Raw genomic sequence first — 144,179 nt, forward strand, 5'->3', positions numbered from 1 at the left:
CTTAAGACAGTGTGACCAAGAGGGGGGCACATGGTTTTAGGGGGGTACTGGAACTGTACAGTGGATATTACTGTTGATCGCACTGCTGAAGAACCTCACCTGCGGTCAGAAATGTGTCTGTCTTGTCTTGAGCTTTCTGATGTGTGGAGAGAAAGAAATGCAGAAGTTAGGCAGTTGACATGGCGAAAAGTCAATGAAGGTTGTGTCAGTGCAGCAAGGTTAGACAGCTTGTATGTATCTGATCACTACTGTAGTAGGGTTGGAAGTGTCACGTTCTGACCTTAGTTCTTTTGCTATGTCGTTGTTATAGTATGGTCAGGGCGTGAGTTGGGTGGGTTGTCTATGTTCCTTTTTCTATGTGGTGTTTTTGTGTTTGGCCTGGTCTGGTTCAGAGGCAGGTGTCGTTAGTTGTCTCTGATTGAGAATCATACTTAGGTAGCCTTTTCCCACCTGTGTGTTGTGGGTGATTGTTTTCTGTCTATGTCACCAGACAGGACTGTTTCGCTTCGTGTCATTCTCTTTGTTATTTTTGTTTTAGTGTTCTGAGTGTAATAAATATCACCATGAACACGTACCACGCTGCGCATTGGTCCTCACCTTCTTCCACCACCGACGAGCGTTACAGGAAGGTTAGACAGGTTGTATGTATCTGATCACTACTGTAGTAGGGTTGGAAGGTTAGACAGGTTGTATGTATCTGATCACTACTGTAGTAGGGTTGGAAGGTTAGACAGGTTGTATGTATCTGATCACTACTGTAGTAGGGTTGGAAGGTTAGACAGGTTGTATGTATCTGATCACTACTGTAGTAGGGTTGGAAGGTTAGACAGGTTGTATGTATCTGATCACTACTGTAGTAGGGTTGGAAGGTTAGACAGGTTGTATGTATCTGATCACTACTGTAGTAGGGTTGGAAGGTTAGACAGGTTGTATGTATCTGATCACTACTGTAGTAGGGTTGGAAGGTGTGATATTACTCCTGTGGGTTTCTCTGATCACCACATTGTTACTGTTGATATTCACTTGTCCTGTCCACGAAGGTCATCACCTTACTGGTATTTTAATGTTGAGTTATTACATGACGCCATGTTTTGTGAATCGTTTTTGTTGTTTTGGGAAAAATGGAGGGTTGTTAAATCCTTGGGACAATGGTGGGAGGTTGGGAAGGCCCAAATACGTGTGTTCATCACCAGTATACTGCTCTGTCTAGTACTGAAGTTAAAGAGACTATCAGGGCCCTTGAGCAAGACATCAAATCTATTGAATTGAGGTTGCTCACTCAGAATGACCCCGGACTAGTCATGAACTTACAGGACAAGAGACATGAACTGAGGTCGTTTTTTACATGAAAGAGTGAAGGGTGCCTTGATTAGGTCTCGTTTTGCTACCCTCAAGGATATGGATGCTATTAACACTTTAAAAAAAAACCTGGGACAGTCGACATTGCAACTCAAACAGATGGTCGGCCTTCGTGACCACAGACGACGGTGAGATGCGCCAAAACATGCTGTGGATTTCTACTCTGCCCTCTATAAGGCAGAGGATTGTGATCCTCTGTGTGCTGAACAGTTGCTACATGGACTTCTTCAATTGGGCCACAGGCAGAGAGCTGCTTTGGTATTACTCTGCAGGAGCTGTCCACAGTAGTTATGCAGCTCTCATCAGGAGCCCCTGGCGTCAGTGGTTTACCATCTGAGTTCTATAAGCACTTTTGGGAGTTTATTGGGGGGGACTTTTGTGAAGTGGTGTGTGAATCTTTTCTTGTATCCTGTCAACGTGCTGTGCTTTCATTGTTTCCCAAAAAAGGGGGATTGGGCTCTTTTTGAAAAACTGGCGACCTGTTGCATTGCTGTGTGCAGAATATAAAATGGTATCTAAGTGTCTCTCAAACAGGTATAAAGAGTATCTGGGTCTGTTGGTCCACAAGGACCAGTCGTACTGTGTACCTGAGCTCTCTGTTGTTGATCAAGAGATGTTTTAGACATTTGTAAACTGTCTGATGTGAATGTGGGTTTGCTTTCTTTGGATCAGGAGAAGGCTTTAGACCGTGTGGACCACCAGTACTTGTTCAAAACAATGAAAGCCTTTGGGTTTGAGGATGTTTTTTTTTGGCTTGGATGAGTTTACTGTATGCTGGGGGCCTCATGTATGGTGAAGGTGGGGGGTGGTTTGAGCTGCCCCATCCCAGTACAAAAGGATATTAGGCAGGGATGCTCAATTTCAGGACAGTTATATTGTCTGGTAATTGAACCAATAATTTATTTTTTAAGAGCGAGGCTGACTGGTTTCTCTGTGCCAGGGGTTATGAAGGGACCTACGATAGTACTGTCTGCGTATGCAGATGACGTGACAGCTTTTATTACAGGGGCTGAAGATGTTGAGGTTCTCTCACGCTTAAAGGTGTATGAGGGGGCCTCCTCAGCTAGTGTCAATTGGGAAAAGAGTGAATCACTGGGAGCAACCCCAGCTGTCTTTTAGGGGAAAGGTGCTGGTAGCCAATAACCTAGCCGCCTCTACCCTGTGGTCTGATAGAAGAGCTTCAGAAGCATGTTCTACAGTGGCGGTTCTAGCTGTGTGGATACAGCCGACACATTGATGAGGAGAGCGGGCTGTTTGGCCTTACACAAGCACCTTTTCCTCTTAAAGCTAGAGGGGGATGATTTGTCTGGCCTGACTCCATTCTATGAGTCTGTTATGCGGGCTTGGAGAGTTTTTGACATGTCCCATAAAGCCTGGCACGCCACCAGGGATGTGGCTTTTTGAAGAGCCTCTGTTTTATAACACTGACATCCAGCCCCGTGCTGTGGCTTCAGCCAGCCTACGTTCATGCCTGTTAGGTGTGGGGTGTACCAAGCTGGGTCATCTGATGCGGAGCAGGAGCAGATCGTTGGAGGCGCTGGGAGAGAGACCGGGGGTCCAATCATCTTGCCTACTGAGGAAGGTTGTAGCTGAGGTCTGTGTTTCCTTGCCAGTACTTCATCTGCAGTAGGTGACTGACACTTCCAATTCTGATCGGTGGACGGAGGGTCTGGATTATGTGTTCCCTGCACTGAATGTTAATGCTGTGGCGGGGGCATCCGAGGAGGATGCTGCTTTCCTTCGATTACCTCGGAGTTCGGGGAGTACACGGCGGTGGGAAAGAAGGCCATGTACATTATATGTGTTTAAAGTGTCCAGGGCTTCTTCACTGGACGGGGTCAAATTGACGAGGTGGGCGGGTGTGTTTGGTCCAGGTGCCTCCCCAAAAGGCTGTTGGCGATCATTATACAAACGGCCTATTGAAAAGAGGACAGCTGACCTCCAATGGAGGATAATACATGAAGCTATAGCCACCAATATGCATCTGGCACACCTGGATCCTACAGTTGGGGAAGGGTGTCCATTCTGCATCTGGTACACCTGGATCCTACAGTTGGGGAAGGGTGTCCATTCTGCATCTTGTACACCTGGATCCTACAGTTGGGGAAGGGTGTCCATTCTACATCTGGCACACCTGGATCCTACAGTTGGGGAAGGGTGTCCATTCTGCATCTTGTACACCTGGATCCTACAGTTGGGGAAGGGTGTCCATTCTGCATCTGGTACACCTGGATCCTACAGTTGGGGAAGGGTGTCCATTCTGCATCTTGTACACCTGGATCCTACAGTTGGGGAAGGGTGTCCATTCTGCATCTGGTACAGCTGGATCCTACAGTTGGGGAACAGTGTCCTTTCTGTTACTGGTACACCTGGATCCTACAGATGGGGAAGGGTGTCCATTCTGTGCCGAGACTGAAACTCTGGCACATCTGTTCTTACAGTGTCCCAGGTTGGTCGGGATGATTGACCTGAACACTAGCTGGTTCTCAGCTCTGGGGGAGGTTTTCTCTTCCCAACTGTTTATATTTGGGCCAAAGTACAGGTTTAGTAGAAGGGGGGTTGTTCTCTTAACTTTGTGTCAGGGGCAGCTAAATTAGCAATTTGGAAGACCCGAAAGAACAGTATTTGGGGACAGGGGTCTGTGGACGTGGTGGGCATGCTGGAGGGGATGTTGGCAGCCAGACTGAGGGTTGAGTTTACCTATTACCAACTGGTTAATAGCATTGGGCTGTTTATGAATATGGGGTATTCAGAGTTTGAGTGTATATTGTGTTGTGGGTTCCCAGACCCAATAAAGGTCTCTCTCTCTCTCTCATGAGGGAGATCACAGTGTGAAGGAGAGGAGAGAAGCTTTTATAAGAACAGAGGCTCTGGAACAAAGCTCTCACACGCATGCACGCACACCAGGACAACAACGACAACAGTAGAGGGCCCTGTCTGCTGTTCTCTGAGCCAGACTGCCTCCTGGGTTGGCCCCCGGCTGAACTGCTACATGAGGTAGACTCCTGGAAGGTCTTCTGGTTGTCCCCTCTCATATTGACCAAAGAGCATCACTCCTCCAAGCTGTAACTCACACAGAGCCACCCCGGGATGGATGTGGGGGAGACCTGGCCACGGGCTGATAAGAAAGCTTGTTACATAGTGTGCGTGCGTGCGTGACTCATGTGCATCTCAATCTGAGAGAGAGTGTGCGTGAGCCCCCCCCCCCCTTCCATATTCATGTTCCATAATGAGGGACGGTGTATATCCAGTAAAATAAGTACTCCAGCGAACTAGAGCGAGGCAGTGCAAGTTGAATGTGTTATCAGTGTTTACACATCGAGACACAGTCAGAGTGGAGCAGAGAGGAACGGGGAGACACAGGTGCTGCTTTAGATCACCCACTACCCAGAGTCCCCCAGAATAATAATATGATGAATCCGATAACGCACGAGACGATGGAAGGCTTTCATTTCAGCACAGACGTGGCGGGGGTGTTCATCATCCAGATACCGATATGCCTCCTCTCTTTATTCAGCCATCTGTGGAGGAGGCTGATGGAGGGATAGAATTGTGTCTCGAATGCCACCCTGTTCCCTATATATGGGCCCTGGTCACACGTAGTGCACTAAGGAATAGGGTGCCATTTGAGATGCACACAGTGCTTTGTGAGGGGTTGCCGTGATACTATAGTGATAAGCTCCAGTTTAGAATCCTACTGGTTCGTATCTACAGTATAATTGCTGACTGCGGCACTCTGAATTCGATAAGGCACCGTTCATTCAGTACTTCAGTACTCATGTGTGTATGTAACCGTGCACACCCCGTGTGTGTATATGCATGTGTGCGTGTGTAACCGTGCACACCCCGTGTGTGTATGCGCATATGCATGTGTTTGTGCTGCTGGTGTTCATATACGTGCTTAGAGCGTTCACGGTTCGTGCGGGAGGCCACGGTTGTGTCTGTGTTCAGCGGGTTTCTGACGAGCCGGGTCTGTGAGGTGACTGGGAGGCCGTGGCCCTACCACGCTCTGCCCCGTGGAGGAGGGTTGCTCCGAGGTTGGAGGTCGGAGGTCAGAGCCAATAGTGCTTCAGTACAGGATTTTCCCGGCTGGAGAGATTGAGGGATAGAAGAGTGGAACTCTGGAGACATTAAATAGTGTTGTTGGGATTAGTGTTTGGAATCATGTAGAAATGTGTGAGAGTTATTATGTGTGTGGTAAAGATTGTTAGTGTGTATTATCTACATAGTGCGTACATCCTGTAATCTACAGGGCTTTCAGAAAGTATTCAGACCCCTTGACTTTTTCCACATTTTGCTACGTTTGCTACTAATTAAATCATTTTTTTTCTCTCGTCAATCTACTCACAATACCCCATAATGACAAAGCAAAAACATTTTTTGAGACTTTTTTGCAGAGTAAAAACTGAAATATGACATTTACATAAGAATGCAGACCCTTTACTCAGTACTTTGTTAAAGCACCTTTGGCAGCGATTACAGCCTTGTTTCTTCTTGGGTATGACACTACAAGCTTGGCACCTGTATTTGGGGAGTTCCTCCCATTCTTCTCTGCAGATCCTCTCAAGCTCTGTAAGGTTGGATGGTGAGCATTGCTGCACAGCTATTTTCAGGTCTCCCCAGAGATGTTCTATCGGGTTCAAGTCTGGGCTCTGGCTGGGCCACTCGACATTCAGAGACTTGTCCCGAAGCCACTCCTGCGTTGTCTTGGCTCTGTGCTTAGGGTTGTTGCCCTGTTGGAAGGTGAACCTATGCCCCAGTCTGAGGTCCTGAGCGCTCTGGAGCAGGTTTTCATCAAGGATCTCTCTGTACTTTTCTCTGTTCATCTTTCCCCTCGATCCCGACTAGTCTCCCAGTCCCTGCCGCTGAAAAACATCCTCACAGCATGATGCTGCCACCACCATGCTTTACCTCAGGGATGGTATTGGCCAGGTGAGGAGTGGTGCCTGGTTTCCTCCAGACGTGACACTTGGCATTCAGGCCAAAGAGTTGTTTCTGTTTCTGAGCTCTACGGACAATTCCTTCAACCTCATGGCTTGGTTTTTGCTCTGACATGCACTGTCAACTGTGGGACCTTATATAGACATGTATATGCCTTTTCAAATCATGTCCAATCAATTGCATTTACCACAGGACTCCAATCAAGTTGTAGAAACATCTCAAAGATGATCAATGGAAACGGGATGCACCTAAGCTCAATTTTGAGTCTCATAGCAAAGGGTCTGAATACTTATGTAAATAATGTATTTTTAAATGTGCACACATTTAAAAAAAAAACTTTTGCTTTGTCATTATGGGGTTTGTGTGTAGTGTGTGGACACTTTATTTGTGTGTGTGTGTGTGTGTGTGTGTGGAATGCTGAAGAGGGGAGCATTTGTTTATGTTCCTGGAAGATGACAAAAGCCCTCCCCCCCCACCTCCCTCCCGGTCCCAACCGGCCCCTCTCTTTCCCCCTCAGCCGGGGCCTCTATTTAACTTTTCTCCTCCCGCTCTGTTTACTCTAAAGGGGCACCATTGATTCACATCCACCACTGTGCACAGAGCTGAGAACTCTACCACCCAACCATACTTCATATGAGAATGAGAACCTAGGCTATATGGGGACATTGCCCATCCCAAAGTTTGTGATGGTGTTCATAAAATCTTGATCACCCTCACCTTTTGAAAGTGTTCTCTTCTCTTGTTCTGTTTAACTCGACAGATGTAGGATCTTAATTTGACCACCCTGTTGCAGGAGAGCTTTCCCGCAGTGTAGGACATATTAAACATGTAGTGTGTTTGACGTTTGACAAGGCTTCTTAAGCTTGTAATTTTCACTTTGAAATTTCAGGCTTGATTTTCCCTTACAAAGAATCGATCAACCCCTACAGAAATGTCCACCAATGATAATCAACATGATCATTCACATTTCCTGTTGCTGCAGGATTATTTTCCTGCTGTAGAAAACTGGCAAAAATTAAGATTCTACATCTGTAAATGTGTCCGGATCGAGCCTGACATTAATAAAATATTGGACCACCTGGCAGATCTTTTAGCATATACTGTTCCTCAGTCACAGACCCAGCTAGACTGTCTTTATAAATACCTCTTTTATAAATAGACGACTGAGATTCTACATTGAGCTTAAACATGGTGGCGATGTGAAACAGTTCGCAGACAGTGGGCTCTGTTATGTACAGAGAGACATTGTTTTTGGTGGGCATTGTTGGGCTTTTGCTTGGTGTGTTTGACAGTCTCAGGGTGTGTGTGTATGTGCGTTTTGAGAGGGAGGGGGGGTTCGTGTGTGTGTGTTCGTGTCAGCGTCTTTACAGTCCTGGGGCTCTGCTTGGTGACAACTTTAAACGGTTGGACTATCGATGTGAAAACAGTAAAACTCCTGGTCTTGGTATGTGGTTAGTGTGATCTTCAAAGGCTTACTAAAACCCATATAAATGTACACACACAGTAAGAGACACACATTTTCACATGCACACACAGCTATCCAAGCATATACTGCGTAAAGTCAGTCTGTGTGTGTATGTGTGTGTATGTGTGTGTGTTCGTGAGTGGCTCACGCAGAGCTGCTCAATATGTGTAAGACGGAAAGAGAGAAAGCTCATCTTTCTGTAATTATGGCTGTGGATTGAGGTTTAAGTGTGTATAGTGGATTTCTACTGCTGCATCACTGAGGGTTAATGAGCGCAGAGAGATACTGTACTGGCTCTGTTGAAGGCCAGGCATGCAGCACAAAGATAGCTTTACAGGAGACCTAATACACACACACACACACACACGCAACCGCAATATTGGTATGATTACTTATAAAGCTGAGCAAACGTTCTCTCATTTGAAAACGTCTGTGTCAGGTTGTGGCCTCAGCAGTTTTGTGGTGTCAGCATAGCTGCTCATTATTCACTAAGGTCTAATAGCGTACAAACATGGCCTGGCACACCTAACCGTACTGGGTTTATATGAGGGAGGAGGAGTGAGCCTGCCTGCCTGCCTGGGGGATGGTTACCAATAGCACTTAATGGATTATTCAAACAGAGCTTCCATCGGGTGCTAAAATGTCTGTGGCCGTGAGGCATAGTTTCAGGTCGTTACATAGTGTACATCACATTACCACAGTACAGGCATCCTCTGACTGACGAGGAGATGCATCCACGTTAGGTGCAATCTGTGGCAACGGTCTTACGTAGGTAACCGTGCTATTAAAAGAACATCCCAATGAACGACATGTATTTACACTGTTGCAACTGTTGCAGAAAGTATACATTATGTTGTCTGTTACTGAGGAAATGGCGAGGTTGGTGTTGTTGATATCGGTAGTGGCGCTTGTGTGATAGTACTCCGTTGTTTTGTACTCCTCTTGCGCACACTAGGCTGGCCAGGGAGAGAGGGGGGAGTGAGAAAGAGACAGACAGAGAGAGAGAGGGGGAGAGTGAGAAAGAGACATAGAGAGAGGGGGGAGTGAGAAAGAAGAGGGAGACAGAGACCGTGAGAAAGAGAGTGAGAAAGAGACAGAGAGAGGGGGGTGTGAAAGAGGGAGAGAGAGGGGGAGGGAGAGTGAGAAAGAGAAGAGGGAGACAGAGACCGTGAGAAAGAGACAGAGAGAGAGAGAGGCAGTGCTCTGACAGTTTTACTGACCACATTGAATTTGAGGAGCCAGGCAGAGACAGAAAAGGGCAAGAGGAATGAGCAGGGTGCCAGTCTTCATGACAAATCACTCAGTCCCCAATGGTGTCCTCTGGGACACACAGCACTCCCATTGGTCCACACAAATAGAAGAAAGTCGCTCTTTCTCGCTCTAACCCTCTCTCTCTCTCTCTCTCTCTCTTTCTCTCTTTCTCTCTCTCTCTTTATCTCTCTTTCTCTTTCTCTCTCTCTCTCTTGCGCTCTCTCTCTCACCCTCTCTCGTGTATCTCTCTCTCATCCTCTCTCGTGTATCTCTCTCTCTCTCTCTCTCTCTCTCTCTCTCTCTCTCTCTCTAAGGTCAGTGACAGAAGTGGCACAGTGAAAGAGAACGAGGAATCTGGCTCTAGGTGGTGTTTTAAAGAGCTGAAATGTAAATACAGAGTCCCTGGTCTGGCTAATCACTTGAAAGCATCTCACTAATGTGTCCTGGCCTGCATCATCGGCTCATCTGCTATCCCTTAGACCTGCAGACGTCCCTCACCAAGCATAGTACGGTGCCATGACTCGGCTCGTGTCCTGAAGCATCCAAACAATTAAGCAATAAGGCCTAAGGAGGTGTGGTATATGGCCAATATACCACGGCTAAGGGTTATTCTTACACGCGACACAACGCAGAGTGCCTGGACACAGCCCTTAGCCGTGGTATATTGGCCATATATCACAAACCTCAGAGGTGCCGTATTGCTATTAGAAACAGTTTACCAACCTAATTAGAGCAGTAAAAATAAATGTTTCATCATACCTGTCGTATATGCAGTGGCGGATTTTGGCATAGGTGACATGGGAAGCCGACGGGGCGGCATCTTGCCGGGGGCGGTACAGGGCACCAGCACAAAATATATATATTTTCGCCCAGGGAGCCATACAAGCTAGAACCGCCACTGCATATACGGTCTGATATACCACGGCTTTCAGCCAATCAGCATTCAGGGCTCGAACCACCTAGTTTATAGCATACAATATAGCACAGGAGTTATGTAAAAATGCAAGACATTTTTATCTCAGTGGCTCTTGTTGTTTTTGTGTGTTTACTGTTGTCTTCCATTCTGGTACAACACGTCTGTATGGTTATCTGATTAGGGAGCTCTAGGCTACTGCACACCAGTGAGTGCACATCAGCCAAGTTCACATTGACTCCTACTCTGTCTCTCTCTTTCTGTCTCTCTCTTTCTGTCTCTCTCTCTCTCTCTGTGTCTCTCTCTGCCTCTCTCTCTGTCTCTCTCTCTCTCTCTCTGTGTCTCTCTCTCTCTCTCTCTCTCTCTGTGTCTCTCTCTCTCTCTCTCTCTCTCTCTCTCTCTCTCTCTCTCTCTCTCTCTGTCTCTCTCTCTCTCTCTCTCTCTGTCTCTCTCTCTCTCTCTCTCTCTCTCTCTCTCTCTCTGTCTCTCTCTGTGTCTCTCTCTGTCTCTCTCTGTCTCTCTCTGTCTCTCTCTGTCTCTCTCTTTCTGTCTCTCTTTCTGTCTCTTTCTGTCTCTTTCTGTCTCTCTCTTTCTGTCTCTCTCTTTCTGTCTCTCTTTCTGTCTCTCTGTCTCTCTGTGGGTCTCTCTCTCTCTGTGTCTCTCTCTCTGTGTCCCTCTGTGTCCCTCTGTATCTCTCTGTGTCTCTCTCTGTGTCTCTCTCTGTCTCTGTGTCTCTCTCTGTCTCTCTGTGTCTCTCTGTGTGTCTCTCTGTGTCCCTCTGTATCTCTCTCTCTCTGTGTGTCTCTCTCTCTCTCTGTGTGTCTCTCTCTCTCTCTCTCTCTCTCTGTCTCTCTCTGTCTCTCTCTCTGTGTCTCTCTCTGTCTCTCTCTCTGTCTCTGTCTCTCTCTGTCTCTCTCTCTGTCTCTGTGTCTCTCTGTGTCTCTCTCTGTCTCTCTCTGTGTCTGTCTCTCTCTCTGTCTCTCTGTGTCTCTCTCTCTGTCTCTCTGTCTCTCTGTCTCTCTCTCTGTCTCTCTCTCTCTCTCTGTCTCTCTCTGTGTCTCTGTCTCTCTCTGTCTCTCCCTCTGTGTCTCTGTCTCTCTCTGTCTCTCCCTCTGTGTCTCTGTCTCTCTCTGTCTCTCCCTCTGTGTCTCTGTCTCTGTCTCTCTCTCTCTGTCTCTCTCTCTGTCTCCACTTTGACTCGCACTGGTCCCTTTCTCCATTATTGTGGTTGTGATTTGGAGTTGCCACGGTTCCTGAGTCTGTTTTCATCTGCGTTATCAGTGGAGGGAAACACACACCCTTCCTCGGTTTAGATGGCCACAGCCTGAAACCAGCCAACAAACACCTCTGTTTTTCAGATTTGTTTTTCTTCAGTATGTGAGGGCAAGCCTGAGAGAAAGGAGTTTGATTTCCTGGCATTGCGCTCAATTTCACTTTTAATTGAAGGAGGCCCATTGCCTGCATCCTGCTTTTGTGTGGGATCCGGTCCAGGCCCTTTTCATGTCCGTATACGATCCAATCTGGGACAGTCATCACAGTGGCTTGACTGACCCAGGGATAGACACAAGCAATAGGAGTGCTGATCTAGGATCAGTTTGACATTTTAGGTTGTAATGAATGTGATTACATAGACGGGGGCCAGCGGGGCTGATCCTAGATCAGCGCTCCTACCCTGAGACCCTTTATGAATACGGGCCCTGAAGACGGAGAGTGGCCAGACTGGACATGGAGCTCCACACTATATGGATGGGAAAGTTTACCCCAGACACCAATACACATAAGTAGAATATACACGAGCCACTTATCACCATAGTATGACATGGAAGAAAACCATTGAAGAATTGCTCAGATGAGCTGTTCCATTGGTTGCACATATTGATTGATATCTGATTGTGACAAGTTCGGCAGGGGACATGTATTAACGCAGTCTTGATGGTCACATGCCTATTTCCAAAGCCTACTCATTGCATTGCTGCTTTATCACAGCCAATCAGACCATTACAGTGTTCCTGCATAGTATAGTGGGCCTGTGCCTTATGCATGGGAAATAGAGAGGAGGGGGTAGTTAAAAAGTTAACCCCTGTCCAGGAGCCACTCACCCCACTGGTTGGTGTGAGGGGGATTTGGCCCCCCTAATCAAAGGGCTACGCAGACACCTCTTTTACGCTGCTGCTACTCTCTGTTTATTATCTATGCATAGTCACTTTAACTCTACCTACATGTATATTACCTCAATTACCTCAACTAACCGGGGCCCCCGCACATTGACTCTATACCGGTACCCCCTGTATACAGCCTCGCTTGTTATTTTACTGCTGCTGTTTAATTATTTGTTACTTTTATTTTCTATTTTCCATTTTTTACTTATCTATTTTTTAATGAATTCTTTAAAAAAAAAGAAATCTTAACTTTTTAAAGCATTGCTTGTAAGTAAGCATTTCACTGTTGTATTCGGCGCATGTGACAAATAACATTTGATTCGATTTGGCCCCCAGTTTATGCAGTGTGCAGTGTGCGGTCCCTGTCTGAGTTTTGCTTATGCAGGCGTTTTTCTCGGAGCAGGCCGCAGCCCTTTCCTGCCGTCAAAGGACCTAGTGGTCTCATGGGTAGAATGTTGTTCACATTCTTCAGAAGTTCATCATTAATAAACATTATTTCAAAAACTCAGCCGAAAACCCGTGTTTCTATATGACAAACGGTTTTGATATATTTCAGTCTTCTGTGATGTATATAACATGTAATATTGTGATGCAAACACAAAATGGAATACATTTCAACTCTATATCTGACATGGTACAGGTGTCTTCTTTTTATAAGCCCATAAATATGTGTGTGAGGTGTATACTTCTGTTTCAAGGTAGATTTGTTTGACTACCAAGAAACACTCTATGTGACCTTGATTTAGCCCACTGCAGTAAAAGGTTAAACAGAGGAGGGTTATGGGATTTGGGATCTCGGGGCCTTGAATCTATATCGCTCTCTCTCGCTCTCTCTCGCTCTCTCTCGCTCTCTCTCCCTCTCTCTATCTCTCGCTCTCTCTCTCTCTTCCTCTCTCGCTCGCTCCCTCTCTCGCTCTCTCTCGCTCTCTTTCTCTCAATCACTCCCCCTTTCTCTCTTTCTCTCTCTCTCGCTCTCTCTCTCGCTCCCTCTCGCTCTCTCGCTCCCTCTCGCGCTCTCTCTCGCTCTCTTTCTCTCAATCACTCCCCCTTTCTCTATCGCTCTTTCCCCTCCTCTACAAATGTTGAAAAAATGAGCTTATTGTGACCCAGCTGCCACCCTTCGAAGGGTACTTTTAAGATCACCCCTCCTTTGGGGTTGAGAAATGATTTATATTTTCCATATTTACATACAGGAATTCCTCAATAAATGGGTGGAAATGAAACCTAAAGGTGGTAGGATCTGTGTCTTCCCTATTGGGAAGGAGGAGAGGGTGGAGGAAGAGGAGGAGTACAGGAAAAAAAAGGTGCTATCTAAAACCAAATCGGGTTCTCCTATGGGGAGAGCTATAGAACCCTTTTGGAACCCTTAGTGAGTGAGATAAGGAGTCGATCCATGCTGGTTTTTGTCTACCCTCATCTTCCCTGATATGGGAGAGCATAGCGATGGCACTTACGAGACTGAGAGCCAGGTTGAGATGAGCCCTTTCCCTCCCTCTCTACTTCAACACATATTGAGGACACTCTCAGGCATCAGTTGTGTATCTCAGCCCAGAGTCCCTGACCCTACAGATCTCCTGACACGGCAGTAACAACAGCAGCAGGCAGAACATAACGTTGGTGCTTACAGACGTCTGTAAATCTATGCATGGATCCGTGTAAAGTCCTTGGGCTAAATTGTCTTTCATTTAAGTCCACCTTATTCATTACCTGCGATAATCTTTCTTACGATGATCTCCCTCGCTTCTCCACATTGACCTCCCGACACGGCCACTTTATTTTGTTCTATAATGTTCTCTATTGTACAGTATAAGAGCATCAACGCAGTGAGTAAGAGAATGGTGAACTTTCTAAATGACTAGAGTTTGACTGTGATATTAGGCTGCTTCTTGTGTAAATATTTTCCGTCTGGATTTGAATGATTTGTGCATGGGAGACGGGTACCGGGAGACGGGTACTGGGGAGACAGGTACTGGGGAGATAGGACAGAGGTGAGGAGATATTAAAGACATTTTTTTTCTCTATTAAATAATTTCTGGGAAACAATTCATTACAGGGATTGTTTTAAATTAAAATGGTTAAAAAATAAGAAAAAAATAGCTTCTTAGAGGAGCAATTTCTCAAGCGGAATTTAACTACAACTGTCTGAGAGTGGTCTGAATGGGGAGGAGGAAAACTGAAAACGAGAGCCGCTTTACACTTTTCGTAAAAAAAAATACCACCGGCTACACATATTGCTCAAATGTAAACTTGCATACTTGCTCCTTCTCGACCACTACCTCCGACACTCGGCCGACAGTTGCCCCTCTTGAAGCAGGGCAGTGTAAACAGAGCTGTCTTGCTGAGCCAACACTCCTGCAGTATAAAGGCTAACAGCAGAGCAATCTTTTTGAAACAGCTGAAATGTATAGACATTTTCCAAATGTCTAGTTTTGTTTCATGTGAATTCAACTTCAAATCAACAACAAATGTCACCATGTCATTGGATTTATGAAGATGGGTGGGGAGAAGAAGCAGACATTTCCTTATGTTGACGAGTTTTTGCAAGTCCAATCAGTTCTCCACGTTGACTAAATGTCATCAAATTTGATTTTGTTGTTGTTGAAATGACGCAGAAACAACGTTGATTCAGACAGTCCCCCCACTGGGTTGTTTTATTGAGGTTTTACCTGAAATTGCAGTAACAGCTTGTAACATTTGGGTGTTTTTTTGCAGTAGCTGCCAGCTGCACTGAGCCTGGTAAAACTACGGAAGCCCATGCCTACCACCAATGTAGATCATACTAATGGGACATGTTTTTTCACTTGTAACAATGTGTGGTGATTTCAGAGGTGGCACTACAGGTGGTGGAGGAAAATAGTCTTCCTGGGGCTGTCACGTTCGTCGTAGTGAGAAGACCAAGGCGCAGCGTGAATTGAATACATGTTACATTTTAATGAAGACAGACACTAAACGAACGTGAAGCTATACTACAAACGTGCAGACACAGGCAACTAGACATAGACATAGATAATAACCAACGAAATACCCAAAGAAGATGGCTGCCTAAATATGGTTCCCAATCAGAGACAACGATAAACACCTGCCTCTAATTGAGAACCAATCTAGGCAACCATAGACATATATAAACACCTAGATGATAAACAACCCCATAAACCTACAAAACCTCTAGACAGTACAAAAACACATACATCACCCATGACACACCCTGACCCAACCAAAACAATAAAGAAAACAAAGAATACTCAGGTCAGGGCGTGACAGGGGCACAGAGTCTTTCCTGATCTGGTATTAGCCGAGGTTATTTCCTTAACCTAAATGTAGGATATGACATGGTAATAAATCACATGTTAAATACAGTTTTATATGGGCTAAGAAGGGACCAGATTATTTTTCTAATCAGGTCATATGGTTTTAAATCTCCTGGCACTAGGGAGGATGAAAACTTTAAAAACCCTTTACACAGACAAAGACACAACAACTGCGATTAGGCAATAAAACTGACAGGGCTGAGCTCGCTGTACGCAGGGTTGCATCGTGTAGGCCAGGGGTGTCAAACTCATTCCGTGGAGGGTCTAGTGTCTGCAGGTCATTGTCATTGGTATCATTGGTTAATTCTAATGTATTAAAATAGCATACATGTATGCTATTTTAATATATGAGAATTATTCAATGATATCAGGCCACACCCGGCCATGATTACAGACACCTGTGTGTCTTTTAGCACGATATAAATGAGTCATCCCTCGGTTTTTGTCATTATACCCTGATGAAGACAGCTTTTCTGTCGAAACGTTGGACATAAATATTTTTTGCATCTGAGCACCTAGAGAGTGCAGGCTCTCCTTTTATTTTTGAATTGATCAAAATGTAACCTGGTGTATTGTAATGTTGTAAGGCAAGCCTACTGTACTTTTATATTCGTATGAGAGGGTCAATCATTAATTTTTGTTCAGCTAATGGAACTTGATGAAGACATGCTGTTAGCAACTTTGGGCTTTTGTCTTGAAGCTAAAAGGTAATGAGCGTGGCCTACAGACGAGAAAATAAACCCTTTGTCTGCACATGCATGTACATTGATGCATTATTCAAGAGTGTAACATGGTTTGGTTGAATTATCCATTAGTGTAATATGTTTCAGAAGAAAAGCTTGTCATTGTTGAGTAGTTTGTGCTTACTGGCTAGTGGCTACTGTGACTTTTTTGCGATCAGTTTGAGCTGAGGATCAAGATTGCCGCCTAGAAATCCCTTTCGCCACTGCGCTCTTCAGATTCTCCTTCATATCTCATAGTGGGAATCGGGTCCTAGCTGTTATTGGCTCTTCTTATTTGTCTATTAACCATTTTACCGCCTGGTGATGTCACCCAGCAGGCCAAAACTGAATCCCATCAAAACAGGTCTGTCTTTTCAAACAACTCTGGCACTAAAATGGCATTATCATAATTTTCTAAATGTCACAGCATTATTCCAACCTCATAGTGTGGAAGTATATATAAAACAAAGGAAATCACATTTTTGAACGCACTGAGCTTTTAACTACTGTAAAGTGGTTGACACATGTCCTGGACTGATGAGTTAAGTGTGTGTGTGTGCGTGCGTGCTCCCATGTGTGCGTATGTGTGTGTGTGTGTTTGTTTGCGGGCACGCATGTGTCTGCGTGTGCACGGCGAGGGCGGTGCCAGGTCCGTTGGAATGCACCCAAGTGTGAAATGAAATGCATTATGGGCCTGCCAGGCAGCTTGGTGCTGTGGGAGGAGTCCCTCTGGCAACACTCGGGGCAGACTTCCCTCTTTTTCTCACTCCCTCTCTTTATACATCTTTTATTATATAGTTATATAGCACTTTTTCTTATTTCAAATCCCTCTCTGCTTTCTGTCTCTCTGGTATGTGTATCTCACTTTACTTTGATGAATTTGAAGAGCATTTGAAAGGTGACAGTCTCTCCATGACTGGGGATGCTTCACTGACCAAAATTAAAGTCTAAAATTAAACATTAGATAATAATGGACTTATCTATTTTTGTGATTCATCTCATAGGGTATATTTGTGCTAAATTTTAACTCCCTTGACAAGTTCTAAATATAAAGACTATAAACATCTAACTTGTGTTACATAAGATGTGAACCCAGTCCCCTAGGACACCTAATGGTCATGAACTGTGTAGCCATTTTAAAAGAGCTGCTCCATTACATAATGCCACCGTGATTTATTTCACCCTCTGATGATAGTGTCACCTCTACCCAAACAGGAAGACTTGCTTTGTTTTTAAATGTCGCTGTGGTGAGGTCATTTCCTGTCTGTCCACCAGCCAGTCGGCCGGCCGGCGACATTCAAACCCACACTTGTTTTGTTTTAAAAGGAAGACAGGCGGAGAGAAAGAGAGAAAAAAGAAACTCAAATCCCAGATGTTTCCAAGAACGTGTAGCCAACAGGATCGTGCGCCGCCCCTCTGACCCCTCCCCCTCCCCCTCCCCCATAACCCCCGAACGTCAGTTACCCTCTGATGACATCACAGTCAAGTGTAACTAATCAGAGGACAGAGAGCAGCAGCCTGTGTGAGACAGACACAGTGGCGGCCACAGGCAGACTCTCGTGTCTATTTCAGTACATTAGAACACTAGAGGACACAAACAACAAGACGCTACTGTATGTGATGGACACACAGCCGAGAACCATGTTGCATATTCACTGCAGAAAACCTCTCTCTCTTTCTCTCTCTCTCAGCAATTTCTCTCTCGTTCCTCTCACTCCTCAATGTATCCCCCCCCTCTACCTTCTCCTCCTCCGGCTTCTCTCCCTCCCCTCTTCTCTCTCTTTCTCTATGCCTTCCCGGCGTTTGATCATTTCTCTCTGCAGCTGCCCAGTCAGCTCAGAGAATGCGTACAGGGACAGCTGGGCTGTAGAGAAAGACAGAGTGAAAGAAAGTAAAGAGAGAGAGAGAGAGAGAGAGAAAGAACACAGAGAGAGAGAGACTGCAATTTCTCTCCCTCACAAATACCAAACCCACAACTAATATATTGTAGTGTTATTTCAAGAATATAACAAAAAATATAGATATATATATATATTTTTTCAAACAAACATTTATTTGTGAACTATATGACAAACAGGAGGCAATGAGATCTCAGCTGAACGGGCTACATCGTTGGAACCCCCCCGACCCCCCCCCCCAAAACCCCCTAAAAATCCACTCAAAATCACTTTTAATTTATTTTTCTCTTCCTTTCATTTCCTTTTTCAAAACGAGTATGTACAAATAAATGTTCACTTGTCTCTAGAAAGGGGAGAGCGCTACATACTTCAACAGTCAGCTCAGCGCTACTGTAGTCATTCAGCTGTATTCTCTACGCGAGGATAGAAAGAGTACAAATTATACCTCAATGTATTCTTTTCAAGTTACAATACGCGTGATTCTTTTTGCTGTTTCGTTTTCAGCCATTACATTCTTCTTTTCCCAAGGGTCAATGTATTAAAAAGAAAGAAAATATATCAAGCGAATATACAATGCAATCTTTCAGTAATAATTTAGCTAATATTATTAACAGCATAAGCTAAGAATTCATGTACATATTGCCAGTCATTGGGACAGTGGACGGGGAGATAACACAACACAGTCTGCTTTAGGACAGATGAACAATGTCAAAGGTAAGGTACAGTGGCATTGCCCTCTCGTGCCTAGCAGTACCGCTCTCTAATTGGACTGTTGCTTTAGAAGGTACCAAGGCTCTCTCCTATCATTGGCTACCTGCCGTGTGACCAGCCACTGTTACCTGAGCGGTTAGGAGCCTGACGTACGAGCCTGCCAGACAGGTAGAACGGCTATATCACACCGAAACCACTTCAAAAACACAAGAGGAAAGACCTTTCCTGTAAACAGAAAAACCTGAAGTGTATTAAGAAGAAACACATATTTTCAGTTCCCTTTAAATTGACATAATTCAAGGACTTCACTTTTCCATTCACTTCATGTGCTCTGTTAATTGTTTTGGGAAAGTAGAAGAGCAAAGGGGTCTTTGATACTGTGTAACACTTCAGTATGTTCTGATGACAATGAGACGGCAGATGCCTTGCAGAGTAAGCCTATAAACCTGACACCAACTTGACTGTACACAGTCTGTGTCTATCTGGACCACGGGGGACTGTAGGTAACTGGGCAAGCGCAGTTGTCAGAAGAGCTGCTGCTCAACAAGACCAACTTCATTTTAGAAAGGCACTCTAGTGACCTTATTGACGACAACACAGCAAACATGGTGGGCCTCGGGCAGGTAGGCCAGGTATTGCGTTTAGTTCTTCCAGGTCCTGTTTGTGAGGAGGGCAGGGAGGTAGCAGAGGACAGTTTGGCAGCAGCTTCTATCAAAGGCAGGAGGAACCAGACCAGTTAGTCTGCCTGTGTGGACTGGAAATCATGCTCGTCAGTGGTTGGATGGCTGGGCCTGGGGGAGACTGTGGGTCTGAACCACAAGGTCATTTAAAGACTTAATACTAAAGCCTTCTACTATAATGCCCTGTTCTTAGAACCGGAAGAGCAACACAAACAAAAGAGCATGTTAACTTAGCTTCTCAACTTAGCTTCTCGAGAGAAAGAGGGGGGGAGTGGTGAGAGAGGGAAAGAAAGAGCTAGAGAGCAAGAAAGAGGGGGTAGAGCGAGAGAGAAAGAGGGGGTAGAGCGAGAGGGGGGAGAGAGAGGGGGAGAAGAGAGAGAGAGGGGGAGAGAGAGAGGGGGAAGAGAGAGCGAGAGGGGGAAAGAGAGAGAGAGGGGAAAAAGAGAGAGCGAGAGGGGGAAAGAGAGAGCGAGAGGGGGGGAAGAGGGGGAAAGAGAGAGCGAGAGGGGGAAAGAGAGAGCGAGAGGGGGAAAGAGAGAGCGAGAGGGGGAAGGAGAGCGAAGGGGGAAGAGAGCGAGAGGGGGAAGAGAGAGCGAGAGGGGGGAAGAGAGAGCGAGAGGGGGAAGAGAGCGAGAGGGGGAAAGAGAGAGCGAGAGGGGGAAAGAGAGAGCGAGAGGGGGAAAGAGAGAGCGAGAGGGGGGAAAAGAGGGGAGAGGGGGAAAGAGAGAGCGAGAGGGGGAAGAGAGAGCGAGAGGGGGGGGAGGGGGAAGAGAGAGCGAGAGGGGGAAGAGAGAGCGAGAGGGGGAAGAGAGAGCGAGAGGGGGAAGAGAGAGCGAGAGGGGGGAAGAGAGAGAGCGAGAGGGGGGAGAGAGAGCGAGAGGGGGAAGAGAGAGAGGAGAGGGGGAAGAGAGAGAGAGAGGGGGAAGAGAGAGAGCGAGAGGGGGAAGAGAGAGAGAGGGGGAAGAGAGAGGGGGAAGAGAGAGAGAGAATGGGGAAGATAGAGGGGGAGCGTGTTACACATTCATTGAGGCTCTCAGGGGTAGCGGCCAAATCAGTGTTTTTATGACAGTGACATGCTCATCTTTAAGGCACCTGCCAGGGACTGACTCCTAACCAATAGCCATTTATATAGAATACTGTGTGCCACTGCCAATATAGCAAAAACAGAGCCTTCTCTCTTACCTAAAAGCCTTGTAAAAAGCTATTTTTAAAATTAGGGAAGAATCTGCACTATTAGTTCAGCACCATTGCAATCCGAGAGAAAAAACAAACAGATATAAACATTTATTTATATATATAAAAAAAATACAAATAATTTACTTCTCTGAAAAAAGTTCCTTGGTATCAAAAGAAGGTAAACCATTCGCTCTCTCTCTCCGTGCTTCTAAGAGTTGGTGACGACTTGTTACTTCCGTGTACATGACGTGTACATAAGAGTATACTGTATATCCACCTTGTGTCTAAAATCATTATAAGAACAACAAACTGGGGTTCTAGTTGTTAAATGCCGTTTGGTGCGAGCTGTCCAAGTCTAACAGGCACTTCAAAGTCACCATAGTAACAGGCTGATTGACAGCTATCAGACCTTAAAGGGACACTCCACAATGGAAGGAATCAATCAAATATAATTAGACCATTTCTCAGTCTCTCTCGACTCGGATTTCATTTCAAGGTACAAATAACCCTCTTCACAACCAAGGTTTTTTTGTCTCCCCCATTTTAAAGATATGTTTTTTCATTAAACATATAACGCCAAGGATCTCAGGAATTGAGTGATGACGTGAGAAAGTAAGCGAGCCCACCTTCTGCAGAGGACGTTGTTACACAAAGCAGGAGAAGAGAGGTCAGGAACACACCGGCAGTCAACGAAAGAGAAACACAAATGCACAATTGAACAGACTACCCAGGGTGTCAGTGGAATTGTGACTTAACAAAGGAATGCATTTTGTCTCGAAATGGGACAAGGAGTTTGCGTTGTTTTCCTGGCAGGGAGTTATCTTTACAGCTGGGTTTAAATATATAGTTCCTCCTATACTCATACAGCCTACAGTACAGTACACACGGGAGACATAGTCCTAACCACCAAACTATCATTGTGTGCCAACAGCAGGCAGATGACAAACCTTCAAACAACCTTCAGGAAACATAGGATCATATCATACGCGATTGTATATCATAACAACGTCGTATATAGTCTTTTGGAAAAACAACAGGCATAACATCAGGCAGTTGACGTAAAAAAAAAAAGAAGTTTTTTTAAATGGAGAAATGTTGAACAGGCGTTTTTTGATGGTTGATGGTTGACAACGGCAAGAGGTTGTAATAGTCCAGGATGTTTTCCCCTGTGCAATTCCGGGTCAAGTAGAGTGCTGAGGGTTCTGACGTGACATAAATCCACACACTGTCCAAAATGGCACCCTGTTCCCTAAATGCTGCACTATATAGGGACTTGTGTGTGAAGTGGGGTTGTCCTGCTGGTAGTTGACAGAGGATATGATGGTCAGAGAGGAATCCTAGGAGATTGTGTTCTTCCTTTGTCCTTGGCGTTAGAATGTTCTGCTTGGGTTTTAGTTCCGATCCTAGACATCTGTGTCTGTGCGCGCGAGCGCGTGTGACAGTGATTCTGTGTGGCAGTTTGTGGGGAATTGTGTGTATGTACATTATGCATGTGGCAGTGTGTTTGTGTGGCGGTTTGCAGGTGTATGTATGTATGTATGTATGTATGTATGTATGTATGTATGTATGTATGTATGTATGTATGTATGTATGTATGTATGTATGTATGTATGTATGTATGTATGTATGTATGTGTGTGTAGCCAAGATGTTTGTGTGTGTGTGTGTACATTTTGTGACAGTACTGTAGCCTATGTGGCAGTGTGTTGGCGAGGCAGCATGCATGTTTGTGTGTGTGTGTGTGTGTGTGTGTGTGTGTGTGTGTGTGTGTGTGTGTGTGTGTGTGTGTGTGTGTGTGTGTGTGGCAGTGTGAGCTTCCATGCTCTCTCTGATCCATCACTCAATGCTTGGATCCAATCTCTCCTCTGTTGCCGTTGGAGACTCCTGGGAGAGGTGGATGCAGAGGCCCGGTGAATGGCGTGTGGCCGAGCGGGAGGGCCGGACAAAGCAGGAAGTCAGAGCCTGGGAGGTGCAATCACACACTGCATCCTGGGACAGGAAGGAGACAGTAAATAGTTACGTTATAATCCAATCCAATGAAAGACGAAGCTGTTTAAATAATATGCTTGGATATGATGTCCTGTGTGTGTCTGTGTGCTTGCGCACGTTCATGTGTATACCCGTCTCTGCGAGTGTGTATCTGTGTGTGTGGGACCTACCTCAATGCTAGAGCTCATGGTCGGGTCCCTGACGGTGGGGTCCCTGGCGGTGGGGTCCCTGGCGGTGGGGTCCCTGGCGGTGGGGTCCCTGGTGGTGGGGTCCCTGGCGGTGGGGTCCCTGGAGGTGGGGTCCCTGGCATTGGCCCCAAGCTCCTCCCTGGGCATCTGTCTCATGAACCTCTTGTTGACGATCTTGGTGACACTGTCGTTCCCCACCAGCGAGGCCCCAGAGAGGCATTCTGGCTTAGGCTCATCCGTGGCCCCCACCTCCCTCTGCCCTCTCTCCCCTCCCCCAGGCATGGGCGTCCCGGTCCGACCGCATACGTTCCTCAAGAATTCCTGTAAGGGACCGTATTTCTGTGCTCCGGTGTCGGGGGCGGGGCCAGAGGGCTTCCCTGCTGCCTGGCGGGCTGGGCTGACCCCCGGCTCACTCTTCCATAGGGACTCCACACTGCCTGAGTGCTCCACCACACTGAACAGGCTGGACAGGCCGTCGTTGAGGCCACTGAGCACGGGGCTGTCCCTGGTGGTGGTGGAACGGGCCCAGGCCGAGCCGCTGGAGGTCGAGGAGCGCTGGTGCAGGTTCCACAGGCTGCGATCCCGGGAGGAAGCCGAGGACGACCCCACTCCGTCCAACTTGGAGGAGGAGGCGGAGATGCGGCGCTGAAGCTTGGGGGAGCCGTACTTGGGCGAGCAGCAGGGCCTGTCGATGCGGCTGTGCACCTTATCCAGGGACGAGGAGATGTGGCGTGAGCGGGCCGAGGCCAGTGAGGACGAGGGCCGGGGGGACCAGGACGACTTGGTGTGGAGGCCCCCCACCCCCCGAGACCCGAGCCCGTCCGTCTGCAGTCCCACACTCACAAACTGGGCTGTCTGGGTGGAGCGGCTAGACACCCCCACCGTCTGGCTGCCCGCGTCCTTGCTGCACTTCCTCTCCAGAGAGCTGGAGCGGATGGCCTGGCGCACGCAGTTGGTCATCTCCTTCATGTCGTCCGAGAGGTTGGCAGAGATCTCCAGGCCGTGGAAGGGCGCCACCCCCGCGCCACCGCTGCTGTTCTCTAGAAGGTCCCTGTGCTGCTCGGACAGAGAGCTCAGCCACTGGTCGTAGGACGAAGAGGAGGAGGCAAAAGAGGAAGAGGGAGGCTGGCCCTCCGGGGCCCCAGCGTCTGACGGAGTTGAAGCCCGGGACAGGTGGCCTTGCTGCGCTTGAGGTTTGTCCTGCTTCTCCTTAGCTAGCCGGCTCTCCATACGGCGCATGGTAGGGGGGCTGTAGTAGATGCGGATACCGGTCTTGTCAGGGGCCGTGTAGCTCCTCTGGATGCTCCCCAGGCCCAGGAAACTACTGGGGGAGCTGGGGCAGTCCCACGTCTTGAAGGGGGCATTACCCTGCTCCATCATAGCCACCTCATTGGTCAGGTACTTCCAGTTCTTCCTGGTGAGGTCACCCAGGTCTGTGTGGGCTAGAAGGGGAGGGGCCTGGGTGTTGGGCTGGTCCTTCTCTCCCTCCTCATTGGCTGTCCCGTTGACCTCCTGACCCGGAAGGAAAGGACAGGCCTCCAGCAGACCCTCTAACTCTGGCATGGACGGGATGGATTTGGTCCTGGGTGGAGAAAAATGACATCACTAAACATTTTTCATGATAACTGAAATGTAGAGTTTTGAATACATTCAAAGCCAATGTTACCTTGGTAAATTGCTTCCATTTGTAACAGCGTCTGTTGCAGTTTCCCTTTCGGAGGTGTTTTTTTCGTGCAGAGACTGTAAGGGGAGAAACAAGGAGAGGTTTTAAGTTGCCGGCCCAGCCAGGCTGTTAGGTTTTATAGGTAGTGTTTAATGGAGGACATGATGAGGATGTGGGCATCATGAAGGAGATACAGTATCTCTCCCTGACAGAGGGCTCGCTGTCCAAGTTGTGACGCTGACTTAGGACCGTTCAGCTCGCAGGGAGATGAGCTCACACACACACACACACACACACACACACACACACACACACACACACACACACACACACACACACACACACACACACACACAAAGCCATTTCCTCTCAGAGGGGAGGGAGGAAAGAGGGGGGGGAAGGAAGAAGAGGAAGGATGGGAGGAAGGCTCATTGGAATCCTACAGTACATGACTGCTGTCTACTTCATGAAGGAAAGGAAACAACTTGTTTGTTTTTTAAAACAGGTTTTGTTTTCAGGGCGTTTTGAAGCACAGTGAACAAAACCAACAGCAGTTTGGAGAAAATGGTAGAGAGAGAGAAAGAGGCGTCTGTCTGAAATAATGACATGTCCTCTTGTGTGCTTGGCCTCAAGTGCTACGTTTCCTGTACAATTTTCTGCCACAATGAGTATCGGAGAGAGAGAGAGCCCTGTTTTCCAAGACCAGCCAGTCAGTTTGGGATAGACTGGATGACAGGCACAGGTAATGAGGCTGGGCTGGTAGTAGGGCCAGTCAGACTATACCATGCACGAGCGTGCACACACACACACACACACACACACACACACACACACACACACACACACACACATACACATACACATACACATACACACACACACACACACGTCCAGTGTGGTTAGACCACGCAGCAGACACACTCCTGTTCAGCAGCATGCTGTCTGTCCATGCATTCCTGTACTGGCCAGTCATCCACCCACAGTGAAAGTTCTATGGAAAACGCTACACCTATAGTCATAGAGTTCAGGAATGCATACAAGCCCACAATTACCTACCCGTGACAACCTCTCTTTCCACCCCATCAAAATACCACCCCGAGGAAGGAAAACGAGGATAGTCATTAGATGTCACAAGGATATTCCGTGTCACTCTCAGTACTCATGACTAAGTGTCCCTCCCTCAATATACATGGCTAAGCCTGGACTATGCTAGAATAGAATAGAACAGAAGCTAGAGTAGAGGCTCTGAGGTGCAAAAAAAATCTAGTTACCATCTTGTTCTGTAGCCTCTGCTCCCACTGGCCCCTCTCCTGACTGAAGTGCTCCAGAAGCTCCAGCTTCTCGCGGCTCCAGTTCCTCTCGCCCGTCTGAAGCTGCTTGGTCAGGTCCATGACGGCGGCGTACGAGTCGGCCAGGAGGTGCGGGTACTCCTCACGCTCCCTCTTCAGGGCCATCTTCAGGTCGGGAGGTCCTTGGAGGTCCTTCTCTCCCCCGGCCAGCACAGCTTGGCCCAACTTGCTCTCCAGCTGGAAGGGGGTGACGGAGAGAGTGGATTGGGTGAGGTTCATGAACATGACGAATTATGAGAGGTGTAGTGCGATTGGTGCACAAGTTCTGGTTCCATGCATTTCTGAACAGCTAAATTAGATGTAGGCCTACAGCTGATGAAATGCCCAATTGCAGAAAAACTTATTGAATTCCACTCTCTCTCACTGATTTACACTCTTTTTTTTTCTCTCTCTTTCTCTCTTTCTTTCTGTCTGGTCTTTGAGAACAACTGTTAGTGTTTATCTGAATTAGTGATGTGAGGGCTGAGGGTCATGACATATTATGTGGATGAAGGGCGTTGGGTGGCGGGCGGGCGGGTTGACGAAAGAGAAAACGATGCATAAAAGAAAAATCTAAATGTCAGCATCGCTAATGTGAATATCTAAACAGACTTTATTTGCTCTTTAGTATTTCTCCCTCTATAAAACCAGTTACGGAGCTATGAGAAAAGCCCTATGAGGAACGACGGCAGATGCTTTGTGTGTCTGTAACAATTTGAACAAGGCATCCCTTGTTCCTCTGAGGCGGAAGAGAAAACAGACAGAAAACCTGGAAACTCAGTCACATTAAAGAGACGACAGCTGAAGACGCCCCCTACTACGTTTCTCCCCTCGTCCTCTTTTCCTCCTCTCTCCACCTCTCCCTCCTCTCCAACCCCCCCCCCCATTAGAATGAATCAAGCAGTGCTTCAAGGAGGCGATTGCTCTTTATATTTTTTACGAGTCTGTCTCGTTTCTTTCTTGCATTAGAGCTCACAGCTTTCGGCGGAGGGAGCCCCATCAATCGCTACGGTAGGGACGACTGCGGGTTCCGGCCTTATATGGTGCTAATGGAGTCTGGGCGGCCTATTGGATGACTACGCCATTCGTCTCCGACGGCGACGGAGCGTTGATCTCATGTGATGATGAATATCCCTAATGAGTTTTATTGGTGAGGCGTTGCGGGGCTGTGACTTAATGGTTGTCTGGAGGTTTATAGCACAAAGAAAGACATTTGCTTTGAACGCTCCCAATTCACCCCAGATTCCCCCCAAAATCCACTGTAGACAGACTTCCTTAGTGGGTTTTCTGTAGGCATTAGGCCCTAAGCCTGGTTCCACAGTGCAACAGCTGCCGGTGCCATGCCACGTTGCCAGGATGGCATCCTACTGATGTGGTTGGCAGAGCAGATCAGGGAGAGATTGGTCCCAGCTGTGCCATCCAGTTCTTGTGCACCAGACCAGTGGGTCTACACAAGACAAGGGCAGCAGTAACAGCATAGTTTATAGAGTGAAGGGGGCATTGTAGAAGTGTGTGTGTGTGTGTGTGTGTGTGTGTGTGTGTGTGTGTGTGTGTGTGTGTGTGTGTGTGTGTGTGTGTGTGTGTGTGTGTGTGTGTGTGTGTGTGTGTGTGTGTCTGTGTGTCTGTGTGCACGAGCGCGCGGGCATGCATGACTCTCAGGGTGGGGCAGCAGATGACGAATGAGTTTCTCCAAAAAGAAGAAAAGCAAAGTCACCTGTCAGCCCTTTCAGATGACAAATGATCCCAGACCTGTGGGGGAAAGAGAGCCAACGCTTTGATTATGGCCATGATTCACACAGGTGACGCCATTTTAAAGTGATCCAACTGAATTACTACTCTGGCATTTGGGTCTTCCGGTGAGTTCACAAACAGAACACAAATCAGGACGTTAATTAACCCAAGGCTACAGCATGTGACCCCCTCCTGCAGGCCTTATTTAAATAAGGAAATATCAACGAGAAAGAAGTCAGTTGTATCAAATCTAATAAAGGTCTAGAACTATAGCACAAGAAGCCCCTTTTACTCTCTCCCAGTCCCTATCCCCCCTTTTCCCCTCTCTCCCTATCCCCCTTTTCCCCCTCTCTCCCTATCCCCCTTTTTCCCCTCTCTCCCTCTCTCCCTATCCCCCTTTCCCCTCTCTCCCTATCCCCCTTTTCCCCTCTCTCCCTCTCTCCCTATCCCCCTTTTCCCCTTTCTCCTTCTCTCCCTATCCCCATTTTCCCCTCTCTCCTTATCCCCCTTTTCCCCTCTCTCCCTCTCTCCCTATCCCCCTTTTCCCCTCTCTCCCTCTCTCCCTATCCCCCTTTTCCCCTCTCCCTATCCCCCTTTTCCCCCTCTCTCCTTCTCTCCCTATTCCCCTTTTCCCTCTCTCCCTATCCCCATTTTTCTCTCCTTCTCTCCCTATCCCCCTTTTTCCCCTCTCTCCCCTCTCCCTATCCCCTTTTACCCTCTCTCCCTATCCCCCTTGTTCCCCTCTCTCCCTCTCTCCCTATCCCCCTTTTCCCCTCTCTCCCTCTCTCCCTATCCCCCTTTTCCCCTCTCTCCCTATCCCCCTTTTCCCCTCTCTCCCTATCCCCCTTTTCCCCTCTCTCCTCCCTCTCTCCCTATCCCCCTTTCCCCTCTCTATCCCCCCTTTTCTCTCCCTCCCCCTCTCCTCTCTCCCTATCCCCTTTTCTCCCTCTCTCCCTCTCTCCTCTCTCCCTATCCCCCTTTTCCCCTCTCTCCCTATCCCCTTTTTCCCTCCTCCCCTCTCTCTCCCTATCTCTCTCCCTATCCCCCTTTTTCCCCTCTCTCCTTCTCTCCCTATCCCCCTTTTCCCCTCTCTCCCTATCCCCCTTTTCCCCTCTCTCCTTCTCTCCCTATCCTCCATGGCTGTTTTGACCCCTCTCTCCCTATCCCCCCCATTTTTGCCCTTTCAGAGCTGTCTCCAGTCTCTGAACCCCCTTTTCCCTCTCTCCCTATCCCCCTTTTCCTCTCTCTCCCTCTCTCCCTATCCCCCTTTTCCCTCTCTCCCTATCCCCCTTTTTCCCCTCTCTCCCTCTCTCCCTCTCCCCCTTTTCCCCTCTCTCCCTATCCCCCTTTTCCCCTCTCTCCTTCTCTCCCTATCCCCCTTTTCCCCTCTATCCCTATCCCCCTTTTTCCCCTCTCTCCCTCTCTCCCTATCCCCCTTTTCCCCTCTCTCCTTCGCTCCCTATCCCCCTTTCCCCTCTCTCCTTCTCTCCCTATCCCCCCTTTTTCCCCTCTCTCCCTCTCTCTCTATCCCCCTTTTCCCCCTCTCTCTATCCCCCTTTTTCCCCTCTCTCCCTATCCCCCTTTTTCCCCTCTCTCCTTCTCTCCCTATCCCCCTTTTCCCCTCTCTCCTTCTCTCCCTATCCCCCTTTTCCCTTTTCCCCTCTCTCCTTCTCTCCCTATCCCCCTTTTTCCCCTCTCTCCCTATCCCCCTTTTCCCCCCTCTCCCTCTCTCCCTATCCCCTTTTTCTCTTTTTCCTTCTCTCCCTATCCCCTTTCTCTGTCTCTCTCTCTCTCTTTCCTATCCCCTCTTTCCCTCTCTCTCCTATCCCCTTTTCCCCTCTCTCCCTCTCTCCCTATCCCCTTTCCCTCTCTCTCCTATCCCTGTCTTTCTCCTCTCTCCTCTCTCTCCCTATCCCCCTTTTTCCTCTCTCTCTCTCTCTCTCTGTCCTATCCCCTCTTTCTCTCTTTTTCCTTCTCTCCTATCCCCTTTTCCCTCTCTCCCTATCCCCCTTTCTCTCTCTCTCCTCTCTCTCTCCTATCTGTCCCTTTTCCTCTCTCTCTATCCCTCTTTTTCCCCTCTCTCCCTATCCCCCTCTTTCCCTCTCTCTCTCTCTCTCTATCCCCCTCTTTCTGTCCCTCTCTCTCTGTATCTCTCTCCCCTTTTTCCCCTCTCTCCCTCTCTCCCTTTTCCCCCTCTCTCCCAGACACACAACACATTACTACTGCCATGGAGGAGAGAAACAAAAGCCTCTACGGGGGATTCGTGAGGAGGGATGGAGGATGGAGAATACCTGGCCCGGCCCACTCCTCCATGGCTGTAAATTGTGACCCAGTTATGGTGTTGAGTGGTTGTGGTGGTTTCACCAGGTGGGGATCCCCCACCATTTACATATGCCCTTTCAGAGCTGTGGAGGAGGGACCGCAGGGGGAGGGAACAGTCTGACAGGACCAATGAACCATGCTTCAAACTGTTTACTGTACCTCTCCTTCTCAACCGCTCACAACCCCTCTCTCTGTCCTTCCTCCATGTATTTCTGTCTCTCTCTCTCTCTCTCTCTCTCTCTCTCTCTCTCTCTCTCTCTCTCTCTCTCTCTCTCTCTCTCTCTCTCTCTCTCTCTCTCTCTCTCTCTCTCTCTCTCTCTCTCATTATTACTCTTCATCTCTCCCCCTAATTACTTTTTTTTATTTTTCTCCTTCTGTTTCCCCCCCTGGTCTGATATTATATATTATCTTGCTGTAATCTAGTGGCCTGTCTCAAAGCATGTTAGTTTAAGTCATTGCGGAGGCTGCTGTTATGAGAACGTCTCAGGCTGGCAGCCGTCTGGATATTAAACTCATCTCTCACTGCCAGATATACACACACACACACACACACACACACACACACACACACACACACACACACACACACACACACACACACACACACACACACACACACACACACACACACACACACACAGAGTGAACGGCGGTCTGAGGGCAAAGCAGACAGCCAGACGGAACACCAGACAAATAGATTGGTACAAATCCACCACCTCAGGATATGAGCAGTTTCAAGCCATTCGTTACTCTGAGCATTGGTGATGAAATGAATACCCCAGTGACTGATTCATACTGAACCGTAACACAATCCTCCACAGCTTTCTCCAGTGAGTAGATTGTAACAAATGGCAGGTCATGTCATCCTTCATGAACGGGTAACTTGATCTGTGTACAGCTTCACTGCGTGCTCTCCTGCACGCTGAATGTATAGCTATAGTTTCACTATAAAACCTCACTTCAACGGCCGTACAAATCAATGGCTTTGCCCCAGACATCCAGGTAGCCAAAAGGAGAAACGATTGTAGCTATAGAATATCTGACTGATCTGGCATTAATCTACACTAAAGTAATGACTCTACCGCCTAACAGGGAGAGGCCGTAACCCTGGTGACTAGAGTCCTACTATCTGTCCTCTCTCTCCAGTAGTCTGTGTGATACCAGGGTGCTAAAAGGCCTGATGAATTACTGCCCTCCCAGGGGAGGCTTTACGCTAAGCCTAGATAATGGTCTGTAAGCTACATAATAACCTGGCTTCTACAATAGCCCAAATAACACCTGATGGTTGAGGGTTTTTAGATGGTTTTTAGGTCAACTAGCTATACACTCTTAGAGAAGAAAGGGTTCCAAAAGGGTTCTTCGGCTGTCCCCGTAGGAGAACCCTTTTTGGTTCCATTTATAACCCTCCTCTGTAGAAAGGGTTCTACATGGAACCCAAAAGGGTTCTAATCGGCAGCCAAAAAGCTTTCTTCAAAGGGTTCTCCTATGGGGACTGCCGAAGAACACTTTTAGGTTCTAGACAGCACCTTCTATTTCTAAGCGTGTAGGTTCAAAACTATGCGACAGAGCGTTTCAATAGAGTCGCTGACACAATACCATGTCAGTCACATTGAGTGCACCTACAGTCAAGTTTCCATTTGAGTAATTCTATTTTAATGCCAGTTACTTCCAGTAGGTGTTCTGGTCTTACCTGGGTGATGAGGCTCTTGAGCTCTGTCCTCTCCACTTCCCAGGAGGCCTTGGCGCGGGCAAACTGCTGGGTGAGTTCCTGTGAGCCCTGGCGCTCCTCTCGCAGCTCTCCGCTCAGATCCTGGAGCGCTCCCTTCAGGTCCGCCAGAGTGCTGCTCACGCCGCTCGTCTAGGCCACGGACAGGATAGAGAATCAGTGAAGGACCTCGTCGATATTGCCTAAAAAGACCTGTAAAATATTGCCTGCTTTAATGCTATCTTTTCCCGTGTTAACCCTGTGTGTCCTGTACCTGTTTGTAGCTCTTCTCCAGCAGGCAGAGCTCCTTGGAGATGCTGGGGCTGAGGGGCTGCTCCTCTGCGGCGGCCATCTTGTTGTCTCCCTGGTGGGCGGCCAGACTCTCCTCCTCCAACAGCAGGTACAGGTCCTTCAGACTGTTCACCTGTAGGGAAACACACAGCACATTATCTGTCAGTCAGTCAGTTAAACAATTAGTCAGACAGCCAGCCAATCAGCCAGCAAGCCAACCAACCAACCAACCAATTCTGCCACGACTAAGTGACTGATTCAAAAGGAGAAGGTATCAACCAGTCCCGTACCTCCAGGACATCCTTGGCCTCCGAGTCCAGCTTGCGTCCCAGACGCCACTGTTTGAGGAAGCAGCGCAGCTTGAGGCTCAGCAGCAGCAGGGTCTGCTTGAGTTGATGGGACTCCTGCACCATCAGGTTCCTCTCTTGGCTCCAGAACTTCTGTTGCAGCCGCGTCTGCAGACTCAGACTCTGCAGCTGGAAGTCCCTCCGCGTCAGGGCCTTCTGGTGCTCCTCCTGCAGCTGGGGACACACACACACAGGACACAGGCCAGTTAGTGAGGGCTACAGGGACACATTTGTTATTATAAGGGATTAGCTTCATAGCAGTTGTTTGTGAAGTTTGCTGAGTGGGTGCATGTATGTAATAAACTGTTGTTAAATATATAGTAGCGATACAATACTGTTCTCCAGTGGGGCACATATTCTGTATTAGCATTGACAGGACGTGACAGTGCTCTGCGTGGTTTAGCAGGGTTTGTCTGTAGTCACTGTGGTGCCCATAGATATAGAACAGTCGTGTCTCCGTGGTTGTGCCCATAGATATAGAACAGTCGTGTCTCCGTGGTTGTGCCCATAGATATAGAACAGTCGTGTCTCCGTGGTTGTGTCCATAGATATAGAACAGTCGTGTCTCCGTGGTTGTGTCCATAGATATAGAACAGTCGTGTCTCCGTGGTTGTGTCCATAGATATAGAACAGTCGTGTCTCCGTGGTTGTGTCCATAGATATAGAACAGTCGTGTCTCCGTGGTTGTGTCCATAGATATAGAACAGTCGTGTCTCCGTGGTTGTGTCCATAGATATAGAACAGTCGTGTCTCCGTGGTTGTGTAGAACAGTCGTGTCTCCGTGGTTGTGTCCATAGATATAGAACAGTCGTGTCTCCATGGTTGTGTCCATAGATATAGAACAGTCGTGTCTCCATGGTTGTGTCCATAGATATAGAACAGTCGTGTCTCCATGGTTGTGTCCATAGATATAGAACAGTCGTGTCTCCATGGTTGTGTCCATAGATATAGAACAGTCGTGTCTCCATGGTTGTGTACCTGTGAGACTGTCTGAGAAGTGCTGTGGGTGTGGTCTTGGTGGGCCTGTCTCTCCAGAGTCAGTTCCTCCTGCGTCCCGTGAGCCGTCTCCCTCGCATCCGACAGAAGGGCCTGCAGCTCACTGATCTGCTGAGGGAAGGGCGGTGGGAGGGAGCGAGGGAGAGAGAGAGAAGTACACCATTATAGCTAGAGTAAAATGCACCACCTCCCAACTGAAAAACATATCCTCCTTTAGATTGTATAACACAACCAACATGTCTCATTTATTGATCATAACTGTTTCCCAACAGGGAACAACAATCCTCGCCTTTTGTCAGTGAGAGGGGCATCGACCGTTCCCCATAATGTTCTTCTTCTTCACCCTCCGCTAACTCGCGGCGGGGGTCACTCCCAGCCCGACCCAGCCCCACCATCACCGTTAACCCACTAACTGCGAACTCAAATGGCCTCCTTTATACCGACAGGCACAAGGCCAGCCGCTCGATCTCTTCGCTATCACTCGGCGCCAAAATTAGCCGAAGCGTGTAACATTTGATAGGGTGGGACACTGGGGACGGGGATGTTGGGTGGAAGACTGAGATACGCTGAGGATATTCTAATACTCTAAAGGCTTGTGAGGTTTGAAAATGAAAACTCCATTATTTAATATCCACTGTGTGCATAATGTGCCATGGATATCTGTGCTTAAATGGCGCTTGGCTACTAGTTGCTGCTGTGTTTTGAAGTATAAAGACGGAGAACATTGCGCTTTGTCTTGCGATTCTCTGAGGGCTTTGACAGATAAGTGAAAGTACTGTGTCATTTTTTTCTTCATATGTAAGCTTGACAGGCTTTGCTGGAATCATTTCTTGGTTGTTGTGCAATTCACCCACCACTCGTCTACCCTTATTGTTTATTCTGAGTGAGTAAACTTTCCTGTCAGCGTAAGTCTATGACACTAGCTCACTATTGCTCAGCAAGTAACATAATTGATTTACAACTGATTTAAAAAAATATATATCAGTTACGCCATAACCAGCTTCTGCATATCTCTCTCTCCTTCTCCTCTGCAGCCTCTATAAGTGACTTCTGACACCTTCAATTCCTCACCAATGGGATTGAGGAGCAAGAGTGAGGGGAGCTCAATTTCAGCTGGGTAGTTTCCTCACACTTCAATGCATATTTTGCCTCGTAGACCAAAAGTGTATGAAGGGCTTACATTTCCCAGGCAAGCCTCAGGCGCAGACTCCGTGTACATAAATGGATAACCTGCTGTCAGTTTCCGATGCCCTTCATAGCTTTATGTCCGTCACGCCACGGCCCTGCAGAAGAATCTCCCGTTTTAAAGGTAGACTCAGCGATATGACGTAGATGCAGGAAGTTAAAAAAACCACAAGGGGTCAATTTCCCCACCAAATAAGAGAGTTAAAGCGCGAGGTTCAACTTCTCCACTGCTTCGGTGACCTGGCTACCACGCTGTGAACGGCGCGAAGCGAGAATCCGTGAACATGCGTAGATGCTGTGTGCGACTGTGTGAGAGCGAAGTGTTGCATCTCGCTAATCTCAAATATCTCTGGTGCTGCTCATGGCAACATCACGTGGATATAGTACCCCATTTCTAACATTCTGGATAGGAAATGGAGTAGCAGATTATCATACAGTACATTACTGAGTTATACCCTGAAAGGGTTGGGTGGAGAGAATGAACAGGTCCAAATTCATTAGGCACCAAACAGAAGAAAACGGACTGAAATGGGGAGAGACTACCTGAAACTGTCCAATAAGAAATGTTCCTTTTCATTTTCCATGGCGCAACGTTTTGAAACCACGTTCCCAAATGAGTAGAGCAGTCAACCTGATGGGCCCCAGGTTCCCACCAACACTCCCACGTCCATACATCAGCCCTGTCTCGCTTCGATTGACGGCCCCGTCTCTACAGGCAGACATAGCACTCAGGCAGTCTGTGTGTGATAACATCATCGCCTGGCACGGTGCCACGGTGTGACTGCCTGACAGTCCTGTCCCCTGTCCTTCCCTCCCCGGGCCCGGTCCTGGACTTCTCTGTCCCTGACCTGGCAGCCTTATCACTGGTCACTGAGAGGAGCAGGGTGAATGACAGATGTGTTAAAGCCAACAGTGGTCTGCAATGTTGTAATTACTGAGAGAGACACAGGTTAAATTAATAGGCCTACAGATCTCAAACACATGGCCCGCGCCCAAAAGTGTTCCACAAGCCAATTTAATATGGCCCGCTATGTTGTCATGGTTCATAGTTGTCGTCGCCTACTAATGTATCATTCTTGATTTCAATGCGTTTTAATTCTGCAGATACAGAGAAATCAACTGAGTTATTGCACCTTTAATAACCAGCCTACTGACAGCAAACAATAAGGTTCTTTAGTTCTCTCAGTATATGAAGAGTGTGGTGTTTTCAGATGACTAACTGATTGTGCTACAATACAGTCCAGAGAGAAACCTTTCCCTTCATGACTCCCACATTATAAAACCATAATTGTAATATCCTGTAACAGGAGAACAGGCTGTGGCGATTGTGTTTCTCTCTGCTCTTTTCATTGCTTCTGCCGATTCCCCCTCACAGCCCAGGTTTCCAAGGAGACCTATAGAAAGGCCAAACAAACACTGAGCAGCAGACACGTCCTCTCCTCGCCTCAAGAGTTGATGTCACTGTGTTTACAGCAGCGTGAATCCAGCCTGATTCACCCACATGAAAGAACGAGGAAAGCAAGCCTAAAGACAGCCTAAACCGCATGTTGGGGCCATCAAGGAATGCCCAGTGTGTGTGTTTTGGGGGGGGGACTAAAGTCACAGGACTAAGGTCGAATCTTACTAAGCCGGCTCTGATGCTAGATGGATGTAACAGGGCGACTTGCAAACTATCACGGACTAAAAAGGGAAACCCAGCCGTGAGCTGCCCAGTGACGCAAGCCTACCAGACAAGCAAAATGCTTTCTATGCAAGCTTCGAGGTAAGGAACACTGAACCATGTATGACAGCACCAGCTGTTCTGGACGACTGTGTGATCTCGTGCTCTGTAGCCGATGTAAGACCTTTAAACAGGTTAACATTCGCAAGGCTGCACGGCCAGACGGAATACCAGGACACTTTCTCAGAGCATGTGCTAACCAGCTGGCAAGTGTCTTCACAGACATTTTATCCCTGACACGGTCTGCAATACCAACTTATTACAAGCAGACCACAATAGTCCCTGTACCCAAGAACGCCAAGGTAACCTGCCTAAATTACTTTTGCTATGAAACGCTTTGAAAGGCTGGTCATGGCTCACATCAACACCATCATCCCAAACACCCTGGACCCACTCAAATTCGCATACCGCCCAACATATCCACAGATGATGCCATCTCTATTGCACTCCACACTGCCCTCACCCACCGGGACAAAAGCAATACCTAATGTAAGAATGCTGTTCATTGACTACAGCTCAGCATTCAGCATCATAGTACCCTCCAAGCTCATCCCCAAGCTCTGGACCCTGGGAATGAACGCCTCCCTCTGCAACTGGATCCTGGACTTCCTGACGGGCCGCTCCCAGGTGGGGAGGGTAGGCAACAACACATCCTCCACACTGATCATCAACACGGAGGCCCCTCAGAGGTGTGTGCTTAGTCCCCGCCTGTACTCTCTGTTCACCCACAACTGTGTGGCCATGCACGACTCCAACACCATCATCAAGTTTGCTCACGACTCAACGGTTGTAGGACTGATCACCTACGACGATGGGGCAGCCTATGGGGAGGTCAGAGACCTGGCAGTGAGGTGCAAGGACAAGAACCTCTCCCTCAACGTCAGCAAGACAAAGGATCTTATTTGTGGACTACGGGAAAAGGAGAGACGAGCACGCCACATCGGTGGGGCTGTAGTGGAGCGGGTCGAGAGTTTCAAGTTCCTTGGTGTCCACATACACACAGTTGTGAAAAGGGCACGAAAGTGCCTATTCCCCCTCCGGAAGCTGAAAAGATTTGGCACGAACCCTCAAATTCTCAAGTTCTACAGCTGCACCATTGAGAGCATCTTGACTGGATACATCACCGCTTGGTATGGCAACTGAAGGGCACTCGACCGCAAGGCGCTACAGAGGGTGGTGAGTACGGCCGAGCTCCCCTGCCATCTAGGACCTCTATACCAGGCGGTGTCAGAGGAAGTGCCAAAATATTGTCAAAGACTCCAGTACCCCAAGTCATAGACTCTTCCAGACTTAGTACCAGTGCACCAAGTCTGGAACCAAAATTACCCTGAAATGCTTCTACCCCCAAGCCATATGACTGCTAAATAGCCAATCAAATGACTACCCAGACTACCTACATTGTCCCTTTCTCTTGTACTGACTCTATGCACTCTCCAACACACTACATACAGTTGAAGTCAGAAGCTTACATACACCTTAGCCAAATACATTTAAACTCAGTTTTTCACAATTCCTGTCATTTAATCCTAGTAAAAAATCCCTGTCAGTTAGGGTCACCACTTTATTTTAAGAATGTGACATGTCAGAATAAAGTAGAGTGATTTATTCCAGCTTTTATTTCTTTCATCACATTCCCAGTGGGTCAGAAGTTTACATGCACTCAATTAGTATTAGGTAGCATTGCCTTTAAATAGTTGAACTTGGGTCAAACGTTTCGGGAAGCCTTCCACAAGCTTCCCAGAATAAATTGGATGAATTTTGGCCCATTCCTCCTGACAGAGCTGGTGTAACTGAGTCAGGTTTGTAGGCCTCTTTGCTCGCACACACCTTTTCAGTTCTTCCCACAAATGTTCTATGGAATTGAGGTCAGGGCTTTGTGATGGCCACTCCAATACCTTGACTTTGTTGTCTTTAAAGGTATTTTGCCACAACTTTGGAAGTATGCTTGGGGTCATGTCCATTTGGAAGACCCATTTGCGACCAAGCTTTAACTTTCTGACTGATGTCTTGAGATGTTGCTTCAATATATCCACATCATTTTCTTTCCTCATGATGCCATCTATTTTGTGAAGTGCACCAGTCCCTCCTGCAGCAAAGCACCCCCACAACATGATGCTGCCACCCCCGTGCTTCACGGTTGGGATGATGTTCTTTGGCTTGCAAGCCTCCCCCTTTTCTCTCCAAACATAACGATGGTGATTATGGCCAAACAGTTCTATTTTTGTTTCATCAGACCAGAGGACATTTCTCCAAAAAATATGATCTTTGTCCCCATGTGCAGTTGCAAACCGTAGTCTGGCTTTCTTTATGGCGGATTTGGAGCAGTGGCTTCTACCTTGCTGAGCGGCCTTTCAGGTTATGTCGATATAGGACTCGTTTTACTGTGGATATAGATTGTTGTACCTGTTTCCTCCGCATCTTCACAAGGTCCTTTGCTGTTGTTCTGGTATTGATTTGCACTTTTCGCATCAATGTACGTTCATCTCTAGGAGACAGAACGCGTCTCCTTCCTGAGTGGTATGATGGCTGCTTGGTCCCATGGTGTTTATACTTGCATACTATTGTTTGTACAGATGAACATGGTACTTTCAGGCGTTTGGAAATTGCTCCCAAGGATGAACCACAATTGTGGAGGTCAACAATTTGTTTTCTGAGGTCTTTTGAGGCTGATTTCTTTTGATTTTCCCATTGTGTCAAGGAAAGAGGCACTGAGTTTGAAGGTAGGCCTTGAAATACATCCACAGGTACACCTCCAATTGACTTAAATCATGTCAATTAGCCTATCAGAAGCTTCTAAAGCCATGACATAATTTTCTGGAATTTTCCAACCTGTTTAAAGACACTGTCAATTTAGTGTATGTAAACTTCCGACCCACTGGAATTGTGATACAGTGAATCAGGAGAAATTACTTGTGTCATGCACAAAGTAGATAACTTGAAAAACTAGTTTTAATGACTCCAACCTAAAAGTTCCGACTTCAACTGTACCATACTCACCCATACTCACCCATACACACTCGTTCACACTCCTCACATATGCTCCTGCTACTGTCTATTAATCTACCCCGTTGCTTAGTCACTTTAACCCTACCTACTGTATATGTACATTGCTAACTCAATTACCTCTTACCCTTGCATGTTCTCCCTGAATATAGCCATCTTATTTTGACCTGTTATCGTTATTCGTTATTCACGGGGTATTTATTCCTTGCAATTTTTGTGTATCTCTGCATTGTTGTAATAGGACCCTTGAATAAGCATTAAACTGTGTGTCTACACCTGTTGTTCACAAAGCATGTGACAAATACAATTTGATTGGATTTGATTTTGTGGGTGTGTATTTTGACTGTACTGTAGCAGCGACCTACCAGAGCTGTGTCCGTCTCCTGTGTTTCCTGGGTCTGGTTGCGGTCAGTGCGGCTTCCACCCTCCTCCTTCTGACCTTTCGCATCGCGCTCTGATTGGTCCCTAAAGTTGGGCTGCTGCATGCATGCATGGGCAAGTTAATGAAAAAAAATCAAATAATAATAATAAATAGAGGGGAAGGCGAACGGAGGAGGAAGGGAAGGAAGAGGATGAGGGGAGACGTATTGGGGGGGGTAGTGAATCGAAAACAAAAACAAGACCAAATCAAAAAAGAGATAAAAAACAATAGAACCAAAATGGACGATCCATAAGACACTTTCCAAATAAGAAAATGAACCTCACAGGACAAAGAAAAGTATGTAAAGGAAAAAGAGCTTTTTCAGAATGGTGTAGGACAGAGTGGAGGACAGAACCAAAACAATGATGAGAAGTACGAGCAACGGCTGAGGGGGTTGGGGGAGGGGAGGGGAAGGGGTGAAGGAGAGGGGATTACAATAATCAAAAGAGAGGAGAGAGGAAAAGGAAACGAGTGCAGAAAACGGCGGTCACGGTGCCCATGCAGTGAGGGGACGGAGGGGACGGAGGGGAGAGATGGAGGGATGGGGGGAGAGATCGGACGGGGTTGGCACTCAGTAGGCCTCTAATGTAGCTTAATTAAGAGAATAGAACCAACTTTACTAGACTGACTTAAAGTTATATCCTAAACACTTGGCCTAGGTGTGCTGAGCTACATATAGTAAGTAATACAGTACAACTACTCAACGAGCAAACCAACCACTATTGATACACGGTTTGCTTCTGTCTTCGTTCTCCTCCATTCTGAACCACACAGCTACGTCCTTGGCCTTTACAACATTCATTATCAGAATAACAGGGTACTCAACAAGTCTAATTCAATACGCTCTTTTATTACACCTTTAATAGCCCTACTCGCGCATATACACTACATTTACATGGCTATGACGATTGCCTCTTGATGTGTGTAAATAGACGGTGGTTTATGGTTTCTAGGATTTCCTTATCACCCTATCATGTCATGCAGCACAGCGGTGGCTGCATTTGAGGCCGGAGCTCTATGCAGCATCTATAGCGGGGCTGTAAGGCGTCAAAGCAGCATGCGCATCATGTGTACTGGCAGCATTCTGTGCCAGGGAGAAACCATAGTGTGAGCTGGGATGGAGGAGGAGCATTAGTAAGCCGTAACATGGTTCAAAGAGCAAACAGGACAGAAATAATAGATTTGTTACCAAAAAAAAAAAAAAAAAAAGGATATAAAAATAAAAGGAAAGAAACACGGATCGATAATAAAGGAGGGGTGGGAAGAGGAGGAGTAGGGGGGTTTGTTCTTACCTTCTGCTCTGCGGGGATCTCACCCGCCTGGTCGTCTGGAGGGCAGGGGTGAGAGGCAGAGGGTGCACCCACCACAGAGTCCCCAGCCTCGGACAGTAGAGGCAGGGGGGATGCCCCCTCCACCTGTGCCCTCCCTGAGGGGGTGGTGCCTAGGCTCTCAACCCGCTCCACAAACGCCTGGAGCTGGGTGTGCAGTGCTCGCAGCCTGCCCGTCAGAGCCTCCACCAGGGGAAGATCCTGGAGCTCCGAGGGCTGGGCCTGCTGGCTCTTCTCTGGGACACATGGCTCTGCAGCCTCCCCGGAGGAGATCTTGCGGTAGAGGGAGATTGAAGGGCAGTTGGAGTCGGAGGCAGTCAGCAGCTGGATGGCTGTAGAGATTAGGCGGGCTTGGTCCCTCATGGCTAGCAGGGATTCACGGTCCTTCAGCCCCAGGGGGACAGGAAACCCAGTGGACGTCTTCTTCTCCCTCTCCTCCAGGGGCTCGTTCTCCCCTCCGATGGGGCCCTCGCGGTGAGCCTGGCTGGGGAGGCACTCAGCTGAGTCCCCTGCCTCTGCGTCGGTCTCCAGGGCGGGCCTGGAAGAGCTGTGGTAAGAGGCCAGGTCGCAGCGCTGCAGGTTGGACAGCAACACACGGTTCTCATACTGGAGCTTCTTCACCTTGCCGCTCAGATCCCCGATCTGGAGCCTGGCGGCCTGCAGCAGCTCCTCCTGGGGGGCCTCTGTGCTGATCAGAGCCCCCCCACCATGACTGTCCTCCAGGAGAGAGATGGACGAGGAGTCGTCCTGGTCTGGGTCCGATGCCAGCGGCAGCTCCGACTTGTAGCGGTTGATCTCGTTCATCAGCAGCTTGTTCTGCTCCTCCATCTCCAACAGCGAGCGCCGCAGCAGCTCCGCCTCCTCCTCGACAAACTGCAGGTGCCTCTGGAGCTCCATCACGTTCTCCAGACCTCCTCCTCCATGTCCTCCCATGCCGCCGACCCCCAGGCCTGGTGGCAGCTCCTGGCCCTTCATATCGTCCATCTCGGCCCGCAGGCCGCGGTTCTCCACCTCCAGTTCCACAATGCGCCGGCTCAGCAGGTTGGCCTCCTCCTCCACCAGCTTCAGGTGAACTCTGACCTCGGCCTCGCGCGTGTGGGGCGAGTCGTTGACCTCCTCCACGGTGAGCGAGGCGTCTACATCGCCGTACATCGAACGGTACTTGGCCAGCTCCTCCCGCATTTCCTCGCTGTCCTTGGCCATCTTGGTCAGCTTCTTGCACATGAGCGCTGACTCCTCCTTGGCAAAGTGGAGCTGGCACTTGAGGTCAGAACTGTCCTCCTGCTGGCCACATAGACAGGTAGTTAGTGTGTTGTCAGTGTTCCTAACTAACTTCCGCACAAAAATACACGATATTTCCAGCTAACATATCACAGAGAGAAAGATTATGAGGCCAAAATGACAAATGAAAAAAGTGAATTGTTTCTTCCCGTTAACATAATAGCTTGAACTCATCTGACATCCTCATGGTAACCCCAGCAAATAGTTAGACCAATGCAAAGTTATTTTTTTAGGCAAAGTGGGGTAGGTGGATGCGACAACGGGAAGTCATGCACGCTATATTACAATGATATGAAATGTGTGGTGGCTAGGGGCACTTAGGGACATTGGTGTATTTATAACAGACAGAAGCCATTTTGAATATTAAACCCACATTTATTTTGCAGAGGGTATTACTCAGATTCCCTTCCATTTATTATTTAACCAAGCGGCCCAAAATGATCCAGGCCCATTAAATAATACTTTGTGTTGTGTGATTTATTGGTTATAGACTATTTGCCAGAACATTAAACACAGTCTGGAGAGGGTTTATACTATTTACAGTATGTTTGTACTCCAATATTATAATAGTAAGCATGAACCTCATCCCCACATGAATGAAGGACGAGAGAGAGGCTTTTGACGTCCTCATTATACTAAAAACCCCCCCCCTCCCCACACACACATTGTGTACCACCACAACCTCAACGCGAGAGAGAGAGAGGAGAGAGGAGAGAGAGAGAGAGGAATGTGTGCAAAAGCTTGATCTGCTTTTGTCAAACGTTGCGCTAACTTGGAAGTGTATCATCTCCTTCCCAGGTCGCAAAAGTGAGAGCAATCAGTTTAACTGTCTCTGTAAGTCTGGGTTACCTGGGGAGACAGCTTCTTCTCTGGCTTGTTGTTTGGCCGAGTGCCTCGCTTCTTCAGAGAGTTCTGAAAATAGAGGGAAACACATATAGTGACAATAATTAGTATCAATCAATCAACAAATCAAATTAACCAAGTGCTTTCACAGTAACCCAGCCTAGGCCCTAGACCCCCAAAGAGCATGCAGCAGGCACATTGGCCAAGGCGTTATACAACATAATAATAATACCACCAATCTCCAAGCCTTCTCCCCCGCCACTCGCTCACCCAACTTGCCCCTGTCGCCCCCTTCACCCCTGCCACTTTACCCAGTTTATCATCACCATGGAGATGTTAATCCCCACAGTGACACTGATAGGGGTGTGGAGCTACAGTTGACCGCATTCCTGCTATGTAAACAGAGAGGAAGGGGTGGCGAGGGGGAGAGGGAGACAGAGATATAGAAAGAAAGAAAGAAAGAGAAAGCTGAAGGGAGGAAGATAATAAACTGAGATTAGACCATAAAGAGAGAAAAGGAACAGCGTTGCTAACGATAGCCAGCCCCTCCCGTTGGTCACCTGGGCTTCAGTTAAATCCTAATAAATCCTCATTCCTACCAGAGTGCAGAGAGACACAAACACACACACACAGACAGACAGACAGACGCGCTGCAGTACAAGCTTATCTCGCCAAGGCGTTTCCATGGAAACTGGCTACTTTCTCCGCACTGAGCTGGCTGGTGAAAAAGGCAGGGATATCCACAGTCCATTCTGCTGTGTTTTATTAAATCAAGCTGAAAACAAACAAGACCCTGCTACCACAGTACAGTGTAGAGCCTTTAACACAGTGGACACATACGTACAGTATGCACACACACACACACACACACACACACACGCACAACATCCAGAACCAATTATTATTATATTATATTATTATAATTCCCCCCCAGTGCAAAAAAAATCCAGCTAGAGAGCAGAGTAACTAGATTGGATTTAAAGCGGTGCCGGTACAGCATAAAGAGATGCATCCAATCCTCAACCCTCATTTTGCCTTTGCTGACAATGTCAGTTCAGCTGGTGGCTGGTGGCTGAGAACCTTTAAATGGTGCTAAACTTCAAGGTAGAATCAATGGAGAGATACTGGAAGTATTGATCCCTGCCAAGTATCGCCCAACCTTGGGACACTTTTTTTTTTTCATTTTGTTTTGACCATTGGTTTCGACAGTCCAGCTGTAACAGGGATGTCGTGGTGCCACTGTGACATGGCAGGCTTACACCATTTGAACACAGAGCTAAACCCCAATACCCACTCATCTATAAAACCCCTATAAGATACAAACATCTCACATCAATTATTTTCTGTCCCCCTTACCTATTTTGTTATCTCCAGGGGTGTGGCAGTTATTATCATGCAAAAGACTGCCGGTCTCAACGTAATTGACTGTTCATTAAGACCTGTTATGGCTAGACGTTCCGCTAACTTCCAGTGAAATTACGGAGCCCGGAATTCAACTTAAATTATTAGAAATATTTAACTTTCATAAAATCACAGTGCAATACACCAAAATAAAGCTTAACTTCTTGTTAATCCAGCCACCGTGTCAGAATCCAAAAAGGCTTTACGGCGAAAGCAAACCAAGCGATTATCTGAAGACAGCGCCCCATCATATAAACACATCATATTTCAACCAAGCAGGTGCGACACGAAAGTCAGAAATAACGATATAATTCATGCCTTACCTTTGAAGATCTTATTCTGTTGGCACTCCAATATGTCCCAGAAACATCACAAATGGTAATTTTGTTCAATAAATTATTTCTTTATATCCCCAAAATGTCAATTTATTTGGCGCGTTTGATTTCAGAAATACACTGGTCCCAACTCACCCAAAATGACTACAAATGATCTAATAAGTTACCTGTAAACTTGGTCCAAACATTTCAAACAACTTTTCTAATCCAACTTTAGGTATCCTAAAACGTAAATAATCGATAAAATTTAAGACGGAATATACTGCGTTCAATAGCGGATAAAATCAAAGTGGAGTGAGCTCCAGGTCGCGCGCACCAAACAAAAGAGTCCACTTGGCTTGACACTTAAAGTACAGCCGTACTTCTTAATTTCTCAAAGGAAAAACATCAACCAATTTCTAAAGACTGTTGACATCTAGTGGAAGCCATAGGAACTGCAACCATGTGCCTCATAAATCTAGTTTCCCATCAATAATAAACACAGTGACCTCATCTTTTTTGAATTTTTTGGACCACTAGCCTACCTGCTGCCCCTAGTCTCAATGAAATCTTGTCTTTACTAATATGTAAAATGTGTTTAGATTTAGAATGGCCCATTATCAGGCTCGGGCTCCCGAGTGGTGCAGTGGTCTAAGGCACTGCATCTCAGTGCAAGAGACATCACTGCAGTCCCTGGTTTGAATCCAGGCTGCATCACATCTGACCGTGATTGGGAGTACCATAGGGCGGTGCACAATTTGCACAGCGTCGTTCCGGGGTAGGCCATCATTGTAAATGAAAATCTGTTCTTAACTGACTTGCCTAGTTAAATAAAAAATCATGCACTCAAATAACAAATTGGAGGCTACACACTTTCCCACCAGTCCATTCTATAGACTACTTCGGTTTTACAGAGGAGCTGTGCTTAATATGATCAGCCGAGAAATAAATACAACAACACTTATTTCACTCCATTCACTCCATCAAACACTGTTTGAGGAGTATGCTCTCGCAGCGCGACAGCTGATATTTCACCCAAACTCTGTATGCCATAGGCTCTCCAACCCTGTTCCTGCAGCTACCCAGTGCTTCATTTGGGGAAGCAAGTGAAATCTGTCCGGGAACATCGATAGTAACATGTTTTTCCCAACTAAACATATTTCACTAAACTGTTGACAGCCCTTTGCGCGCTCTAGAAGGGAATAAAGGAGAGAGAGGAGGAGATGGAAACGCACGGTGCTGAGATATTCTGTAGCTAAAGGTAATGTGTCACCCAATTAATTATGAAAATATAAAATGACCTATTACTAGGCTATTCTAAATCAAATAGAAATTCGCTAATTGTACTAACTGTAAGCCGCCCTGCACAATCAATGAAACAACAGCATCGCCTAGTTAGACGTTCTCTCCCAGACTCATGAATATACATTCTGGAGCGTGCAATAAGATAACCAGTCCATTTAGTTTGCATAAAAATACCATCCACACTCGAAGGCAATTACTCAAATGTGTTTAATTTTGGAGTATAGGCTAGACCAATTATGCACCGAAGACATCTTAAATCAGTTTTGTTGTATGTTTTTCTCCCAGGCGTAATATGCATTAGGCTCTGTACAATGTCATTTTAATCCACCCCCGCTCATAAGCCTATGGGTATGGGAGTTTTTAATTCATCTTCACTCCGTCCATTTCGTTGTTAGGCTTTGAAACAACACCCACAACAACCATGTTTTACACTGTTTAAACCTGCCGTTGAACTTCTTTCTTCGAATTGATCATCACAGCAAGGTGATTCTAACAGTGTCACAAGTATGATAGCCATACTGTTTTCATAAGTGCTTGATGCGATTTTCGATCCCCTATGCATTGATGTCAGAGTGGTTAGAGGGGCAATAGAGCCCTGAGTACCAGGCCATTAGCGACCTGATGGTTGTTAGCAAGTTTGGTACTACCAAAGCATGTCCAGAGTGCATAAAAGGAGATTACGTTGACTCAACGGTCACATGGACTTTTACTGCGGTCATGATTCATGACTGCAGGTGTGGCGGTAATACGGTCACCCCAATAGCTGTATCAAATATCAATCATTTTCACACTCAAAAAGGTTTCTCCTACGGGGACAGTCGAAGAACCCTTTTGGAACCTTTAAAAAAAAAAAAAAAAGAGTGTAGGGTGTAATTTGGGACACAGCCTTCCTGCTCTGCAATCTCACACCCACAAAACAAAACCAGACAAAATTCCACCCGCTCTGCCAGGTTGACGTAATCGTCCGGCGCTCTCTGTGCAACAGCTACGTGTCATTCAGAACACAAGGCCACTCACACAAACAATGCAGGGCTGACTCAACCTCAGTAAAACACAGAGGCAGAACCGGGACAACATCAGGGAGATGAGGTTTGAAATTATGTCTCTGTACACTGTAAAAGGGTCACCGTGAATTTAACAGTAGCTCACAGGCTACTTGATGGCAAGTAAAAATCTGTATTTCATATTATAGTACACTTACTGTAATGTAAGTACGGTATCAAAGCAAATACTGTGTAAAAAAAAAAGTAAATGCTACCATAATCTGAATTAATTAATTCATGGATTAATGAAATTCATTGAGGGGAGGGCTTTGTATTTCACAGTATTTTACTATAATTACAAGGGATTGGGGCAAGCAGATTTGCTGCTTTAGTGTTTACACATTATAGAATGTGAATGAATATTTCGTGTTTTATGTCACTTGTACATCTAGAGGCCTTAACAAAAGCTTCCAAACAGGTGGCAAATACAGGGCAAAACAGACCAGAAAGACATGGAAAAATGGTAAACCATTTCAAGTTTAAGAATTCCTGCCACTCCAATCTGTCCCCTATACAGTTTCAATTCATGGGTCTCTATAACCACATAGGAGTTAAAAATGGGTACATCATTCTCACTCACAGGTGCAACAAATATAGCCTCTTACAAGGCATGCCTCAAAATATGTTAATGATCCAGCAACAACAATACCATTCACCCACTAGTGGTCAAAAGGTTTTCAGCCCTCTAAAGATACGGTACGGTACTGTATTCTGTGGAGTGGAATGACAGAGCCATTCAAAATACAGCAATTTTCCCACAATGCAACATCATTTACAATACGCAGTAAAACATTAGTTTTTTTTTACTGTTGATAATATCTAAAACTACAATCTTCTGTTCCAGTGCATGTAAAGTGGTGCCAGTCCAAGTCTGCCTGTGTCACGCCTAAACACACCTGCACAATGCACAGTTAAAGACACGCACGTGCACACACATACAGATGCGTGCACGCACACACACCCTATCCCCAGCAAAAAAAACATGAGCATTCAACGGTATGTGTCTGTGCTATCTGATAACATGGTTCTGTGTGTGTATGTCAACAGGCTGTAACTCTAGTGGTGTGGGCTGGGTAACCAGAGGCCTGGAGGGGGTAGGTTGGTAGGCTGATCCCTGGCTGGATGTCTCTCTCCTGCGAGAGGGAGGTCGAGACGTGTAGGTCCCCCTTAGACATGTGAAATTGCATTTTCACTAGTAAAATAGCTGTTTTCACACGTTGATGTTAAAAATTCACCCGTTGAAACCATATTTTGACATGTATTACATTTAGAGTTCACATGTTAACGCCACCTTTTCACGTGAGGATAAGAACATGTTTTCACCTCGCATGTGAATTGCCGTTTCAAATGTGACATTTTCGGTATCGCATGTTCAAAACTTTCACGTGGAAATCGGATATGTAGTTTCACGTGGAAAACATTCACATGTGAAAAGCTCACTTTCACACGTGGAATTTGCAAGTTCACGTGTGAAAAACATTCCGTTTCCTGTGAAAAACTTCCACATGATTGTTTTTCACAACTGAGCTTGCAATTCCACATGTGAAAGTGAAAATCGCATTGGCAGTTTCATGTTTAAGAAAACATAAATAATGTTATGGTGTGAAAAGATGGTGTTAGCATGTTGCATTAGCAATGTTTCCAACGGTAGAATGAGGGTGACCACATCTTAAAAAGCCCAAGACGGGAACGATTTATCGGGAAAATTTGTGAAACAGAGGATAGACTAACTTTTTTAAGGGGCTGCAAATAGATCAAATTTGTTTTGATCAGTCATGGAAATAAAAGCGATGAAAACATGTTTGATCGTAATTTAAAAAGATGGAGTACAAAGCCATGGGATGAAAAATACCGGAGTTTTGGCGCAGGTACTGCCAACTAGTGCTAGCTAACGCTACCTAGCCATTTAAAAAAAAAATCTAGTAGATAATTCTATTTAAAATGATTACAAGTGGATACTTGGGGTCACAGTATCAATATAATATTGTCCAAAATAATGTTGCGATATTCATAGATTTCCCCCATCACTAGTTATTATATGGTGCAATCCTCTAGTGAGCGAGTTACTTTTGTGACATCAATATTAAGCAAAACTTCTGAAGTCGAGAACACAATTCTTAGTATGGCAAACAAAAAGAATGATATCCAAAGCAAAACATAAACCTTAAAAGTCTTGATGGCAAAACAAAATATTACAAGAAGATAATTCAAATCTGTGAGAACAAATGAACGTAAATGGATGCAAAAATAGATTTCCGTGAAAACATTTTGTGTAACGCTATTAAATAGAAACGCCTCCCTCTTTCCTGCAATTTTCCCTCTATTTGGTTATATTACCCTTGGCCTTTGCTTTCACTGCCTTTGTTTGGCACGTTCATTCCAGCAGCAGAGCACCCGGTATCCCACTGCTGGTTTGCCTCTGAAGCTAAGGGACTATTTAGGCCCTGGTTGGTCCCTAGATGGGACACAGGAAGTATGGAAAAAATGCACACGTGGGGGGAAATATAATTCACATGATATGTTCACAAGTGTGTTGAAAAACCATGTGTTTTTTTTTGTAGTAAGGCTCCGGCCTGGCCATCATGCCTGCACACTTAAGCCCAGTACAGCTCTGCTTGGCTTTGCCCTACAGTGTAAAATCAGGAAACACTTAAGCCCAGTACAGCTCTGCTTGGCTTTGCCAGACTGGACTTGGGAAATAACGCCTGGTGCAGAGAAAAGGACGGAGACGCTGTTACACAACCTCACAGTCCAGGGCTTGGAAAGATTTAACTTGTGCAACAATGAATGTTAGGATAGGAACAGACATCATCGCGACACTAATGTGGGTTTACTGGATTTGGTGGTCATCTGATGGCGCACACACACACACACACACACACACACACACACACACACACACACAGACGTAGGATCTTCATTTCAGACAGTTTGCGACAGAAGGGAAAGAATCCTGCAGCAAAAGGAAATGTGAATAATTATGTGGATTATAATTGATTATAATTCATGAAAAACAGAGGAAAAGAGAGGAGTGTACGTGTGGGAGAGAGTAAGAATGGGAGAGAGAGAGAGAGGGCGAGAGTGTAGGATATGCTGACTAGTTGATAATGGAGAGTAATAGTGTGCAACAGTTGAGGCTGCTGAGGGGAGAATGGCATCAAACGAATTTGATACCGTTCCAGCCATTACCACGACCATGTCCTCCCCGATTAAGGTGCCACCAACCTCCTGTGGTGTACAAGGGACCCTGGCATGCCTAGATAGACCAGGGGTCATGACTCTGGTGGCGGCTCAACCAGGGGGGGGGGGGATAGTCCCGCACTCCTACTGATGACTCTGTCAGGCACTCAAACAATGGATCGCTCCGTCTGCACCATTCAATAAGGCGGAAGCATGAAACAATGGGAGCAATAAAAGTGTCATCAAATTAGAAATATGAATATCCAAATCGGTAGGATTATTAAAAAGCAATCGATGCTATTCTAGTCGTAACATCAAATGGTGTTATTGCAGTAATGGAGGAGGCACTTTCTAAATAAGTGACATCTTTATTCTATCTGCACTCCAAAGAGGGAAGTGAAGTAGAATAGTATATTTGCATGACACTTCCCCGACTGCTATAGCAGAACTGTGGGTGATGTGAGTGGAGATGACAACAACACCAGACAATACACACCCCGCATTGCTTTTGGTCTAATCCAAAGAACAATCAATGGTGTTCGGATCAACCCAAGTTTGAGATCCAGTGGGTGGAGATATGTCTCTTTGTTACCAAACTCACTGCTGCTCACTTTCAGACATTGTAGGAAGGCTGTGGGACAGAAGAGTGTGGTTGGTTGGTCTGACCCTGTGTGTCCACTGGTTAAATATCTTTCTGAAAGCTTGTTATTAATATGATTGGTCAATTTCAAGTGGAGCAAACAGAGTAACGTGTGTGTGTGTTTCTGTCTGTTGGTGTGTCAGTCTGTGTGCAGTGTTAGAGTTTAGAGAAAGCGTCTGTGCAACAATGAGTTGGGGAGAGAGAGAGGAAGGTGGGAGGGAGGGAGAGAGAGAGGGATGAGGGGTCTGTAGATGTCCTCTAAAGCCTGTCAGCAGAGCAAAATCTAGGGGGACAGCCTAAACACCAGCACCCCCTCTGTCTCAGTCCCTCCTCTCCTCATATTGTCCTTTTACTGCACTCACAATGGACCAGCAGCACAACCCCAAATCTACATACACAGAGTCCCCGGAACCAAATGTAATCCACAAATCAAATCAAAGTTTATTGGTTACATACACAGATTTGCAGATGTTATCGCAGGTGCAGCAAAATGCTTTGTTACTAGCTCCAACAGTGCAGTAATTACCTAGCAATAAAAAACAATACACAAAACCCCCAAAAAATACAAAATAAAGAGATTAAGAAATATCAGAAGGAGCAAAAATAAATATTCTGTATATACACATAATGTACACATATACACACACAGTATACAGTGGGGCAAAAAAGTATTTAGTCAGCCACCAATTGTGCAAGTTCTCCCACTTAAAAGGACGAGAGAGGCCTGTAATTTTCATCATAGGTACACTTCAACTATGACAGACAAAATGAGAAAAAAAATCCAGAAAATCACATTGTAGGATTTTTAATGAATTGAATTGCAAATTATGGTGGAAAATAAGTATTTGGTAAATAACAAAAGTTATCTCAAAACTTTGTCATTGCCAACAAAGGGTATATAACAGAGGTCAAACGTTTTCTGTAAGTCTTCACAAGGTTTTCACACACTGTTGCTGGTATTTTGGCCCATTCCTCCATGCAGATCTCCTCTAGAGCAGTGATGTTTTGGGGCTGTTGCTGGGCAACACGGACTTTCAACTCCCTCCAAAGATTATCTATGGGGTTGAGATCTGGAGACGGGCTAGGCCACTCCAGGACCTTGAAATACTTCTTACGAAGCCACTCCTTCGTTGCCCGGGCGGTGTGTTTGGGATCATTGGCATGCTGAAAGACCCAGCCACGTTTCATCTTCAATGCCCTTGCTGATGGAAGGAGGTTTTCACTCAAAATCTCACGATACATGGCCCCATTCATTCTTTCCTTTACACGGATCAGTCGTCCTGGTCCCTTTGCAGAAAAACAGCCCAAAGCATGATGTTACCACCCCTAAGCTTCACAGTAGGTATGGTGTTCTTTGGATGCAACTCAGCATTCTTTGTACTCCAAACACGACGAGTTGAGTTCATCTGTCCATATGACATTCTCCCAATCTTCTTCTGGATCATCCAAATGCTCTCTAGCAAACTTCAGACGGGCCTGGACATGTACTAGCTTAAGCAGGGGGACATGTCTGGCACTGCAGGATTTGAGTCCCTGGCGGCGTAGTGTGTTACTGATGGTAGGCTTTGTTACTTTGGTCCCAGCTCTCTGCAGGTCATTCACTAGGTCCCCGCGTGTGGTTCTGGGATTTTTGCTCACCGTTCTTGTGATCATTTTGATCCCACGGGGTGAGATCTTGCGTGGAGCCCCAGATCGAGGGAGATTATCAGTGGTTTGTATGTCTTCCATTTCCTAATAATCGCTCCCACAGTTGATTTCTTCAAACCAAGCTGCTTACCTATTGCAGATTCAGTCTTCCCAGCCTGGTGCAGGTCTACAATTTTGTTTCTGGTGTCCTTTGACAGCTCTTTCGTCTTGGCCATAGTGGAGTTTGGAGTGTGACTGTTTGAGGTTGTGGACAGGTGTCATTTATACTAATAACAAGTTCAAACAGGTGCCATTAATACAGGTAACGAGTGGAGGACAAAGGAGCCTCTTAAAGAAGAAGTTACAGGTCTGTGAGAGCCAGAAATCGTGCTTGTTTGTAGGTGAACAAATACTTATTTTCCACCATAATTTGCAAATAAATTCATTAAAAATCCTACAATGTGATTTTCTGGATTTTTTTTCTCATTTTGTCTGTCATAGTTGAAGTGTACCTATGATGAAAATTACAGGCCTCTCTATCATATTTTTAAGTGGGAGAACTTGCACAATTGGTGGCTGACTAAATATTTTTTTGCCCCACTGTACTACCCACCACTGCGACCTGTACGCTCTTGTTGGCTGGCCCTCGCTTCATACTCGTCGCCAAACCCACTGGCTACAGGTTATCTACAAGTCTCTGCTAGTTAAAGCCCCGTCTTATCTCAGCTCGCTGGTCACCATAGCAGCACCCACTCGTAGCACACGCTCCAGCAGGTATATGTCACTGGTCACCCCCAAATCCAATTCCTCCTTTGGTCACCTTTCCTTCCAGTTCTCTGCTGCCACTGACTGGAACGAACTGCAGAAATCACTGAAGCTGGAGATTCCCATCTCCCTCACTAGCTTTAAGAACCAGCTGTCAGAGCAGCTCACAGATCACTGCACCTGTTCATACCTGATCTTTATACAGCCCATCTATCTACCTCATCCCCATACTGTATTTATTTATTTTGCTCCTTTTGCACCACAGTATCTCTACTTGCACATCCATCTTTTGCACATCTACTATTCCAGTGTTTTATTGCTATACTGTAATTACTTCGCCACCATGGCCTATTTATTGCCTTAACTCCCTTATTTGACCTCATTTGCACTCACTGTATGTAGACTTTGTTTTCTTTTGTTCTACTGTATTATTATTATTGACTGTATGTTTTGTTCATTCCATGTGTAACTCTGTGTTGTTGTGTGTTAAACTGCTATGCGTTTATCTTGGCCAGGTCGCACTTGCAAATGAGAACTTGTTCTCAACTAGCTTACCTGGTTAAATAATGGTGAAATATATATTTTTTAAAGGATCTGATGATATAAGCCTAAGTCTATATTGTGTTTTTACCTAAGTCTTTATGGTGTTTGTGTGCTTTAATATTCTCCTAAGTGTAGGCTACAACATTTAACACTTAAAGTTAATAGTTAAGTTAAGTCTTAAAAGACAAGAAAAAGAAAAGACAAGTTTTCAGTTTTTTAAGCACTACCTCCACATGTGTTTCAATGTCATTTCTTTGAAACGGGTGGGTCTAAAGGCTTTATGCTACATGGGCTTAAACAAAGAGCAGCACTGTAGCTGTTCAATGTGAAAGGTTATCTTTATTTCTCAACAATAGGCTATTTAATACTGTTAGTGGTTTGCCTAATGGGGGAAATTGATGAGGTAATGTTCAGAGTATCCATTTAGTCAATTTGGTTGATATATTTTCTAAATATATTTCCCAAGGATTAAAGTAGAGCAAGTGTGAAAATCGCAGCAAAATGTTTGAATGCCTTTTTTCCCTAAATGGGATTATAAATCTAGCAACTTTGAAAGCAGCCTCACTTCCCCATGTTTCCTCTAACTACAGTGTATGATATTCCACTTTGAAGCTCTGAGTCTGTACTTTTATTCAATATACAATACACAATTGAACATTTTGGAACAAAAGACCCGAAAAGAGATGGTCGGTCACAAATAGCTAATTTCTGCATCCTCACAAAAATGCTGGATGTAGCTGAAAGCTGACGTTTAGCTGAATCATAGCTAAATAGGAGTTATTGGGTTTACACCAGCTAGCGTATTAAAGTTACCGTAGAACAAACCAGACTTCATTTTTATCAATATCATGGAAGTCATTATATGAGGTAAAAGCAAATTGTGACTGAAAATGGTAATAATAATAGCCTGGAGACTTGCTTCTTCTCTGACCTCGGTTTCCACTAGATTATACAGCCACAAAGTCAACACTGGCTACATTGTAAAGATTCATGAAAACAAAAAGTTGCCTAATGGTCTACATTTAAGGTTAGGGGGTTAGGCATAAGGTTAGCAGTGTGGCGAGGGTTAGGTTTAAAAACAGATTTTAAGAAGATACATTTTAGAAAAAGAAGGGGTTTATGACAGTGGCAACTAGTGACGATGCTTGGATGTAGCTGGCGGTTCAGTGCAGTCAAGCAAAAATGCACTATTTAGATTTAAAACTACGGTGACATTTTCAGAATGTAACAGGCCGTTACTGCAATTTCAGGTAAAAACTCAATCAAACAAGTCTCCAAAATAAAGAAAAGGTCTATACATTTCAGCTGTTTCAAAAACATTGCTATTATAGTTTTTACCGTCAGGAGTGTTAGCTCAACGAGACAATTCTGTTTACACTGCCCTGCTTAGAGGGGGGGGCAGTTTTAGGGCGTGTGTCGTGCGGTCGAGAAGTGACAAGTTCGCAAGTTTACATTGCAGTATATGCATAGGCGAGGGTATTTTTGCGGAAAGTCTAGTAAGTGTGAATACCTAAGAAAGGAGCTCTGCAGGTGTAGAGAGAGAGAGAAAGAGAGATTTAGCAAAGGTATAGGGAGGGATATATTATGGGTGACAAATGAGAGAGGGAGAAGTGGGGGAGATAAAGCCAATCTGCATAGGAAAGGAGAGTAAGAGAGGGAAGGGAGACGTATAAGAATGAGTATTTAAGTATTTAAACTACAGTGAATGTTTGATTCAGAGATTAAGGGGGGGGGGGTTATCCCACCACCTCCACCGCAGACCTTAATGGGTTCCCTTGACAACCGCTTGTGCACTCCCTCGTTCAGTTTCTGACAGTAGAGGCCAACAAAACAAGTTGGTGGAAGATGGAGGGTGGAGGATGGGAGGGAAAAAAACATGGACGACAGGAAATCCCTATTGACATGAGACAGATCCACTCTTCAAAAACCAATGGAAATAACAACCAACGCAAGAACACCGCCTGCTGCCCTCTCTTTTACGTCGAACTGGGAATGAGGGATGGGCATGAGAAAATATTTGACAAATTCAAATAATATCACATAAAAAAAATGGATATCTGGATAGTTGAAATACTAAAAAGAACAAATTTGCTCTCGAGTCTCTCCACCGTACAATGAGACAAATGGCAGAGGTAAACAGTGGACAGTCTGCTTGCTTTTCTCCGCTAGTTTGGCTCCCGACAACAGCGACAGAGAAGTCTGCTTTTCCCCACGATAGAACAGATTCTGTTACAGAAAGGTTTTCTGGTGAGTATTTGCCATTGATCTGTGTCAGGCCTTGTGCAAACTCCGCTAGGCACCTGTAATTGCTATTGGGAGGGGGTAAAATAACATACTGACGTCCGGCTAGCCTGTAGGCCTAAATGCGCAGCAGAAGTTCAATGCACTGTTACAAAAACTACATTCAAAAGTTTGTTGTTTTATTAAACTAAGAATTTCAAATGTCATGGTATCTCCTTGTCATTCATGGTATAAAAATGCCACATTGTATTTAAAACAAATTCTACATGAACGCTCAAGTAATAGAATACCAAACGTCCTTTCGGGTAGCCGGATATTCGATTAACAGTGCCCATCCCGACTGGAAATGGGATTATTTGCATATGGATTACTCAGAGGTGTTAACGTGCACGTACATTATTGCACACACTATATCTTCTAATGTTGTATTTACCAGTATACTAAACACATAGGCCTGACAGATATATACAAATACACATCTTGAAAATCTGTTCTGTACATCCAGACAATACAAAATCATTGAGGTAGGACCTGGACAGTCATTCACTTCATCCCTCTACCCCTCACCCCCATGTGGTTGTGTCAGCAGTTTTCCACTTGTTATGCTAGTCAATCAATTAGCCCACGTCAGCACCTTTATTTTGATGAGTAAAGTTAGTCTCCCAGGCTATCTAAACTTGTTGTAATCATGTCCAAATTGCCCAGGGGCCCTGACCTCCAGGGGGCCCCCCATTGATTTTGTTAGTCACTCTCACCCAGATACAGTATCATATTAACATGGCATAAGTCATGGCAAAATGTGTAGAATTTCAGGAGATTGGCTTTAAAACGGAAAACAAGTTCTCTCTGCCCCATGGCAAAATGTGTAGAATTTCAGGAAATTAACTACAAAACTTAACATGTTTCTCTCCGGCGTCCAGAGGGGGGCCACGAAAATCTTTTGCCTAGAGCCCCCTTCTGTGCACATGTCCATTGTCTACACAAGGAGCTAGCAGATTGGCCAGCTCCAGAAAGCCTGATCCCTTCTGCAGGCAACACTCCCGCCTCCTCCTTCTCTTTCCCTCTCCTCCCCCTCTCTCGCTCTCTTACTCTTAACACGGAATCACAGCACGCACCCATATACCATCCCAAACAAACAGACCCTGTTACAACCCTAAAAATAGACCCCCATCTTTGACAACAGGGCCCCCTCGCCCCTCTGTAGCCATCCTCCACACCACCCACGTAGAGCAGCAGTGACACCTTCCATCATATGCTTCTGAGACTGGGAGAGAGAGGAGCAGTGTTTATGACGAGGTGATTGGACGTGTTGCAATTAGCACTGTGAAACACTGTTATAATGATGCCCTGGGGCATATAGGGGTTGAGTGGCCAGAGTGAGGGAGTTGTTTCTGAGCCTGGGGGGAAACAGCATGTTGACTAGCTTTATTAGTTTAGATAAAGAGTCGACTCCAGAGTGCAGAGGAGAGGAGGTCATTTCTAGGCCGCGATAGAAGGACGTTGAACGGTGGAGACGGTGTCTTTGGTTGTATCACGTTGACCAAGTCACGGTCACAATAACACTTTGCAAATTGGCCCATTAGAATCCATGCACCGTGGAACAAAAGGTAGATAAAAGAAAGGATTGAAGTGAAGGCGTTATCCCCTCCATCCGACTGCCCTTTAGATGAGTGTCACAAACAGCCCCACAAAGACTAGGATCAAACCCAGCTGAGCCCCCGACGTCCCCCCCTTTCATCTCTCCCTTTAATGTGCTGAAGCCAACGTCACTTCCAGGTGACGTCCCAAATGGCACTCTATTCTCTATGGGCCCTGGTCTAAAATAGTGCACTATATAGGGAATAGGCTGCTATTTGAGACAAACCCCCTAGGTCCTGCCCTGACTGCTATGACTGCCATTTAGCTACCAGTAACGGCCCAAACGTCGGGGATTTGACTGTTTGTCTACTGGAATTAAACAGCACACGAATCGCTCTCTGAAACCTCTTTTCATCAAACACTTTCCTGGAGACATGACTTGTGTAATCCAGGCAATCTCCCCTTTCTGACAGGACATCAACGTTGAAATGGGAAATTGATGAAACGTAACTTTAATGCAATTGTCTCTCATGGCACATTTCTGTTATGACCTTGTGTAGTTGCTCTACGCTCGGCTCTAAACGCAGGCGAGGCTTACACTGTACACTCCCCCACGGAGAGGGGGAAGAGAGAGAGACAGAGACAAAGAGAGACACACACACAGGGAGCAAAATAGAGAAAGAGGGATGGAATGACTGAAATGAGAAATCATAAATAAGTAACAAAAGCCATCTGTACGTGCTCTTCCCACCTGCAGTAGAAACATGGATAATTGCACACAGGTGTGGGCCAATCAAATTTACCCACCAAAACATGTTTCTCATTATTCTAACCAAAATGGCGGCCACCGAGTTAATACAGACTATGGGTGCGGTTCAAACTCATAAAAGACACACCCTCGTCCATTTACCCTCGCCTTATGCCCTTGGGGGAATCCCCGTCGGCCTCTTGGAGGGCGGTCCAAATGATTAGCCAAACAAGGGAAGTTTGCAACGTAAGTCCCTCAACCCTCGTTTTTAGTCGAGTTTGCGAGCGTACAATTATGTTCACTCCGGGGCCTGAAACTCCCCATAATTCACTCTGCGACGATTGTACATCCGCTAAGAAAAGTCTGCGAAAACTTAACTTCAAAACAACATCAATGGGGAAGTCAACATACAACTGTAAGTAAAAAACCAATGCAAATGAGTTAGAAATTGTGCTACTAATGCACATGACGGCACAAACACGTCTCGTAAAAAGTAAATATGTTTTTGTTTGGCTATCTTTTGGAAATTGTAGAAATAAAACATTTTCCTTCTTCAGAAGTTCCAGCAAGGCAGGTTAACACTAGTTAGCTAATCAATTTGCTAGCTATCATACAGTAGGCGTATATTAATAATGATATATTTAATATAAGTAGACATGCACTCATAATTGACTGTAGGGCATATAAAGCACCCACAAGCCACCGGTGGCAGAAAACACAATCATCGCAGGATGAACAAATTTGAGTGACAAATTTCTGGCCAATGGCGGTCCATTTAAAAATCATTCATTCCTTCCTTCCTCCCTCGCCCCTTGCCCTGCAAGTGTCTACTCTTCAGACGTCATGATACGTCACAAATGTACATTTAACTTGAGAGCTGGGGGGGATAGGGTGTGTCGTTCAAGTGTTTGGACTGCAGCTAGTGTCCCGCTGATTTAAGGATGGATAACGCCAGTTCTCAGGGGCCTGACTGGTGTCCCACTTTTGCCCCAGCTGACACACCTGACTCCAATAATCAACTAATCATCATCTTCAGTTTTTGAATGCAATTAGTTTAAATCTGCTGTGTTTGCTAGGGATGGGGGGGGAAGTGTCACGCCACTCTTGAGTTGCCCATCCCTGTTCTGATGGAACTACAGGGAAACATCAATCTGATACCATTGTTATGATGGGGAGTGGGAAAACAAGAAATATGTCAGGCCTGATATTACACATTTCTGACACAGAATTCTGGCAGTAGAGGAGTAAAAAAGTAACATTTTAGCCTTACTTTACCTAGTAAGTTGACTGAGAACACATTCTCATTTACAGAAATAACCTGGGAAATAGTTACAGGAGGGGGGGATGATGAGCAAATTGGAAGCTAGATGATTAGGTGGCCATGATGGTATGAGGACCAGATTGGAAATTTAACCACGACACCAGGTTTAACACCCCTACTCTTACAATAAGTGCCAAGGGAGGTTTAATGTCCCATCTTGAAAGACAGCACCCTACACCAGGCAATATCCCAAATCACTGCCCTGGGACAGCATATACATATATCTTTTAAAGAAAGATTGCCTCCTACTGGCCATCCAACAACACTTCCAGTAGCATCTGGTCTCCCATCCAGGTACTGACCAGGACCAACCTTGCTTCGCTTCAGAGGCAAGCCAGCAGTGGGATGCAGGGTGGTGTGCTGCTGGCATTACTAGGCCACTCAGCTCAGAGCAGAATGTAGTCAATTAGATATTTAATTTCAGAGCGGCAGATACTGGGTAGTGTGGAAAGGTTCTCTCTCTATTGCTCCGTCTCTCTCGACTGGGATGAGAGATAGCAAAATAAGTCAAATCAGCTTTCAAAGTCAAATCAGAACTGGGAGGCCAGTTTGACCCAGTTAACAGCCCTCCTCCCTCCCTCCCTCCCCCACCTGGCACCTCGCCTGCTTTTGGATGTGTGTTTAAAAGGGCTATCCATCAAATGCCTGTCTGCCCTTACTGTCTATTATGAGTTACTGAGGAGTAGAGGCAGGAGGAGACAAGACCTAAACAGTATATATCCCAACTGCCCCATAGACAAGACACCGTCTCTCCTCTCCTCAACTCTCCTTTCAATAGAATTCAGTTAAGGAGCATGTGCCTCTCGCGGCCCCTGCTCTCGTTCGTTAGGAGAATCTGGAGCACCTGACGCTCATTAAGCCGCCAGTTAGCTGGCCGCTAACGGAGACAGGCGCTCAGCCGAAGGAGAGGGGCGCGACAGTCCCCTGCATTCCCCTCATAGCTCACCTCATCTCTTCATTAAGCCTCCTACACAACAACAACAGTGGCAACGGGGATTTCTCCCAGTTCTTTCCAGACTGAAGAAAGATGCACGAGGCCATCGAAATGGATTCAGTTTCAATCTATAAGAGATTGTATCTCGGGGCATGCTGTTCAAGAGGGAAAGCTTTTCATTTGGCATTTTTTTCTGTTGAGTGGGCAGGTGCACACTTAACACATAAAGACACACAGACACACACAAACTCGTGCACGCATATGCAAACACACGCACACATACACCAGCCCCCACCCCTCAAGACCCACACACACTCTCCCACACAAACTCACACCAATCATCCTCTTTCGACCAAACCCCTCACACTCTCAGTAAAGAGGGGCTGTCAGCCAATTTATTTTCCTTTCTGCCACAAAATGAGTTTGGAGAGCTCTCCACCTCCCCGAGAGAGACGAGCACTGAACGCTACGCTGCTCTGATAACATCGCTGGGAGGAGATAGAAGTATAGACATTTACAAAAGCCACGTAGCTGTGTGACAGCTAGGCAACTATCTATGTGCTCTCATGACCAAGCAGCACCAAACAGGAGCGCTGAGGCTGAAACTGGCCATCAGCTCATCCCGGGCTGTAGTGGTGGTGGTGATGGGTGGTTCAGTAGAGAGAAATAAAGAGAGAGATGAATACCCGCTGGTATGGACTAAATACAACCAACCAACAGTCATCACACAGTCATCCCGCAGAAGACAGATTCCCTCTTATGTCGTGATGGTTTGTCCAGCAAGTCCTATCTATATAACACTACTGATCATCTCACGAGCCACGTACACGAAGGTCATGAAGGTCAAGAGAGACTACATTACCACGACATGTGCAGAATTGCGGTCTTACAAGCATTTCGCTACACCCGCAATAACATCTGCTAAATACGTGTATGTGTCTAATAAAATGTGATTTGATTTGACTACGCTAAGGCTGGCAGTGCCAGAAATAGTCGTCAATCTGTAGGTGATAATTGATGAGGGCTTCATTTCACTGTGTGCATCCAGCCTTCTCTCTTACAGTCTGCGGCTGCCTGGGAGTTAACTGATAATTATCAGAGGAGAGAGAGGAAGAGAAAAGCATGTCACAGCGCGCGGGGTAGTGCTGGGCTCTAGGAGAGACAATGCAGGGGTGGGTGTGTACAGTATATCACGCCACTGCAGCATGCTACTGCTACACACACACACACACACACACACACACACACACACACACACACACACACACACACACACACACACACACACACACACACACACACACACACACACATGACCACACACACTCAGAGAAGCCTGCCCAGTCAAGCCCCTGTGTACTCTAAGCAGAGAGAAGGTGATAAGAACTCAGACCGCCTCAGACCACGTTGTAATTGTTTAACGGTCTACACACGGTGGTTTTGATGATCTCACCAGGTCCTCTAAAACCACATCAAATTCTGGAGGACATACAGTTACAATCATTTTCATGCCTGGGGGGTCAATTTGTATCGAGATGTCTCCCATGGTTCCCTTCACTCTTTTTGTCATTCTCCCCCCCCCCCCCTTATCTCTCTCTCTCTACCTCCATCTCTCAGGGCCTGACAGGTCAATGTTTTCCTCATCCAATTGAGCAATCAATCCCACGTCTCATTTGCTCCACTATGCCACGTCACACAGCTCAGTAGCCCAGTGGTCTGGGGGAGCGTGACTGGCCTCGAGGACTCATCCCTGGGTAGAGGAGAGCAGGAAGAGTGATCATTCTGGACATGGAACAATGCTATGTCAGCTCAGCATACAGCTAGGGTTTATGGACCGAGGGTTACGTAAGGAGAGGTGGATCCCACCATCTCCGAGTCTGCTGGACAGGACACTCACTAATGGCTCAAGACGGAGAGACCCAGAAACACACACACACTTAGGAGTCAAACTCCAGTTCTTCAACAGTCAAACTCAAGATTTTGGGACTCTCCGATTCATTATCGATGTCTCATTCCCTGCCAATTTAATCAGTAATGATCTAAATCCTGCTTTGCTGGTTTTAAAATGACTTCATCTGCAAGGCTCTTAGCCTGACCCTTTGCTGTCCAACTGCCTTAACAGTCTCAACAGCACTCAGACAAACAGACAGACAAAGTGAGAGAGAAACAGAAGAGAGAGAGAGAGAGAGAGAGAGAGAGAGAGAGAGAGAGAGAGAGAGAGAGCGCGGCAGAGAGAGAAACAGAAGAGAGAGAGAGAGTGAGAGAGCGACAGAGAGAGAGAAACAAAAGAGAGAGAGAGAGAGAGAGTGAGAGAGCGACGGAGAGAGAAACAGGAGAGAGAGAGAGAGAGAGAGAGAGAGAGAGAGAGAGAGAGAGCGACAGAGAGAGAGAAACAAAAGAGAGAGAGTGAGAGTGAGAGAGCGACAGAGAGAGTGAGAAATAGAGAGAGAGAATGAGATAGAAATAGAGACAGACAGACAGAGATCAAGTTCAAGTGGAGCTCAGCTCCTTCTCAGCCTCCTGATGCAGGCCGACATGTCGGTCTCTTACATAACAGGGTGTTTTTTTTTCTAGAACATGCACGGGCGCAACTTTGGTTTTAGAAGTGGGGGGGACATATTAATAATAATTATATATGTATTTTTTAATTCATTCGGATAAACGCTTCAAACAGCATACCCGACCGCTCGGAGGCGTTGTCCTCGTTTTTTTTGGGGGGCAATTTCAGAGGGTGGGAGGGGACATGTCCCCCCTTCCCCGTCCCCAGTGAAAGTTGCGCCCCTGCAAACATGCACACACACGCACACACACAAACACACACATGAGAGGAGCGGGAGACTCCGGGAGAGTCAGGATCTACCGATCCTCTGTCAGTGAGAGAGACAGGAATGTTCTGACAGGCCCTAATGAGGAGAACAGGGAAAACAAAGAACACGTAGAACTAGGTCTTCGTACTGCTCGGTTCGGTCCGCACTGTGAACACCAGTGAATACATCCAAAATACAGTCAAAAAGAAACACTAGGCCATTAACTGCGTTGTATGCCATTGCCTCGTGAGTGAATCTGAGCTGGAAAAACCATCGTAGGCTATTTTGGTAAAAACAAGTACAGCTTATGCGCATGTTGTAATCAAAGTTCCAATCTTAAGTGGCGGATTTCAAACTGTCCTTTTGTGAGGCGCAGCCGGGAACTGTTGATGTGGTGGGGCGGGTGGTAGGATCCATAAACCAGGAGTATCCTCCGTCATCTTTTAAAATCTCCAGCTTGGGAACATGTTGGCTTCACAGTCGATTACAACGGTCGACGGACAGAGAGTTGTGGATAAAAAGTGAATGCTCTCCGCTGCTTAACGAGAATAGTCTATGCATTTGCGTTTGTGTCGCTTTTGTGTAGCTTGTTGTTGTTGTCGGGCCAATCACAAGTCATCATAGCGCCACTACAGTCATAGAGCCTCTGTGTGTGGCAAAGCAAGTTAGGACCTGATCTAATCAATGGAAGTTGGAATTAAAAGGATGGAATTAAAAGTTAAATGAGAAGTATAGAAGCCAAATGGAAGGCTGCTTATTTAATAGTCTGAATGGAGGTGTTGTTATTTGTAACTGTAGGACAGGAAGAAGGATAGCCGGCTAGCTATTTTAGCCAACTAAAGTAAACTCACCCCATTCCGTACAAATGTGCGGAACCCCAACATTCAAACGAGGCTACAAAAGAAAACTAATGGGACTGTAGCGACTGTGTTGACGTGAAAATCGGGGGTGTGAACTAGGTTTCTATTCAAGCGTTGATCCACATGGTAATGGCTCAATAGTATTGGAGAAAAGTTGAAAAAACGGACCCTCAGTTACATCTTGACTTGGCATGCCGTAACGTACAGCACACATAAAGCAACTATTTCTGTCCTACAGTCTCTCTCCACCGGGTGTAGCACTTCTCTCATCGTTGAAAAACAAGAAATGGACAGTGACCAGCCGCTGTTTACTTCTAAGTTCACTTTAGCACCGTCCTAAAAACCCGATTCAAATTTGACACAAACCTTCAAATAGGTATGTAATGACACATTATATAAACTCTTTATCATGTTTTATTTACATTTTAGAGGAGATAAGGTGATAAGTTGGACAGATCGAATGAAAAAAAGCAATTTTCCCACACAACATCTCTCCTTCTCACTATCACGCATTAGTTTCGCTTCCCCACCCGCCATTTTTAAAAAGACCCGACGGAGCTCATTGCCTGCTTGAATCATGCAGAAACGGTCAACGTTTAGGTCATGTAATTGATTCTGCTGGAAAGGGGAGAAATTGTGCTTTACAATGGTATTGACATTACAGTTGATCTGGAAGTATTAGAGTAACTGTTGGGAATTACATTTTTTACGCTGTACCGAAACCGAACCGTGACCCCAAAACCGCATACCGAACCCCGTTACACCCCTACTTAGAACCCTGGAGAACAACCTTGGTTCAAAGTCCTGACGTGGAAGCAGACGTACGTACACTACATGCCGTGATGTAAACCATTGGCGGTGACATTCTGTAGTCACACAACTGCCATTCGTTCAATATACTCATTCTATACGGCCACATTTTCGGGATAATAAATCGTCCCTACTGTCCTACTATGTTACCATTCTGTCTTTTGTTTTCTCTGTCAGGGATCTGTCATAGGCTTATTATAGTCTTTACCATAAGCCTTGATATAAAACCTATTCCCAATTGATGTGACCGAGAAGGCTAATATGTCTAGCCAAACAGGTGTCTGAGTTTGGGTAGCCATGGCAACCAAGGTCCAAAGTGACAGCATAGCCAGCATAACATGTCATTGGCCTATTCCCATTGCCTTGTTGAATATCAGAGTAAACACAGGTGCAACTGGCAGCATGTTGATGATGTCACTACCTTGGTCTGGTTGGACGACAGGGATTGTGGAGTCTGGGACCTTATCTGAGCCAGAGCTCCGAATAGACATCTGGTAAAACTATTATTAGTCTTGGGCCAAGGCAGTCGGTTCAGACAGGGTGTGTGGCGGTGGGTGACTTTACAAATGACCTGCCAGGACAGGAAGCCTATCACCCAGTCCACCCTAATCACCGCTCGGTCTGATAGGCCCCGCTCCTCCTGGAGAATCCGTATAAATGTGCCAATCATCATAAATCACAGACACATCCCTGCATCTGGGTTTCTTCCCCTGTCAAAATGGCAAAGAGGGTTACTTTGGGTCCTCCGATAAGGAAATATGAGAAGGGGCTGCATGCGAGATCGCTCAATGACGATTCCCTTCGGTTCTTTGTTTCCCTGGAAGCAGCATGTTGAGTAAAGTGGCACCTTGCAGCACATATGAAACTTGGGCAATTAATGGCACAGTCTAGTGCGCAGATTATTCTGACATACAGTACCAGTCAAAGGTTTGGACACACCTACTCATTCAAGGGTTTTTCTTTATTTTTACTATTTCCTACATTGTAGAATAATAGTGAAGACATGAAAACTATGAAATAACACATATGGAATCATGGAGTAACCAAAAAAAGTGTTAAACAAATAAAATAAAATATTTTTTTTGAGATTCTTCAAAGTAGCCACCCTTTGCCTTGATGACAGTTTTGCATTCTCTCAACCAGTTTCATGAGGTAGTCACCTGGAATGCTTTTCCAACAGTCTTTAAAGTAGTTTCCACATATGCTGAGCAATTGTTGGCTGCTTTTCCTTCACTCTGTGGTCTAACTCATCCCAAACCATCTCAATTGGGTTGAGGTCAGGTGATTGAGGAGGCCAGGTCATCTGATGCAGCACTCCATCACTCTCCTTATTGGTCAAATAGCCCTTACACAGCCTGGAGGTGTGTTTTGGGTCATTGTCCTGTTGAAAAAAAAACGATAGTCCCACTGAGCGCAAACCAGATGGGATGGCGTATCGCTGCAGAATGTTGTGGTAGCCATGCTGGTTAAGCGTGTTGAATTCTAAATAAATCTCTGACAGTGTCACCAGCAAAGCACCCCAACACCATCACACCTCCTGCTCCATACTTCACGGTGGGAACCACACATGCGGAGATCATCCGTTCACCTACTCTGCGTCTCACAAAGACACGGCGGTTGGAACAGAAAACCTCAAATTTGGACTCATCAGAAGGACATATTTCCACCGTTCTAATGTCCATTCCTCATGTTTCTTGGCCCAAGCAAGTCTCTTCTTATTGGTGTCCTTTAGTAGTGGTTTCGTTGCTGCAATTCAACCATTAAGGCCTGATTCACGCAGTCTCGTCTGAACAGTTGATGTTGAGATGTGTCTGTTCCTTGAACTCTGTGAGGTGCTATCTGAGGTGCAGTTAATTGCTGATTTCTGATGATGGCAACTCTAACGAACTTATCCTCTGCAGCAGAGGTAACTCTGGGTCTTCCTTTCCTCATGAGAGCCAGTTTCATCATAGCACTTGATGATTTTTGCAACTGCACTTGAAAAAATGTAAAAGTTCTTGAAATCTTCCGGATTGACTGACCTTCATGTCTTAAAGTAATGATGGACTGTCATTTCTCTTTGCTTATATGAGCTGTTCTTGCCATAATATGGACCTGCTCTTTTATCAAATAGGGCAATCTTCTGTATACCACCCTTACCTTGACACAACAGAACTGATTGGCTCAAAAGCATTAAGAAGGAAATCAATTCCACAAATGAACTTTTAACAAGGCACACCTGTTAATTGAAATGCATGAAGCTGGTTGAGAGAATGCCAAGCTGTCATCAAGGCAAAGGGCTACTTTGATGAATCTCAAATATTGTTTAACACTTTTTAGGTTACTACATGATTCCATATGTATTATTTCATAGGTTTAATGTCTTCACTATTATTCTACAATCTATACAATAGTCTACATTTTTTGACCGGTATTGTATGTACAATTCATGTGTAATTAATTCATGTGTGATTCTCCGACCAGCAGCCGTTAAGCATCGCTCACACACACACACACACACACACACACACACACACACACACACACACACACACACACACACACACACACACACACACACACACACACACACACACACACACACACACACACACACACACACACACACACACACACACACACACAGAACAGATGTACCCTTGAGAGCAATTAGTCTTCCCCACTAAACTTTGGTGAGGAAAGGTAAGGATATCAATAAAACCGTCTACATCTCCATTCACACATATGACCTCAACCCCACCTCCCCCTGGCTTTAACATGTTGTTTTCCAGACTACAATGGCTCCCCGAAGACTGTATGGTCCAAATTGAACCTTGTAGAAGACCTCTCCTAGCCACACCCAACGGGTCCCACTGCGTGAGATAATCTGACACTTTAAAAACCTTTTAATGTCTATAAAACAGGTGGAGAGAGGGGGGTTAGAAAGGGGGAGAAAGAGATCTGTTAAAACAACAACCAGCAGATGTTGAGAAGACGTCTGGCTCAGGGGGGTGATGAACGGAGAGGTAGTTTTAGATTTAGTTCTCTCTCTCTGTCTCTCTCTCTCTCTCTCTCTCTCTATCTCTCTGTCTCTCTCTCTCTCTGTCTCTCTCTCTCTCTGTCTCTATCTCTCTGTCTCTCTCTCTCTCTCCTCACTGCAGACTGGCTCAGGTGTGGATGTTCTGTCTGGGGATGGAGAGACTAGCAGGGGATGGATATAAAATGCCTTTCATGTAACCTGTCAGGGCTCCAGCGCTCTGCATTCACTCTGTCTGCTGCGTGTGTTTCTATGTCCACAGAGTTCTCTCTGTACTGAGGAGGAGGATGCAGGCTATACAGCCTGAGGTCGCTGTCTGAGGCTTTATTCATTCCACAGTTGGCCTGACTCTTCTCAATTTTCATGTGGATTTGTATTGGAGCATTAAATTACCAAAGGGGGGTGATTGAACAATTCAACACTGTTTGTTTGCTTGGCTGTGCCTGTCTTGTGCATGAGGAAGGAAATTTGCCCATGCAGCTCCAAGATGTCACATGGATTTTGTGATGAGCATATGCGTTTATATTTTTTTTTTTTGTGTGTGTGTGTGTGTGTGTGTGTGTGTGTGTGTGTGTGTGTGTGTGTGTGTGTGTGTGTGTGTGTGTGTGTGTGTGTGTGTGTGTGTGTGTGTGTGTGTGTGTGTGTGTGTGTGAGAGCGAGCGAGCGAGCGTTTGTGTTCTTCTGCAGGTATTTTATGTTCCTCCATAGGGATCGCTGGTCCTTCAGCAGCTCCTCACACACCTCTGAATGTCCCGCAGGGTTTATTGTGTGAAGCTTCTTTCTAGCCACCCAGAGATGCTTCATTCCTTTGTCTTCACTGGCCTTCTCTTCTCTCCTCACCTTTCTTTTTTAAGCTTTTACTCTCCATTTCTCCTGCTTTCTGCTCTCTCTCTCTATTTTAGTCATTACGCTAATAAAAAGGTACGGCGGCCTATATTTACATCCTATTTAGCGCCGCACGACAGTGATTACATTTCAGTAGTTGCTCTTCTCCAGAGCAACTTACAGTCGTGAGTGCCTTCCTTTTCGTACTGGTCCCCTCGTGGGAAATGAACCCACGACTCTGTCCCACGACTCTGTCGTTGCAAGCGCCATGCTCTACCGACTGAGCCACATAGGTGAGGTCCTGGTCAATCACAATGACCCAGAACAACAGCCTTCTATCCAGTGCCTCCATAACCCATCTGCTTTGTTACCACGATGGCCCATAATAGGTTTGTTTGCACTTGGCACAGTCCTGGAACACACCCAGCGCAGGGCGCTCCTCATCAGAGACAGACAGCTGGCCAGTTAAATCATCATTAGGGTGGGAGAGGTTTTGACCAGGGGTAAGCACCTCTGTTTTTAGGATGGACAGTTTGAGGGGAGCGGGAAAGAGACAGTCATTATCAGAAAAGGGCTCCGTTACATGCTGGAGGTTTGCAGGTCTGGAGATCTGCAGCATGGTGGGACTCAGTTCAGCCCAAACCACTGGGATTGTAAGCAGCGTGGTGAGGCGTTCGAATCAGAGCACACACACACACACACAACGACAGCAGCCCGTTTGGGACAAGTGATCGTCGCCCACAGCGGCCTGATTGGCTGGCAGGGGCTGAGCGGAGAATCCCAGATTAAACCTGAGAAGCACTCAGGACCCACCTAATGCAGCGGAACAGGTGTGTGTGTGTGTACTACTGTATGTGTATGTGTGCCCATAGTGAAATACCTGACCAATTCCACTGTAACCTAACTGAATAACACCCCCGCTGGGTGTTAACTAAAGTGGACCACAGTAGCAAAGTGCCAGAAGATGGAACATTTTCCTAGGTACCAAAGAAAACAACGTTGTCTACTACCCACATAAAACAAAACAACACTTTACCAGAGAATACTGTAGAACATAATATGGTCTATACTTGGCATGTAGGTTTCTCAGTTATTATAGACCATATATTGTGTTCCTGACAGGTTATAGAAAAGAGCAGAAGCTCTGAACTATCTATTCAGAACCAAGCTCTACCTAACAAGGTCATCCACTACAGTAATGTCCGCCAAAACACTATAGTAAACACTACAGTAATGTCCGCCAAAACACTATAGTAAACACGACAGTAATGTCCGCCAAAACACTATAGTAAACACTACAGTAATGTCCGCCAAAACACTATAGTAAACACTACAGTAATGTCCGCCAAAACACTATAGTAAACACGACAGTAATGTCCGCCAAAACACTATAGTAAACACTACAGTAATGTCCGCCAAAACACTATAGTAAACACTACAGTAATGTCCGCCAAAACACTATAGTAAACACTACAGTAATGTCCGCCAAAACACTATAGTAAATACTACAGTAATGTCCGCCAAAACACTATAGTAAACACTACAGTAAAGTCCGCCAAAACACTATAGTAAACACTACAGTAATGTCCGCCAAAACACTATAGTAAACACTACAGTAATGTCTGCCAAAACACTATAGTAAACACTACAGTAAAGTCCGCCAAAACACTATAGTAAACACTACAGTAATGTCCGCCAAAACACTATAGTAAACACTACAGTAATGTCCGCCAAAACACTATAGTAAATACTCCAGTAAAGTCCGCCAAAACACTATAGTAAACACTACAGTAATGTCCGCCAAAACACTATAGTAAACACTACAGTAATGTCCGCCAAAACACTATAGTAAACACTACAGTAATGTCCGCCAAAACACTATAGTAAACACTACAGTAATGTCCGCCAAAACACTATAGTAAATACTCCAGTAAAGTCCGCCAAAACACTATAGTAAACACTACAGTAATGTCCGCCAAAACACTATAGTAAACACGACAGTAATGTCCGCCAAAACACTATAGTAAACACTACAGTAATGTCCGCCAAAACACTATAGTAAATACTACAGTAATGTTTGCCAAAACACTATAGTAAACACTACAGTAATGTCTGCAAAAAACACTAGAGTAAACACTACAGTAATGTCCGCCAAAACACTATAGTAAATACTACAGTAAATTCCGCCAAAACACTATAGTAAACACTACAGTAATGTCCGCCAAAACACTATAGTAAACACTACAGTAATGTCCGCCAAAACACTATAGTAAATACTACAGTAATGTCCGCCAAAACACTATAGTAAACACTACAGTAATGTCCGCCAAAACACTATAGTAAACACTACAGTAATGTCTGCCAAAACACTATAGTAAACACTACAGTAATGTCCGCCAAAACACTATAGTAAACACTACAGTAATGTCCGCCAAAACACTATAGTAAACACTACAGTAATGTCCGCCAAAACACTATAGTAAATACTACAGTAAAGTCCGCCAAAACACTATAGTAAACACTACAGTAATGTCCGCCAAAACACTATAGTAAACACTACAGTAATGTCCGCCAAAACACTATTGTAAATACTACAGTAATGTTCGCCAAAACACTATAGTAAACACTACAGTAATGTCCGCCAAAACACGATAGTAAACACTACAGTAATGTCCAAAACACTAAAACACTATTGTAAACACTATAGTAAAACTACAGTAATGTTCGCCAAAACACTATAGTAAACACTACAGTAATGTCCGCCAAAACACTATAGTAAATACTACAGTAATGTCCGCCAAAACACTATAGTAAACACTACAGTAATGTCCGCCAAAACACTATAGTAAACACTACAGTAATGTCTGCCAAAACACTATAGTAAACACTACAGTAAAGTCCGCCAAAACACTATAGTAAACACTACAGTAATGTCCGCCAAAACACTATAGTAAACACTACAGTAATGTCCGCCAAAACACTATAGTAAATACTCCAGTAAAGTCACTACAGTAATGCCAAAACACTATAGTAAACACTACAGTAATGTCCGCCAAAACACTATAGTAAACACTACAGTAATGTCCGCCAAAACACTATAGTAAACACTACAGTAATGTCCGCCAAAACACTATAGTAAATACTACAGTAATGTTCGCCAAAACACTATAGTAAACACTACAGTAATGTCTGCAAAAACACTATAGTAAGCACTACAGTAATGTCCGCCAAAACACTATAGTAAACACTACAGTAATGTCCGCCAAAACACTATAGTAAATACTCCAGTAAAGTCCGCCAAAACACTATAGTAAACACTACAGTAATGTCCGCCAAAACACTATAGTAAACACTACAGTAATGTCCGCCAAAACACTATAGTAAATACTCCAGTAAAGTCCGCCAAAACACTATAGTAAACACTACAGTAATGTCCGCCAAAACACTATAGTAAACACGACAGTAATGTCCGCCAAAACACTATAGTAAACACTACAGTAATGTCCGCCAAAACACTATAGTAAATACTACAGTAATGTCCGCCAAAACACTATAGTAAACACTACAGTAATGTCTGCAAAACACTATAGTAAACACTACAGTAATGTCCGCCAAAACACTATAGTAAATACTACAGTAATGTCCGCCAAAACACTATAGTAAACACTACAGTAATGTCCGCCAAAACACTATAGTAAACACTACAGTAATGTCCGCCAAAACACTATTGTCCGCCAAAACAAATACTACAGTAATGTCCGCCAAAACACTATAGTAAACACTACAGTAATGTCCGCCAAAACACTATAGTAAACACTACAGTAATGTCCGCCAAAACACTATAGTAAACACTACAGTAATGTCCGCCAAAACACTATAGTAAACACTACAGTAATGTCCGCCAAAACACTATAGTAAACACTACAGTAATGTCCGCCAAAACACTATAGTAAATACTACAGTAAAGTCCGCCAAAACACTATAGTAAACACTACAGTAATGTCCGCCAAAACACTATAGTAAACACTACAGTAATGTCCGCCAAAACACTATAGTAAATACTACAGTAATGTTCGCCAAAACACTATAGTAAACACTACAGTAATGTCCGCCAAAACACGAAAGTAAACACTACAGTAATGTCCGCCAAAACACTATTGTAAATACTACAGTAATGTTCGCCAAAACACTATAGTAAACACTACAGTAATGTCCGCCAAAACACTATAGTAAATACTACAGTAATGTCCGCCAAAACACTATAGTAAACACTACAGTAATGTCCGCCAAAACACTATAGTAAACACTACAGTAATGTCTGCCAAAACACTATAGTAAACACTACAGTAAAGTCCGCCAAAACACTATAGTAAACACTACAGTAATGTCCGCCAAAACACTATAGTAAACACTACAGTAATGTCCGCCAAAACACTATAGTAAATACTCCAGTAAAGTCCGCCAAAACACTATAGTAAACACTACAGTAATGTCCGCCAAAACACTATAGTAAACACGACAGTAATGTCCGCCAAAACACTATAGTAAACACTACAGTAATGTCCGCCAAAACACTATAGTAAATACTACAGTAATGTTCGCCAAAACACTATAGTAAACACTACAGTAATGTCTGCAAAAAACACTATAGTAAGCACTACAGTAATGTCCGCCAAAACACTATAGTAAACACTACAGTAATGTCCGCCAAAACACTATAGTAAATACTCCAGTAAAGTCCGCCAAAACACTATAGTAAACACTACAGTAATGTCCGCCAAAACACTATAGTAAACACGACAGTAATGTCCGCCAAAACACTATAGTAAACACTACAGTAATGTCCGCCAAAACACTATAGTAAATACTACAGTAATGTTCGCCAAAACACTATAGTAAACACTACAGTAATGTCTGCAAAAAACACTAGAGTAAACACTACAGTAATGTCCGCCAAAACACTATAGTAAATACTACAGTAAATTCCGCCAAAACACTATAGTAAACACTACAGTAATGTCCGCCAAAACACTATAGTAAACACTACAGTAATGTCCGCCAAAACACTATTGTAAATACTACAGTAATGTCCGCCAAAACACTATACTAAACACTACAGTAATGTCCGCCAAAACACTATAGTAAACACTACAGTAATGTCTGCCAAAACACTATAGTAAACACTACAGTAATGTCCGCCAAAACACTATAGTAAACACTACAGTAATGTCCGCCAAAACACTATAGTAAACACTACAGTAATGTCCGCCAAAACACTATAGTAAATACTACAGTAAAGTCCGCCAAAACACTATAGTAAACACTACAGTAATGTACGCCAAAACACTATAGTAAACACTACAGTAATGTCCGCCAAAACACTATTGTAAATACTACAGTAATGTTCGCCAAAACACTATAGTAAACACTACAGTAATGTCCGCCAAAACACGAAAGTAAACACTACAGTAATGTCCGCCAAAACACTATTGTAAATACTACAGTAATGTTCGCCAAAACACTATAGTAAACACTACAGTAATGTCCGCCAAAACACTATAGTAAATACTACAGTAATGTCCGCCAAAACACTATAGTAAACACTACAGTAATGTCCGCCAAAACACTATAGTAAACACTACAGTAATGTCCGCCAAAACACTATAGTAAATACTACAGTAATGTCCGCCAAAACACTATACTAAACACTACAGTAATGTCCGCCAAAACACTATAGTAAACACTACAGTAATGTCCGCCAAAACACTATAGTAAACACGACAGTAATGTCCGCCAAAACACTATAGTAAACACTACAGTAATGTCCGCCAAAACACTATAGTAAATACTACAGTAATGTCCGCCAAAACACTATAGTAAACACTACAGTAATGTCCGCCAAAACACTATAGTAAACACTACAGTAATGTCCGCCAAAACACTATAGTAAACACTACAGTAATGTCCGCCAAAACACTATAGTAAATACTACAGTAATGTCCTCCAAAACACGATAGTAAATACTACAGTAATGTTCGCCAAAACACTATAGTAAACACTACAGTAATGTCCGCCAAAACACTATAGTAAACACTACAGTAATGTCCGCCAAAACACTATAGTAAATACTACAGTAATGTCCGCCAAAACACTATACTAAATACTACATTTACATTTACATTTACATTTAAGTCATTTAGCAGACGCTCTTATCCAGAGCGACAGTAATGTCAGCCAAAACACTATAGTAAATACTACAGTAATGTCCGCCAAAACACTATACTAAATACTACAGTAATGTCAGCCAAAACACTATAGTAAATACTACAGTAATGTCCGCCAAAACACTATAGTAAATACTACAGTAATGTCCGCCAAAACACTATAGTAAATACTACAGTAATGTTCGCCAAAACACTATAGTAAACACTACAGTAATGTCCGCCAAAACACTATAGTAAAAACTACAGTAAAGTCCGCCAAAACACTACAGTAAACACTACAGTAATGTCCGCCAAAACACTATAGTAAACACGACAGTAATGTTCGCCAAAACACTATAGTAAATACTACAGTAAAGTCCGCCAAAATACTATAGTAAACACTACAGTAATGTTCGCCAAAACACTATAGTAAACACGACAGTAATGTCCGCCAAAACACTATAGTAAACACTACAGTAATGTCCACCAAAACACCATAGTAAATACTACAGTAATGTTCGCCAAAACACTATAGTAAACACTACAGTAATGTCCGCCAAAACACTATAGTAAACACTACAGTAATGTTCGCCAAAACACTATAGTAAACACTACAGTAATGTCCGCCAAAACACTATAGTAAACACTACAGTAATGTCCGCCAAAACACTATAGTAAATACTACAGTAAAGTCCGCCAAAACACTATAGTAAACACTACAGTAATGTCCGCCAAAACACTATAGTAAACACTACAGTAATGTCCGCCAAAACACTAATGTAAATACTACAGTAATGTTCGCCAAAACACTATAGTAAACACTACAGTAATGTCCGCCAAAACACGAAAGTAAACACTACAGTAATGTCCGCCAAAACACTATTGTAAATACTACAGTAATGTTCGCCAAAACACTATAGTAAACACGACAGTAATGTCCGCCAAAACACTATAGTAAACACTACAGTAATGTCCGCCAAAATACTATAGTAAATACTACAGTAATGTCCTCCAAAACACGATAGTAAATACTACAGTAATGTTCGCCAAAACACTATAGTAAACACTACAGTAATGTCCGCCAAAACACGAAAGTAAACACTACAGTAATGTCCGCCAAAACACTATTGTAAATACTACAGTAATGTTCGCCAAAACACTATAGTAAATACTACAGTAATGTCCTCCAAAACACGAAAGTAAACACTACAGTAATGTCCGCCAAAACACTATAGTAAATACTACAGTAATGTCTGCCAAAACACTATAGTAAACACTACAGTAATGTCCGCCAAAACACTATAGTAAACACTACAGAAATGTCCGCCAAAACACTATAGTAAATACTACAGTAATGTCCGCCAAAACACTATAGTAAACACTACAGTCATGTCCGCCAAAACACTATAGTAAACACTACAGTAATGTCCGCCAAAACACTATAGTAAATACTACAGTAATGTCCTCCAAAACACGATAGTAAATACTACAGTAATGTTCGCCAAAACACTATAGTAAACACTACAGTAATGTCCGCCAAAACACTATAGTAAACACTACAGTAATGTCCGCCAAAACACTATAGTAAATACTACAGTAATGTCCGCCAAAACACTATACTAAATACTACAGTAATGTCAGCCAAAACACTATAGTAAATACTACAGTAATGTTCGCCAAAACACTATAGTAAATACTACAGTAATGTCCGCCAAAACACTATAGTAAATACTACAGTAATGTCCGCCAAAACACTATAGTAAATGCTACAGTAATGTTCGCCAAAACACTATAGTAAACACTACAGTAATGTCCGCCAAAACACTATAGTAAATACTACAGTAAAGTCCGCCAAAACACTATAGTAAACACTACAGTAATGTCCGCCAAAACACTATAGTAAACACTACAGTAATGTCCGCCAAAACACTATAGTAAACACTACAGTAATGTCCGCCAAAACACTATAGTAAATACTACAGTAATGTTCGCCAAAACACTATAGTAAACACTACAGTAATGTCCGCCAAAACACTATAGTAAATACTACAGTAATGTCCGCCAAAACACTATAGTAAATACTACAGTAATGTCCTCCAAAACACTATAGTAAATACTACAGTAATGTCCGCCAAAACACTATAGTAAACACTACAGTAATGTCCGCCAAAACACTATAGTAGATACTACAGTAATGTCCGCCAAAACACTATAGTAAATGCTACAGTAATGTTCGCCAAAACACTATAGTAAACACTACAGTAATGTCCGCCAAAACACTATAGTAAATACTACAGTAATGTCCGCCAAAACACTATAGTAAACACTACAGTAATGTCCGCCAAAACACTATAGTAAATACTACAGTAATGTCCGCCAAAACACTATAGTAAACACTACAGTAATGTCCGCCAAAACACTATAGTAAATACTACAGTAATGTTCGCCAAAACACTATAGTAAACACTACAGTAATGTCCGCCAAAACACTATAGTAAATACTACAGTAATGTCCGCCAAAACACTATAGTAAACACTACAGTAATGTCCGCCAAAACACTATAGTAAATACTACAGTAATGTCCGCCAAAACACTATAGTAAATACTACAGTAATGTTCGCCAAAACACTATAGTAAACACTACAGTAATGTCCGCCAAAACACTATAGTAAATACTACAGTAAAGTCCGCCAAAAGACTATAGTAAACACTACAGTAATGTCCGCCAAAACACTATAGTAAACACGACAGTAATGTCCGCCAAAACACTATAGTAAACACTACAGTAATGTCCGCCAAAACACTATAGTAAATACTACAGTAATGTCCGCCAAAACACTATAGTAAACACTACAGTAATGTCCGCCAAAACACTATAGTAAATACTACAGTAATGTCCGCCAAAACACTATAGTAAATACTACAGTAATGTCCGCCAAAACACTATAGTAAATACTACAGTAATGTCCGCCAAAACACTATAGTAAATACTACAGTAATGTCCGCCAAAACACTATAGTAAATACTACAGTAATGTCCGCCAAAACACTATAGTAAACACTACAGTAATGTCCGCCAAAACACTATAGTAAATACTACAGTAATGTCCGCCAAAACACTATAGTAAACACTACAGTAATGTCCGCCAAAACACTATAGTAAACACTACAGTAATGTCCGCCAAAACACTATAGTAAACACTACAGTAATGTCCGCCAAAACACTATAGTAAATACTACAGTAATGTCCGCCAAAACACTATAGTAAATACTACAGTAATGTCCGCCAAAACACTACATGAATTACTATAGTTGTCACGACTTCCGCCAAAGTTGGTCCCTCTCTTTGTTCGGGCGGCGTTCGGCCGTCCAAGTCACCGACCTTCCAGCCATCGCTGATCCTCTTTTCATTTTCCTTTGGTTTTGTCTCGTCTTCCATCACACCTGGTTCCAATCCAATCAATAACATGTTGTGTATTTAACCCTCTGTTCCCCCTCATGTCCTTGTGGGTGATTGTTTATTGGAAGTGCTTGTGCACGGCTGTCCTGGTGTGCGTCAGGTTATGTGCCCATTATTTGATTGTTCTGTTTACCGGTGTTTTTTGGTTTGTTATTAAACTGCAACGTTTGGAAACACAGTTTTTGCTCTCCTGCGTCTGACTTCTCTGCCGCCAGTACGCACCCCTTAGAATAGTATTTACTACAGTTGTCTTTTACTACCGTATTCATACTATAGTTAACTGTATATACTATACAGTATTATACAGTAATCTACAGTAAATAATATAGTAAATACTACAGAATTCACTGTAGTGTTTTTTGCTGACGTTAGTGTTTTTGCTGTCTACAGTAAAGTCAGTAAAAACACTACAGTGAATACTAAATTATTTTTATTCCTTTTTCTAGGCAAGTCAGTTAAGAACAAATTCTTATTTACAATGACGACCGAGGAACAGTGGGTTAACTGCCGTGTTCAGGGGCAGAACGACAGATCAGATCGGGGATTCAATCTAGCAACCTTTCAGTTACTGGCCCAAAGCTCTAACCACTAGGCTATCTGCCGCCCCATAGTAGTATAGTATACTATAGTATTTTTTTATGCGGGTATTCATCACATGAATACACCCCTCAGCTCTTCTGCATGTTGTAAAGCACTGAATGATCAATGGCTCAAGCCCAGAGCATAATCATTCATTCATTGGGAGAAACAACCATGTGACTGATAAGGAAGTAGCTCACGGTCACATGTCCTCCATCTCCACTGACTTTCCCTTTGCCTGTAAGGCTCCTCCCCCTCTCTCTGCTCAAGGACATGCTTCTCCCAGCCTCCGACAAACAAAGGGACAACAGCACTTCCTGAAGGCATAAATAAAATGGGGGCTGGCTCGGTATAGTGTCTCCTTGATAAGTAATGGCGTAATGAGTGGCGTTTGCAACACAAAATAAGTGCATTAGGCCTTGGGATCGACTGCTACAGAGGTCTGTGTCCCTAAGCTGTCTCCACTGCGATCCCACTAAATCACTAGGGTAATGAAAGCCCACAAATACACACCAGTAAACATAAAACACTGCCCAGTCTGCCCATGACCTCCAAGAGGAAAAGTATAATAAAGAGAGAGATAGCTATTTGCACATCGCTACAACACTGTATATAGACATCACATGACATTTGAAATGTCTTTATTCTTTTGGAACTTGTGTGAGTGTAATATTTTTTTTATTTCACTTTTGTTTATCCACTCCACTTGTTTTGGCAATGTAAACATGTGTTTCCCATGCCAATAAAGCCCTTTGAATTGAATTGAATTGAATAGAAAGAGAGAGAGAGAGAGAGAGAGAGAGAGAGAGAGAGAGAGAGAGAGAGAGAGAGAGAGAGAGAGAGAGAGAGAGAGAGAGAGAGAGAGAGAGAGAGAGAGAGAGGGGTGGCGATATTGAGAAAAATAAAGACAGAGGGAGAACAAGCTAAAGAGAGAGAGAAGGAGGGAGGGAGAGAGAAGGAGGGAGGGAGAGAGAAGGAGGGAGGGAGAGAGAAGGAGGGAGGGAGAGAGAAGGAGGGAGGGAGAGAGAAGGAGGGAGAGAGAGAGAAGGAGGGAGAGAGAGAGAAGGAGGGAGGGAGAGAGAAGGAGGGAGAGAGAGAGAAGGAGGGGGAGAGAAGGAGGGAGAGAGAGAGAAGGAGGGAGGGAGAGAGAAGGAGGGAGGGAGAGAGAAGGAGGGAGAGAGAGAGAAGGAAGGAGAGAGAGAGAAGGAGGGAGGGAGAGAGAAGGAGGGAGGGAGAGAGAAGGAGGGAGGGAGAGAGAAGGAGGGAGAGAGAGAGAAGGAGGGAGAGAGAGAGAAGGAGGGAGGGAGAGAGAAGGAGGGAGAGAGAGAGAAGGAGGGAGGGAGAGAGAAGGAGGGAGGGAGAGAGAAGGAGGGAGGGAGAGAGAAGGAGGGAGGGAGAGAGAAGGAGGGAGGGAGAGAGAAGGAGGGAGGGAGAGAGAGAGAAGGAGGGAGGGAGAGAGAGAGAAGGAGGGAGGGAGAGATGTCCTGCTGGATGTTTACACTTGAAGGCGTTATCTTTCCTGACTGCCTACCCATTTCACCTATTCGAGCTGCAACCCGACCACCCAACCCCCCTCCCCGACCCGACCCAACCCCCCTCCCCGCCCTACCTCAACCCAACCCAACCCCCTTGCATCACTCCATCCCTCCCTCCAATCCAGCCTCATCACCTTCAGAGGGTCAAAAAAGCTGCAATGGGAGTCGATGCAGTTGGAATTAGAGGAGGAGTGAACAGGGAGTGGTGAGGAATGGAGGGGATAAAGAAATACCATCATCAGCAGTGTTCTGTCTGTGTTACAAGCATTCCACTTTCCTTAATCCATTTGTGTGGAATCACTTCTTGTCAAAAAGGTAGCTGGTTAACAGAGGGCAAAGCTATAGACACAGGCAGCCGAAACCACCATTTTTTAAAATCTGATCTCAGAGAGTTGTCCTTACTTAGCCTCACCGGTGACCCTACTTCTAATCCCAACATTTTCCATTGGTTTAGAGGGGCGGATGGCGGATCCTTCGCAATGCATTTACATGACGAAACCCCGAGAGCCTACGACGGGTTTTAAACAGATTGTCTTGGGAAGACATATGAGAAATAGTCAACAGCCAATCTGGGTTTAACCTGGGGGTTAATGGTTAATCCATCCTACATATGGACTCAAATGTTACTGACCACATCTTTCAACACAACTGAGGTTATAAACATTTAAATGTTTTGGGGGTGTCTGATATCATAGAGCACAGTACATCACATCCTGCCACAAGCTGAGGGAGGAAACATAAACTGTCCTATTTTCTCCACGTCTTATAAGTAATAGACAATATAAGGGCCGCCTGTCATTTTACATTTTGTTTGTTGAATTAGATTCTGAGTGGATTGTTATTCAATCATTAAAATGGACCATTATTACATGTCTGCATTGAAACAGAGGAGAAGGAAAACGTGGCAAACACGCCATAATGGCTTTCTCTTTTCCCCTCTTCCTTCTCCCTCTGTTCTCCCTCTTCCTTCTCCCTCTACCTTCTCCCTCTACCTTCTCCCTCTTCCTTCTCCCTCTACCTTCTCCCTCTACCTTCTCCCTCTACCTTCTCCCTCTACCTTCTCCCTCTCCTTCTCCCTCTTCCTTCTCCCTCTGTTCTCCTCTTCCTCTCCCTCTGTTCTCCCTCTACCTTCTCCCTCTACCTTCTCCCTCTTCCTTCTCCCCTACCTTCTCCCTCTACCTTCTCCCTCTACCTTCTCCCTCTACCTTCTCCCTCTACCTTCTCCCTCTTCGTTCTCCCTCTACCTTCTCCCTCTACCTTCTCCCTCTACCTTCTCCCTCTTCCTTCTCCCTCTTCCTTCTCCCTCTTCCTTCTCCCTCTGTTCTCCCTCTACCTTCTCCCTCTACCTTCTCCCTCTGTTCTCCCTCTACCTGGCCAGCATCTGCAGCCCCTCCACTATCCCAGGAGACAGGCGGTCCAGCGGGCAGAATCCGATGGAATAGCCGGGCCCCGGCAGCTACCCCAACACTGCAGCAGCAGCATCACTTCCACTCCCAGACAGGAGCCACAGAATACCAAATTCGTTACTTACAAACCGCCTTTCATTCCCCTTTAATACACACAGCCCTGATTCTCAGGGACGGAGACATTCCTAACTGACCGGGGAACAGAGACGGAGTGGGCAGGGGGAAGCCAGGGATCGGCGGGCACACATAATAGTTCTGGATCTGGAAGGGTGTCAGCGATGCAAAGAATTCTCCCTCTCCATTGGGGCGAGCACAACACAGCAGCGGTACCTCGCTTTTAGCATAGGGCCCGCCAACCACAAAGCTAGCCAACCAGCCTGCCAGCCAGCCAGGCAGTGACTGAGTGAGTTAGCATTGCAGCCAGCCAGACACCCAGCTACCCAACCAGCTACCCATCAAGCCAGCCAGCCCAAACCTCATTCTGAGAGCTGGGCCAAGGCTAGGGTCAGTCATCAGTCCCCCCTCCCTGCTCTCCTCTCCTCTCCTCCATAAAGGGACGGCAGGAGAGAAAGGGGCCTCCTTTTGTCCACTCCAGATTAGTCAACACAGGGGGAGGGCCGAGACTGAGAGAAGAGGGCATTTGATTTCTCCTAACGCAATATCTGTAGATCACAAAACAGTGTTTTTAGCAGGAGTATTTATCGGGATAGAAAGACGTGAACAAAGCAACTTCCTCCCACGGTTTTCTATTCAACTCTTTCCAGTAAACATGTGGCAAGGCCAAATGAAGAAAGGCCAAATGTCAACATTTGGCTTAAAGGTCACCAGTCCCTATTTGAGTCCAAACAAAAAACACAACGCTCTATCATAAAACTCAAACCGGTCACTTCACAACATATAGGACAACATACAATTGTGGTTCAGTCTGACCGTGTATGTGGTCCCAAACGTTCCATTTACTGAAAACGGACACGTTTTTATTCCAAGCCTGGTGAATTGACATGAAACCTTGAAGAAAGGCAAAAAAACAGATCGGCTCAGCTAAACCCAGCCAACTTAACCCTGGCTACTTAACCCAGCCTATTCAACACAGTGTAACCTATAGCCAAACCCAGCTAAACCCAGCCAACTTAACCCTGGCTACTTAACCCAGCCTATTCAACACAGTGTAACCTATAGCCAAACCCAGCTAAACCCAGCCTACTTAACCCTGGCTACTTAACCCAGCCTATTCAACACAGCGTAACCTATAGCCAAACCCAGCTAAACCCAGCCTACTTAACCCTGGCTACTTAACCCAGCCTATTCAACACAGCGTAACCTATAGCCAAACCCAGCCTACTTAACCCTGGCTACTTAACCCAGCCTATTCAACACAGCGTAACCTATAGCCAAACCCAGCTAAACCCAGCCTACTTAACCCTGGCTACTTAACCCAGCCTATTCAACACAGCGTAACCTATAGCCAAACCCAGCTAAACCCAGCCTACTTAACCCAGCCTATTTATCACAGCGTAACCTACAGCCAAACCCAGCTAAACCCAGTCCAGCTCAGCCCAGCTAGATACAGCCATGGTCAACCCAACCAAGCCCAGCCCTGCCACACCACACCATGTCTCACTTCTCTGGCCCTATCCACACAGCCCAACCATGGTAATCCCCAGCTCAGCCCAATCCCACCCCACCCAGCCTTGTCCTACCTAACGTCTTACCTCTCGTTGCTTCTCCATCTCAGCCTGCAGGACCTGCTTGGCCACCTCGAGCTCCTGGAGCCTGAACCTCATCTCCTCGTTCTCCTGCTCCAGACGACCCCTCTTCTTCTCCACAGAGTCCAGCTCGGTGTGCAGCCGGATGGACACGTCTTTAGCCACCTGACGTCCAAAGGAGGAGACGAGACAGAGAAGACATGAGGGAGGGGTGGGGGGGTCAACATCAGAGGTTCATTGATCAAGCATGATCCACGATGCCACGGTCCAGAGTCACACTAAATGACTTTATGAATGCCCTTTGTAAATTGTGATTTGTTTCCAGTATGACCATATACACACTGAGTGTACAAAATGTTAGCAGGCCCTTTTGCCCTCAGAACAACCTCAATTCGTCCGGGAAATGGGCTCTACAAGGTGATGAATGCGTTCCACAGGGATGCTGGCACATGCTGACTCCAATGCTTCCCACAGTTGTGTCAAGTTGATGTCCTTTGAGTGATGGACCATTCTTGATACACACAGGAAACTGTTGAGCATGGAAAATACTGCAGCTTTGGTCGTAGGTGCGACTGGGATTTACTATCATACCCCGTTTAAAGGCACTTAAATATTTTGTCTGACCCATTCACCCTCTGAATGGCACACATACACAATCCATGTCTCAAGGCTTACAAATCCTTCTTTGACCCGTCTCCTCCCCTTCATCTACACTGATGGAAGTGCATTTAACAGGTGGCATCAATAAGGGACCATAGCCTTCACCTGGTCCTGGTCAAATCAAGTCAAATGTTATTGGTCACATACACATAGTTAGCAGATGTTAATGCGAGTGTAGCGAAATGCGTGTGCTTCTAGTTCCGACAGTGCAGTAATATCTAACAAGTAATCGAACCATTCCCCAACAACTACCTAATACACACAAATCTAAAGGGTGTGAATGAGAATACGTACATATAAGTATATGGATGGTCAGTCTACGTCATGGAAAGAGTGTTCTTAATGTTTTGTCCACTCAGTGTATATGGTTAAGTAAAATATGTCTCTCTGCTGATGGTGTATTCACAGCACCGTAAGAAATGACACCATACTGTAGCTTATCATTAATGTGTTCCAGTATTATCACTAATGTGTTCCAGTATTATCACCAATGTGTTCCAGTATTATCATTAATGTGTTCCAGTATTATCACTAATGTGTTCCAGTATTATCATTAATGTGTTCCAGTATTATCACTAATGTGTTCCATTATTATCATTAATGTGTTCCAGTATTATCACTAATGTGTTCCATTATTATCATTAATGTGTTCCAGTATTATCATTAATGTGTTCCAGTATTATCACTAATGTGTTCCAGTATTATCACCAATGTGTTCCAGTATTATCATTAATGTGTTCCAGTATTATCACTAATGTGTTCCATTATTATCATTAATGTGTTCCAGTATTATCACTAATGTGTTCCATTATTATCATTAATGTGTTCCAGTATTATCACTAATGTGTTCCATTATTATCATTAATGTGTTCCAGTATTATCATTAATGTGTTCCAGTATTATCACTAATGTGTTCCATTATTATCATTAATGTGTTCCAGTATTATCACTAATGTGTTCCATTATTATCATTAATGTGTTCCAGTATGATCACTAATGTGTTCCAGTATTATCACTAATGTGTTCCATTATTATCATTAATGTGTTCCAGTATGATCACCAATGTGTTCCAGTATTATCACTAATGTGTTCCAGTATTATCACTAATACGGGTAGGGGTGGAGTAGAGCAGAGACCAGCTCTTATATCATCATGTGTTGACATGTTGCTACAGAACAAGACTGTTATTAAGGCTGATCTTCTTAAAGTTGGATATAGGTTCCCCTGAGGGGTAGGAAGAGCATTAAATGCGGTTGGGGATCAACACAGACACTATCCAGATGAGCGTATGATGTTCTGCTGGGCCAACAGCAACTTGTGTGTGTGTTTCTGTTTGACTGTATATCACCAGGGCACTGACAGGATGTTCAATCCAAATGCAAACCCAGACGCCTGGTTTTAATTGTTAATAATGAAAGGAGGTGACATGTCAAGGGTGCTCCATTCATACCATAGACAGGAAACACATCCAAAACACCTGAGTGGATTGTCATAATGATGTGCTTGAAAGCATTGTATCATTCAAAATGGTAATATAACATAATTGATATCTAAGGCACAATATGATGATTATTATGTAATGTTCTCTCTCTATTTTTCTACCTCTGCAACATCATTGTATGGGATTGGGAGTCTTTTGGTGCAGTGTGGAGTGGGGTACAGTGCTGATCTCATTAAAGGAGGAAGGGGGTCAGAGCAAACAGGGCTCCTGTGTGTGTGTGCGTATATGTGTGTGTGTGTGTGTTTGAATGTGTGTGCGCGCGTCTGTGTGGGGTACAGTGCTGATTTCATTAAAGGAGGAAGGGGGTCAGAGCAAACAGGGCTTCTGTGTGTGTGTGTGTGTGTTTGAATGTATGTGCGTGCGTGCGTCTGTGTGGGGTACAGTGCTGATCTCATTAAAGGAGGAAGGGGGTCAACGCAAACAGGGCTTCTGTGTGTGTGTGCGTATATGTGTGTGTGTTTGAATGTGTGTGCGTGCGTGCGTCTGTGTGTTTGTTTGTGGGTGCGAGTGCGTCCACGTGTCAGAAATGGGGTATTCTCTCTGGCCCTATAACCAGAGCCAATGTGCAGCTGGGAACCACAATGCCCCTCTGTGCTGCCCACTCTGAGAGTGGACCAACTGACCAATTCCCCATCATGCTCAAATTCATCTCTCTCTCTCTCTCTCTCTCTCTCTCTCTCTCTCTCTCTCTCTCTCTCTCTCACACAGACTCTCTCTCTCTCTCTCTCTCTCTCTCTCTCCTCTCTCTCTCTCTCTCACACAGACGTTCTCTTTTTTCGGTCTTCCCCTCCTTCTCTCATTCTGCCCATGCCCCTCCCTCTCTCTTCTCCATACTTTAGAAGGTAGAAATGTACATGCAAAGAGACAGACTGCATGGTCAAATCAATGCTCCCTTTCATTAGCGTTCTGGGAGGGATCCAGGTTATGTTTTTAGACTGGCGGTATATGGCGATCGGGCCCCTTCACAGTAAACAACAGTCTGTATTAACGGCCTGTTAACTTACTACATCTACAGGATTCCCTCCTCCCTCTTGCTGTTCAGCCTCTTTCCATACACTGCCTTGGCTGCCTTCGCCTCCCAATCAAATATCATGCTTTGATATGTAAAAGTAAAACACATGGATTTCAGCACTCCGTGGGTGAAGTTTCCCCTAGATACAGATCTAGGATCAGCTTCCCATCTCCAACCCCTAACCTCAACCACTATTGAATTTCTGGGGTCACTGCACTAGCAGTTTTAGCATTGGCGAGAGGGGTTCCAGCTGGAGAGCTAGAGGACGTGAATGGCATACAGAGGAGAGGAGAGAAGGTCTTGCAGGACTGGTACATTATAGTCAAGTCCCAGCCTTCAGACTCCTAACGTCGATCCTATCCACACCCGGCACTTGGACACACATACCAAATTAAAAAGAGCCATTTACCCATCAAAAGGGTCTCTTTCACATGTTTTTGTGGGTGAGTGTGTGTGTGATAGAGAATATTTTGCATCTCTGAGGGTGGGTTCATTGGTGTGTGTTTGTGTGTGTGCACGCGCACATGTGTGTGCCTGCATGGGTGTGTGTGTGTGTGTGTGTGTGTGTGTGTGTGTGTGTGTGTGTGTGTGCTGAAGCGGCACCATGTTCCCCTTCTGATCCTGCCTGTCAGCACTGTCACAGCTGTTCCTCCACACGCCTTTTAACAATGACTTCCCTGTAGATTTTATCATCAGCGTTTTGCATGTTGGCAGTACGCACAGGAGGGGGGAGTGTGTAAAGTATCGGCCACGTCTGTGTCCCAAATGGCCCCATATTCCCTATGTAGTGCACTACTTCTGACTAGGGCCCATAGCCAAGGCCTTACTGTACATAACCTTGGAGAGATATTGTATTTTCTACTTTAATGAGCTAAGAAGTGCTTACAAAGGAGAGCATACTCTATGAAAGCATTGAGTATTTACCATCTAGCTTAGACATTTAATGATAGGATCTAGTATTGCAGTATCAGCTAACAGGCTCAGCCAACTGGTGCACTTTTATGTAACTATCATCTAGTTGTTATCCTTCCTGTTGCAGCCTCTACAAACTGAAAATAATAATCTTCTTCCCTTCTGTCTATCTATAAAAGGCTCTTTAGTAGTGAAAGAGCAGACCCCTGCACGACAGTTGTTCAGTGGTTACAGAATAATCCACATGGTGGGGCATCCACACACGCTCCTGCTAGTGCCGTGCTGAGCAGGCACAGGGACAAAAATACTTCCTGATACTCCTTGAGCCAGCCAATCGGCTCTCTGATCCGGGCGTGTCTGGCTGACACATGGAGACGGTTTCTATTGGTATCTCCAGGATGCTGCTGTTACTGCTGCCCAGCCATTATCTGCTGCTGAGAGAGGGATGGAGAGAGGGAGATAGAGGAGAGAGAGAGGTAATCCACCCTCTCTCTCTCTCTCTCTCTCTCTCTCTCTCTCTCTCTCTCTCTGTATCCCTATCTCAGCAACCCCTACTTTCCTTCCCTATATGTCACATCACGCCATACTGCAACTCGGCTGTTGCTATGCAGGAGTGCACAGAGGCTCAGCCCACTCATCCTATACATGTGAAGTTAAGAGGGGAAGGATATGGTATCTTTCACACCCCAACCCATCACAGATCACAGGCAATGTGCGAGAGCCGGTGCCTTTGACTCTAAATAAAATACCTCAGTCAAGTTTCCGCAGAAAAACAATGACAGTAGCATCATTAACGTCCAGGCTGGGAGAGATGTTGTTTATGGAATGATTATGGAATGAAAAGGCTAGCTGCCCGGAATAAAATCCACCGACCCAGACAGTGTAATGAGAGACTGATTCTATATCATACTGGTATCTACTGTATATCCCTTAGCACATTTCCATTGTCATGGAAGACCTCAATGTTTTCCATTCCCTATGTTTCATAGCTCTGGAATTAGGACAGTGGGTCAGAAAGGACAGGAAGTGACCAGGAGAATCCCACGACCATTCTCCAGATATCACACACACACACACACACACACACACACACACACACACACACACACACACACACACACACACACACACACACACACACACACACACACACACACACACACACACACACACACACACACATTGCACATTCACGCCCCTCCCCCTGCGGAGCGCTGAAGAGCAGGATGCAACAGGAAGTGGGAACAGCTCACTGTGTATGTCACAAGGGAACAAGGACAGGAGAGAGAGCAATAATTATGTTAAGCCAATTTAAAGTATAGCCCTACTGGCACAGCCCTATCAGCTTACAGTATGCTAATTCATGTGATCACGTTGGTTAAGTACTGTGTGATTAATAAAGACTGACCATAACCACAAAGTAGTTATTTTCGTCTAAGGAACCAAACGACCCCAATGTGTTGAAACTACCTGTATTTACTGAATGAACGTAACACGCATAATACATACTAACTGTTCAATAACTCATTGCTGTGCCACAAACACAAAGTAGTGGGTTCTTGCTGACAAAAGTGAAAGAAAGTCTACAATGGCTGGTACAGGACAGGTCTCAAATATCACATGGAATACAGCCCAAATCCTCTCAAACATGTCAAGACACATTTCCTTCCCCCGGTGCTTGGTTGGTGCATGAATAAGCCTTAGTATCTGAGAACACAGCGGTTAGAGGAACTCCGTTTGAAGGGAGTCTGGAGTGCATGGGAGTGTTAAAGCCCAGTGTGAGGGAAAAGGGCTGAGAAATGTGATCTGTTTTAGTTGGTAGCCAGCAGAAACTATCAGGTATGTGTTGAGTGACTGGCCCTAGCTGTTTAAGAATACGGAGAGGGAGACGGAGAGGGGAGGCCGAGGAAGCCGGGGTCACATCCCTGTGGTTTGTTTTTGGTTTCCTGTGTTAATGGCCTTCTTTGACTGTCTTCCCCCGGCCCGTTGAGCTTTTGCGCCCACCCGCTGCACCCCGATTGGCTACTGAGGACTTAACTCGGGAGCGACACCAAATCCTTATTCCCCAGAGTCAGCACAGACGGCCGGCACAGAGGCACAATATTACCTGGGCAGAAAGAAGGAACACCCCCCCGTTTCTTTCTTTCTCTCTTTAAAAAAAAGAAAAAGATATACAAATGGACCGTTTTTAGAGAGGGACAGCGGGAACGGGGCCTGCCTTCAGGGGATGACATCATTACCCTCTCCCCTCTATTCCCTCCTTCCTCGACTCCTGGGAAAGGCCACATTGTGTTTCTGTCACATGAAAATAGATCACAGACGGCTGTGAATGTGGGACGTGTAACCACAGCCTCAGTTCAGTAGGAAGACCAACACCCTCAACGTCTCCATTAACAAGAAATCCCATCAATGGTGTGTGAATGTATGCATTTAAAGCCAAATGTAACCTTTGTCCTTTGACCTGTTATGTCACCCCCCACCGCACCCCTTTTTTAAAAAGTTTACGAAAATCTGCAAGGACCTAAATGCTAGCAATTACCCAAAGTTCAGTCTCTCATCAAGTTCTGTTTGTGTTGCTGACATACACAATTTAGGCATAGCCTTTACACACAGACACACACACACATCATCTTGGCTGCCCATCGAAAGTCGATGACAGGCATACACGCGCACGCTCTCCATTCCAGATTCACCTTGACGTCCTGCTCCAGGGTCCGGATGAGCTCCCCGTCCACCTGTCCCGTCTGGGCCACGCGGAGGCTGCGTCTCTCGGCCTTGCGGAGGCGGTACTGCAGGATGCGGCAGGTCTTGTTGGCCTGCTCAAACTGCTGCCTCAGCTCCTGCAGCTGGTACACATCCTCCTCCATGTACATGTCCCTCATCTCCAACATCTCAGAGCGCAGCTCCTCCATCTCGTCCTGGGGGGGGGGGGGGGGGAAGGAGAAGACGGTTTGAGAATGGTAGGAAATGGTCTGGATGAGCTAGTGCCATCATTCGACTACGTATAGGAATTCTTATAGGGACTGTCTCAGCATCAGATCACCAGTCATCGTCAACACCCTCTTCATTAGTTTATCCTTAGCAGGGTGTGTATCGTCATCTCAGACTCAGTAGGCCTTTCCTGCAGTCAAATTACCTGGTGGCCTCATGGGTGGAATGTTATTAATCATTTTCATAATTTCATAATTAATTCACTGTTTTAAAATTATTATTTTTTAAAATCTGAATGAAAATCAGTGTGTTTCCATGTCAAGCGGTTTTGTTATATTTCTGTGATTTATATAACGTGTAATATTGGGATGCAAACACAAAATTGAATACATTTCAACTCTATATCTGACATGGTACAGGTGTCTTCTTTTATAAAGCCCATCACCATGTGTGTGAGGTGTAAACGTTCGTTTTAACGGGAGATATGCTGATTTAGCCCATGGCAGTAAGACTGTCGCATTAACAACTCCATTGCCTACATTACCCCTCCAGGGGCAAACCAGTGCAGAACACAGATTAATACAGAACTGAACTTTTGCCACCTGATAGAAAGGTGTATAATAACAATGGCAATGTATCATTTAAATCAAACCCCAAAAAGCCTTCCTAGAATTCCCTACTACTACTTACATAACAACACGGTTGAAGAGGCATTAGCCCAAATCCTTACAACCCCCCTGACAGAGGCGCAGTAATAAGGCAGATCGAGTATTTATAAGGGCGGTGGTGGGAGAAGTGTGTAGTAGTAAATACAAGTCTTTTATCGCATTGCTAATATGCCGAGAGGGCTGCCAGGGGGAATGTGGGTCACTCACTGCAGAGCGCGTCACGTGGTGCGGCCCCGGTATAAACAATGGTGTGTGGAGTGAGTGAGGACAGTGGGCGCTCTCGACTGCAGCATCTGCACGACGCAGGCTACCCCCAGCAAACAGCTGTACTAGTCAGACAGGCGTGCCGAAGACAGGCGAGAGAAAGCACGGGATAAATAAATAAAGATGTCGCGCTCTAGGACTACTCTGGCTGCAGGAATGACCTGATTTTTAAAAACTCATAATTAGACTTAAGAAAAAGATGTGGCACCTCATGCCTGTTTATGGTAATTAACCAGTAAGATGGATTTGATGATTATGGCCTGAAATGAACCAAAAAGTGTTATTGGTGGGGAAGTGTGTATTACACATTAATGCAAAGTGGACTGTCCTAGTAAACTGCCTTCTTTTGAAGGGCCATCTTAGATGGCCACCAAATAGGCTAGTAGTCTATTAGGCCCATGTACACCATAATCATCTTAATATTGCTGTCCCAGACCAGTTAAATATGAAATAAAATGTGCTAATAGTAGCCTAGAAGTTGTTTGGATAAAGCGTTATGTTGCGCAAACCTGTAGGATAATCCAACGTATGAGTGAACCCCTCTGACTGAGGCCGTGTCTGTGACGCATGTCTATTCTTTAAAAAAAAATGTTATTATTTGATTGAACCATTATTTAACTAGGCAAGTCAGTTAAAAACAATTCTTATATACAATGACGGCCTACGTGTAAAGCCCCCCGGCCTTGATAATATTGTTTAACAAAATACAATTAGTTTAGATGTTGTAACCAGGTCACTGTACTCCTCCGGCGCCTAATGGATGGGCGCACTACAACCAGCTGCATGTCTGACCACCTCTGATGTTTTGGGCATTCGCCACCTGACCATCATGAGCTGTGAACACAACAGCTGAGGCAACATTGATAATGAATTCCCGAAATAACACTGACCAACCCTGAAGTCTCGGTGCCTTCAAAGGGTGGTATTTTGTTGTTGTTTTTGACAAGAGGGAGGAGGGAGTAATCAATTATGCACTCAAGATGTTGTTGGCTTTGTGGCCAGTTTGGGTTTGCATGGATTGCCCTGCTTTTCTCCTGAAGAGCAGAACAGTGATTATGCATAAATATATTAGGTTTTGATTTTGTGGATCCAATTAAAATAGTTTCTCCGGAACCATCTCTTATAGAACTGTTATTGGAGAGCTTTTTAAAAATAATGTTTTAAAAAAACAAAACCTTTTCACTTTCACAAATGAGAGCAAACAGAAAAAGGAATGTCTGTAGAAAATCTGGAAAAATATGCTTACTTTTAGGTAATCGTTTTCTGATCTCAGTTCTTCGATTTCCCTGACAAATTCTTCATGCATGCCATCCATGAACTCTTCTGTCAGGTCGGAGAAAGCCAGGGAAGTGCTGGCAGGCACCCGGCTATCGAACGAGGTGAGAGATCGTTCATCCCCCGGAGAAATGCTCCCCTCCCCGGTCTCCACTCCAAAGGAGAGTCGGTCCTTATCTACGGGGGTCTTGGCATGATGGTCACCACGAGTACCCCTATCCGGTGGTCCATCTCCGCAGTCCCTGCTCGGTTTCTCGCCCTCAGCCCCCCCGCCTCGGCTACTGGATTCGGTGTCACTACTCAGAGCTTCGGTGGAGAGTTTATTCTCCTCCGAGGCGCAATCGGAGATCTCAGAACTGCTATCCGTTGGCGACAGCTTGCCCGCGGCGCAACCAGAGTCTTTGCTCAGGTCGTCCGAGGCGTTGCTTGCATCCGCCACCTTCTTCCGACCACCTTTCATCGATTTACTGCCGCTCTTCTGGGCACTGGCAACCGATAGTGTGGATTTCCCGGGCAGTTTTCCTTTCTCTGATTTGGTCTCTTTTCCGCTACCTGGACTACGCCTGGACACCCGGCTGCCTAAATGTATGGATCCTGGTTTAACGCTCAGTGTTGGTGTACCGATGCCTCCCCGGATCTTGGTGAGGGACCATCCAGGCACATCCTTGGGTCTAGCGGGTGACGGAGCCCGGTTGATCTTTTTCTTCTCGTTCACTTGGATGGACTGCACTACGGGCTGTTGCTCGAACTGGTGCTGTTGTTGGGGCTGCGCCTGCCCGCCGTTGGCGTTCTCCGTCCCGCTTTCCATTTTGTGCCTGTGTCTCCTTTCCTTGGGCGAGACAAAGTGAGTTGGCGAATGAACATCAGCCTTTGTCTTTGTCATTCATTCCGCTTTGACAACTACAGAAAACAGAAACGAAACCCCTATCAGAAGAGGTAGAAGTTGAAATTTGTCTCACAACTGCAAACAAATACACTGTAACAATCCCGAATAACCCGGATGCAGCAGCGAAGAAAGACAGGAACTGCAAGTTGTAACACGTTGTGATGATGTTTCCCCGGTTTTAAGATGACTTTCGTTGAGGTTTTTGCCCCTCTTCTACTTATCTTGCATTAGGCGACTCTCTCCACGGCGCGGTTTGAAGTGGTAGGAACAGTGGCAGTGTGCTCCCGAGGTTTATTTCTCCGCCCAGCTAGCGGTTCTTTTCTGTGACGAATTTAGAGCATCACTTGGAGCTCTCTGCTGCCACCCAGACACGTAGATCGTTTCAAGAAGCACACGTGAGACTACAATAAAACTAGGATGCATATAGACTTACTACAAACATAGGCTATAGGCTGCCTATTTAATTCAGGATCAAACTTGATTTGGACGGTGAACTATACAGGGTCTAATACGCAGTACTTCATTTGTAGATCGGGAGGTACCGGGAGGTACCGAAACAAAATGTTTGAAATGAAACCTTTATTTAACTAGGCAAGTCAGTTAAGAACAAATTCGTATTTATAATGACAGCCTACACCGGCCAAACACCGACGACGCTGGGCCAATTGTGCGTCGAACTATGGGACTCCCAATCACCGCCGGTTGTGATACAGCCTGAATGTACTCTTGAACGTTGTAATAGTAGAATGCGCAAGGTGCAATTTCGAAATTGGGTAGTGCATCATCACCTTCGAGATCTACTTATAACTTGTCAGAAATGTCCAGATCAACTTGCCCATGTCAGCCAAATATGTTTTATTTGTATTTGTATTTGTATTTATTAAGGATCCCCATCAGCTGCTGGCAAGGCAGCAGCTACTCTTCCTGGGGTCCAGCAACATTTTAGCCCATAGTATTGTTGTATTTTTTTTGTCACTGAAATATCCCATGAATACAAGTCATACGTGGCACAATGTATAGAATTGCAAGAAAACGAGCTTTAAAACTCCAACATTTTCTTTGTTCCGCAAAGCTGGCAAAGTTTGGGAACCCCTGCTATAAGGAAATATATGATGAAGTGCAACTCTGGAGAGGTGAGAGCTGCAGGCTTGAGGTCTATCAGAGCAGAGAGGGAGAGATATCATAGAAAGTGAATCTCATTCTAGTCCTGCGAGAGATAGAGGCTCGGCTTCTCACACAGCCACTGCCACGCATTGGTCCCAAACATAGGTTACAAAGTTGCGCAAATCATAAGCCCGGGCCGGCTCAACCGTTATAGAACATGTTTACTCGTTGCTATGGTAGCATCGCTATTTATGAACATAGTTTCCTCTGAGGAGACATAATTTGGCCTGCAGCATGACATCAGCAGTATTTTCACTGAGAGACACTTGGTTCTGTGGCCCTTCTCCGGTTTGACAGTGGTGTATTCAGTTCACATTTATTTATTTATCTGTTATTTTACCAGGTAAATTGACTGAGAACACGTTCTCATTAGCAGCAACGACCTGGGGAATAGTTACAGGGGAGAAGGGGGATGAATGAGCCAATTGTAAACTGGGGATTATTAGGTGACCGTGATGGTTTGAGGGCCAGATTGGGAATTTAGCCAGGACTCCAGGGTTAACACCCCAACTCTTACAATAAGTGCCATGGGATCTTTAATGACCTCAGAGAGGTCAGGACACCCGTTTAACTTCCCACCCACAGGGCAGTGTCCCCAATCACTGCCATGGGGGATTGGGCTGTTCTTTTTTTTTTAGACCAGAGGAAAGAGTGCCTCCTACTGGCCCTCCAACACCACTTCCAGCAGCATCTAGTCTCCCATCCAGGAACTGATCAGGACCAACCCTGCTTAGCTTCAGAAGTAAGCCAGCAGTGGTATGCAGGGTGGTATCCATCATTGCCAGCACACACAGAGGCTTGAGTCCACAGGGGCCCCCACAACACATTCTGGCCTGCTTCCATTTCACTTGAGCACACCTGTGTGTATATTCACCTCCTACGATCTTTCTTTCTTTCACTTATTGTTCATCGAAACAGGCTCTATTGTTCTCTTTCTCTCTCTCCCTCTCCCTCTCACACGCACACATACACACAAGTATTCATGCACGCATGCACGGATGCACACACAGTATAATTTCATATGCTGTAATAATATGTGTAATCCTAGCGTCGTATAGGCAGTTATTATACAACCACATTAAAACGTATAAATTAACACCTTAGGGTATAAGCACAAGTTTCAGTCTCAATGCTGTAATATTCTTTTAACACTTGTATATGTTTTCTCTTGATCATGTGTTGTTTTGTCTGTCGATTTGCCATGTGCCAGAATGAGTCTATCAGACTAACAATTCAACACAGATCTAAGCCTCAGTGGAAGAATGGTATTCTCTGAATAATGACGCAGGAATCACACAGGAGCACAAAGCCCATACTCCCTAATTACCTTACTATGTAATGACTGCTTAATACTATGCTGTTCACACACACCAACACGCACAGACACACACAGACACGCATGCGTGCGGGCACACACACACGTGCGGGCACACACACACACACACACACACACACACACACACACACACACACACACACACACACACACACACACACACACACACACACACACACACACACACACACACACACACACACACACACACACACACACACACACAGCGCAAAGCTCCTGGTTAACTACTCACAGGCTTAATTCCAGCCTATCCAGGGTCTAATACAGGCTGATATTTACCTCCAGCTCCTCAAAAGCATATTAATATTGGATTCATAAACTGTAAAGGCAATCTTGTAAAGCCAGCAATGGAATAATTGTAATGGGGGTAATATTTCTAATCTATGAGCTCCAAAATGATTGAGACAGTGACAAATGTTTTGTTGTTTCGTCTCTGTAGTCCAGCATTTTGGATTTGAAATGATACAATGACTATGAGGTTAAAGTGTAGACTGTCAGTTTTAATTGTTGAGGGTGTTTTCATCCTTAGAAGTTACAGCCGTTTAGAAAAACACTTCAACACGAATGTGAATGCTTCCATGATTGTGGATAATCCTGAAGGAATCCTGAATAACGACGAGTGAGAAAGTTACAGGGGCATAAATATCATACCCCCCCCAAAACAAAAACAAAAATGTGTCACTGCCCCAAAACGTTTGGAGCTCACCTGTTATACCTCACATGTGACCCGTAATAAGACTATGCAATTAATGGACACAGTCTATTAAAAGGTATATCTGACTCCATTTAACATTATAGTAAAACCATGTGCAATCAAGTATTATGCGTTTTGCTGACTAAGACCAAGGAATGGTCATGAGAAGCGATTACCAAAGAAAGCATTATTTCATAACTTAATCAAAATGAATGGATTCAAATACAAGGCATGGAGATACTGACATTAACAAAGAACAATTGTAGGCACATATATCCCGAAGTTAACTTACAAGACAAAACAAAGAGATACCTACTAGGCCAAAGGCCTAGACGCCTAGGAAATAAGCAAATATCATACAACTGTTCTCCAATGGACAGGATGCAGGATAGTAGAGAGAAAACAGACCTTCATTCCATTTATAACAGCTGAAGGTGTAACTTCTTCAAGCAAAAAAAACAAAACCCACCATTGACCGATCAAACTATGCCAAGTTTACAGTAACTTGATCACCCAGGCCAAATCTCCACAGGGTGTCACCGCATCTAAATGCTTGTGTGTGGGTCGAGACCAATGGAAACAAGACAATACAACCCCTTTACATCGAATCATTTAGAGTTCAGCCTGTACAGACACAAGTTACCACAGAGACCATACATCCATATAGATGGCACCAGAGTCCTCCTCAGGGGACAAGTTTCAGAAAGATACCAGAGATGGATACCGTGTCGTTATTCTGTCACACATTCCAGTAACCAGTCCTCTGAATACCGTAGAGAGAGATACTTATCTACCTCACTTGCTTTGGCAATGTCAACATACGTTTCCCATGCCAATAAAGCCCCTTGAATTGAATTGATACATTTTGATCCCTTGATGGGGGAAGGGCTGACTGATCCTTGAGTATTGTTTTGGTCCATTTGCTGTTCGGCCAGAGGTGGCAGAGAGCACATAAATTAGGGCTGAGCCTATAGAATGCCACAAAGTAGGGGTCATGATTAGCTGTGAGCTTCCTCCAGGGATCACGTAACAACATTAGGCTACATAAAACCTATCAAGGGGGATTTGCACAGAGAGAGTACATGGAAGGCTGTCAGCATCTCAGTGGGAAACCGGCTCCATTCAATGCTATCTATCTATCTATCTATCTATCTATCTATCTATCTATCTATCTATCTATCTATCTATCTATCTATCTATCTATCTATCTATCTATCTATCTATCTATCTATCTATCTATCTATCTGGCTGTCGATAGATAGTGATGATAACATAGCAACAAGTTCTATAACTAATATTTCATAGGGTATTTTATGACTTCGGCCAGCTAGGCAGCCAAAGCTTTTCTCTGTCCTGGCACCCCAATGGTGGAATGAGAATCCCCGTAACGTTAGGATAGCAGAGTTCCTGCCCATCTTCCAAAAACAACGTAAACCCTACCTCTTCAAAGAGTATCTTAAAAAAGACATCTCAGTCTTACCCCCCCACACACACACACACACTTTGCTAATATCTACTTTATTGAGGAAAAATCAACTTACTACAACTGTGACAACTGTGAACTATGTGGTTGTCTCACCTATATGTATCATGAGATGAATGCACTAACTGTAACAGTAAGAGCATCTGCTAAATGACTCAAATCTAAATGTATATGCCATCTGCAAGGATGGGCGTAGTGTCAACAAAGCACTTTGTGGTGCCAGCCAGGGCTGCCAGGTCTGCCTTCTTGGCACAGCCAGGATATGGCGTGGAATCACAGGTGGCATCTGGGCCCAGCGCTTCACCGATCACAGAGCTGGAACGGGGAAGGAGAGACGACCAACGCTCATTAATAGTAGACATAGTCCTTAATTACCTAACACCTCCTTCTTTCCCTTCCAGTATATTATAGTCAAATTATATGAACTCCATCCTCTCTGGACATAAAGCAGTATAGGCTAATACCATACAGAAAAAACTGCTGTCCAAGCAAGTCTTTACATTACAGTAATTGGAATCCAGTCATCCTCAACATACGTTTTGAGAACTTGTTATGGCGATTAGCGATCAGCAGTGCTATTCCTTAAGTATGCCAGCATTCTCAGAGACAGATTTCAACCGTGATTTAAACAGCCCCAACCGCTGGTGGGATATGAAGTAAGACTATTTATAGTATGGATAATGAGCATTTCTTCAGCTTTCACCCCTGATCCCGATGGCCTGCGTAACTGTAACCATATCAACATTAGGATCCCCTACTGATCTGTTGTCGCTCAAAGAGCTAGATGAACACTATTTCTGCGGCGCCGGTGATTTTCCACCATGTTTCCAGAGTGAATGGTTAGGATGCCAACAATGACGATAACTGTGTGTTCATCTTTTATCTGGCCATGTTACTGTGTTCCTCCGCTTGTTCTTTGTTGATGTGTCACATGGGAGGCTCAGGCTCCTTAAATCCTTAGATCCTTAAAATATGGCGGTGAGTGACATACATCACAGTAATGGCACGTGACCTTTGTGTGTAAGGGTAAGCCTACATTCAATTTGAGCTGTCTTTTGAATCAAACGGCCAAATACATTTGTTTCTGTTTTATTATTTGATATTCTCACAACATCGGTGTTGCCTTCAATTCACTCTCAAAGCAGTTACAGATTTGAACCATTGACAGATTTCATCTAGAGATTGTGAGACAACATATATTGGAAACGGAATAGATTTCTGTTCAAACTGACCATGGAAGTAGACCAAGAAAATGCATCACATGCATCACAGTTCTCTACCTCCATCTAGTGGGAATATGAAGAATAGCCACGAAGGATGGATTCCGCAAAGGCAAATCAGGGCATGTCACCTGAGGTACTGGTAAGAGTGAATTAGACTAACCCTGAAATGAATATGACTACTCCTTGAAGTACACAACAATTTCTCAGAGAAAAACAACTATGTGATATGTCATTTATGAAAAGCCTATCTGATTATAAAATATATGGCACTTTCATGTCATACACTCAAAGCCTTCTTGTTCAAGCCATATTCCACAGGAATAAAATTGTTTTGGACCCGTAGTTATGATATGCCGAGAGAGAGAATAGTTTTTTTTCTTCTCCGAAATCGCTGAAACAAAACCAGCCTGTGGCATTCTCTAGCACCGGCTAGCTGTGTAATTACCGTACATAATGCTGAATGACTTCTCTGAGGCCGGGCTCAACAACTTCCCTCTCGGTTGCCATGAACCATCGGGGCGAAGCGGCTTCAACAATGGCCATAATTATGCACTCTCTCTGTGCAGAGCGATGGATTGCTTGCCTGTGGTTAAACTATTAATAAATTCCCCCTGGTTTTTAGGAGGGTGAGGGTAGACAAGCAGATCTATGTTTTGTTGAAGAGCCCAGAACTGGACAGTACTTGAATGGGATAAAATAACACCCCCACTCACCAAATCATCAGACTTTAATATAGAACAAAACTAGGACAAGAACTTGTCTGATCCACTCAACATCTCATCTGCTCTCAGTGAAGGATTGGAAATGAATTGTTATGCTCTCTCTCCCTCCTCCAGTGTCTCTCTCTGATATGAAACTCACACACACAGACACACACACTAGTCATTTGACCCCTACTATATGTACATAGCTAACTCAACTATCTCGCACCCCTGCACATCGACTCGGTACTAGTACTCCCTGTACATAGCCATGTTGTTGTTTTTTACCTGTTATTCCTTGTGTCTCTCTATATATCTATATATATCTATATCTCTATATATTTTAAAATAGATATATCTTTAGCTCTGCATTGTTGGAAAAGGACCCGTAAGTAAGCATTTCACTGTTAGTACACCTGTTTTTTTACAAAGCATGTGGCAAACAACATTTGACTTAGTAATTAGATACGTTTTTGGCATACATCTCCTTTTCCCTAATGTGGATTAAAAAAAACATGTTTTTGTATCCTTAAAAAAATGAATACTGTGTGTAATGTTATTTAGTCCACCCACCAGCCAGCCTGTGTGTGTGTGTATTCTGTATTTACACTGAGTGTACAAAACATTAAGAACACCTGCTCTTTCCACAACATAGGCTGACCGGGTGAATCCAAGTGAAAGTTATGCTCCCAAATTGATTTCATTTGTTAAATCCACTTTAATCATTGTATATTAACGGGAGGAGACCGTTTATGGTAGTAGGTGACAGGAGCACCGGTTTTAGTGTGTCAAGAACTGCAACGCTGCTGGGTTTTTCACGCTCAACAGTTTCCCTTGTGTATGAAGAATGGTCCACCACCTGTGGGTGTCAACATGGGCCAGCATCACTGTGAAACGGTTTCGACACTTTGTAGAGTCAACTAACTCCCTGAAGAATTGAGGCTGTTCTGAGGGGGGAAGGGGGGAAGGGGTGCAACTCAATATTAGGACGATGTTCATGGTTCGTAGGCTCAGTGTATGTGGATCAGGCGGTCCAATTCAAGGATACCCGATTGGCCGGTTGTTAATAAGACCGCCCCTGTGGTCACCTACTTCCGCTTCTGTGTCAATTCACACCGTTTTGTGGTCCTCCTGTCGCCTCAAATTAAGTCAAACGTTACCAGGTGTCCCAACGCTTCAGGTACAGTAATTATATAACAGCATGTGGCAGTTCTGTGAGTTGTGTATGTAATGTAACTACGCGCAAACTTTTGCTTCGTCTTCGTTTTTTTATGCTCGCTCGCTAGCTTTTTTTCCCCCTTGGAGAGCTCTCGGACTAGCTTTCCAGCTAGCGTAGCTGGATATGAGCAAGCACCACAACACGTTAATAATTTGTTTGATTGTGTAGTTGATAGTAAGCTAGGAAGTACATACAGTGTTATAAAGGTTAACGTCGCATTGATTTAGCTAGCGAATACATTGTATACCTGCTAGCGAGCATACAACATGGCTACCTAGCCTCTCCCCCGAAACGTCGCGTTAACTAGGTTTCTTAACTAATGCATGTCTTGCATGTTAACTAATCACGAAAGTAAGATGGCTTGTATAAGATACATTTACCATTGTCTACAACCGACATAGCACTGACTTGTTTAATGAATTCGAGTTGGAGCATGACAGACTACTCCCTCCAGTTGCCTGTCTGTGTCTATGCTGCGTCTCTGTCAACAAGATACTGATTCATATCTGCTCCATCAGCTAGTAGATAACACCGTATGGGAACGTTATTCTGACCCCTGTTGTTTATCCTGGCTTTGTCTTTGATGCTGGAGACAAGCAGACCTGGGTTGATTATTTTAAATTCTTATATTTAGTGTAATTTGTCTATTTTCAAATAATGTGACTCCAATCAACTCATTCTATTGGCTTATTTGAAAGTATTTTCACATTTCCTATGAATGGCCTACTGTTTGAGAGTATTTTCCAGTACTTTTTGGAGAATCCTTCCAAATTCTATTTTCAAATACCTGGGTTAAATGCATGGGAGTGTATTTGAGGATCGTCAAATGCATATTCAACTTGCCTTTTCAAATAAAACATTTGAATAATTCAATTGAAATGTATGTGAAAGTAATTGAGACATTTGAAATAGTGTTTTTAACCTGGGTCTGGACCCTAGGCTGCTACATCGTAATTTGAAGTACCGGCATTTTGGCGGAAATCAAGCAATGACCGGGGTCATACAGATGTTGAACAGTGTGTATCCCCTTTCCATGTGTGATGCACAGTTCGAGTAAGGATGAAACCTTGTTGACAGATAATTCCCCATGGGCATAGCCTGCATAGTAAGCCTTGACTTTCTCCTGACAACCCAGTCAGGATGATAATTGCCCGCACCAGTCAATTAGCATCTATTTCAACCCAAGAATCTCCCAAAACATGGTGACTTACTAACACAACCTTCAGAGGCCATGCGTATCAGCACTCTGCTGATCAAAGAGGGTAATGCCTGGATGCAAGTCATTACCATTTTCGAGTATGAATGGAAAAGGCTCACACATGGTTGGTGCATAGGATATAGAGTTTTGGACTAGAACGCGTCTCTTGTTTGAGTTCAAGGGAGGGTGATGGTCCTCCCAGGTTTCAGGTGACACTACATTGTGCTGACTCACTAGCTTTAACTTACTCAGTGGAGGTGTGTATCTGTAGTCAACACCAGCAGTGTCCTGCCGTGCCTTGGGTCACCTTGTCATCGGTGTTAGAGAGGTTACATTCCTGAAGGCTTTCCTGAGGGGCGCCACGGTGGGACGTATTAACTCCATGTTTGTCTGAGTATTTGTCCTTTATAGTTTGCCAATGTAGACACATGCATGACGTGTGTTTGTGGTGCCTTTGTCTGTTAGTTTGAATCACAGAGTACCAAATAAAGCCCCACATTTCCTAGAACTGGAACAATGTAAACCCATGGCACTGTGCCTCACTATTAGTCAAAATCAAATGCATTTTTATTTGTCACATGCCGATGGTATTGTGGGTGTAGTGAAATGCTTGTGTTTATAGCTCCAAAAGTAATACAGTAATATCTAACGATTCACAATATACACAACCTAAAAGTAAAATAATGGAATAAGGGAATATATAAATATTAGGATGAGCAAAGTTCAGTGGCATTGACTAAATACAGTAGAGTAGAATACAGTTGAAGTCTGAAGTTTACATACGATTCGTTTGGACTCATTAAATCTCGTTATTCAACCACTCCACACATTTCTTGTTAGCAAACTATATTTTTAGCAAGTCGGTTAGGACATCTACTTTGTGCATGACACAAGTAAATTTTCCAGCAATTGTTTACAGACAGATTATTTCACTTATAATTCACTGTATCACAATTCCAGTGGGTCAGAAGTTTACATTAAGTTGACTGTGCCTTTAACCAGCTTGGAAAATTCCAGAAAATTATGTCATGGCTTTAGAAGCTTCTGGTAGGCTAATTGACATAATTTGAGTCAATTGGAGGTGTACCTGTGGATGTATTTCAAGGCCTACCTTCAAACTCAGTGCCTCTTTGCTTGACATCATGGGAAACTCAAAACAAATCAGCCAAGACCTCAGAAAAAAAATTGTAGACCTCCACAAGTCTGGTTCATCCTTGGGAGCAATTTCCAAATGCATGAAGGTACCATGTTCATCTGTACAAACAATAGTACTCAAGTATAAACACCATGGGACCACGCAGCTGTCATACCGCTCAGGAAGGAGACGTGGCCTATCTCCTAGAGATGAACATACTTTGGTGCGAAAAGTGGGGGGAGGATTGCAAGCCGAAGAACACCATCCCAACCGTAAAGCACAGGGTGGCAGCATCATGTTGTGGGGGTGCTTTGCTGTAGGAGGGACTGGTGCACTTCACAAAATAGATGGCATCATGAGGAAAGAAATAAAATGATGTGGATATATTGAAGCAACATCAAGACATCAGTCAGGAAGTTAAAGCTTGGTCGCAAAATGGGTCTTCCAAATGGACAATGACCCCAAGCATACTTCCAAAGTTGTGTCAAAATGGCTTATGGACAACAAGTCAAGGTATTGGAATGGCCATCACAAAGCCCTGACCTCAATCCTATATAAATCCTATAGAAAATGTGTGGGCAGAACTGAAAAGCATGTGCAAGCAAGGAGGCCTACACACCTGACTCAGTTACACCAGCTCTGTCAGGAGGAATGGGCCAAAATTCACCCAACTTATTGTGGAAGGCTACCCAAAACGTTTGACCCAAGTTAAACAATTTAAAGGCAATGCTGCCAAATACTAATTGAGTGTATGTAAACTTCTGACCCACTGAGAATGTGATGAATGAAATTAAAGCTGAAATAAATAAATCATTCTATATTATTCTGACATTTCACATTCTTAAAATAAAATAAAGTGGTGATCCTAACTGACGTAAGAGAGGGAATCTTTACTCAGATTAAATGTCAGGAATTGTGAAAAACTGAGTTTAAATGTATTTGGCTAAGGTGTATGTAAACTTCTGACTTCAACTGTACATATGACATGAGTAAAGCAAAAAATATGTAAACATTATTAAAGTGACCAGTGATTTCAAGTCTATGTATATGTGGCAGCAGCCTCTAAGGTGCAGGGTTACGTAACCGGGTGGATTCCGCCTAGTTATGACTATTTAACAGTCTGATGGCCTTGTGATAGAAGCTGTTTTTCAGTCTCTCGGTCCCAGCTTTGATGCACCTGTTCTGGATTATAGCGGGGTTAACAGGCAGTGGCTCGGGTGGCTGTCCTTGATGATTTTTGGCGTTCCTGTGACATCAGGTGCTGTAGGTGTCCTGGATGGCAGGTAGTTTGCGCCCAATGATGCTTTGGGCAGACCGCACCACCCCCTGGAGAGCCCTGCGGTTGTGGGCGGTGTAGTTGCTGTACAAGGTGGTGATGTAGCATGACAGGATGCTCTCAATTGTGCACCTCTTATCGTTTGTGAGGGTTTTAGGTGCCAAGCCACTTTTTTTCAGCCTCCTGAGGTTGAAGAGGTGTTGTTGTGACTTTTTCATCACACGGTCTGTGTTGGTGGACCATTTCAGGTCATCAGTGACGTGTACACCGAGAAACTTGACACTTTTCACCTGCTCCAGGGCGCCGAAGACGTGGATGACTATTTTAAGGCAACCCCCCGCATCTCTTTGATTCAGAGGGGTTGGGTTAAATACGGAAGACACATTTCAGTTGAAGGCATTCTGTTGTACAACTGACTAGGTATCCCACTTTCACTGTGGTCCTGTCGGTATTGATAGGGGCGTGCTCCAGGTGGGAGAGGGCAGTGGGCAGTGCGATTGCATCGTCTGTGGATCTATTTTGGCTGTATGAAAATTGAAGTGGGTCTACGGTGCAAGGTAGAGGTGATATGATCCTTAACTAGCCTTTCAAAGCACTTCAGTTACCTTTGCTTTTTTGGGTACAGGAACAATGGTGGACATCTTGAAGCAAGTGTGGACAGCAGACTGGGATAGGGAGAGATTAAATATGTCTGTAAACACTCCAGCCAGCTGGTCTGCGCATGCGCTGAGGACGCAGCTAGGGATGCTGTCTGGGCTGGCAGTGTTGCGAGGGTTTACACGTTTAAATGTCTTACTCACGTTTTGCCACGGAGAAGGAGAGCTCACAGTCCTTGGTAGCGGGCAGTGTCGGTGGCACTGTGTTATCCTCAAAGTGGGCGTAGAAGGTGTTTTGCTTGTACGGAAGCAAGACGTTGTTGTCTGAGACGTGGCTGGTTTTCCCTTTGTTGTCTGTGATTTTCTGTAGACCCTGCCTCATACGTACGGCTCTTGTCTGAGCCTTTGAATTGCGTCTCCACTTGGTCTCTATGCTGACGTTTTGCCTGTTTGATTGCCTTATGGAGGGAATAACTACACTGTTTCTCCACTTTCAGTTTTGCACAAATTCTGCCATCTATCCACGGTTTATGGTTTGGGTAGGTTTTTATAGTCATAGTGGGTACAACATCCCCCTATAGACTTCCTGATAAACTCCGTCACCATATCGGTGTATTCGTTGATGTTATTCTTAGAGGCTACCCGGAACATATCCCAGTCCGCGTGATCAAAACGATCATGAAGCGTGGATTCTGATTGGTCAGACCAGTGTTGAATAGTCCTTAGCCCGGTTACTTCCTGTTTTGAGTTTCTGCCTTTTGGAAAGGAAGCCAAAATGGAGTCGTGGTCAGATTTGCCGAAGGGAGGGCGGTCGAGGGCCTTGTAGTTGTTTCAAAAAGCTGAGTACCAGTGGTCTAACGTTTTCTCAGAGCGAGTGCTACAGTCAATGTGTTGGAAGAACTTCGGTTTTGAGGGTTACCCTCATCAATGAGTGTTTTCCTCATTTGCTTTGTTAAAATCCCCAGCTACAATAAATGCGGCCGCAGGATATGTGGTACCTACCTATTTTTAACCCACTGTTTTCTCTATCCTGTCCTACTCTGAAGCCATGTGCTGTATGTCCTTTTCCAAGGTTGACTCACTGCTCGCACTACCAATCTCTCCCATTCTCTCTAATTTCCATGTGGATAAGCTTTGGTTGAAACTCAGGCTGACCTTTCCCCACTACAGCTGTCAATGGCATTTATTCATATAGTAGGGAAGCCAGGCCTTCACTATTCTCATCAAATCGATCTTCATTCATACAGCACATTTCAGACATGGAATGCAACACAATGTAGTATACAAGGGGGAAAAAAAAAAAACATTTAAAACAATGGAGGAGAAAACCCGTTAAATAGAAGGATTACTTATCCTATCCTAGGTATTCCTTAAAGAACATTAAAAACATTAAAACAATGGAAGAAAACCCGTTAATATTTATTACACAAACACGAGGATAAAACAAAAAACTAAAGAATGACTAAAAAGTTAACGACTTTTAAATATGTCCACAGTTTTGGCCCCACTGGTTCTCTGGCAGGCTATTCCAATGGCTGGGGGCATAGTAACTTAAGGCTGCCAATCCATGTCTCTTGGTCCTAGGCTTTAGGAGGTTAAAAAGAGAGTGCCAGAGGACCTGAGGGACCTACTGGGTACATAACTTCAAAGAATTTCTGACATGTATTGGGGTGCACAATCGTGGGTTGACTTAAAAACCAATAGAAGATTCTTAAAGTTACCATAGTGACCACAGGTACTGGGAAATCGGGGGTTTGACTCTAGAAAGGGAGCCTGAGAAACGGCTATCATACCCAAGGATTAAGGCGGCAGGTGCATAAATTACCCACTCCCGACTCAGAAGTCCTGTGTAAGAAAAATAACAGATCAAGACTATTTCGAGCTCTACGGACAATTCCTTCGGCCTCGTGGCTTGGTTTTTGCTCTGACATGCACTGTCAACTGTGGGACCTTATTTAGACAGGTGTGTTCCTTTCCAAATCACGTGCAATCAATTGAATTTACCACAGGTGAACTCTAATGAAGTTGTAGAAACAGCTCATGGATGATCAATGGAAACCGGATGCACCTGAGCTCAATTTCAAGTCTCATCGCAAAGGGTCTGAATATTTATGTAAATAAGGTATTCCTTTTCCTTTTTGTGTTTTAAAATAAATTTGCAAACATTCCTAAAACCTGTTTTTGTGTTGTCATTATGGGGTATTGTGTGTAGATTGAGGAAAACATATAATTGAATCCATTTGAGAATAAGGCTGTAACGTATCTGGAAAAAGTTGAGGGGTCTGAATACTTTCCGAATGCACTGTGTGTATATAAGCAAGCATATCGAACACAAGCAAGACACAGGCTGTCAAAATGGCTAAAACCACGGCAAGACACAGGCTGTCAACTTTTTCAGTGGTTTTAGCCATTTTAACTTCAGTTTCGAATTGCAAAGTATAAAATGTTTTGGCCATATATGGACTAACCAATAGCGTGAGTACACAGTGAAACTAGCCTATCATGTGAAAACTTGTTAAGTTAGCTTTCCACACGCACAACCTCATTATCTTCTAATGGGGCTCCTGGGTGTGTTGGTCCTCTCCCCTTTGTCATTTTGCTCTCAGCTCACCCTTAAGAAGCCACTCTGCTTGCCAAAAGAGATTCTATTCAAATGAGCTAGGTCGTTGCTGTAGCTACCGTTTCTCACAGTCCATGACAGACCGACCAAGTCCTCACATGCACACAGAGGTGTGTTTGTGTGTGTCTCGCATGGTAACATCTCTCCCCGGCTTGAGTTCTCTCTTCCCTTCCGGTCTCATCTCTGACTCCCACTGGCTTTGTATGTTGTTTACCAACCACACAGGACCGTATTAGGAGCACTATAGAGAATCTGGTAGCTGGTGTCTCCATTATTACTAGTGATGTAAAGTACTGAAGTAAAAATACTTGAAAGTACTACTTAAGTCGTTTTTTGTGGTATCTGTACTTTATACGCTTTTATTTTGACAACTTTTACTTCACTATATATATATATATTTTTGTATTTGTGGCGCAGTGGTTAAGGGAGCTGTACTGCAGCGCCAGCTGTGCCACCAGAGGTTCGCGCCCAAGCTCTGTTGTGACCGGGAGGTCCGTTGGGCGATGCACAATTGGTCGTCGTCCGGGTTAGGGAGGGTTTGTCCGGTAGGGATATCCTTGTCTCATCATGCACCAGCGACTCCTGTGGCGAGCCATGCACAGTGCACGGTGTTTCCGCCGACACATTGGTGCGGCTGGCTTCCGGGTTGGATGCGCGCTGTGATAAGAAGCAGTGCGGCTTGGTTGAGTTGTGTATCGGAGGACGCATGACTTTCAACCTTCGTCTCTCCTGAGCCTTTACGGGAGTTGTAGCGATGAGACAAGATAGTAGCTACTAACAGTTGGATACCACGAAAAAGGGGTAAAATAAAAAAAATCTATATTTAAAAAAGTATTTATTATTATTATTTTATTTTTTTCTGGACTACATTATCTTGTGCCTTATTGCTTAATTACAGGCTAGAACACTTTACCAGTGCAAGAAGATACTAGTAGCTTCCAGCTTTGTAGGCTGAAGGTATCAATTCACTACACTGGTACTTTGTGATAATATGTTGACTTCAAAGCTGTTTGTCACCAAAAACAATAGTCATTGGAAAAAATGTTATGCATTCACTTCGTCTCCCTCGGCCTAGTCACGTTTATCCTGTCTCTCACTGTCTGTGTAAATGACGTGATTAGGTCCTAAAGAGAGACTTTTATGAAAGAGATTGCTTATTCTATGCAAATGTTGTTGATAGGTACAATAAAACAAGTCCCAAATGGAAAGAGAAGTGATTGTTTTTCATCAGTATGCCCATGAAGTCAGCCAAAACAAAACTCACTGACTCAATGCGTGCACACACTCCTACTGAATATGCATTCACCTGACTAGACCTAGGCTACATCTTGATTTTTCCCAGGTAATCAATAGATTTACCATTCAAATAAATGATTACCGTTAGGTTGTTAAACTATCAAATCTGACTTTGTTTTTAATTGACATCGATTTAAGGCAGCCCCCCGCAACCCTCTCATTCTTAGTGGTTGGGTTAAATGCGGTTGAACGCATTCAGTTGTACAACTGACTAGGTATCCCCTTTCCTTTACATTCTCAGAACAATGGACACATGTAATGCTGTTGACCTCAAAACATCTGTCTGGATCAAGTGCCATTCTTTTTTTGTTTGTTGCTGTGGTGTTTTGATGGTATAGAGTATCATAATACTAAACCTGGTATCGGTATCGAAGTTAGTTCTGGTATCGTGACCACTAGTTGGCAGTGGTCACGATCGGCAGCCTTTTAACACTAGGCTACAATATTTTTTTGTAGAATAGGAATCCGACACACACACACACACACACACACACACACAGGAAGATTAACTTGGTCAAGAATATTTGTTCGGGAAGAATTTGTTCGGAAAGAATGTCTAACTGCTTTATGCTAACAAATAGGCTAGTCCTATCACACTTGACTTGAGCCATTCAACATGAGTTTTATTTGAAAGAAAATAGCCCAAACTAATAAATGGAATAAACTAGCAAATTGAATAAGTAAAACAAATGAGTTAAATAGCTCAGGTCTTGAAAGAGTAGCTCCTCTCCCACAACAAGTGGTCTTTTTTACCCCATAACATGTGCAGATCGCAGTGGGCTCGTTTTCACAAAGCAAATATGTCATAAAATGATATTTTGACACATTTGTTTTGATGAAAGGGGACCGGCCCCCTGACAATCGTTTTAAGATAATTAAATGTGTGAAATTTTGAAGGAACAAAACTCTTTAAACATGTTGGATCCGGTCGGTATTTCACATATTTTCACGCAGACCCGAGGTCGGTGGTCACTGAGCGGGAACCAACCTGGGATCCAACCTGAGGGACAACTACAGAATGTCCGGACCAACTTCCAAGGGTCAAGGATGGGTTTAGCAGTGGGAGATCGGTTACTCCTCAGAAATTTTACCCAATAATTGGTCACTGTCTGCCGACTTTAGCCCTCCTCACCATTTTAGTTCAAGCATAGATGGGTAAAACCATACATTTAATTTGACACGTGATTGTGCGTTGTCATAAGTTGCCTTAACTTTCTTGTCTGAGGTGAGGTGACTGCAACACTTTTTAGTACTAAAATCAAATGTGCTGCCTATCCTGTTACAGCACAAAGGCCTGAAGCTGTAGGCCATGCAAACCACCTGAGATCAAAGTATCCTCCAAGTCCTAGGGCCCTTTGGCCTGTATGAGCAGACAGTTTTTGTAGCTTCTTATTATATTTGTAGCTACTTTCTTCAGCTGTTACCTGCAGATGAGTAATCTGTACAGCTGCCATTTCTTCCATGTGCTTCCTACGAGCTGCTTTGTTTTCTCCTCCGTTCTTCTCCCGTCTGCTCCGCGTACACATGCGTGCTTTTCTGAAGGAAGAGCAGCATCACAACTTTGTTAATTTGCACAATTTCTCTATTTCGGTAGCTACTAGCTAGCTATGTTTGTGTAACTTAATGAGCTGGATTTGCCTGTCTTTGCAATTTTAGTTACACTTTTAGCTAAACGCTAACGAGCAAAAACTGTGATTTCACTATTTGTTTGTGCTACTTTTGTTAGCATTCTGGTAATTGAGGCCCAATGGGCGTTTCTTGCGTCTTTAGCGCCCTCTATGCCGTTTAATACTGTAAATCCTGGGATGAGAGAAGGAGCGATATGGCCCAAGCCTAGTCGATAACACTTATTGTGAATGTACGTGATGTTTTGGGATGCAACACTCTACTTACTTTAGGTGCTAGTTTCTCTCGTGCAGGTGTAACCCTGTAACCCTGTTACATGAGAAGCTGGAGGAGAGAGTGCTGTTCGGGTAAGAACAGGTGAAGGATAAGGAGTTATAGTTCAGCTTTGATGTTTTGGAATCCGGTGCTCTGTATTTGTGTTGATCATACAACAGTGTGGGGACGTAGGCCTTAAAATATTTAGAATTTTAAGTTATACTGGTATAGATTTGTACAATACAGTATAGATAACGATTTATGTTAATACAGTGTTTCTTCACTGTCAGTTTTGTCGTAGTTATTTTTGTATAAAACAAATCAGAATTGAGAGCCAATTAAAACCACTTAGAATGCTGTTGCCGCCATCTTGCATTATTTTCCGTTCAGCGCCGGCCGTTGGCCAATCAGCCGGGTACAGACTCATTTTCAGCCAGCTACTTTTCCCACTTCATATTAACTAGGCTACTTTTCGTTTAAAAGTTTTAATTCGCCAGTCCGTCGAGCCCTCTCCCGCCAGAATGATTCGATATGCATCTTCTAGCAATCTGTTGATAGGATAGGGGGCTGTCAGTCACAAAGCGAGTAAGGACAGGGAAACGGTCTGCTGTCTGTCCCGCCTCCTGGTACAATTTGTGTGCGCTGTGGTTGGTCCTTTACACAGAGGAGGGCGAGAGCACAATGCTCCTAAATGTACACTTCCTGTGTAATGTAAGTGGGAACGATGAGTTAAAATGAATGACTAATTAGCTTAGTTATTATTTTCTGTCACATTCATTCATTTTCTTTAAAATTCACTTTAGCCTGCCATGTGGAGTCGCATTGTAGGCTATTTACTGTGCTTTTGATTGGCAACTGAACAGCAAGTGTTGACTTGTTTTTAAAAGTTGTCAACTGTCTGAATAAAGTCGATCCACTACATCACTTTGCCATTCATAAAGCATGCAACGTGGTTATACAGTGCCTTCAGAAAGTATTCACACCCCTTGAATGATTCATTTTGTTGTTACAGCCTGAATTCAAACTGGATTACATTTGAGATTTTTGACACTGGCCTACACACACACACACACACACACAACACCCCATAATCTCAAAGTGGCATTGTGTTTTTAGAATGTTTAACTTAAATCCATGGTATCGCATTGGGACAAGTAAACCAAATGATTATCCTAGGTTTCCTTTCCTAGGATGTCGGGGCTTACCAGATAGTGTCGCTAAAGTGAGCGACTCTAATCAGTCAGTGTAGCCTACCGACAGAGCGCTGTTCATTTGGCTCCATAATTTGCATATGCTACTGGTAAGGCCTAGTCGTTTTGGCGATTTTATCTGCAGATAAATTCTAAAAACATTCAATGGAGATGGTGAATCATCACTGCAGGAACAATGGGTAGCGGAGAGCATCATTCTTGTCCAACTGTAATAATTAGGGCCCTCGCGGAATCCAGGCATTCAAACGGAATATTTCAAAATCTATTGACCTTATTCGGGAATCAACTATGTAATTTGTAATGTAATGTAATTTATTTGCTCTATTTTTATCATAAGACTTGAACAGAATGCGTCAGTGATTTGTGTTTCCTGCGACTTTCTGAAGAGGCAACGAGAATGTCCCTGTCTGTGTGTGTGTGCAGTCCTCGTGTCTACCACTTATGCTACTGACTACCTTTCCTTCTCAATTCATTGTTAACTACAAAGTAGCCTATGCCTACCTGGCAGAATGATACAATGATTATTTTGCATCAATCCAGTGGCCATTTGTTTTGCAAACTCACCAGCCACTGTGGCAGGTAGATTTAAAAATCTGCAAGTGGATTTGGGCAAAAAATGGAATTGTCCTTCGCAGTCCTTGGATCATGCACATCTCATAAGACACATTTACAACTTTTATTATGCAGAAATGTACATTTTAAAAAAATGACCGTCAAATACCGCCATACACACTTTCATATGGCGTGGACCACAGGGCCGACACCACAGGGCCGACACCACAGGGCCGACACCACAGGGCCGACACCACAGGGCCTACACCACAGGGCCTACACCAACACGGCTCCTCCTCGCTTGTTGATCGTTGGTACAGTCCAAAATTCCCCAGTGAGTGTTTTTTGAGGCATTCCCTGAGAACAGTCAGTCACCCACCCTAGTCCTCCTACACTCAGGTCACCACCCAGAAAAACCTCATGGAGGGGAGGGGCTACCAGAACTTGTTTTTGTCTTCCTTTGCAAATCATTTTGCTACGGTGTGCACTAATGAATACAATCCTGAACTGTTTATAGTATGTGTCCAGCAGGTTTGCTGTGTGAGCTGCTGCCTTTTCTGACGTGGTTGCGGAGGAGGAAGTTGCCGTGCCAGAGACCAGTGAGGCCCGCTATAGGGACCATGTTCTAGAGGCTCACCTCCCTCTCCGATAGCACCTGGAGGTCCGGCTTTGACCCTGTACAATGAACAACGATGATGAATTCTACGACGCCGTAACAGGTGGGTGTCCCTGTCCGCACGGGGGGTGTACATAATAGAATGACTTACCAAACCTTCAGAGGTAACTACAAACCTGTAGGAGAACACGCACACAGAGGGAGAGAACATTGACAGTGTTACTCAGCATTTTTTAAAATGAGAATTATCAGGGTCCTTCAACATGGAAGTTCTGAAACGGGAGAAGTTACTTCTGGGGGGGGGGGCTTTTGGTGTTTTGGAACGTTGCTCTGATAACTGTCATGCTCAGGACTCAGGAGGTAGAGGTGTGTCTTTGTACTGTACTTCACGCTGTGGCACAGTGCCACACAATATGCTGTAACCTGAGCAGCTTAACTGACAGCTTCAACAACGCAGCGGTCTATTCAGCGTCCATGATTTTGGCTTTGCCATCAGCAGCAGTGGGGATGTGTGAGGGAGAGGGGATGGAAATGGCGTGCAAGGTGAAAGCACACAATGTAGGGTGAACTGCGGAGCGCACGCTGTGTCGTCACGTTATTGTTCCTGTTCGTCTCGTATCAAATCGATTTGATTTATAAAGCCCTTCTTACATCAGCTGATGTCTCAGTACTGTACAGAAGCCCAGCCGAAAACGCCAAACAGCAAGCAACGCAGGTGTAGAAGGACCCTTATCAATCCCAGATCACATGGCTAGAGGTGTTCCGTTAGACTCGGGGCCCCAATTATTTATTTTAAAATGTTAACGGGGCACCACACCTTTTCTCTTTTCCACGCCTACGATGCTTAGTTCAGCGTCAGACAGTGGCTGTCATGTCACAACGTCCACATTGCAATCAGTTCTGCGGCTCCCCCTCATGTAGTCATTGCTTTGACCTGTAGCCCAATTGCAAGACTGTCTACTTTATTATTATCCGAGCATGTTATATAATTTCTATATTAAGTAACCTTGTCAGGCAAGGTGAGTTGTGTGCTGTATAGCCTTTCCCTAATTTGTGGCCGACCGTTTCATGTGTGTTAGGCTTGGACTCTGATGAGTCGTATGAAGGCGCGTCGGAGGCCAGTTTTAAAGACGCAGGGGTGTACGATGTCACCCCGAGGAGCAATGGCTCCACGTCACCGGAGAACGGAATCACGAAGCGCAGGTACGATCCGATTCCTGCCGTGTCCTCTCCTCCCGAGGCTTCTCTCTGTTTCTTTCTGTCGCTGTCGACACTCTTTCTTCACCTTAGTCTCTCTCCCTCTCACCCCTTCCACATTGTTAATAGCTTTAACCCTGGTAGAAGACTGGCCAGTTCTCATGCTCCTCTTAACTCTAACCCAGTCAGTCCGCATGACGACACCTAACAGGTCAGCCTCTACCATCGCACACTGTATTACTGACAGTCATCATAGGGATACTCTCCTCCCCTCGGATTCTCTGCTAGACACTAATGTGTTGTCTCTCTGTGTGTTTTTGACTTTCTCCTCCTGACGTCTTTCAGGACAACGCTACCTGCCCCAATGTTCTCCAGGAACAACTTCAGTGTGTGGGGCATTCTGAAGAAATGCATTGGACTGGTAAGGGCTACAGACCATATCTAAAGGACCACTTTTAGACCGTGACGTTCTCTGGGTCTCTACTATGCCAGTGAGTTTGATTTCATCCCACTTGTGTGAAAGTATTTTGTGTTCTAATCTTGCTCATTTTCTCTCTCTCTCTCTCTCTCTGTGTGTATGTGTGCAGGAGCTGTCCAAGATCACCATGCCCATCGTGTTCAACGAGCCCCTGAGCTTCCTCCAGCGGATCACAGAGTACATGGAGCACACATACCTCATCAACAAAGCCTGCTTGCTGTCCGACTCCATAGAGCGCATGCAGGTGAGAGGGCATTCTACGGCATTAAAAAGCTAATTGAAATTGAAATGCCTATTAAAATTTGGCTCAAACTAATTGAATATGTCATTGAACCAATTGCACTTTATGGCAGCGAGGTGTGGGGTCCACATGCAAAACAAGATTTCATCAAATGGGACAGACACCCCATTGAAACCCCGCATTCAGAGTTCTGTAAGATTCTCCGACATGTCCAGAGGAAAACTACAAACAATGCATGCAGGGCAGAATTAGGCCAATATCCACTAACAATACAAACTCAAAAAAGAGCAATTAAGTTTTGGAAACATCTAAAATACAGTGACCCCCTCTCATATCATTACCACGCCCTGCAATGCCAAGAGCTGGGGCTGAGTTCACAAACCTGTTCTACTAACACACTGAAGCCTCAGGACCAGAACATCCAATCAATTAGGATAAACCAAATTACAATACAGTCAAAACAAAACTATATTGCTTATTGGGAAACGCAAGCACAAACACAAAGCAAAATGCAGTGCTATCTGGCCCTAAATCGACAGTACACCGTGGTGAAATATTTGACCATGTTTACTGATCAAAACCTTGAAAAAGTACAGGCTCAGTGAGCACAACCTTGCCGTTGAGAAGGGTAGACACAGGAAAACCTGGCTCCCTGTAGAAGAAAGGCTGTGCAATCACTACACAACAGCAGAACCTGAGACAGAGCTGCATTTCCTGACAAAATGTAAAAAATTTAAAACAATTCGTCTCATTTTCCCAAATTTGAAACCCTTATTCAAGGTTTCAAAGACCTCTCTGATGAGGATAGGCTACCTGTGCTGTTTGGAGGAGGACACAGAGAGCTGAGGGTTGGCAGCGCACTACATTGCTGAATGCCATAAGATGAGGGACAGTGTCTGACAGACCAATCAACCTGCACATGTCCTCTACTGTATGCGTATTGTTATTGTTGAATGTATGGTTATTTTGACCCTTGGTTATTGTTGTTACTGTTGTCCAGCTGACAATTTAGATTCTCATTTGAATTTATTTTGATATTGTAAATATCCAAAATAAGCTTTGGCAATATGTACATTGTTACGTCATGCCAATAAAGCGAATTGAATTGAAAATTGACTGAATGTAGCTGGATCACAACTAGACTGTGTGTGTGTGTGTGTGAGCCAGTGAATCCTGTGGCTGACTCCTCCCCTCCGTTCTTCCCAGGCGGTAGCTGCTTTTGCCGTGTCGGCCGTGGCATCGCAGTGGGACAGGACTGGAAAGCCCTTCAACCCTCTGCTAGGAGAGACCTATGAACTAACGCGGTGAGGGGACAGGGCTGCAACGCTCCCATACAAAGTGACACAGAGAGGAGTTGTAAAAAGCTGTGTAGCCCTGGACAGTTCCTTCCTGTCTTTGACTAGACTGCACACGTTATTGGCCTTTTTAATAGGACGTCTTTACCTGCCTTCAAGCATGAATTTAACAACACTTGTTTTCCTCTGCTGACCTTATTTTCAGTAGGCTATGATAACAACCTTTCTCCTTTTCACTTCCTCTCCTGCCTACTCTCGCCCCCCAGCGAGGACCAGGGCTACAGGCTGATCTCGGAGCAGGTCAGCCACCACCCCCCTGTCAGTGCCTTCCATGCTGAGAGCCTGGTCGGGGACTTTGTCTTCCATGGCTCCATCTACCCCAAACTCAAGTTCTGGGGCAAGAGTGTGGAGGCTGAGCCCAAGGGAACTATCACACTAGAACTCCTCAAGTGAGTCAAACGTGGGTGGGTGGGTGGGCTTTATTTGTTTTAATCTATACCTGGTCATAGGGTTTTGTTTGGTTGTTTTCTCAGTGCTTTGTCAAAGCCAGTACCGCTTCAGCTTCTGTAATCCTATTTTTCTTTACAAAGTCTCTCTTGTTGTGTGTGAGTCCATTGCACTGAGACTGTGTTTGCTGCACCTCTCCTCCCCTCCTCTCCCCAGGCACGGTGAGGTCTATACGTGGACCAACCCTTTCTGCTGTGTACACAATGTCATCCTGGGCAAACTGTGGATCGAGCAGTATGGCACTGTAGAAATCCTCAACCACAAGTGAGTAAAGGACTGGATATTATAGTTTATCTTATTTTACCTTCAATTCCTGGTTTGGAAGCATACAGATGTGTATATATCCAGCACTTTCAGCATAGCGGACTTAGGGGTTAGTCTTCCATTTAAGTCAAATGTTCACGTCATCATGCATTGATGTCAATGGGAAACCAAGTGAAAATGTGTCTTAAGTGGTAGTTAGGATTCACCCTTTAATTTGTAAAGACAGTAGTTGAGCCATAATCAAATCAAATGTATTTATATAGCCCTTTGTACATCAGCTGATATCTCAGTGCTGTACAGAAACCCAGCCAAAAACCCCAAACAGCAAGCAATGCAGGTGTAGAAGCACGGTATGGTATATAATGGTATGAAGTGAAGACTGTCGTTGAGCCATAATGGTATGGAGTGAAGACTGTCGTTGAGCCATAATGGTATGGAGTGAAGACTGTTGTTGAGCCATAATGGTATGGAGTGAAGACTGTCGTTGAGCCATAATGGTATGGAGTGAAGACTGTCGTTGAGCCATAATGGTATGGAGTGAAGACTGTCGTTGAGCCATAATGGCATGTTTTGTCTGTTCTCCTCATTGTTCTCATTCCTTTCTGTCCTGAGCAGTACTGGAGATAAGTGTGTGCTGAACTTCAAGCCGTGTGGCATGTTTGGGAAGGAGCTGCACAGGGTGGAGGGCTACATTCAAGATAAGAGGTATGTGGAGGTATTGGCATCATTCTGATAAACTGACTACGGCTTTCTTCTCTGGTCCTGAATTCACTGGTCCAGTTGTAAGTGTTTTTGTGACACTTTTGCCCGTGTCGTGTTCAGTTAGGTTTCTAAATGTTTTCTCCCTGCTAAACACGTCCCTGGTGGGTATAATAAATAATATCTTCCATTTAGGAGACTCCAAAGCGACTTAGTCATGCGTGCATCTATTTTACGAATGGGTGGCCCTGGGAATCAACCCACATTCCTGGGGTTGAAAGCGCCATGCTCTACCAACTGAGCCGTACAGGACACACAATGATAGCACAGTGTCATTCTCTGTCAGTACAGCAGTATTTGGTTGCTGACGTCTCCTCCCATCTCTGTCCCTGGCAGTAAAAAGAAGCTTTGTGTGATCTATGGGAAGTGGACCGAGTGCATGTGGAGCGTGGACCCCCAGACGTACGAGTCCAACAAGAAGGCTGAGAAGAAGGCAGACTCTAAGAAACAGAAGAGTCCGGTGAGTGGGTCTCGCACAACATGGAGCAAATGAGATGTGTTTTATTTTACATTTATTTTAGCAGGAAAGATGTAGCAAGTCATACATGTCAAAAATTGGAAACCAGTGGAAAAAAAACAAAGACACACACACACACACACACACCTACACACACCTATACACACACACACACACACCTACACGCACACACACACACACACCTACACGCATACATACATGTACACGCATCAACACCTCAGAATCGAGAGAATTCATTTCAGAATACTAACGTAGAGCTTGCTTTACATCTCACACACAGTATAGCTTGGTCGCCCCCCAGTGGTCCACCTCCCTGCAAGTTATTTTCAAAGCAGATTGAGCCTAATAGTCTGTTTTTTTATTACCCTGAAGAAGGCACAGGGATGCCGAAACGTCGGTGGTTTCTTACCCAATCAATTACTGTGAGATTATAGATACGGAGTGTGCGGCTCTTTTTGTTTTCATAGCTTGTGTTTTATTGTTTGACACATTGTAAATAGGCCTTTACAACATTTACTTTTCTTGATATAACTCTCCTCTCATTTTGATTTCCTGATGATTCTGGCAGCATGCCATGATGTTATGTCAAGGTAAAAAAAAAACGTAGTCTATGGTAGGTCACTGTTGGTAGTCTGTAGCCTCTAATGTATGTTCTATATATGGGTCTTTCTATGATGGGGCCAATGTGTGACAATGGTTTGTGTGGGTCAATGGTTTGAAACAAAAATGAAAAAGATTGCTATGCAGTTCCTCGTGTATTTGGAGAAATAAAAGTGAATTGATGCGTAACTCCACCGAACAACAACATAGGCCTAGGACTATATATAATTTTAAAATGTGTCATTTCATAACTTTATCACCAGATTATGTCGTGAATAGGGCCTGGCGTCATATCGAGTTAATTCAAATGTATTTAGTAGCGCGGGTTTCCAAATGCCTGTATTGCAAGTATCTAGTTTGTTGACTAGTTTTTTGGTTTGTTTTCATGAGTGTTTATGTCCGCTTGTTCTCATGTCTTTTTGGTCTCGTCTCCTTCGCGCTTTGCAGGATGCACCTTCCAGGACACAACAATCCCCTCCCCCTGAAATTCACAACAACAGAGATCGCCTCTCTGCGGTTATCAGCGACCGGTTTGGTCCAACAGAATCGGTCCTATGGACACCGAAACACATTGAGACATTATTTTACTGTAACCGAGGAGAACTTAACCTTTCTAACGCCCTCTTTGTCTTGACTCTCAAAATTACGCACAGAGCAGACTACTAAACGGGAGTATTAAGGAACATTGATTCTGGAAAAACGCTCGGTTTTTGTTGGCACAACATTATATATTATATATATATATTTTATATATAAACCTTTTATTTAACCAGGCAAGTCAGTTAAGAACAAATTCTTATTTACAATGATGGCCTACCCCGGCCAAACTCGAACCCCGACGACGCTGGGCCAATTGTGCGCCGCGCTGTGGCACTCCCAATCAGCCAGATGTGATATAGCCTGGAATCGAACCAGGGTCTGTAGTGACACCTCTAGCACTCAGGTACAGTGCCTTAGACTGCTGCGCCACTCGGGAGCCCAAGCATTTGCGAGATCTCGATGCCATAAAAACTGTCCAACGACAAGATCCAGGATTATTTATTTATTTATAGCCCCTTTTTCTCCCCAATTTCGTGATATCCAATTGCGATCCAATTCTGATCTTGTCTCACCCTAACCCGGTTGACGCTGGGCCAATTGTGCGCCGCCCTATGGGAGACTCCTGGTCACGTCCGGTTGTGACAATCTGTCATCGAACCCGGGCCCCCCTTAATGTATTGACATTAACAAAATTGGCAGATTATTATCGATGACTTATCAACAGCGGAAATAAGTTGTCCACCGCAGAAAATCCTCGCCGGTACCCTAGTTTCTAGAAAGACCCATATAGTAAACCAGTGAGAACGGTATGTTATATGTTCATTTCAGTATTCTGTTTGTAGTAGACATGGTATACTCATGGTACACGAAGTAAACATCCCTTTGCTTAAGTCATTTCTGATGTTTTTTTTGTTGCTTTTATTCATGAGGAAAAATACACATTTAATTTGGTTTTGAAAAAAGGGCTATTTATATCAGACATGTGTCTGTGTGGTCTGTGTGTACCTGTGTGGTCTGTGTGTACCGGTGTGGTCTGTGTACCTGTACACAGGAGGAGCCTGAAGGGGTCGACGGCGACGATGCAGACAACATGCCTGAGGTCCTGGAGACGGTAGCTGTGATCCCTGGCAGCACCCTGCTGTGGAGGATATCGTCACGACCCCAACACTCTGCTCAGGTAACGCACGCCGGCGTGTAAACAAAGAAACGTGTACATTCACATGCTCGTACACACATACAAGTTGAGCGTATATGTTTCTTATATGTTTCTTATGCAGGTTCCTAGTGGCCAATAGATCAATTACCTGTGATCACCTAGGCACAGGTGTGTCTAGGACATTTCATTGCTTTGTCCTCCACACATTGATGAAGGCCTACGCCGATGCCCGTTGGTGTATTTTAATAATGACTTGGCCCATAAATAAAGGCTTTTAAATCTTTCAAACTCACACGATTGCCTGGACTACAATTTTGCCTTTTTCTTTTCAATTACTATTCCCTTCCAAGAGCACCTGTGATTGTTCTAGAATACCTGAAGCACTCCTACTTAAGTTTATACACGCACACACACACACACAAACACGCACATCGATTTTGATGGTTTTAATTCTGTAGGATCTTGTTTTTCCAGATGTATAACTTCACTAACTTTGCCATGTCACTGAATGAGCTGGAGCCTGGTATGCAGGCCACCCTGGCCCCCACAGACTGCCGCCTGCGGCCCGACATCAGAGCCATGGAGAACGGAGATATGGGTAATAGTCTTTCTGCTACATCCCCACACTTGCTAGACGAGGCTGCCCTCTAGCATTCCCTTTGGGTGGTGCATTCACATGTCCTATTTGTTTTCAGAGTCCTTTCTGTTCTTAGTGTGTGTGTGTGTGTGTGTGTGTGGTGGCGGGGTTAAAATCCATTGAACAGTAAAATATCCACATAGCCAAAGTATTAGTCTGGTTTATTGAAGTTATGGTTGTGTGTCAGTTTTTAATTACAGAATAATACAATGGACAGGAGGGCCATGTATCAAATGAGTAATAGAAGATCCTATGTTCCTGTTTGTGCAGATCAGGCCAGTCGAGAGAAGGCGAGGCTGGAGGAGAAACAGAGGTCGGCGCGGAAAGACCGTTCCAAGGACGAGGAGGAATGGTCCACTCGGTGAGAACTTGGGTGTCCTCACATTTCAAGATTAACTTTTTTTTTCATAAAATACATGCATAATAATAAGGTAAACAGTGGTGTGTGTGTGTGTATATATTTTTAATTTTTTTTAAGTAAACCATAATTGTGTTTTATCGTGTCTTCCAGATGGTTCCAGTCAGGTACAAACCCCTACACGTCCTCTCAGGACTGGCTCTACAAAGGGGGCTACTTTGATAGAAAATACTCTGACCTTCCTGATATCTACTGATCCAGGGGGGGGTTCTATGAACACCTTCTGAACCAACCCCCTGCCCCCCGGCACGCCCCTGTTCTAAGCACCACACGGTCTCCCGTTGGAACTCTGAAGCGGTGATAGCCTCTCCTTGTACAACACATGCGTCTGTGTTAGCACAACCCTCTCCTCCCCAGTCTCCTGACAGTGATGAAAGGGAACGGTCAACGGTGAAATCAGGGATGTGAATGCTCCTTTGACTGATAACGGGTTCTTTGGGACATGTTGGTGGCAGCACAGGCGGAAGCAGACATGAACAGATACTGAGTCTGGAGGAGACTGTTTAGTTCTTGAACAGGAGTGCATTGTGGGTACCCCTCCCTATCAGACCTGGGTTGAGTACCTATTTCAAATATTCAAAATACTTGAGCTTGATTTAAATTGTTTGGCATGTGGAGTTTGCACTTTTGGAATGATTTCATTGGTTCCGTTGCACCTGACAAGCTAAACAAAGCACACCTGGAGTATTCCACCCAGGTCTGGCTGTCCCCTATATACGTCCAGAGGACAAGCTTCTCATCACTGTAATGTAACCTGTATGTATAGATAAGAATGATCATGTGACCATATAGGCCAATCACACACATCTAGCTACATTGGCCACTGCTCAGTCTGTGAATACAGCCCCTGATTCGGGCAGTCGGCTAGTAATTCCCCCATCACAAAATATTCCTTTTGTTACTCTTCTGCATGGCTTTTGGCTAGCTAGCTAACAGTGTTAGCTACCCCTGGCTCTGTGGCGGTGGACCTACCGTACGTTTGGCCCGGCTGCTGTTGTTTACCTAGTCAGTCAATTTAGAGTGTTCTCGTAATCACGAGTAAGAAAATAAACAATGAGCGTTACTAAGATTGTAAGAAGAGTATAATAGGTACCAGAGGAGGCTGGTGTGGGAGCTATAGGAGGAAGAGCTCATTGTAATGGCTGGGATGGAATTATTGGAACGGTATCAAACGCGTCGAGCATATGGAAATCACGTTTGACTCCATCCCAGACATTACAATGAGCTCGTTCTCCTATAGGCCCTCCCACTAGCCTCCACTACGGTGTGTGTGAGTGTGTGTATGAATGACCGTACAGAATCTTAAGCCATATGGTTCCTTTTAACTACAGGTATAACTGGCAAGGGTGGTTTGCTGTGCGTGCAGTCATTTGGCTATGAATAAATGAATTGATAATTGTTACCTCAAGAACTAAATAATAGTTATCGCCAGAGCATGATAAAGCATTTTTCATGTAAGATATACATGTATGTAAATACCTACTTTTTTATAAATATAGCTAGCTAATCTTCATAATACTGTCCAACCAGCTCAAAGTGAATTTGGAATTGAATGGAATTCTAGCCTATATGAAGTAGAAGTCATTGTGTAATATTACCAGCTTCCCTTGTAAGCATATTGTTGCCTTCCTCGTGTTAGGAACTCTTAGTGGCTTTAAAACCACACACTCTCACATCACCAATCTCTTTCACAACGACGAGCCATTATGTGGAAGTTCTTATTTATAAGAGACTGTGGCATTTCATCTTTTTTTTTTTTAAATTTTTTTTAAACAGATATTCACACTCATGCAATATACGATAGGGGTATATATTTATTTTTGGGTGGGATTCATGTGCAGTTAATTGTACTGCGGTGAACATTTAGCCTTGTAGATTAGATCTGCATGCATGAATCAAAGTGTAAACCAACTCCAGAGCAGAAACGCGGACTTTCAAAGCAGCAGACGACTCTCTAGTGTCTGTCTAGTGAAACATGTTATGTTGACCATTGGGAATGCTCTTCATGCGAGTCCAAACGGAATCTCTTGACGTTATACGATATTGAAATGTAGGGGGATTTAGTTTGGATTTACCATGTTACACTGTGCATTTGAAACGACTGTCAAAATCTATGCAACCAACCAATAGCGCTTAGTGTCTCTGTATACCTTTTACATGTATAATAACACACATAAATACTTTAGTTTTGTCACCGGCAAGGCAAACCGACATTTAGATGACTGTATTGGCAGCTTCCTTGACTGTAGATGAGCCCATCTCATAAGTGATTGTGTCCATTTGGTTTGTGGATCACCATGGTAGAGTCTCTTAAGTAAAGAGTGTAAAGATGACCTGACAGTTTAGAGCAATTTGATCTTGACGGAGTATTTGTGCCTCTCTCGCCTCAGTTTGCTACTTATTTTTTTTTTTTTTTTTTTTTTTTTTAGCCCGACACGTCACAAAATTACGTCTATAGCTTTAACAACGGTCTTTTTTGTTGTTGTGGAATGGCTGGTGGTTTGAGAAATGGGCAACGGAATGTGGCAAAAAGATACGGCGAACCAAGAAGCCTTGCGTTGTGTCTTAGGTTGATTGATATGTTGTTTTTTTCCCCAGGGTTTATACTTAGTGCCTAAATTTAAGTAAGCCAATTTTCTGAACCCTTTTTTTTATTAGAATTTTTTTTTTTTTACCTGCATTTCGTTTAATATTTAAGGTGTTTTTAGGTTTATCAGATGAGTTTTTGGCCCGTTTTGTTTTTCTAACCCATCGCTCTATACAGTACTTTATTTTTGTCCATAACACTTTGAAATGTTTAGGTCAGAAGAAGTGTCCGTTTTTTTTCACCGTGTGTACAGGAAATGTATGTAAAACTGATCACTACTTCGGGTTGTGTCCACACACTTCATCACATTTCATCAAGTTCTAATTTGTTAACTAGCAACTTTAAGACTAATGCACCAACATTAAAAAAAAATTAGATTTTAACTTGCTTTGTGTGGTGTTTAATTGTGGAAGAGTACCTTATACACTGACATTCCTAATGATTTGTACACTCTGTTTTTCCATGACATAGCTTTCACCTGGATTTTCCTGGTCAGTCTATGATCCCTTATTGATGTCACTTGTGAAAATCCACTTCAGTCATTGTAGATTAAGTGGAGGAGATGGGTTAAATAATTATTTTAAGCCTCGAGACAATTGTTTATGTGGGCAAGACGGATTTAATTGCCCTTTTGAATGGGGTATAGTGGCAGGCGCAACAGTTTCCAATGCCTATCAAGAATGGTCCACCAGCCAAAGGACATCCAGCCAACTTGACACAACTGCATTGGAGTCAACATGGGCCATCCATGTGGAACGCTTTCGACAACTTGAAGAGGCCATGCCCTGATGAATTGAGGCTGTTCTGAGGGTGAAAAGCGTGTGCAACTCAATATTAGGAAGATGTTCCTAATGTTTTGTACACTGTAAATTGTGTTTGACCATTTTGAAAATCCTTGACTTTCAAATATTTTCCCCTGTCTCACAGAGGTGTTTAGTACAGTGGAATCACAAGCAAATAGCATATTTTGTGAAATGTATTTATTTTTTTTACAATTATTTATACAAACCTTTGGCAAGAACATTATTCCAGATTTTTTGTGTAATCTCTGTACTTTAGACAGCTTGCTAGTTTGTGGGCAACATCTAATGAAATCCTAATTATAGTTTAACTACATGCTTTTTTATTTTACAATAATATTGAACATTAAGGGAACTTCCTGAAAAGGAAAGATTCATCCATTTTGAATGTTATATCGAATTTGTGCATCACTGAGCAATGTTCTATCGATTTCCCAGGGTCATTTAATGTTTTTGGCACATCGCTCAGATATGCACAAAAATGATAACATTCATAATGGGTGAATCTTTCCTTTTTAATTCAAATCAAATGTTATTTGTCACGTGCCGAATACAACAGGTGTAACAATGTTTTTTTTTTTTTTTAATTAGTCAAATTTAAATGGGATGGACAATGCAAATATAGTTTGGGTAGCTATTTGATTAGCTGTTCAGTCTTGTGGCTTGGGAGTAAAAGTTGTTAAGCCTTTTGGACCTAGACTTGGTGCTCTGCAACCGCTTGCCATGAGGTATGCCATGGCTGGATCAGAATTAGTTAGGTAAGATTGATAATAAGATGTTTTATCAATTTTCATAAGTATGCTTATGTGGAAAAAGTTACTTGGGCCCCAGAGAGGTAAGAGGTCAGGCTTGTCTTCATATGTGAACGTATCTTTTAAACCATGTGAAGAGATAATTGAGGGGGAACCAATTATCTCTTGGCTCCACAATGTCTGTGTGCTAGTCGCTCCCTAGTTTTCCCATTTGGGGGAAGAGTATGGCAGTGTCTGAAACCATTGTATGTCCTCTCTGATGTTGACCTAGTATATGACCTAAGAGGCTCACTGCCTTTTCTGATCTTGTCTGGGGGGGGGGGGTAAATTTGAGATGGGAGTATCTAGAATTGACCATTGATATATTCCATTGGATGAGGTAATGGTTTGGTACTATGTTGTACCAAGAACGAGATAAGAACTTCATTTAAGAGACCAAATTGAATGATAATTTATATCTGGCTATGGGATACTCCTCTTTCAAGTAAAAGGCACTTTGTGAAGTTCCTATCTGTGGTTTGTCATGTCGACTAGGGGGTGGATCTTTGCAATAAAAGATTGCCGTTTTGTAAACACTCTCAGAGAATTGATTTGTAGACACTGAATTGATCTGAGAGTCAAAAAGGGCGGTTACTATTCCAACGCTCTAACCACTAGGCTACCTGCTGCCCCACATATAAACTCCCACAGTTGACACTGCATGTCAGAGCAAAAACCAAGCCGAGATCGAAGGAATTATCCATAGAGCTCTGAGACATGATTGTGTCGAGGCACAGATCTGGGGAAAGGTACCAAAATATTTCTGCATAATTGAAGGTCCCCAAGAACACAGTGGCCTCCATCATTCTTAATTGGAAGAAGTTTGGAACCACTAAGAATCTTCCTAGAGCTGGCCACCCGGCCAAACTGAGCAATCGGGAGAAGGGCCTTGGTCAGGGAGGTGACCAAGAACCCGATGGTCACTCTGACAAGAGCTCCAGAGTTCCTCTGTGGAGATGGAAAAACCTTCCAGAAGGACAACCATCTCTGCAGCACTCAACCAATCAGGCCTTTATGGTATTGTGACCAGACAGAAGCCTCTCCTCAGTAAAAAGGCACATGACAGCCCACTTGGAGTTTGCCAAAAAGCACCTAAAAGGACTCTGGTCTGATGAAACCAAGATTGAACTCTTTGGACTGTTTGTCATGCGTCATGTCTGGAGGAAACCATGCACTGCTCATCACCTGGCCAATACCATCCCTACGTTGAAGCATGGTGGTGACAAGGTCATGCTGTGGGGATGTTTTTCAGAGGCAGGGATGGGGAAACTAGTCAGGATCGAGGGGAAAGATGAACAGAGCAAAGTACAGAGAGATGCTTGATGAAAACCTGATCTAGAGTGCTCGGGATCTTAGGCTGGGGTGAAGGTTCACCTTTCAAGAGGACCACGACCCTAAGCACGAAGCCAAGACAACCCAGGAGTGGCTTCGGGACAAGTCTCAATGTCCTTGAGTGGCCCAGCCAGAGCCCGAACTTGAACCTGATCGAACATCTCTGGAGAGACCTGAAAATAGCTGTGCAGCGACGCTCCCCATCCAACCTGACAGAGCTTGAGAGGATCTGCAGAGAAGAATGGGAGAAACTCCCCAAATACAGCTGTGCCAAGCTTATAGCGTCATATCCAAGAAGACTCGAGGCCGTAATCGCTGCCAAAGGTGCTTCAGCAAAGTACTGAGTAAAGGGTCTGAATACTTATGTAAATGTGATATTTCAGGTTTTTATACATCTGGAAACCTATTTTTGCTTTGTCATTATGGGGTATTGTGTAGCTAATTATTTTCTATGCTTTTCAATTGAATTCATTTTAGAATAAGGCTATAATGTAACAAAGTGAAGGTGTCTGAATACTTTATGAATACACTGTATTTAGCATATATTGTGGGTTTAGCAAAATGCTTGTGTTCCCACCTCCAATAGTGCAGTAATATCGAACAATTCACAACAATGCATGCATCTAAAAAGTAAAATAATTGAATTTAGAAATATTAGGACGAGCAAATGTCATAGTCCAGAGTATAAATATAAATGTGGTATATCTGAACAATAGTATATATACAGCAATAGTTAAATAGGATAGGCCGGTATGTAAACATTAAAGTGACCAGTGTTCCATGACTATGTACACAGGGCAGCAGCCTCTTAGGTGCATGTTAAGAGGAAAGGGGGTGGTAGCCGGCTAGTGACAGCGACTAAAGTTGCGCTTGTAGCGGAAGACTCCTTAAGTGTGTGACCCCTAAGCGGTTCGGCTGGAAAGTGGCTGGTCCAATCTGACGTTTGACCAGAAGGACTGGAGCTTGTCGCGGTTGGGCCGTCTGATCCTGACCCAGTCGGAGGTGGTTATGACAGGTGGCCTAACCCACCGTAACTTGTCAAAGCGGTCTTTCATCCACTGCTGGTTGGCTGTGACTGGCCTGAGCATTGTGAGCGGGTGGTTGAACTGGATGAGGGGCCGTCTTTCCAGGGTCAGCTGCAGGACCGGCTGCAGCTCACGTCCCAGCAGGAGGGACACTGGGGAGGGGTGGAGAATAAACAGTTCTCCATTGAGAATGAGATGGTGTTTTGCCAGTGCAGAGAACACACTGTGGAGGCGCTGACTATGGACCTTTGTGGTGGGCCCGTGAACAACTATGTCATAGGGGTAGATGGCCCCTCTGGGACTCCGCGAAGAGAGACATCATGATATTTTGGAAGCAGCTGGGGGCAGAGCTTAATCCAAACGCCATGTGCTTGTAAGCGTAGACCCCTAAATGGGTGATGAATGCTGTGAGGTTGCGGATCCTGTGGCCGTAGAATAAGGCAGTGAGCACGGGGGTATTTGTCTGGGATGATTGCCTTGTTTGCTGCTCTAAGGTCCACGCAGGTACGCAGGCCCCCTGATTTCTTTATTTTTACCCCCACCAGGTTTGAGATCCAGGGGGATGCATCAATATGGCATATATTATCAATAGGCTTGATTGTCTTCTTCTAGCTGGCACCGGAGCTCGGCATCAACGTCTGTGCGTGTGGCCAGTGGGCACCCACTTGCTCGCAAGCCAATATTTCATCTAAGTTCTCTCCAACATTCCTCCACTTCACTTACAAAACACTTCCCAGCTGCTGTATGGAATGTTGACCAATGCGCTTGAGCAAGCAGGCTGCCTGCGCACAGACATCTATAACTGCGCTCGAGGCACAGATTCCTATTCAAGTTTTAGCTGGAACTGATATACCTACCTCCTTATTGAGCTACTGAAATTAAACTAATATACTGCGCACATTATTTTAATTGCTTAAAATCTTCGAGGTAAAATAGAATTGTCATATTTTCTGTTATTATTTTGGGATTATTTATGGAAATAAATGTGATAAATAGGGTTTTGTAAATCCTGGTGCATTGTATTATGATATTGAAATAAAATAAACTCAGCAAAAAAGGTCCCAATCTTTTCAAAGATAATTCGTAGAAGTCCAAATAACTTCACAGATCTTCATTGCAAAGGGTATAAACACTGTTTCCCATGCTGGTTCAATGAACCATAAACAATTAATGAACATGCACCTGTGGAACTGTCGTTATCACACTAACAGCTTACTAACAGGTAGACACTAAAGAGGCCTTTCTACTGACTCTGAAAAACACCAACAGAAAGATGCCCAGGGTCCCTGCTCATCTGCGTGAGCGTGCCTTAGGCATGCTGCAAGGAGGCATGAGGACTGCAGATGTGGCCAGGGGTAATAAAGGACAATAAATTGCAATGTCCGTACTGTGAGACGCCTAAGACAGCGCCACAGGGAGACAGGACGGACAGCGGATCGTACTCTCCGTGGCATACCACGTGTAGCAACACCTGCACAGGATCTGTACATCTGAACATCACACCTGTGGACAGGTACAGGATGGCAACAACAACTGCCCGAGTTACACCAGGAACGCACAATCCCTCCATCAGTGCTGAGAGGGGCTGGACTGAGGGCTTGTAGGCCTGTTGTCTGGTGAGGACCTGCCTTACATCACCGGCAACAACGTCGCCTATGGGCACAACCCCACCGTTGCTGGACCAGACAGGACTGGCAAAAAGTGCTCTCACACGAGTCACGGTTTTGTCTCACCAGGGGTGAGTTACACCGAGGCCTGTACTCTGGAGCGGGATCAATTTGGAGGTGGAGGGTCCGTCATGGTCTGGGGCGGTGTGTCACAGCATCATCGGACTGAGCTTGTTGTCATTGCAGGCAATCTCAACGCTGTGCATTACAGTGAAGACATCCTCCTCCCTCATGTGGTACCCTTCCTGCAGGCTCATCCTGACATGACCCTCCAGCATGACAATGCCACCAGCCATATTGCTCATTCTGTGTGTGATTTCCTACAAGACAGGAATGTCAGTGTTCTGCCATGGCCAGCAAAGAGCCCGGATCTCAATCCCATTGACCATGTCTGGGACCTGTTGGATCTGAGGGTGAGGGCTAGGGCCATTCCCCCCCCAGAAATGTCCGGGAACTTGCAGGTGCCTTGGTGGAAGAGTGGGGTAACATCTCACAGCAAATCTGGTGCAGTCCATGAGGAGATGCACTGCAGTACTTAATGCAGCTGGTGGCCACACCAGATACTGACTGTTACTTTTGATTTTGACCCCTCACCTCCTTTGTTCAGGGACACAATTATTCCATTTATTAGTCATATGTCTGTGGAACTTGTTCAGTTTGTCTCAGTTGTTGAATCTTATGTTCATACAAATATTTACACATGTTAAGTTTGCTGAAAATAAACGCAGTTGACAGTGAGAGGGCGTTTTTCTTTTTTTGCTGAGTTTACATAGGCTACGTGTTATTTGTTAAATTCTGAGAACAAATTGAGTTCGTCACAATGGAACTTCAGAACAGCATTCAGTGGAACAGAAGAAAATGTGCAGCACAATAAACAGTGCAATTCGCTAACACAGACAAGAGATGACCATTTAGAAGCCAACACACACAGCAAGCTACCATATATCATTAATTAAACTACCATTTTAACGGCAGTGCAATTCCGTAAGGGTATCCTGTATTTATTTGTAAGTCGCTCTCCAATTTGTAAGTCGCTCTGGATAAGAGCGTCTGCTAAATGACTTAAATGTAAATGTAATTATTGTGCATGTTTGTCTTGCTGTTAGCCTGGTACAAATATTATTGAAGTGAATGTGCACTTTCTATGTGGTTGGACTGCGACTACAAAAACCACTGGCGACGCCTGTAGTAAAATCAAAAGCGTTTAAGCTCTCCGAGATGATCTAAAGTAGAGACAATCTCTGATAGCTGTAGGACGGAAGAGACTGTCACACATTCGAGCTTTTAATGACCTAGCAAATTCCATGACTTGGGGGTTCAATACATCACTTTTCTTTTAAAAACAATGTTTGCTATTTCAACACCTGCCAAATAAAAACCTGCTGCCAGCTGCCAGCTGTTTGTCAAGTGTGCTAAACTGAATCATGCAGACCCTGCTGGCAAAAAAAAACATTACTAAAAAAGGTATAATTGTAATGCTCTAGTGTCTTATATGCAATGGGTACATGGCCCACAAACACTGTGCCCATGTTTATACACAAAGAATTTTGAACTGGTCAGTAGTTCAATTAGATTTCAACCAAAAAAAAAACATATCAACAAAAATAACTTCAAAAAGATGTTATATATGTCTTAAGCTGGTTGTGATCTGGTTATAAAATGTCCCGACCAGATTTTAACCAGTAAAATACCTCTTTATCATGTAGTATGCCTCCTGATAAATGACAATATCACTGTCGACGTTTGCCAGCTTGGAAATGTGTGTGACGGGACCTTGTCGAATAGTACTCGAGTACCCCTGCCCATACGCCTACAACACAAATGTCTTCGCGCCTCCCATGCTTAAATCACCCCTCTTTCCCTAACAATAAAACAAACTAAATCATATAAAAAATAAAATAGAAATGTTTTTTTTTATCAAATCAAGTCTGAAAACAAACTGAAACTAAACTGAATTTCTGGTTAAAAAAAAACAAAACAAAAAAAACCGAATATAGATAAAAACTGTTGTAAAATTACAAAATGATAATAACCTTGAATTTGAATAAGAAGAAGCAGTATTTCTAACTAATTCTAGACAGATTACTAGACACAACAGTTGTTTGTTCTTTTTGTTCTCTTTATTCCTTTCCTGATTTGAAATGTATTGTAAAGGTCATAATTTCATTCATCACATTACATGACATGATGCACCAAGTCTAATACAATTGTTTACAGGAATACACTGAAACATACACAAGGTTTTACAATGGATACATGAAGTATAGCTCATTGCACTTACAACAGTGAATGTAACATCTTATTCATTTAGGGACTCTGCCTTTATTTTCTGTAGCTTTTTTTCAATTAGATTACATTTTTTTTATACACCCCCCAAACATGTTTGTATATGGAAGCCAGGATATCCCTTTTGAGGGTTTTTTTCTTCTCATTTTACAAACACAACATGTATAGAAACTTTACACTGACCAATATGTTTCTGAATACAACGTTTTCTTTTTAAACAGTCTGCACGAGCCAGCCACATACACAATGCTTTAAAAAAAAGCAATAACTGCTCTTTTTTTTTGTATTTTATTTTTGTTACACAAAAGCACACGTTTGGCGATGTCGGCCTGTGTGGCTTCACTGCACACTATGGCGTCCCGTGCCTGTGATGGTGTTTTGTATGACATTTTACATGTTGTACGGCGTGGTCTATGGTCCTGACTGGTATTTACAGTGAATATGGTTGCCAGGTGAAAGGAGAGGCCTGAGGCTGGGGAGTCGGGCGTTAGGTTGCATTAGCTCATGCATTTGTTACTTTTCACTATTTTAAAAAGATGACTGCTCCCTGGTTGGTTGTGAAACATTTTCCTGTAGCTTTTTTGTTTCTTCGTTTCAACATTCCCTTCCTAAACCTGTCTGTCACCCTTTTTCTCTTCATCCATAGTAATAAATACTTGTTTTGTTCACTGTGCATAGCCATCCACAACCACCCACAGTAAGGGCAGATCGTCACAGTTTGCTATGCTACTTTAAAAGCAACATTTTTGGTTGACGTTAAAAAAAAAGACATGAGTGTTTGTATTTTGTCCCTGGCAAAATGCTGTGGTCTGAAGCCCGTGCAATCCAGAGTAGATGTAGGACTGGATGGGACAGTAACAAGATGGCTTTCTTGATTGACCAACATTGGAATAATAAGCCCTTACTACTATGCATATTATAACGTCCCCGTTCGTTTCGCCGCGGTGCATTTTGTGTGTGCTTTCCTGAGGCAAAGTGATTGAACACAGTTACAAACTCCTTCAAACATAAACATACACAAGTCATAATTGGATTTGGATAAATATCGTTTCCCTTTGTTTCTATTGATTTTTTTACAGCTTTATTATTATTATGACCTCTATTATATCTATATCTAATTTACACATATCTAATATTCCAGTCAGGGGACAATGACTATATGTCACTAGTCTGTTCTAATGGCAGTGAGCTTGTGAGGTGCTTTTCCATGCCAGTGTCTATTGACTGTCAGCAGGCCTTTGCACCAGCTCCATTAGGTCAATATTGATACGATCATGATTCTATTCCATAAAGTCCATAGAGATATGGACAGCGTACCAATGACTCTATTCATCTGTATGATAAAATAATATTTCTGTATAGATATTCCATAAATGTAAGTCATAAGAAGTCATAAAAATATCTCCACTTTTTTGAAAATGTTTTTTATATATATTTTTTTACATTGAACTAATTCGCCCATACTTGAAATAGCAGTTAGTGTACCGAGTGAGTTGTGGGTTAAGGGATGTTCACACTATAGCCTCCCAAGGTCCTTCAAGCCAGATGAATGGTGAGTGGATATAGCCTACAATGGTTTTCTGTGGGTCACACCAAAAGGAAACAAGCTTTGTAGTGCCAGCAGCCTCCCATCAACGTTCAAACTACACGTGTATCATATTATATTTATAGGTACTGACCTTGTGTACACACACAAGGTCAACCCCTTTGATCATGAAAAGTGCCTGTCATTACAGAAATATTTGTGTTATATATTATCATATATATTTAATATATAGTATTTGTTTTTACATATACTGTATATTTATATACAGTACCAGTACCAGAACCACAATGTTTTCTTTTACTATTTTTTTTACATCGTAGAATAATAGTGAAGACATCAAAGCTATGAAATAACACATATGGAATCATGTAGTAACCAAAAAAGTGTTTAACAAATATTTTATTTTATTTTATTTTAGATTCTTTAAAGTAGCCACCCTTTGCCTTGATGACAGCTTTGCACACTCTTGGCATTCTTTCAACCAGCTTCACATTGAATGCTTTTCCAACAGTCTGGAATGAGTTCCCACATATACTGAGCACTTGTTGGCTGCTTTTCCTTCACTCTGCGGTCCAACTCATCCCAAACCATCTCAATTGGGTTGAGGTCGGGTGATTATGGAGGCCAGGTCATCTTATGTAGCACTCCATCACTCTCCTTCTTGGTCAAATATCCCTTACACAGCCTGGAGGTGTGTTGGGTCATTGTCCTGTTGAAAAACAAATCATAGTCCCACTAAGTGCAAACCAGATGGGATGGCGTATCGCTGCAGAATGCTGTGGTAGCCATGCTGGTTAAGTGTGCCTTGAATTCTAAATAAATCACAGATAGTGTCACCAGCAAAGCACCCCCACACAATCAATCCACCTCCTCCATGATTCACGGTGGGAACCACACATGCAGAGAGCATCCGTTCACCTACTCTGCGTCTCACAAAGACACAGCTTTTGGATCCAAAAATCTCAAATTTGGACTCATCAGACCAAAGGACAGATTTCCACCAGTCTAATGTCCATGGCCTGTGTTACTTAGCCCAAGCAAGTCTCTTCTTGTTGGTGTCCTTAAGTAGTGGTTTCTATGCAGCAAATCGACCATAAAGACCAGATTCATGCAGTCTCCTCTGAACAGTTGTTGAGATGTGTCTGTTACTTGAACACTGTGAAGCATTTATTTGGGCTGCAATTTCTGGTAACTTTAATTCACTTATCCTCTGCAGCAGAGATAACTGGGTCTTCCTTTCCTGTGGCTGTTCTCATGAAAACCAGTTTCATCATTGCGCAATACAATCTTCTGTATACCACCCCTACCTTGTCACAACACAATTGATTTACTCAAATGCATTAAGGAAAGAAATTCCACAAATTAACAAGGCACACCTGTTATTAATTGAAGTGCATTCCAGGTGACTACTTCATGAAGCTGGTTGAGAGAATGCCAAGAGTGTGCAAAGCTGTTATCAAGGCAAAGGGTGGCAACTCTGAAAAATCTCAAATATATTTAGATTTGTTTAACACTTTTGGTTACTACACGATTCCATGTGTGTTATTTCCTAGTTACAGTGTAGATAACAGTGTAGATTAAAAAATGAGTTGGTGTCCAAACATTTGCCTGGTACTGTATATATAATTGATATATTTAATCTCTTCATAGAATTGGCTTAATTCTTCAGCAGCTTTATTCACTTTACGAAATAAGAATTGCACAAACTGGCAGCCAGATATTGGGATCCACAGCTGTACTGTACGTAGAAGACCATTCACTGTACCCAGCAACCCATGCTTGAAGCAATAAGATGGCAGACTTTTATGACAGTATTCTACATTTTTAAAAAATGGCATCAGATTCACTATAGCCTTTAGTGCACAAATAGAAATAGCGTGCCGTTTTTAGGGTGCCTATATAGTTAATCCTTTGGCAACAGGTCCCAGTTTTCAGTGAGGAGACTCAAACATGCCAGCAACAAACAAAAAACATTGAATCAAATTCCTGACTTAAAAGTATTGTAGCTATATACAAACAAGTCAATTTTGTTTTTGTAGCAGGAACACTACAATAAAGCAGTATTTTTCTCAGGCATGACAACGGTATTCAGTTGGTTTTCTTCTTCCCTAGTATTTCCCCTAAATATGATTAATTGCATAGAACGTTTGAAATGGAAAAGTTGCTGTCGACCACACACTTCTGTTTGATTTGTCAAATATTGGTTTGTTTTGTAATAGGATGATGAGAAACACACGCATACTCACACATACACACAGACATCAGGAACGTAACTATACAGAAGTGACTGTTACTGAGATTTTGCCCGGAGCATGCTTTATCCCAGCGTCCACACACAGAGAGAGAGCGAGAGAGAGAGAGAGAGAATATACATCAGGTTTGGGATCCCATCAGTAGGCCTCTGTAGCATCGGAGTGCCTGACCAGTCCCACCTGACCAGTTCAACTACACTGCACTGCAAAGAACAGCAGGATGAACACTGACCTGAGAGGTTTCTGTGACAACTGTCAACATCTTGGGGTTTGCAGTTTGGTCGCAAAAACAAAAGGCAAATAACTATCGGTGACTGAACCAACTGTATCTTTGACTCTTCAGCGTCTAACGCTCCAAACACCTTGAACGTGCACATAACTCATATCGCCATATGTGAGTGTGCGCAGACTAGGTTTCTCCAGTGTGTCAACCTCAGTATATTTGAAACACACATATATATGTACTACTTGTCAGTAAGTATTATCTCTTTTCCCTTTTTGTCTTCTTTTGGATATTAAAACATTTGTAGTTAGCCAGAAGAACATGAAAACCCATTGATGATGATGACAGTCAACAAAAGAATGCTAAAGTACTTCAAGTCAGATTCAATGGTGATTTGCACTGGTTTGTATTCAGTGCCTCTCTGCTGTCTTGCAGTGCTCACATATCAAAATGGGCAGATATTATGTGCCTTGTCTGGGCAGTAACAAAGTACAGGAATGGATTTCCAGGGTCGTATTCATTAGAGCACACCGTTGCAAAACGTTTTACAATGGAAAATGAAAATGAGGGTTTCTTATTGGACAATTTCAGGTAGTCCCTCCCTGTTTCAGTCCATTGTTTCTTCGGTTTGGTGCCTAGTGAATCTGACCCAGGTGTGGCCCTGTTAAGATGTGATAGCAGAACATTTCACAACTCAGATATGCAGACAGAGGCAACACATTCCTGACCACTGATTTTCTTTTAAATGACACAAGACTGTGCTCTTTACTGACTTCCTTCCACATACTATTGCATTTTCATTATTAATAATCATAAATCAATAAATAACGTAATCAATTATTATGGCAACCATAAACACATAAATGTATGAAAAATAAATAATATAAATCATTTCAAACCTAAAAGTAAAACAACATACAAAAATATTAAATGAATCTCACAGCTGTTGTTCCAGCTGACATCATTATCACATAAAAAAAAAGTCTGCAATGAAAATAAGCTTTATGGACACAACATGGAGTACAAAAATAAGATATTTAAGTCACTTTACTCGAAATAAAAACAATGGCATGATTAAGGCGAATCCGTTATCATGTAACAGAAAATCAGGCAAATACAGAGCGAGAACAAAAAACTGTTGTAAAAAAAATACTAAAATAAAAAAAACACCAGAGATCCAAATGTTGTGGGAAGGTTCAGAAACACTATGAACCCAAACGTTGTGGGAAGGTTCAGAAACACTATGAACCCAAACGTTGTGGGAAGGTTCAGAAACACTATGAACCCAAACGTTGTGGGAAGGTTCAGAAACACTATGAACCCAAATGTTCCGGGGATGTTTTTTATTTTCAAATTAATGGCTCGGCAATGGCAAAACTAGCCACATTCGGCTCTCATGGTGCAACCAAAACCTCCCGAATGATGATTCTCCCATTCTGTAGCCAGATTCAGTGTTATGTCCACCTTGTCTTCTTTTGGAGTTTTTTTTTAAATTAGTTTTATTATTAACCAGTGTCTTATGGCCTCTGTGATTGAAATGGTGAACAGTGTAAGGTCTTGGATATAAAGTTCCATGCATTCAAAATCCTAAATCCACGATACACTTCTTAGACACATCAAAAAAAAAAAAGAATGAGTCAGCATAAAAAAAAAGGTGCCTTCTTTCATTCTGGAATGTAAAGATAAAACCAGAACAAACCGTGGAGTCGTCATGCTAGTCATCCTTATTATGTTTGTTTTCTTTCTTCTTCTTCTTCTTCCCTAAATTGTTATCAGCATCCAAATGAAACAGGAAGTATTTATAGTACCAGAAAAACCTACGAAGCGCTTCAGTTTTCTTTTCTTTATTTCGGAGATGAAAGGAGAGTGTGTCTGAGCACAGGCGTACGGAATCAAGGATCCTAACCTGCCACCATGGCCACGCCCCCTGGGATGTATTCCGCCCCCAGCAGGCAGCAGCACAACAGCCCACAGACTAGAGCAGTGGTTCCCAACCAGGGGTACTAGTATTTGGCCTATCAACAGGGGGGTACTTGAGAAGACTCATGAGATAGTAGGCCAACTGGTAAAATGCACATGAGGGGGTACTTCAGGGGTACTCCGGGCAGATCAAAATTCAGTTACCCGAAAAAAGTTTGGGAACCACTGGACTAGAGGACAGCATCATCAGTATGCTGGGGTGTCACAGTATTGTGGCTCCCTCCCATCCTCTTACAGAGCAGCTGGATGGAGTATTCCTTAGTACAGAGCCCATTCCCCAAAGGATAATGGCTGTTTGCGAGTTGGTGCTGAAAACCCGGACAGAGGCAGAGACCAGGGGGAACAGGCTCTCTATCCAGCTAGCCGCTCTCTGGAATGGTCCTCGGGGCTTGTGACCTCAGTGCAGACCACAGCCCTAGGGTGTTCTGGGGGTCCCAGGGTGTCAGGGGCCTGGATCTTTGGCTGTGGGCATTGCATCCTGGTGGCCTCAAAACGATCTGGAGAACGTGAACACAAAGTCAGGTGACTGGTATCCTATGAGTATCTTACCTGAATGAAACAGTAAATACATTAAATGGATCTCCAATGAACAACTTAATTAAATCATTCTGTGGAAATAAGCGTTCTAAATGAACCCTCTCATTATCTGCAGAGTTGAGCATACGATTAGAACAGAGTGAAATCCCATGATTCAACACTAGATGGCAGAAGAGCAGAAGAAAAACAGAACTGAACTGTACAATGTGCTGAGGCCTGTGCAGGTTATGTAATTATACTACCTCTCTATGACATTACACTCAGTTTATCCTCAGTAAAACACATTTAACAAAATATTAACAGTAACAACCATCCATTGAATATTGTGACTGTAAGGGCATGGCAGGCTACATGTAGGCTCTCTCTCACCGAATCGGACATAAACACAGCAGAACAGTCCATTTCGCAGACAGCTCCAAACACAAGATGGTCCACTGTGCATGAGGCTCCATTCATTCCATCAGCGGCACCAATATCTGTACACGAGAACGCTAATGCTGAGAGAGACAGACTGGGGCTGTGGTCACATGAGGTGGTTAGTCATCACAGCGCGGTTGGCTGCAACACCTTGCACTACAGATACAGCATGAGTCTCCGTCTCAGGCAGCACACGGCCATTTCTGACAGCCAGACCCCGACGGACACACTGTATGTCGTTGACGGATAATGCACCAGTCACACACGGGCTTCAAAATCATCTTCTCCAGAAGGAAATCAACCATGCTTAGATGTATTATTTAAGGAGACGTTGTGTTCGCTTCACGGGAACGTCTCCACTGAGATGACAGCCGTATATGATTACAGAGCATTATGGGTGCTGTAGTTGTGTTTCATGTAGCATGATGTACAACATAAGCCAGTGGGAGTATGTGTTTAAGGAGATGTGACTGGGTGTTGTGCTAAATGAAGGCGTGTTAATCAGATACACTAGGGGAAGCTACGGTAAAGCCTGTTAAGGCGTTCTCCTTGAGCTTGTCTAACAGGACCCCATGGGGACAGCCATTCAAAACCGAAGTTCCAGTTCTCAACACTAGGTTTTTTTTTATATTGGGTTCATTGGGTTGCTATGATGTAATGTACTGTAACATGGTCTCTCTCTCTCTCCCTTTCTCTCTCATATTCTGTGCACTGCTGCCCCACTGTGGTAGAAGGAAGCCTCTGTGAGCGTAGTGGTCAATTCCTAAAATGTCTGTGTGTTCCCGCACAATTTGATGTGCGTGATATTCCTGCCTTCCTGGGAGTCTCAGTAGATGCCAGGTGATCCACACGGTAATGCTATCTTCAATTATGCTATGTTAAGCATGAGGGGTCTGTTCAGGTGTCACGTTACAGTAAGTTTAGATATCACATCGAAACTTATTGTGTGGAACAGTTAGCTGCTCGCCGTATTCATTACATTTACATCCCAGTGACCCTAAAAGGCCGTGACCTCAACGGGCACACTGGGAGAGCAGGGCTCCGATGTCACAATTTCACAACACAATTCAAAAACAATCAGGGATGCTCTCTTCTGTCACAAAGGCAATGATGCTATAATGTAAACAAACGTTGTGGTTGTGCCGTTTGCTCCTCCAACGCTGCTCGCCTTGGTTCCACAGCTTTATTCTTGGGCCGAGTTAATTACTCTAGAGAGGTCATATGACAATGCTGGTTTGTCATTTTCAACGTAGCATAGCCATCATACATTACTGCTGCGCGATATGAAATCTGTTACGCACCATGGGGGAAGAGGAGGAGGTAGGGAGATGAGGAGGAGGTAGAGAGATGAGGAGGAGGCAGAGAGATGAGGAGGAGGTAGAGAGAAGAGGAGGAGGTAGAGAGAAGAGGAGGTAGAGAGATGAGGAGGAGGTAGAGAGAAGAGGAGGTAGAGAGGAGGAGGTAGAGAGATGAGGAGGAGGCAGAGAGAAGAGGAGGAGGTAGAGAGAAGAGGAGGAGGTAGAGAGAAGAGGAGGAGGTAGAGAGAAGAGGAGGAGGTAGAGAGATGAGGAGGAGGTAGAGAGAAGAGGAGGAGGTAGAGAGATGAGGAGGAGGCAGAGAGATGAGGAGGAGGTAGAGAGAAGAGTTGGTAGAGAGAGAACGGAAGGTAAAGAATGGTTACTTTAGCAAACGAAGGTAAACCAGAGCCCTCTGTACTTGTAGCGGATGAACAGTGAGGAGTTGAGAAGTATACAGTGTATGCTGTGGGGTGGGGGAGTGGAGAATAAAGGGTCCCAGGGCGGAGGTGGATGGATACACAATCTTCTGGCACACATTACCACGTCACTCAATCTCATATCCATCCACGGATACTGTTACCGGCCAAAGAGCTGTTCCATAGTCAGAGAGCGTGCTCTGTTCTCTGTGAATACGATGAGTGTTGTTCATAACCGGATAACCCCCTTCATCTAATTCACCGATGCATTATTAAAAATAGCGGGATAGCCAGAAAGTAACAATAACCTAACTATACGTGCTTGAGGGTAGAGTGTTTTGTTTAAAGGAAAAATCCACTAAACATTTTTGTGACCATTTGCTTCATGAAAGTGACATTTTGCTTCTTGAGAGTCCAATATCTTGTGCTGCGCTTGATTGCTGACTTGCAAAACATTTTGGGAATGTATCAACAGTGGACTAATGAAGAAAATACCAAACAATCGTTTTTTGAGTGGTGTTTTTCTTTAACTATTTGTCTCCCGGTGCTTTGTGATATAAAGGGACTGCAGTTGAACCACAAGATACTCTGCTGTTCAGTTACAAACTACTGTAATCAAATATGAGATGTTCTATTCTCTCTAGAAACTGGAAGAAGGGGCAGACTCTTCTTTAGCCCTGGTTGCCCATTGAAACGTGACCTGCGGTTGGCCCTAGAGAATCACACTGTCAATGCCAGTGTATGGATGTTACAGTAATATGGCTGTTACAGTGCACTCATGCAGAGGCTGACAGAGAGCCCATGGGTCAAGGGTCAGGGTTCATGAAAAGGTTAGCGCAAGGTGCAGTGCTGTTTTGCAGTAAATAGTATAGACCTCCTATATGTACACAATAGCAGGAGTGACTTGACTGCAACATATTAAGAGATGAAAGAATCTAGAATCTACCTTGGCTGTGAACTAAATCTTTCCCACACCATCACTGCATAATTAACTATATTAGTAAATAATGATGATTGTTTTGTGATAATTCTTGTGTCATTAGTGTATCACTAAGAGGTGCCCACCATCCTACTTTTTCTAATCTTAGTTGTGCTTGATGAGTCTGTGTGCACTACTTACTGTCTGGCCTGCCAGAGAAAGCAGCATTGTTTCTCTGCAATCGTGGGCTCAGGCCTGGGACACGCAGCATCCATTGATTCCTGTCCTCATTGGCTGATTGAGGGTGGGAAAAAACAATCAATCTTGAGCTGATTGATCATGATCATGTCAGGTTCGCTAATCTTTTCCAATTACATTTTAAAATTCTGCAACTTGAAATATACACAATACTGTATGTACTACTTACTAAGTTCAGTGTCATTTATGTTTTTCCATATTACACTACAATAAAGCCATCGGGTCTCATTGGAAAATAAATACTTTACAAAGTAGTTGTTTTAATGTAATATTCTGAAAATGAGGGAGCTTTAGGCAGGGAATAGAGATTTTGTACTCACCAGTGCGCTCAGATTTCCTCTATCGATGGCTATATCTTTCCCTCCCTCTCTCTCTCTCTCTCTCATAGTAAAACAAAGCAGGGGTCTTCCTAGGTTTTTCTGGTACGAAGCCTCACAACGTCCTCCATAACATTTACAGACACCTGAAATCACACGATTCCGTGAGACTCCCACTTGTCACTTACTGGGGTGAGCTGTCATCCTGTTCTAAAAGCCTTGTTCGGGACACAGGAGAGACACTCAAACCTGCACACAGTGCCTACAAACAATGTGCACAAAGTGGTCCGGGGGAAAAACGGAACCACCCACACACAGTCAGAATCAATAGTCTTTTTACTTGGTAATGCAGGCGAACACTTACCATCATCTCAACACCTCACCACAAGGAGGTGAACTTCTTGCCGAAACCGGAGATAGCTGTTGAGGGAGGGAGTGAGGGAGGGAGATTAGGCATATTGTAGCAAGGAGAATGCACCGTAAAGGTGACGTTGATGGAATAACATGAAAGTTCCACAGAGAGAGAGAGTAAAAACGAGTCTGAGATCCAGCATATCACCTTCTCCTAGTTTTCCTGCTGCCTCTGCAGGGTTTCCTGGTAGGACTTTAGAGAGGAGACTATCCCCCTCCATCCCCGGTTGTCCTGTTGCCGCACTCCCGATGCCACTGGGTCTAGGGGCAGCCTTGGAGCCTGCAGGGAGAAGGGGCGGGGGGGGGGGGGTGGATGATGATTAGAAACTGATTCTCTGAAAATGTATCTACAATATGAGAAAGAATCTTAAAATATAGTTGAATCCTGATTAGTATAAACCTTGTTTGGTGTACTTTTCAATTCAAATACTTTCTTTTTAATCCAGT

At 44.3% G+C, this 144,179-nt stretch overlaps 4 protein-coding genes across 9 annotated transcripts in view; 2 read left to right on the plus strand and 2 right to left on the minus strand.

Moving 5' to 3' along the window:
• Positions 1–22,312: 22,312 nt before the first annotated feature.
• On the minus strand, positions 22,313–94,211 carry LOC118361108 (protein SOGA1-like). 4 transcript variants are annotated; one of them, XM_052482988.1, is made up of 14 exons: positions 92,964–94,211; positions 90,548–90,772; positions 83,776–83,934; positions 42,930–42,992; positions 40,764–42,083; positions 39,416–39,526; positions 33,125–33,253; positions 32,090–32,320; positions 31,783–31,932; positions 31,494–31,661; positions 25,694–25,948; positions 24,426–24,499; positions 22,742–24,341; positions 22,313–22,571 (listed from the first exon to the last, which is right to left on the minus strand). In XM_052482988.1, the coding sequence occupies exons 1-14, from the start codon at positions 93,873–93,875 to the stop codon at positions 22,419–22,421; spliced, it is 5,550 nt and encodes a 1,849-aa protein (XP_052338948.1). In that variant the 5' UTR covers positions 93,876–94,211; the 3' UTR covers positions 22,313–22,418. The 4 variants fall into 4 exon arrangements, with proteins under 4 accessions (XP_052338948.1, XP_052338947.1, XP_052338945.1 ...); XM_052482987.1 differs by having other exon boundaries at positions 33,125–33,250; positions 39,416–39,529; XM_052482985.1 differs by having other exon boundaries at positions 39,416–39,529.
• LOC127912799 (uncharacterized) lies at positions 36,166–83,539 on the plus strand. The gene is made up of 2 exons (XM_052482990.1): positions 36,166–37,223; positions 82,036–83,539. Exon 1 carries the CDS (start codon positions 36,375–36,377, stop codon positions 37,188–37,190), a length of 816 nt encoding a protein of 271 aa, XP_052338950.1. The 5' UTR covers positions 36,166–36,374; the 3' UTR covers positions 37,191–37,223; positions 82,036–83,539.
• Positions 94,212–101,543: 7,332 nt separating the features above from the next.
• Positions 101,544–125,640, plus strand: LOC118361300 (oxysterol-binding protein-related protein 2-like). Of its 3 annotated transcripts, none has more exons than XM_035741129.2 (14): positions 101,544–101,680; positions 114,016–114,203; positions 115,180–115,303; positions 115,643–115,718; positions 115,885–116,019; positions 117,223–117,320; positions 117,578–117,760; positions 117,975–118,082; positions 118,698–118,787; positions 119,178–119,301; positions 121,511–121,636; positions 122,090–122,213; positions 122,523–122,613; positions 122,764–125,640. In XM_035741129.2, exons 2-14 carry the CDS (start codon positions 114,167–114,169, stop codon positions 122,864–122,866), a joined length of 1,419 nt encoding a protein of 472 aa, XP_035597022.1. In that variant the 5' UTR covers positions 101,544–101,680; positions 114,016–114,166; the 3' UTR covers positions 122,867–125,640. The 3 variants fall into 3 exon arrangements, with proteins under 3 accessions (XP_035597022.1, XP_035597023.1, XP_035597024.1); XM_035741130.2 differs by having other exon boundaries at positions 101,602–101,680; positions 114,013–114,203; XM_035741131.2 differs by having other exon boundaries at positions 101,603–101,680; positions 114,002–114,203.
• A 7,344-nt stretch (positions 125,641–132,984) lies between these two features.
• The window catches only part of LOC118361301 (protein bassoon-like), a 191,298-nt gene continuing 180,103 nt past the window's right edge, over positions 132,985–144,179 (minus strand). The window contains exons 9-13 of the mRNA XM_035741132.2: positions 143,881–144,012; positions 143,686–143,741; positions 143,325–143,467; positions 142,948–143,040; positions 132,985–139,656 (exon numbers count right to left, since the gene is read on the minus strand). Of these exons, the coding sequence (XP_035597025.1) occupies positions 143,701–143,741; positions 143,881–144,012 (173 nt within the window). The 3' untranslated portion in view covers positions 132,985–139,656; positions 142,948–143,040; positions 143,325–143,467; positions 143,686–143,700. The remainder of the gene's footprint in view (positions 139,657–142,947; positions 143,041–143,324; positions 143,468–143,685; positions 143,742–143,880; positions 144,013–144,179) is intronic.

The sequence above is a fragment of the Oncorhynchus keta genome, chromosome 28, assembly GCF_023373465.1.
Source record: "Oncorhynchus keta strain PuntledgeMale-10-30-2019 chromosome 28, Oket_V2, whole genome shotgun sequence".
Lineage (NCBI taxonomy): Eukaryota > Metazoa > Chordata > Actinopteri > Salmoniformes > Salmonidae > Oncorhynchus > Oncorhynchus keta.

Bases quoted from the DNA above. Each gene is read 5' to 3' on its own strand.
- LOC127912799 (XM_052482990.1), top strand. From the start codon at position 36,375: ATGAAACGCTTTGAAAGGCTGGTCATGGCTCACATCAACACCATCATC.
- LOC118361108 (XM_052482985.1), bottom strand. From the start codon at position 93,875: ATGACAAAGACAAAGGCTGATGTTCATTCGCCAACTCACTTTGTCTCG. The intron at 25,949-31,493 runs GTAAGACCAGAA...ACCCCCTTCCAG, and splicing joins TCAAGAGCCTCATCACCCAG to CTGGAGAGCAAGTTGGGCCA. The intron at 24,500-25,693 runs GTAACTAGATTT...CTCCCCTTACAG, and splicing joins AGAGGCTACAGAACAAGATG to TCTCTGCACGAAAAAAACAC.
- LOC118361300 (XM_035741129.2), top strand. From the start codon at position 114,167: ATGAACAACGATGATGAATTCTACGACGCCGTAACAG. The intron at 114,204-115,179 runs GTGGGTGTCCCT...CATGTGTGTTAG, and splicing joins ATTCTACGACGCCGTAACAG to GCTTGGACTCTGATGAGTCG. The intron at 119,302-121,510 runs GTGAGTGGGTCT...ACCTGTACACAG, and splicing joins CTAAGAAACAGAAGAGTCCG to GAGGAGCCTGAAGGGGTCGA.